Here is a 128,230-nt window from a genome sequence, read left to right as displayed (position 1 = left end):
ATGTTGGTGATTTAAGAACGGGAAAACAAATTAAAGATCAGAGAATAAGTAAAATGACTACATGCAAAAATAGAGAATAGAAACTTACACTGAAAACAAAAACAAATTTGTCACAAATAAATCCCGACAAAAATAAAATAAAAACAATTTAAAAGTTTCCAAATCACCAGTAAGTAAAAGTAACATCTCCATTTACAACGGCTGATGGGAATGTAGTTAGTTCTGCAGGTGTTTAAACCAATGTCTTGGGACAAATTGAAATGTTGACCTGATGATGGAGCTAGATGAAAAGTCAGTTATTATAGTTGTTATAATTCATCCTGAGGGGAACATGAATGTTTCTAGAACATTTCATGTCCATCCATTTAATAGTTGTTGAGATATTTTAGTCTGGACCAAAGTGGTGGACCGACAGAACTGATCAATCATAATGAACTGTGAAGGCTGCTTTAGTGGTGAAATGTTAACAAAGTTAAGAGAACAGCTTTTACAAGACGGTCGTGTCTAGAAGCCCCCGAGTCACGAAAACTCTCACGAGACTCGCTGCCAGATGACCTTTCCTTATCTTAACCATTCAAGGTCAATGCCTAACCCAAGGAGGGTGAAAAAAGGAGATGTCATGGGTCATCATCGCGTCATATCATTGGGGTTCAACACATGCAGTAAAAATGTGGTCTGCACTCGCCGAAATTGAGCCAAAAGCAACGAATTACTACAGCTCCAGTTACACTGTTTGATTTTGTTGATCATGATCTCCTAAAATTTAAGCTTTACCAAATAGGGGTTAATGGAAAATTCTATCAAGCCGTTAACTCTTTATATAGGGCATCTGTTGCTTGTGTGAAAGTGAATGAATATCAAACAGAATGGTTTCTGACGCCCCCTGGTGTTAAGCAAGGCTTGAAGAACATTATTTTCTGAAAGCAGCTGTGGAGGTGGAGGAGTTTAAAAATCAAGTTCCGACTAAATGCATTGAATCATTGGTCGAAGAGATCCGTCAAAAGCCAAAACTGAGAACTTTTTTAAAGTTTACAAATGTGAAAAAATATGTCAAATATAATTTGCTTAAAAGTCATAGGTCAATTTGTGCACAGTTAAGATGTGCTATATTACCACTACACGTTGAAACAGGAAGATACAGAGGTGCAACTGAAGACGAAAGACTGTGCCAATATTGTGAACTAAATGGGGTTGAGAATGAAATGCATTTTATTTTATTTTATTTGGTTCTTTGTATCTTGATTTACGACAAATATTTAAAAAAAAGTTCCTGTTCCTGGTTTAGATTTGATAGGTATGGAGACTGGAGTCTTAATTGAATATATTTTTTATAATGTTTTTGTATTTACTGAATTTCTTTCTAAAGCATGGGATAGGAGAAGAAAAGCAACATACAATAGATAAATTCCTCCGACTATGATGCCTTTTTTTGTCATGATTGGATGTGTATGTGTCTTGTGCTTAGGGGGCTGTGATTGTATATCTGTGACTGTTTATTTGTTGTGTTTTCATTGTGGGATGTATCCTGGAGCATTATTTGTGGGAGGTTCACGTGTGCGATTATGTCTGGATGATGTTTAATTTTCTGTTTGGATGATGCTGGTGTATTGTGCTGTTAGATGATGGTGGTCTAACATGCTGGGATGTTTGTTTTGTTGTTTGTTAATGTGTCTGATTAATCCCATGAGGGATGGGTTATGTAAATGACCAGACAAGAAAATAAATGATTCATTCATTCATTCATTCATTCATTCATTCATTCATACACTACACATTTGTCATACCACATAGCTCAAGACCGTGTCCCAGCCTCTTTAAATAAGCCTTGGCCTAACCTTATTTATCTCGCAAGAGTTTCGCAACTTGGGGGTTACCTTCTAGACACAACCAACATTTTACAAAGCTACAAACTGGAACTAAAAGATAACTGACACCACAGTGTAAAAGAGACGCAAAAGCTCGAGACACAGGCTGAGACAGGGAGGCTGAAGACTATCAGATGAAAGCATCTCCTTTATTAATATTCCTTTATTTCCCTGAATGAATCATATCAAACGACTGACTGGAACTGAATTGGAACATATTGTCTTTACTTCATACTGTATAATCCACAAATGATGAGAAGCGATGGCATGACTTTAGGGTAACACCTTATCTTACAGTTCCGCAAATTTCATGGTAATTAGGTGATAATTAGCAAATAACCTTTGGAATTACTGTCAAATTACCCCAATATTTACCTAAAAATTCATCGAAAATTACTTTATTATAAACATTACTTAATAATATATTCCACTATTTCCCAATAGCTGGTAATTTATTTAATATATTTCCAGGAAAAGAATACAAAGTTAAGTGATATGCTTCATTTCCATGTCTGCTGATAAATAGATGATAATTAGCAAATAACTTACTTAAAATTTCTTTAAAAACTCCCTGAATCATTACATTAGCTACCAGGTTACATTTGTGTAATCAATAAGTCACACAATGGTGAGATTTGTGTCTGATCAGAAGTGTCTTCTATTAGTTTTGGTTTTCCACCTCCGATGAAGAGCAGCACACAGCCGCTTCTCAAGCCTAAGGGCCCTATTTTAACCTTTATGTGCTATTTTAGCATATAATTATTAAATAATGTTTATAATAAAGTCATTTTCGATAGATTTTGAGGTACATTTTGGGGTAATTTGGCAGTAATCCCAAAGAAATTTCACATAGATTACTTGCTAATTATCACCTAATTACCATGGAATTTGCAGACCTGTAAAATGACGTGTTACTGACTTTAGTTTAACATCTTTAATTTCAGCAGGTAAACTGCAGTCTGGAGGTCTTTTTAAATGTTGTGTAATGAGGAGAAGAACCTGCAGCAGGACTTCTTTTGATGATGTTTTATCGCCATCTGCTGATCAAAGTGTGTTCAACTGAACAGGATTAAACTATCTGTATAATAATTGTTACATGTTCAATTCATATTTATATAATTTGATGAACATTTCACCACAATTGTTTAACTTCAATCATATTATTATTCTCAATATTAATATTATTAATAGGGTTTTATTTTTTTTATCTGGTGCTTAATTTAATTTATTTTGCATATATACTAATCCATATATAAATACACATTCAAAATATACTGTAACTACTATGAAACTGTGATTTGGATAATCAGAAAACAGCACTATTGGTTTTGCATTACATTACATTCATGCACACTGGTTTAATAGCTTTCTAAATGTGATGTTTTATTATCTGCATATGGGTCTATATGTTTCTGCTCATAACTGTTCTTGTCTTCCTTTGATATTCTTGTGCTGCTGTAAAGCTAAATTTCCCTCCTGGGATCAATATAGTTTATTGTCTTTACTAAGTATTAATATTATTTAACATGCATATCAGATTACAGCTGCTTTTTAATTCATTAAAGATTCTTCTGAAAACTTCTCTTTTTCATAAGTCTGTTTTTATTTCATAATTTTTCTGAATGACTCTTTTATTCATAATGTCTCTTTTCACAACAGCTGCGTTGTCAATAAAGGAGAAAAATACCTTCATGAAACAAAACAGACTTTTGAAAAAGATTATTAAAATAAAGAATTCTGTAATAAAAATAAAATGAGCTCCAATATAACTTGGAATGATGAAATAACAATGAGTTTAGTTTTAATTTTATGTTAATTAATGATGGATTTAACTCCAAAGGAAGTTCAGTGACATTTTCTCCTCTGATGTGAGCTTTTCAATAATCTGTTCACGGAGCTTTTCCCTGTTAAAAGGTTTTTTTTGGTTACGTTTTTTTTTTTTTGAGAGGGTCGTACTGTAAAGGACAGAGGGTGTCATATCCTGTACAGATTGTAAAGCCTCCTGAGGCAAATTTGTTATTTGTGATATTGAACTATACAAATATAGTATATAGTATATTTCAATCATCTTTTCACAGAGCTGATCAGAGAGTTTCTTTGTCTTCATGTTGGAGGTTTTGTAGAAAAGTTACAGGTGCATTTACAGACGTAGGCAAAGTTGTTGGTAACGTTCCGTTAAAGAGAGAAAAACCCACAATGGTCACTGAAATAACTTGAAACTGACAAAAGTAATAATAAATAAAAATTTACTGAAAATTAACTAATGAAAATCAGCTGTTGCTTTTGAATTGTGGTTCAACAGAATCATTTTAAAAAACAAACTGATGAAACTGGCCTGGACAAAAATGATGGTAGCCCTAGAAAAGATGTAAAATAATGTGACCATAGGGACATATTAAACTAAGTTGTGTCCTGTAATTAGCATCACAGGTGTCTTCAAACTTGTAATCAGTCAGTCTGCCTATTTAAAGGGTGAAAAGTAGTCACTGTGCTGTTTGGTGTCATGGTGTGTACCACACTGAACATGGACCACAGAAAGCTAAGGAGAGAGTTGTCTCAGGAGATCAGAAAGAACATTATAGACCTTCATGTTAAAGGTAAAGGCTATAAGACCATCTCCAAGCAGCTTGATGTTCCTGTGACTACAGCTGCACTTGTTATTCAGAAGTTTAAGGTCCATGGGACTGTAGCCAACCTCCCTGGACGTGGCCGCAAGAGGAAAATTGATGACATATTGAAGAGACGGATAATACGAATGGTAACCAAAGAGCCCAGAACAACTTCCAAAGAGATTAGAGGTGAACTCCAAGGTCAAGGTACATCAGTATCAGATCGCACCATCCGTCACTGTTTGAGCCAAAGTGGACTTAATGGAAGACAACCGAGGAGGACACCAAATCATAAAAAAGTGAGACTGGAATTTTCCAAAATGCATATTGACAAGCCACAAAGCTTCTGGAAGAATGTCCTTTGGACAGATGAGACAAAACTGGAGCTTTTTGGCAAGTCACATCAGCTCTATGTTCACAGACGAAGAGATGAAGCATCCAAAGAAAAGAACACTGTACCTAATGTGAAACATGGAGGAGGCTCGGTTATGTTATGGGGCTGCTTTGCTGCATCTGGCACAGGGTGTCTTGAATCTGTGCAGGGTGCAATGAAATCTCAAGACTATCAAGGCATTCTGGAGCGAAATGTGCTGCCCAGTGTCAGAAAGCTTGGTCTCAGTCGCAGGTCATGGGTCCTCAAACAGGATAATGACCCAAAACACAGCTAAAAACACCCAAGAATGGCTAAGAACAAAACATTGGACTATTCTGAAGTGGCCTTCTATGAGCCCGGATCTAAATCCTATTGAACATCTGTGGAAGGAGCTGAAACATGCTGTCTGGAGAAGGCACCCTTCAAACCTGAGACAGCTGGAGCAGTTTGCTCACGAGGAGTGGGCCAACATACCTGTCGACAGGTGCAGAAGTCTCATTGAGAGTTACAGAAATCACTTGATTGCAGTGATTGCCTCAAAAGGTTGTGCAACAAAAAATTAAGTTAATGTTACCATCATTTTTGTCTAGGCCAATTTCATTAGTTTGTTTTTTTAAATGATTCTGCTGAACCATAATTCAAAAACAATATCTGATTTTCATTAGTTAATTTTCAGTGAATTTTTATTTATTATTACTTTTGTCAGTTTCAAGTTATTTCAGTGACCATTGTGGGTTTTTCTCTCTTTAACGGAACGTTACCAACAACTTTGCCTACGTCTGTATACCACAATCACCCTTCACCAACTACAGGTGATCTCCATTTAACTAATGATGTGATTTCTAAAACCACTCGGCTGCACCAGTGATGATTCAGGATTTATGTTTCACAGAGCTGGAGGAAGTATTCTGATCTTTTACTTAAGTAAAAGTAGTAATACCACACTGTAGAAATACTCTTTTACAAGTAAAAGTCCTGCACTCTAAATTTTACTAAAGTAAAAGTACAAAAGTATTAACATCTAAAATATACTTAAAGTAACCGAGGTGACCGTATCTTTCAAGCTGTCGCACCCAATTTATGGAATGCCATCCCCCTATCGCTGCGATCCCTAGACTCCTGGGACATTTTTATGAAGCAACTGAAAGTGTTTTTATTCAGTCAGACTTTTGTTAATCTGTCTGAATAACTGCTCCATCACTTGTTTATGTGTCTCTGTCCTCATTTGTAATGTCTCAAAAATAATAAGTACACTGCAACAGCATGTTTATGTTAAACTTTAAATTTTACCTTTAAATCTCAGGAAATAAAACTGAATAATTCGTCCCTCTGGCATAAACGTTGCGTGTGAATATCTAGCATAAACTAATGTTCATCAGTTATAATTCATTTTTATTGTACATGCTGTACGGTGCCAGAAACAGGTTAAAAAAAGTAAATTTGACATAAATTGGGAGAAATATGAATTGTGACCCAGGGAGGAAACCGGGAGAGGGCAATGAAAAACTGGAGTCTCCCGGGTAAATAGGGAGGCTTGGCGAGCATGCTGTTTACGTCTGGGAGGGATAAAACTATGAGTGATACATAGTTGTTAATTTATTACTTACTGTGCATTAAGTCACAATATCATTGATGCTGAATTCCTTATTAAACAATTTTGTGAACTTAAGATAGGTCTCATACAGTATATCAGTAATACATTACATCATCATTAATGTTTGTTGAGTCTTATCGGACCAATCACATTCAGACTCTGATGGGGGGGGGGGCAGTGCCACCCCCGGCCTCCACTTTGGCCCCGCCCATGGCAGACACACATAAGCAGACAGAGACACAGACAGACAGACACAGAGAGGATCAGAAGAAGCAGAGAGATGCGTTTCTGATGTGAACAGCCAGGCTTCAGCTCTAGCGGAGATTAATAGCGTGACGCTTCCGTTCACTACGGGAACCCACGCAGCGCAGAGCCAGCGGATTTGCGCCGCGTGGGTTCCCGTAGTTCCCGTAGTTATGTATCACCATTATGAATCTCCCAGAGAACCTGATATGGAGAGGGAAGAGGAGATCCGGCAGCTTGTGAGAAGCTCCAGTACGCATGAAAAAGTCAAGGTACGTACGCCAAGGAGTAAAATGAGTAAAACACTGCGTACCGCTACGTACCGGCCCACTTCGAGCACTACTCATCTCTCATGACATGTTGAGCCAGGCAGCCCCGAACTGCTGCACTCTACACTCCCTCCCTCATCTCTCTCTCTCTGTGGCCGCCCGGCACAGAGCGATTGGGCCAGCCCAGTGTCAATTAAGGAACAGAAATGGGCCGATTTACCTATTATATGGGCCCAAAAAAAAAAAAAAGGCATAAGTCGGCCCAAAAGGACGCCGGCACACCGGGAAAACGCCCGGTATGCCAGATGGCCAGTCCAGCCCTGCATGATGCCCTTTTCCCTCAATGTTCCATTTTTCCCCATTCCCAGAATATTCCCAGGATTTTACAAATTTATAGTTCAACTCCACTACATTAAAACTATGTTCAAACATCTTTTGAACATTAACATGTTGCATCAGCCTGCTGCTCACTATCAGTTTACACATCCAGTAATAGATAAGAACTTTGGAATGAAACACACCCCTGTGTTACATGTGAAGCAACAACATTTAGCAGAGGAGGTCTGACTAAAGCTCCACCATCACCAGACTCACCTGATAAACCAGACAAACCAGGAAACAGTTTGTTATTCTTCCTCACTAAAGAGAGTCACACAGACTGAAAACCAGACGATCAGATTCACCTTCAGAACAAACTAACAACTTCATCTGAGTGAGTTCATCTACAGGAGAGAAAAGTGGAAAACTACAACACTGCTGCTTCAACCTGCTGACGCTCCACACACTGAAGGTGAGTTTGACTAAAAACACGACTCAAAATGAAAGTACATTTCAGTGAAGCTAGTAGAGGAGGGAGGGGAGCCATGACTGACTGTACTTTCTGTCTGCTGTGTTTTCAGCTTCACTCAGAGACTAAATGGCTTCCAGATTAGAGGAGGATCTCTGCTGTCCGGTCTGTCATGACGTCTTTAGAGATCCTGTTGTTCTGTCATGTAGCCACAGCTTCTGTAAAGACTGTCTGAAGAACTGGTGGAGAGAGAAACCAACACGTGAGTGTCCAATTTGTAAGAGAAGATCTTCAAAGGCAGAACCACCTTGTAACCGGGCCTTAAAGAACCTGTGTGAGGCCTTCTTACAGGAGAGAGATCAGAGAGCTTCAGAGGCTCTCTGCAGTCTGCACTCTGAGAAACTCAAACTCTTCTGTCTGGACCATCAGCAGCCAGTGTGTGTCGTCTGCAGTGTTTCAGAAAAACACACCAACCACAGATTCAGACCCATCGATGAAGCTGCACGACAATACAAGAAGGAACTTCAGGAAACTCTGGAGCCCTTAAAGGAGAAGTTAAAGGTTTTTGAACAAGTTAAAGTGAAGTCTGATCAAACAGCAAAACACATGAAGGTCCAGGCCCGACGCACAGAGAGGAAGATTAAGGAGCAGTTTAAGAAGCTTCACCAGTTTCTAGAAGAGGAAGAGGAGGCCAGGATCTCTGCTCTGAGGGAGGAAGAGGAGCAGAAGATTCAGATGATGAAGGAGAAGATGGAGGCTCTGAGCAGAGAGATAGCAGCTCTTTCAGACACACTCAGAGCCACAGAGGAGGAGCTGAGAGCTGAAGACGTCTCATTCCTGCACAACTACAAGGCTGCAGTGGAAAGAGTCCAGCAGCGCCCCCTGCTGGAGGATCCACAGCTGCTCTCAGGAGCTCTGATAGACGAGGCCAAACACCTGGGCAACCTGACCTTCAACATCTGGAACAAGATGAAGGAGATGGTCTCCTACACTCCTCTGATTCTGGATCCAAACACTGCTCATCCAGAACTCATCCTGTCTGAAGATCTGACCAGTGTGAGAGGAGGAAAGAAACAGCAGCTTCCTGATAATCCAGAGAGGTTTAATAAACACATCTGTGTCCTGGGCTCTGAGGGCTTTAACTCTGGGACTCACAGTTGGGATGTCGAGGTTGGAGACAGTACAGTCTGGGTACTGGGTGTGTCAGCAGAGTCTGTCCAGAGGAAGGAACTCATGCAGTCTGGATTATGGGGAATATGGTTCTCTAAAGGTAAATACTCAGCACAGTCACCACCAGCTCCAGCCACTGATCTCACAGTCCAGAAGAAGCTCCAGAGGATCAGAGTGAATCTGGACTGGAACAGAGGAATGTTGTCGTTCTCTGATCCTGATACTAACACACACATACACACCTTCACACAAACTTTCACTGAGAAGCTGTTTCCATTCATTAGCACTGATGATAAACTGAATATATTACCACTGAAGGTCTGTGTGACAGTGGAACAGAGCAGTTAAAGAGGATGATTATATTCATCATGTTGTTTGTTTCTTAATGGGAAAGTCACTGAATTGAACCTCTTAACCTGCACCTGTCCTCCTGCTGACTCATTATTCCAAAGAGATGTTTATTTTGTTTCACTTAATGTTTTTTTCATAGTTTTCTTTTTGTTGTTGTTTAGTTGTTTTGTTTCGATTGTCGACGTTTTCATATGTAAAATGATTTAATTTAGTTTCTGATCTTCATGCTTGGTTTGTTTAGCCTTTTCTTTTTTATCAATACTGTTTCATTTTAGATTGTTCATCTTGATTCCTGCTGCAGTGGCTGTTCGGAGCGCGTGCACGTTGCTTGGCCCCCAGATGTGCTGCTTGCAGTACATTAAAATCAATATTTAATTACATGAAATGTTTACAATATGTACAATATAGACATATGAAATTATCCAAAATGTATATACAAGTTTCTATTTGATGTCATGAAGGCAAGATGACTGAATGAAAAAAAACAGTTTAGTCAGAAGAGTAGTCGTTCTATTTAAGGTGGACTTATCAGTTTTTAGGTGAACTTGTCAGTTTTAAGGTGGATTCATCAGTTTAGGTTCAGACTCCATGTAATGTTGGTGATTTAAGAACGGGAAAACAAATATAAAGATCAGAGAAAAAGTGAAATGACTACATACGAAAAGATGTACAATAAACTTACACTGAAAACAAAAACTAATTTGTCACAAATAAATCCTGACAAAAATAAAATAAAAACAATTTAAAAGTTTCCCAATCACCAGTAAGTGAAAGTAACATCTCCATTTACAACAGCTGATGGGAATGTAGTTAGTTCTGCAGGTGCTTACACCAATGTCTAGGGACAAATTTAAATGTTGACCTGATGATGGCGCTAGATGAAAAGTCAGTTATTATAGTTATTATAATTCATCCTGAGGGGAACATGAATGTTTCTAGAACATTTCATGTCCATCCATTTAATAGTTGTTGAGATATTTTAGTCTGGACCAAAGTGATGGACCGACAGAACTGATCCATCATAATGAACTGTGAAGGCTGCTTTAGTGGTGAAATGTTAATAAAGTTAAGAGAACAGCTTTTACAAGATGGTCGTGTCTAGAAGCCCCCGAGTCATGAAAACTCTCACGAGACTCGCTGCCAGATGACCTTTCTTGACCTTAGTCATTCAAGGTCAATGCCTAACCCAAGGAGGGAGAAAAAAGGAGATGTCATGCGTCATCATCGCGTCATATCATTGGGGTTCAGCACATGTGCAGTAAAATCTGGTCTGTACTTGCCAAAATTGAGCCAATAGCAACGAACTACTACAGCTCCAGTTACACTGTTTGATTTTGTTGATCATGATCTCCTAAAATTTAAGCTTTACCAAATAGGGGTTAATGGAAAATTCTATCAAGCCGTTAACTCTTTATATAGGGCACCTGTTGCTTGTGTGAAAGTGAATGAATATCAAACAGAAATGTTTCCGACGCCCTCTGGTGTTAGGTAAGGTGACTTGAACAACATTATTTTCTAAAAGCAAACGTGGAGGTGGAGGAGTTTAACCCTCCTGTTACCTTCAAATTTACTAACATCTTTTTTCCTTGGGGTCAAGTTGACCCCAGCAATTTAAACCTCCAGAAAATGATTATAATTAAAATTGTTACCCAAGTTTATGTGTCAGGTACTTTATGTTTGTTTGTTGACTACCTAAAGAGCCCTTTAAATAAAACAACCCCACCCCCCACCCATCCTCCTTATACCCTGCCTTGTTTCTCTGTCATCAAAGCGTATGACACGGCAGAAAACATGGAATGTGTTTAGAGACATGGTGGCTGGAAATATTGCCCTTCCAGTGTCAGCAGCCCAAAGGCTTGCTATTGCTTTGCCTTTTGACTTGTACACTCCCAATGTAGGCTTGCGAGTGGGTCACATCCAAGTCTTTCCAACTGTCCCCATACACGCGCCTCCCCTCTAAATTTGTCATCTCAAGTATATCCTTTTTGATTGATGGTGTTATGAAGAGCTCAAATGCTGATTTTATGTCTTGGACATGGCTGACAGCGTATCTGGTGGGGCCTGGAACCATGTTGATGACATTAGCAGCACTAAGTCTACCCTGTTGTTCAAGTGGGGAGATGGACCATAATAACTTTCCATTTTTGGAAGGTTGTGTGTTTGCTGGTGGTTGAGAGACAACAGGAGGGTCAACACTGAGGGTCTCATTCTCATCAGAGGAGGATGCCTCATAATCAGGGTCCTCCTCAACATCATCCTCTGTCTCAGACACATTCTCCTCTATGTCACTTTCATGGTCGAAGAGATGTGACAACACCTCATTGACAGAAAACCTTTCCTTAGAAGTCATTTTCAGTTGAGAGAGAGCAGAAAGAGAGAGCACACAGAGCACCAAGAGAAATGGTTTAGTAGGCTGCTGTGCAAGCTTTTATATGTTTGCTCCACCCTTATGTTGTGTGAATTATCAATATCTTCCCGGGAACTATATTTTGCCGCCCTCACAGCGTTGGAAATATCGAAGTTCTCGCAAGAATGATGTTTCCCCTCCCCCATTTCGTGTGAACTATCAGTGGTTCTCGCGCTACTACAGTTATGATTATGTTAGGTTAGGGCCCTAGAGCTTTCTGAAGATTATAAAATTGCATGTTATAGTGACCTCAATATCATCCAAAACAACCAAAACAAATGTGTGTAAAATGTTGATATTTCTTATATGTTTTATACAGCTAAAACAGCCTGGGATCAAATTGACCCCAAAGAACACCGATGCGTACAGCATGTGTACAGGACATTGAAAACATATCATCATGTTAATTTTATGTTTAACCAGTTGTCCCCATTAAATTAGGAAAAGTCATTAAATATGAAGCAAAAAAAATGATGTCAATCATTTATTTAGAGACGTTAAACATTGAACGGGGTCAAATTGACCCCAAAGATAATATGAGAGGAAAAGAATACATAGTTGATTGATATGCTTTATTTCCATGTCTGCTGGTAAATAGATGATAATTAGCAAATAACTTATTTGAAATTTCTTTAAAAACTCCCTGAATCATTACATCAGCTACCAGGTTACATTTGTGTAATCAATAAGTCACACAATGGTGAGATTTGTGTCTGATCAGAAGAGTTTTCTATTAGTTTTGGTGTTCCTCCTCTGATGAAGAGCAGCACACAGCCGCTTCTCAAGCCTACGGGCCCTATTTTAACCATTATATGCTATTTTAGCATATTTAGCCTTTAAAATGAAGTGTTACCGTCTTTAGTGTAACATCTTTAATTTCAGCAGGTAAACTGCAGTCTGGAGGTCTTTTTAAATGTTGTGTAATGAGGAGAAGAACCTGCAGCAGGACTTCTTTTGATGATGTTTTATCGCCATCTGCTGATCAAAGTGTGTTCAACTGAACAGGATTAAACTATCTGTATAATAATTGTTACATGTTAAATTCATATTTATATAATTTGATGAACATTTCACCACAATTGTTTAACTTCAATCATTTTATTATTCTCAATATTAATATTATTAATAAGGTTTTATTTTTTTATCTGGTGCTTCATTTAATTTATTTTGCATATATACTAATCCATATATAAACACATTCCAAATATACTGTAACTACGATGAAACTTTGATTTGGATAATCAGAAAACAGCACTATTGGTTTTGCATTACATTACATTTATGCACACTGGTTTAATAGCTTTCTAAATGTGATGTTTTATTATCTGCATATGGGTCTATATTTTTCTACTCATAACTGTTCTTGTCTTCCTTTGATATTCTCGTGCTGCTGTAAAGCTAAATTTCCCTCCGGGGATCAATATTGTTTATTGTCTTTACTTAGTAATAATATTATTTAACATGCATATCAGATTACAGCTGATTTTTAGTTCATTAAAGATTCTTCTGAAAACATCCCTTTTTCATAAGTCTGTTTTTATTTCATAATTTTTCTGAAAGACACTTTTATTCATAATGTCTCTTTTCACAACAGCTGCGTTGTCACTAGTCACCGCCCCCCTCCATCCTCAGACAATAACAATAAAGGAGAAAAATACCTTCATGAAACAAAAACAGACTTTTGAAAAAGATTATTAAAATAAAGAATTCTGTAATTAAAATAAAATGAGCTCCAATAAAACTTGGAATTGTGTAGGTTGCCACTTCCTAAAGATGCTGATATAAAACCATGGTTCTAAATCACACAGGCCGGCCTCTACTGGACTCTATGGGTAATCCTCCAATCACCAGCATGAATTCACCCCCTGAAAATGTGCATAAGCATAGCAAGCCAATCAGGACGTACCAAACCGAATACGTGAGGACCCCACAGTATATAAAGGTAGCACATGTCTGCTATCTTTTCTCTTTTCAGCGAATTGCGATTTGCCCACTGACTGCTCAACTCCACGGATAGAGTCTCTGCTTCAAGAACCTCGTCAGTGCCCGTCATGTCCCGGCCTGATCGCCGGGACGGATCTTTACGACGCCTGCTTCGAGTGCCTCAGCGCAGACCATGCAGAGAGCAGAGTTCAGCAGCCACCAGCCTGCCGAGCGCTGCCCAAGATTCGATGCAAGTAGCGGTAGGATCACTTCTGACGCTTCAATGTGATGTTTTTTGCAATGAGAGCGAGCTGGAACTCCATATCGACGCCGTTGAAGTCCTCGCTCTAGTCGCCTACATTCCTACACTGCCTTCGGTTATCTCAGAGACAGAGCAGGATCCACCATTGCAGCAGCCATTTCTTCCTGCTAAGAAGGTTTTGGCGATAGACCGGTCTTTGGCCACCCTCTCATGAAGTGGTTTCTGCAGGGGGTCAGGAGACAACGCCTGGTGATGCGTGCCTCCTCCCCGCAATGGAAACCCCCATTGGTGCTCGAGACCTTGGTGAAGGGTTCCTTTGAGTCTCTGGAGTTTTGATATTTGAAGGTGGGGTCGTTGTATCGACTGTCTGTGTGTGTCTCATGCAACTGAGTTGTAATGGGTCAATCAGGTTCTCATTATTAATCACAATCATTTATATCCATCACATCACTTTATGATCCATCAAAAACAAGCAATTTTCCATGTTACCCCTTACATATATTATTCCTGACTGTACATGCTGCCCCTTTCCCTCGATGTTCCAGGGTCCCCCATTCCCAGAATACTCCCACGATTTTACTAAATTATATTTGATCTCCTCCACTACATTCAATATACAGACGTAGGCAAAGTTGTTGGTAATGTTCCGTTAAAGAGAGAAAAACCCACAATGGTCACTGAAATAACTTGAAACTGACAAAAGTAATAATAAATAAAAAATTACTGAAAATTAACTAATGAAAATCAGCTGTTGCTTTTGAATTGTGGTTCAACAGAATCATTTAAAAAAACAAACTAATGAAACTGGCCTAGACAAAAATGATGGTAACATTAACTTAATATTTTGTTGCACAACCTTTTGAGGCAATCACTGCAATCAAGTGATTTCTGTAACTCTCAATGAGACTTCTGCACCTGTCGACAGGTATGTTGGCCCACTCCTCATGAGCAAACTGCTCCAGCTGTCTCAGGTTTGAAGGGTGCCTTCTCCAGACAGCATGTTTCAGCTCCTTCCACAGATGTTCAATAGGATTTAGATCAAGGCTCATAGAAGGCCACTTCAGAATAGTCCAATGTTTTGTTCTTAGCCATTCTTTGGTGTTTTTAGCTGTGTTTTGGGTCATTATCCTGTTTGAGGACCCATGACCTGCGACTGAGACCAAGCTTTCTGACACTGGGCAGCACATTTCGCTCCAGAATGCCTTGATAGTCTTGAGATTTCATTGCACCCTGCACAGATTCAAGACACCCTGTGCCAGATGCAGCAAAGCAGCCCCATAACATAACCGAGCCTCCTCCATGTTTCACATTAGGTACAGTGTTCTTTTCTTTGGATGCTTCATCTCTTCGTCTGTGAACATAGAGCTGATGTGACTTGCCAAAAAGCTCCAGTTTTGTCTCATCTGTCCAAAGGACATTCTCCCAGAAGCTTTGTGGCTTGTCAATATGCATTTTGGAAAATTCCAGTCTCGCTTTTTTATGATTTGGTGTCCTCCTCGGTTGTCTTCCATTAAGTCCACTTTGGCTCAAACAGTGATGGATGGTGCGATCTGACACTGATGTACCTTGACCTTGGAGTTCACCTCTAATCTCTTTGGAAGTTGTTCTGGGCTCTTTGGTTACCATTCGTATTATCCGTCTCTTCAATATGTCATCAATTTTCCTCTTGCGGCCACGTCCAGTGAGGTTGGCTACAGTCCCATGGACCTTAAACTTCTGAATAATATGTGCAGCTGTAGTCACAGGAACATCAAGCTGCTTGGAGATGGTCTTATAGCCTTTACCTTTAACATGAAGGTCTATAATGTTCTTTCTGATCTCCTGAGAAAACTCTCTCCTTAGCTTTCTGTGGTCCATGTTCAGTGTGGTACACACCATGACACCAAACAGCACAGTGACTACTTTTCACCCTTTAAATAGGCAGACTGACTGATTACAAGTTTGAAGACACCTGTGATGCTAATTAAAGGACACACCTTAGTTTAATATGTCCCTATGGTCACATTATTTTACATCTTTTCTAGGGCTACCATCATTTTTGTCTAGGCCAGTTTCATCAGTTTGTTTTTTAAAATGATTCTGTTGAACCACAATTCAAAAGCAATATCTGATTTTCATTAGTTCATTTTCAGTAAATTTTTATTTATTATTACTTTTGTCAGTTTCAAGTTATTTCAGTGACCATTGTGGGTTTTTCTCTCTTTAACGGAACGTTACCAACAACGTTGCCTACGTCTGTACATTCAAACATCTATTGAACATTAACATGTTGCAACAGCCTGCTGCTCAATATCAGCTTACACATCCAGCAATAAATCATGTGATACATGTGAAGCAACAACATTTAGCAGAGGAGGTGTGACAAAGCTCCAACCTCACCAGAGTAACCTGATAAACCAGACAAACCAGGAAACAGTTGGTTATTCATCCTCACTAAAGAGAGTCACACAGACTGAAAACCAGACGATCAGATTCACCTTCAGAACAAACTAACAACTTCATCTGAGTGAGTTCATCTACAGGAGAGAAAAGTGGAAAACTACAACACTGCTGCTTCAACCTGCTGACGCTCCACACACTGAAGGTGAGTTTGACTAAAAACATGACTCAACATGAAAGTAAATGTCAGTGAAGCTAGTAGAGGAGAGAGGGGAGCCATGACTGACTGTACTTTCTGTCTGCTGTGTTTTCAGCTTCACTCAGAGACAAAATGGCTTCCAGATCAGAGGAGGATCTCTGCTGTCCGGTCTGTCATGACGTCTTTAGAGATCCTGTTCTTCTGTCATGTAGCCACAGCTTCTGTAAAAACTGTCTGAAGAGATGGTGGAGAGAGAAGCAGACACGCGAATGTCCAGTTTGTAAAACAATATCTTCAAAGTCAAAACCGCCTTTAAACCGGGTGTTAAAGAACCTGTGTGAGACCTTCTTACTGGAGAGAGATCAGAGAGCTTCAGAGGCTCTCTGCAGTCTGCACTCTGAGAAACTCAAACTCTTCTGTCTGGACCATCAGCAGCCAGTGTGTCACATCTGCAGAGATTCAGAAAAACACACCAACCACAGAATCAGACCCATCGATGAAGCTGCACGACGACACAAGAAGGAACTTCAGGAAACTCTGGAGCCCTTAAAGGAGAAGTTAAAGGTTTTTGAACAAGTTAAAGTGAAGTCTGATCAAACAGCAAAACACATGAAGGTCCAGGCCCGACGCACAGAGAGGCAGATTAAGGAGCAGTTTAAGAAGCTTCACCAGTTTCTAGAAGAGGAAGAGGAGGCCAGGATCTCTGCACTGAGGGAGGAAGAGGAGCAGAAGAGCCAGATGATGAAGGAGAAGATGGAGGCTCTGAGCAGAGAGATAGCAGCTCTTTCAGACACAATCAGAGCCACAGAGGAGGAGATGAGAGCTGAAGACGTCTCATTCCTGCACAACTACAAGGCTGCAATGGAAAGAGTCCAGCAGCGCCCCCTGCTGGAGGATCCACAGCTGCTCTCAGGAGCTCTGATAGACGAGGCCAAACACATGGGCAACCTGACCTTCAACATCTGGAACAAGATGAAGGAGATGGTCTCCTTCACTCCTCTGATTCTGGATCCAAACACTGCTCATCCAAAACTCATCCTGTCTGAAGATCTGACCAGTGTGAGACCAGGAGAGAAACAGCAGCTTCCTGATAATCCAGAGAGGTTTGATATCCAGTGGTCTGTCCTGGGCTCTGAGGGCTTTAACTCTGGGACTCACAGCTGGGATGTCGAGGTTGGAGACAGTACATACTGGTTTCTGGGTGTGTTAGCAGAGTCTGTCCAGAGGAAGGGACTGAAACAGTCTGGATTTTGGGGAATACGGTTCTATGAAGGTAAATACTCAGTACGGTCACAATCAGATCCATTCACTGAGCTCAGCGTCCAGAAGAAGCTCCAGAGGATCAGAGTGGATCTGGACTGGAACAGAGGAATGTTGTCGTTCTCTGATCTTGATACTAACACACACATACACACCTTCACACACACTTTCACTGAGAAGCTGTTTCCATTCATTAGCACTGATGATAAACTGAATATATTACCACTGAAGGTCTGTGTGACAGTGGAACAGAGCAGTTAAAGAGGATGATTATATTCATCATGTTGTTTGTTTCTTAATGGGAAAGTCACTGAATTTAACCTCTTAACCTGCACCTGTCCTCCTGCTGACTCATTATTCCAAAGAGATCTTTATTTTGTTTCACTTAATGTTTTTTTTCATAGTTTTATTTTTGTTGTTGTTTAGTTGTTTTTTTTCAATTGTCAACCTTTTTATATGTAAAATTATTTCATTTAGTTTCTGATCTTAATGCTTGGTTTGTTTAGCCTTTTCTTTCTTAAAGATAATGTTTCATTTTAGATTGTTCATCTTGATTCCTGTTGCATTGCCTGTTTTGAGCGCGTGCCCGTTGCTTGGCCCCCATATGTGCTGCTTGCAGTACATTAAAATCAATATTTAATTGCATGAAATTTTTAGAATATGTACAAAATAGAAATTAAATTATCCAAAATATATGTACACGTTTCTATTTGATGTCATGAAGACAAGATGACTGAAAGAAAACGCAGTTTAGTCGGAGGAGTAGTCGTTCTATTTAAGGTGGACATGTCAGTTTTAAGGTGGACTTATCAGTTTAGCTTCAGACTCTATGTAATGTTGGTGATTTAAGACCGGGAAAACAAATATAAAGATCAGAGAATAAGTGAAATGACTACATACGAAGAGATAGACATAAACTTACACTGAAAACAAAAACAAATTTGTCACAAATAAATCCCAACAAAAATAAAATAAAAAAAATTTGAAAGGTTCCAAATCACCAGTAAGTGAAAGTAACATCTCCATTTACAACGGCTGATGGGAATGTAATTAGTTCTGCAAGTGTTTACACCAATGTCTCGGGACAAATTGAAATGTTGACCTGATGATGGAGCTAGATGAAAAGTCAGTTATTATAGTTATTACAATTCCTCCTGAGGGGAACATGAACGTTTCTAGAACATTTCATGTCCATCCATTTAATAGTTTTTTAGATATTTTAGTCTGGACCAAAGTGGTGGACCGACAGAACTGATCAATCATAATGAACTGTGAAGGCTGCTTTAGTGGTGAAATGTTAACAAAGTTAAGAGAACAGCTTTTACAAGACGGTCGTGTCTAGAAGCCCCCGAGTCGCGCAAACTCTCACGAGACTCGCTGCCAGATGACCTTTCCTGACCTTAACCGTTCAAGGTCAATGCCTAACCCAAGGGGGAGAAAAAAGGAGATGTAACGCCTCATCATCACGTCATATCATTGGGGTTCAACACATGCAGTAAAATCTGGTCTGCACTCGCCGAAATTGAGCCAACAGCAACAAATTACTACAGCTCCAGTTACACTGTTTCATTTTGTTGATCATGATCTCCTAAAATTTAAGCTTTACCAAATAGGGGTTAATGGAAAATTCTATCAAGCCATTAACTCTTTATATAGGGCACCTGTTGCTTGTGTGAAAGTCAATGACTATCATACAGAATGGTTTCCGACGCCCTCTGGTGTTAAGCAAGGTGATATTTTATCACCAACATTATTTGCTGTTTTTATTAATGATCTGGCAAGAGAGATAAAGCAGCTGGGGAAAGGGGTTTTATGTGGCCGTGTACTTGTAAACATTCTTCTTTATGCTCATGATATTATTTTACTGTTAAGAGAATGAGGAAGATTTACAAGCAATGCTGACATGTGTTGATGGATGGTGTAAAAAGTGGAGACTTTATATCGATGAAAAACCCCCACAAATTATACATTTTGGAAAACCAGGTAGAGAAAGGAGTAGTTTTCAGTTTTGCGTTGGTGAGAAACAACTTGAGTTTACAGATAAATAGAAGTATCTTGGCTTTCTTTAGATGATAGTATGTCTTGTTTACATGGTGCATCAGTTCTAGCAGACTCAGCAAGTAGAGCATTGGGGGGTTTAGGTAAAACTAAAATGATGAGCGATATGGGTTATTCTACATATTCCAAACTGTCCTGTCTGTCCTGACTTTGCCAATATTGTGAACTAAATGAGGTTCAAATTAATTTCATTTTATTTTGTCCTTTGTATCATGATTTACGACAAATATTATTTGAAAAAGTTCATGTCCCTGGTTTAGATTTGATAGGTATGGAGACTGGAGTCTTAACTGAATATATTTTTTATAATGTTTTTGCATTTGCTGAATTTCTATCTAAAGTATGGGACAGGAGAAGAAAAGCAACATACAATAGATAAATTCTTCCGACTCTGATGCCTTTTTTTGTCATGATTGGATGTTTGTATGTGTCTTGTGCTTAGGGGGCTGTGATTGTATATCTGTGACTCGTTATTTGTTATGTTTTCATTGTGGGATGTATCCTGGAGCATTATTTGTGGGAGGTTCACGTGTGTGATTATGTCTGGATGATGTTTAATTTTCTGTTTGGATGATGCTGGTGTATTGTGCTGTTAGATGATGGTGGTCTAACATGCTGGGATGTTTGTTTGTTTTGTTGTTTGTTAATGTGTCTGATTAATCCCATGAGGGATGGGTTATGTAAATGATGAGACATGAAAATAAATCATTCATTCATTCATTCATTCATCCACTCATTCATATCTAACACTGCACATGTGTCATACCCCATAGCTCAAGACCGTGTCCCAGCCTCTTTAAATAAGACTTGGCCTATCCTTAACTATCTTTCAAGAGTTTTACAACTTGGGGGTTACCTGCTAGACACAACCAAAATTTTACAAAGCTACAAACTGGAACTAAAAGATAACTGACACCACAGTATAAAAGTGACGCAAAATCTCGAGACACAGGCTGAGACAGGGAGGCTGAAGACTATCAGATGAAAGCATCTTCTTTATTAATATTCCTTATTTCCAACGACTGACTGGAACTGAATTGGAATATATTGTTTTACTTCATACTGTATAATCCACAAATGATGAGAAGCGATGGCATGACTTTAGGGTAAAATCTAATTTTACAGGTCTGCAAATTTCATGGTAATTAGGTGATAATTAGCAAATAACCTTTGGAATTACTGCCAAATTACCCCAATATTTACCTCAAAATTCATCGAAAATTACTTTATTATAAACATTATTTAATAATTATATTCCACTATTTCCCAATAGCTCGTAACTTATTTAATATATTTCCAGGAAAAGAATACAAAGTTAATTGATATGCTTTATTTCCATGTCTGCTGATAAATAGATAATAATTAGCAAATAACTTCTTTGAAATTTCTTTAAAAAACTACCTGAATCATTACATTAGCTACCAGGTTACATTTGTGTAATCAATAAGTCACACAATGGTGAGATTTGTGTCTGATCAGAAGTGTCTTCTATTAGTTTTGGTTTTCCACCTCCGATGAAGAGCAGCACACAGCCGCTTCTCAAGCCTAAGGGCCCTATTTTAACCATTATATTCTATTTTAGTATATAATTATTAAATAATGTTTATAATAAAGTAAATTTTATCAAATTATAGGTAAATTTTGGTTTAATTTGGCAGTAATTGAAAAGAAATTTCAAATAGGTTACTTGCTAATTATCACCTAATTACCATGAAATTTGCAGACCTGTAAAATGACGTGTTACCGACTTTAGTTTAACATCTTTAATTTCAGCAGGTAAACTGCAGTCTGGAGGTCTTTTTAAATGTTGTGTAATGAGGAGAAGAACCTGCAGCAGGACTTCTTTTGATGATGTTTTATCGCCATCTGCTGATCAAAGTGTGTTCAACTGAACAGGATTAAAATATCTGTATAATAATTGTTACATGTTCAATTCATATTCATATAATTTGATGAACATTTCACCACAAGTGTTTAACTTCAATCATATTATTATTCTCAATATTATTATTATTAATAAGGTTTTATTTTTTTATCTGGTGCTTAATTTAATTTATTTTGCATATATACTAATCCATATATAAACACATTCCAAATATACTGTAACTACTATGAAACTTTGATTTGGATAATCAGAGAACAGCACTATTGGTTTTGCATTACATTACATTTATGCATACTGATTTAATAGCTTTCTAAATGTGATGTTTTATTATCTGCATATGGGTCTATATGTTTCTACTCATAACTGTTCTTGTCTTCCTTTGATATTCTCGTGCTGCTGTAAAGCTAAATTTCCCTCCTGGGATCAATATAGTTTATTGTCTTTACTTTGTATTGATATTATTTAACATGCATATCAGATTACAGCTGATTTTAGTTCATTAAAGATTCTTCTGAAAACATCCCTTTTTCATAAGTCTGTTTTTTATTTCATATTTTTTTCTGAATGACACTTTTATTCATAATGTCTCTTTTTACAACAGCTGCGTTGTAAATATTGTCGCTGTATTGTTTGTACTTCAAAGAGGAAGTAGGAGTTTCCAGCTTTGCTTTGTTTCCCTCACCTGGTTGGTCACACCTGCTCAAGTCAGATGAACAGAAGCAAAGGACTTTCGCCAGTCACACAGTGTTATATAAGAAACATTTACAAAGGATGAGTTGTGGTTTAGGTTTCAGGAACAGGCCATGGAGCAGTTGGTTGAAAACGTTGTCTCCGGCTGACGTTTTAATGTTCTCAGCTGACTCGTTTTAAAACAAGAACCATGCATGTAAATTTGGTCTTAAATATATAGGTGAAAGTCCCTCCCCTTCCGGCGTCCCCCATGGGACCTTAATTTGGAAAAAAAATATGCACGGTAGTCAGTGGTGAGAGAATTGCGCCATGAATCACACATATTATGTTTGTCAATCAAAAAAGATAATTTTGCAAGTCAAGAAAGTCTCAGTTTGCGTAGAATCATTTAGTTTTGGGGGCAGGTGCTCAAGTGAAAAAAAGGGCACCCGTACTTACTTACATATTTGTTTCAATATCCATAAAACCATACATATGTTTAATACTCAATAGATGATACAAGTAAATATAAACATTGGGGCTTAGCCTAGACCTGTGTAGGAGGGTCTGGGGTGTTTTTTCTGCACTCTCGCACCTTATTTACCTGCAAAGTACATGTCTTAATCAATTGAGAAATTGTCGTTTACTTTTCAGATTAACTATGAATTGTGATGTCAAGATATAGTGTACGCTTTGCAATTTCTCCTCTATTGTAACTTGTGTCACTCAGGGCTGACCACCAGAACTCTAATGCAGTTGTCAGGTATTACAACACGCTTTTCATTGAGAACGTGTTTAGAATATGACAATAGAATAAAAATAATTTTGTTTTACTTTTGTAAGGCACTTTTTAGGCAGATGTTTTACTGGTGTCCGGTAGTCACTTTCAGTCCGAAATGGCGGAAGCGTAGCTTTGTTGCTGGGCACTGATATTGCAATGGGACGAACAATTGACTTTCACGTCTTGGCAATATACATTCTTTGGGGCAAATGCTTGAGCACCACCTATCTGTGCATGGACCTGATGCGTCACCAACACTAGATAGCTAACTTATCTATGTTCCACGCACAAATGTAACGTATGTGACCTGATGTGTTTTATCCAGCGACTCCTCGTCTTTTTATCAGCCGGGAAGCAAAAGAACAAGCAAGACCCATGCTCTGTCATGGCCGTTGGCGTTCAATAACGACGCACAAGGCACCCTTTAGTGTCAGTATGAGACGCAACGGGCTCTCCATTAACTACAATGTAAACCCATCCACGGTAACAGTACACGCTTAGGGAAAGTGCTGAGGTAATGTAGTTTAAAGAGCGAAAGAGACACACAGGGCGGGCAAGTGTTTTTGATTAATTCACAACGTTAAGCACGAGTTTACTGCGACTAAAAAGTGATGTCGAGGGGTCTGACAAAGTGTCAGCATATGACAAGTTGGGATGAGAACATGTTGAACACAGGCATCGTAGCTTCATAGAGAGACGTCATTTAAGCGCCTTTTGGGTGTGTCTTTACGTATTTTCACAGTTTTCAACTTCAACAGTTTTATGACAAACGACTTTCTGCAAAACTATGTTTTAAATTGACAAACATCATATGTGTGATTCATGGCGCAATTCAAACGGGATCAAAAAAGATTTGTCTCTTATGTACAAATTGCTTCCGTAATAAGGTCCCCGGTGGTCCACCGGAAGGTGAGGGACTTCGCCTCTCTACAGGCCTACACTTGATGGCTACTTACATGATATCATATAGATAGTCTAAAGCCATCAGCATGCAAAAAGTCCACATCAGTTATAAAGCTGCTTTCCAAATCAACTTTTCCACATTTCTTATGGCAATATCCAAAATTTATGTCAGCCATCTTGTCCTTCCAATAAGAAGTCAGAGAGAGGCGACAGGAGCTGGCAGCTCCACTTGTTCTCACTCTGCAGTCCGATCAGATTAGCAACTGCCAAAACGAGATAACGCAGGTAAATTCCCTGTTCAGGTGGAGAAGGAGGGAAAACCAGGAGCCTGTGTGTGTGAGAGAAGGAGATGTCTGGATTGTGTAATATTTCAACGCGTTCTCATCCCAACTCGTCTCATACTGACATTTTGTCAGACCCCTCGGCGCCAATTTTCGGTCACAGTAAACACGCATTTAATGTTGTGAATTAAAAACACGTGCTTAGGTTCAGGCAACAAAACAACTATAGTTAGGTTTAGGAAAAAAACTACTTGGATGGGATTAAAACTACTACGTTTGTACAGCGAAAATGTGACTGAACGTTGTGAACACGGGACAGAAAGAACAGCTGATTGTAACGTGAAAGTGAAATTAACAAACGGGACATGAACAGCGGTCTCCTAGATGAAAGCTTTGTATATGTTGGACCCATCCACCTCACCTCGCTCCCGCCTGGTGTGTCTCTTTCGCTCTCTAAACTACGTCACCACAGCACTTTCCCTAAGCGTTTAATATTGACGCGGATGGGTTTACATTGTAGTTAATGGAAAGTTGGTGTGTTTCATACCGAAGCTAAAGGGTGCCATGTGCGTCAGTATTGACCACCGACGGCCATGAAAAAGTGTCGGTATTTGACGCCCTGGGAATGAGAACGGGCTCAATATTTCCAGGGGACATGTAAAATCACTGCTCACGTACGAATGAAAAGTCAGGTGTGTGTTTATGCAGCCCGGTTGAATATGAAAAGGCCACGACACAATAATTCGCAAGGCATTTAGCATGCAATAAGGATGCCCTTCTTAGTTTTGGCATGTCATGTGTACTTTCAGCCCAGTCGTACAGCAGTTTGTGAAGTAGTCACGAAATTGAATGAAATCACAAAATCAATTTGTATGTAATCCATGTAATCCTGAAATGGGAAGTAGAGAGCGACGAACGCCGCATACGGAGGAGGTCGGGGTGGATGGGTGTGTCAAAAAACACAGGACTTTCTTCCAGGAGACTGGTATTCGTTTTTCGTGTGAAACCACAAGTCAAAGTTGATTTATCAAAGTTGATTCTGTACTTAAGTTACAGTACCTCTGGAGTTATTTGAACCCAAACCGCGTTCTTTTCCTAAAGCTAAATAAGTAGTTTTTTTGCCTAAACCTATAACTAAGTCGATCTTTTCCTAAACTAAGTAGTTTGTTGCCTAAGTCTTACCAAGTCAATCTTTTCCTAAACCTCAGTACTTTTATTTTGAAATTGACACATGCGTCACTTGATGCTGGACATTCATAGGAAAACGCACTAAAAATACATTGTTGAAAGTCGTGCTGAGCGTCACGAAAGAAAAGGGAAATTCATGTCTATGTCCATGAATGAAATAGATTAGATTTCGTGACTATTCACAAACTGCCGTGAGACTGAGTTGAATATTTCTCTCCCAAAGATTTGCACTGCATAATTCTCAAAAATACAGAACAAAGTACATCCCTTATCAGTTCAATACGGAACCAGTCTTTTAGTTTCCAATTACGGGATGATTCCTTATTTTACACAACGGTTGGCAACCCTGAGTGACTTCCATGTGAAAGCTGACAGGGAAAAACAAATAATTTAAGAATGGTATAAAAGAAAATACCACTTAACCCTGACAGAGAAAGACCTAAAGGCAAAGTCCAAGTGAAAGTGTGTGGGTTTGGGCCGGAGTGCACACACATATCTTAAATTACATTTCGAAAAGTCCCATGATACCACAGAGATGAGAAACAGAGAAGTGAAACCCAGCTACATCACCCCGTGACTATGAGGAAGCCCCAAAGGCCACGAGCCAAAAACCACACAGGCAAAAGTAAATGTTCATATGAGTGTGAAACTGATCAGTCAGATGGGGATTTTACCTACTAAACTTTACATATTTAGAAAACAAAATGTGTGAGAGAGATATGAGACTGAGCACAAGGGAGGCTTACATAAAATGAAAAGAAAGGAGTGAAGGTAGCGAGACATGGGGTGAAATGACCAGTGTGAGTAACAGGAACTGAATCATAAGGGTTGGGATTCATCAGAATAAATGTCTATGACTCAATGAAAGATAAGGGACAGTTTTATCAAGCAGCTGAATCAGTGGCGCTTCTAGACCATTTCAAATGGGGGGGTGGGCCAGGCTTAGGCCACATGCGATTTTACGGGTACCATTACTAAGCACAATAAGGCTATTATATACCTCTGGAGGTAGAGCGGTCGTTCACTATTCGGAAGGTAGGTGTTTCAATCCCAGACCCCTGCAGTCGCAACACAGTCTCACGGCAGTTTGTGAAATAGTCACTAAATGTAATCTATTTGAACACCCTAGGTGGGCATCACGCAGCCACGACGCGACGCTGCCATCAGGCGAGCCTCATGCGGGCAGTGTGCCCACGGCTTAATGAGGAGAAGAACCTGCAGCAGGACTTCTTTTACTGATGTTTTAGCGCCATCTGCTGATCAAAGTGGGTTCAACTGAACAGGATTAAACTATCTCTATAATAAATACAGCAGAAGATTCTTCTGAAAATATCCATTTTCATGACTGTTTTTATTTCACAAATTTTCCAAATGACACTTTTATTCATAATGTCTCTTTTCACAACAGCTGCGTTGTCACCCTCCATCCTCAGCCAATTATAATAAAGGAAAAAAATAAATACCATCATGAAACAAAAACAGGCTTTTGAAAAGGGCTTTTTCTCCTCTGACGTTTTCAATCATCTTTTCACAGAGCTGATCAGAGAGTTTCTTTGTCTTCATGTTGGAGGTTTTGTCCCGATAACGTTACAGGTGCATTTACACCACAATCACCTTTCACCAACCACAGGTGATCTCCATTTAACTAATGATGTGATTTCTAAAACCACTCGGCTGCACCAGTGATGATTCAGGATTTATGTTTCACAGAGGTGGAAGAAGTACTCTGATGGAAATACCAAAGTGGAATACTTTAAGTCCAGCGTTTAAAATTTCACCCAAGTACAAAAGTATTAGCATCAAAATATACTTAAAGTACCAAAAGTAAAAGCACTATATTATATTATTAGGTTATAATTAATGATTAATTCATGTATTCATCACTTTAATGTTGCAGCTGGTAAAGGTGAAGCTCATTTTCTGTTGGGCTTGTGAATGAAACTTAAACTATATGTTGTTGAAATAGAAAGCTTGTGTTTGAGGCAGAGTTTTATCAGTTTATTGATGAGATGGGTTTTAAGTTTGTATCTTGTATCTTGCATTTGGGCAGTAGCAGGAGAACTGGGGCGGTGATGACCAGCAGTCTTTAGACCCAGACCCATTTTAATGACACATCACTGCCTGTCGATGGCGCTCTGCTCTTATATTCCCAGAACGAACAGCCCCTCCCAATTTGGACCAATCCTCGTTTTTGTTGAAATCTGAATGGCTCAGTCATTTTCATCGTGAACATGATGAACTGTGACTAGTTCCAGCTCACCTTGCCTGGCCGGTCTTGTTTTGATTCAATGCAGTGGTGACGTGCTTATACAAACTGAGGCAGGTACCAGCAAGAAATCCTCAAGTGTCTTGAAGGTCTTCGGTATCATCAGACTCTCTTTATACCACAAAAACTGTATTTGTGTTAAAATTTCAGCCTCAAAGGCCTCTCCATCTCAAAGTCCTGGGCTGAATTTCAATCCCAGTACATCCCTGTATGTAGCTACGCATTAGCTATAGATTTAGGTTAAGGTCTTTGCACACCAAGTCCATCTTTTTTGTATGCATTTTTTAAAAATCCGTCATCCAATAAAAATCGTTACGCACAGAAACCTTGCACACTGAGTCCGATGTGTTTTATTATTCTATTTGTTGCAAAAATTCACAATACGAGACAAAACTGAATTAATTGTGTGGGTGCAACGGATAGCACTATAGTCCCAAATGGGGCTGTTACACGTTACCCTTCGTTTAAGGTCCAAGGGATGGAGGGAGTAACACAATAAATTTGTAAACCCGGGAATGAGAGGACTGGCAACAAGATTGTGTGAACAATAATCATACAATTTATTAACAAAAACACATATGATAAAGAAAATGTACAAACACCAAATGAAAACTATACTTTCAAACAGAAAGCGGGAGGTATTAGTACCCAACTAAATAAATATGGCAGTAACCAATATTAAAACACTCCAATTAAAGCTACTGCTTAACAAATGCAGCGACCAACAACCCAGAAGTACTTAACTTAAATCTACTGCTCCACAGAGACAGCGAGCAATCAGGGAGTAAACAATTTAATACTACTTCCCAAAAATATAGCAATAATCTCTCCACAATAAACCACTGCCGACTCCGACACACCCGCCAACCACAACGTCAACCACCACACACAGTATTGAATACTGCCGTTTGGTCCACTAGCAACTTCTGCTCCGTTCTCCAGCTCTCTTATACTCTGCCCTGATTGCTGATCAGCTCCCCATGCTTCCATGGACTGCAGCTGCACTGGGGAGGAGGGCGGCACTTGAGGAGACAGAGTAGAGGGCACAAAAACACAACATAACAATGACATTAGCAAGATGCTATCGTTTAGCTGCCCAGGGAACAATCAACACCGTCTAATCTTTCGTGCATCTTTGTTTCGCAACCATGCCCGATTCCAAGCTGTTCTGCAATCACCTGCCACAATCTATCTTTAAATTCTGCATCTCTGTATTCTTTTATTTCTTTATCGTAAAGGGCTTTATGCTGAGAGACAAAGTTAATGTTGATCATGTCATTTGGGATGATGACGGTTGCACGGAGTGGTCAAACAACTCTCTTTTACCTTTTGACAGATGTGAAAAAATGCAGAAAATCAAACCTGTTCCAGAAACTTCAATGACGGAGTCGGTGTGTAATCGTGATTGACACAACGTGAGGTTGTATTTATTTTTAAACGTGTGATAACATTTTGGACAAAAAATATGGACTTGGCTGTGCAAAGGTCTTTAGTTTGTGTGGTGGTGTTTCAAGATTCTTGTAAAGTAATCTATGGTGACCGTAGGATATGGCTAGCTAGTTTTAGGTAATGCTTGTCATCTAGGCAGTAGGTAGGTATACGCCGGTATACGCAGGAATATGCAGGTAGGCTATATGGCGTATACCTACTTGTTTTTCAGTCGGCATTATGTATCCCCTCTGATGTGCATCTTCGTTATACATTGTTTGAAGGAGCTACAACATTACAACGTGTAACTGGACGCAACCGTCACTAATGCTAATGTAGGTCCTCAGGGATTGAAGCGGTTATTTTTTTTACATTACTGGTCTCGGTTCATGGATCACTGGCCAGTCTGTGTTGATATGCTATTAAAAAGATGTACTCTCATCACACATTTTCCTTTAAGAATTTTTCACATCATCAACATTACAATTTATGGATTATTTCTCTGTTTGGTCCTTGTTACTGATAGAGAGTTCAATCATCCAATCCACCAAACAACTCAAAACAAGAGTCAATACCAACAGGAGAATACACTGTTTACCATTGGCAGAGCATTTTGACAAATTTTTCTTGGGCGCTACCCACATAATCAGCTGTGCTGCTCATCCCACAAATGCATGATCCTTACAAGTTGGACATCATTGTGAAGGTAAATAAACAGGCTTTCCAACGATGTAAAATACAATGACAATTAGCATTGTAAAAACAGAGAAATAATCCACCAAACACAAGTTTCCAAACCTTTTTTTCCGAGTTTATTTACAAAACATTTGCTTCTGTAGGTCATCAGATAAGAGCTAGCTAGCGTTTGTTATTGTTAGCTAATCCTCGACAAAAGCCAATGATAGCTTATAGATCTTAATATCTAACATAATATTGTGTTTAAAATTTGAAATTAACAATAGAATATGTGTCTAATATCAAAAACTATAAAGCTGAAGTAATGTCTTGGGTTTTGGAACAGCAACGTTATTTCTCAGCAATATTTAGCGAACCATTTTTATTCAACAATATCTTAAGTTACTTTAGGTGCGCTAATATGTTATGTTCTATTCTATTATATTACAGTATATTACATTATATTGGGACATCTCTACAAGTATTAACAAAGGAAAATAAGCCAAAGCCATAAATGACACGTGAGTTTTTCAATTCCTTATGACAAATTAATTATTTTCCACCATGTAAGTAATTCAGTTCATGTAACGTTGCTTAGCGAACGTTGATACACCCTTTTTCAAGCATCTAGCAGCGATTGTAGCCTAGTATCGAGATTTTAAGTTAGTAGAGACAAAACTTTCTTTTTCTACTCCTCGTAGATCATAAATCGGTTGAGAAATGTAAACGTTATAGTGTTTTTTTATCCAGAAAAAGTGCAAACAACTTGACACCCAGATTTGGATGACGTAATACAGTGTTTCCCACAGAATTTTGTGAGACTGTAGTGGGTGGACCTCAGTCCCTCTAGGGAGGTATGGGGGCATGCTCCCCCAGAAGAATTTTTTTTACATTTTAAAGTTAAATGCATCAATCTGGTACACTTTGAGAGCAAAAGGAATGGGCTAGTTAATAATCATAAACACATCAGTTGTTTATGGGTGATGACACGACAAAAAGTCCCACCCACAAAGGATGGTAAATGAGACAGGGTCTGTGTGTCAAGACCGGTGGGTAGCCGACATCCCCGTAGACCCTTGACGCACTGAGGACAGTCCATCCCGGTTAACAGTCACGCCAGTAGCCCCGTTCCTTCCCGCAGAGAGAGAGGGCGCACAGTGCAACGAGCACTCCACGGCCCCGGGAAGCGCTGAGGTCCGGGCGTGGGAACTAACGGTTGGTGCCGCGAGCCACCGTCACCACGGGCCTTTCCAAGCCGACCTAGAGCTGGTGCACTGGAGGAAATGCGATGCGATAGCCAATGCTTCTGGGATAATGTGGCCGGTAAAGCCCTATCCAAGAAACGCCTGGCTGGATGGCTTTGTGAGTACATCTCCCAAGCCTAGGCGGGAAGAGATCCTCCCATTGTGGTCTGCGCACACTCTACACATAGCGAGGCAGTGTCGGCGACCTTGTTCAGTGGGGTGAGTGTCGAGGACATAGGCCTATGTGTGGACATACTGTATGTATCACTAGCGAGGCGTCCAGGGGACGCACCCTATTTTTTCTCTGATAATGCTACATTGTGAATAACAAATATGTGTTGAAATCGGGAGGAGAGCTAGTTAACGTTAGCTGTTAGCTGCAGGACTGTGCTGCGTACCGGCTGCTAACAGCTAACGTTAACTATCTTTCGTCCTGCCTCTGTCAACACCGGAGGTGCCATTGATTTACATTATGATGCGTTCAGGCTCTATTCACTGTTTTTTACTGCGCTTTCAAATTTGTATTGAGAATCGTGAAATTTCACAGGTGTTGGTATCAACTGGTATTTTGACATCGCTATTACCCCTTTCCAACAATATTCCACGTTACCTCCTTCCGTTTTAATCCATGGTCCCCTGTTCCCAGAATATTATATATATAACCAGATTTTACTAAATTAAATTTTACCTCCTCCACTAGAGTCAACCTACTAAACGTCTTTTGAACATAAACATTGCAACAACCTGTCTACATATCCAGCAATGAAACACACTCCTGTGTTACATGTGAAGCAACAGCATTCAGCAGAGGAAGTGTGACAAAGCTCTACCCCTCACCAGATTCACCTAAAACAAATCAGGAAACAGTTTGTTATTCTTCCTCATTAAAGAGAGTCACACAGACTGAAAACCAGACGATCAGATTCACCTTCAGAACAAACTAACAACTTCATCTGAGTGAGTTCATCTACAGGAGAGAAAAGTGGAAAACTACAACACTGCTGCTTCAACCTGCTGACGCTCCACACACTGAAGGTGAGTTTGACTAAAAACACGACTCAAAGTGAAAGTCAATGTCAGTGAAGCTAGTAGAGGAGGGAGGGGAGCCATGACTGACTGTACTTTCTGTCTGCTGTGTTTTCAGCTTCACTCAGAGACTAAATGGCTTCCAGATCAGAGGAGGATCTCTGCTGTCCGGTCTGTCATGACGTCTTTAGAGATCCTGTTGTCCTGTCATGTAGCCACAGCTTCTGTAAAGACTGTCTGAAGAGCTGGTGGAGAGACAAACCAACACGCGAGTGTCCAATTTGTAAGAGAAGATCTTCAAAGCCACAACCACCTTTAAACCGGGCCTTAAAGAATCTGTGTGAGTCCTTCTTACTGGAGAGAGATCAGAGAGCTTCAGAGGCTCTCTGCAGTCTGCACTCTGAGAAACTCAAACTCTTCTGTCTGGACCATCAGCAGCCAGTGTGTCTTGTCTGCAGTGTTTCAGAAAAACACACCAACCACAGATTCAGACCCATCGATGAAGCTGCACGACAACACAAGAAGAAACTTCAGGAAACTCTGGAGCCCTTAAAGGAGAAGTTAAAGGTTTTTGAACAAGTTAAAGTGAAGTCTGATCAAACAGCAGAACACATGAAGGTCCAGGCCCGACGCACAGAGAGGAAGATTAAGGAGCAGTTTAACAAGCTTCACCAGTTTCTAGAAGAGGAAGAGGAGGCCAGGATCTCTGCTCTGAGGGAGGAAGAGGAGCAGAAGAGCCAGATGATGAAGGAGAAGATGGAGGCTCTGAGCAGAGAGATAGCAGCTCTTTCAGACACAATCAGAGCCCCAGAGGAGGAGCTGAGAGCTGAAGACGTCTCATTCCTGCACAACTACAAGGCTGCAGTGGAAAGAGTCCAGCAGCGCCCCCTGCTGGAGGATCCACAGCTGCTCTCAGGAGCTCTGATAGACGAGGCCAAACACCTGGGCAACCTGACCTTCAACATCTGGATTAAGATGAAGGAGATGGTCTCCTACACTCCTCTGATTCTGGATCCAAACACTGCTTATCCATTACTCATCCTGTCTGAAGATCTGACCAGTGTGAGACGAGGAGAGGAACAGCAGCTTCCTGATAATCCAGAGAGGTTTGATGTACCCTTTGTCCTGGGCTCTGAGGGCTTTAACTCTGGGATTCACAGCTGGTATGTCAAGGTTGGAGACAGTACATTCTGGTATCTGGGTGTGTTAGCAGAGTCTGTCCAGAGGAAGGAACTCATACAGACTGGATTATGGAGAATAGGGTTCGATGAAGGTAAATACTCAGCACGGTCACCACCAGCTCCAGTCACTGATCTCAGAGTCAAGAAGAAGCTCCAGAGGATCAGAGTGAATCTGGACTGGAACAGAGGAAAGCTGTCGTTCTCTGATCCTGATACTTACACACACATACACACCTTCAAACACACTTTCACTGAGAAGCTGTTTCCATTCATTGGCTCTGCTGATGAACTGAATATATTACCACTGAAGGTCTGTGTGACAGTGGAACAGAGCAGTTAAAGAGGATGATTATATTCATCATGTTGTTGTTTTCTTAATGGGAAAGTCACTGAATTTAACCTCTTAACCTGCACCTGTCCTCCTGCTGACTCATTATTCCAAAGAGATCTTTATTTTGTTTCACTTAATGTTTTTTTCATAGTTTTCTTTTTGTTGTTGTTTAGTTGTTTTTTTTTTTATTGTCAACCTTTTTATATGTAAAATTATTTCATTTAGTTTCTGATCTTCATGTTTGGTTTGTTTAGCCTTTTCTTTTTTATCGATAATGTTTCATTTTAGATTGTTCATCTTGATTCCTGCTGCAGTGCCTGTTTGGAGCGCGTGCCCGTTGCTTGGCCCCCAGATGTGCTGAAAATCCTATCAAGCCGTTAACTCTTTATATAGGGCACCTGTTGCTTGTGTGAAAGTGAATGAATATCATACAGAAATGTTTCCGACGCCCTCTGGTGTTAAGCAAGGTGATATTTTATCACCAACATTATTTGCTGTTTTTATTAATGATCTGGCAAGAGAGATAAAGCAGCTGGGGAAAGGGGTTTTATGTGGCCGTGTACTTGTGAACATTCTTCTTTATGCTGATGATATTATTTTACTGTTAAGAGAATGAGGAAGATTTACAAGCAATGCTGACATGTGTTGATGGATGGTGTAAAAAGTGGAGATTTTATATCAATAAAAAAACAAAACATAAATTGTGCACTTTGGAAAACCAGGTAGAGAAAGGAGTAGATTTCAGTTTTGCGTTGGTGAGAAACAACTTGAGTTAACAGATAAATAGAAGTATCTTGGCTTTTTCTTAGATGATTGTATGTCTTTTTTACGTGGTGCATCAGTTCTAGCAGAGTCAGAGCATTGGGGGGGTTTATAGATAAAACTAAAATGATGAGCGATATGGGTTATTCTACATATTCCAAACTGTATCAAACATGTGTTTGTCCTGTCTGTCCTGACTTTGCCAATATTGTGAACTAAATGAGGTTGAGAACGAAATTCATTTTATCATATTTTGTCCTTTGTATCATGATTTACGACAAATATTATTTAACAAATGTTCATGTTCCTGTTTTAGATTTGATAGGTACGGAGACTGGAGCCTTAATTGAATATCTTTTTGATAATATTTTTGCATTTGCTGAATTTCTTTCTAAAGCATGGGACAGGAGAAGAAAAGCAACATACAATAGATACATTCCTCCGACTCTGATGCCTTTTTTTGTCATGATTGGATGTGTGTATGTGTCTTGTGCTTAGGCGGCTGTGATTGTATATCTGTGACTGTTTATTTGTTGTGTTTTCATTGTGGGATGTATCCTGGAGCATTATTTGTGGGAGGTTCACGTGTGCGATTATGTCTGGATGATGTTTAATTTTCTGTTTGGATGATGCTGGTGTATTGTGCTGTTAGATGATGGTGGTCTAACATGCTGTGATGTTTGTTTGTTTTGTTGTTTGTTAATGTGTCTAAATAATCCCATGAGATGGATTATGTAAATGACCAGACATGAAAATAAATTATTCAGTCATTCATTCATTCTGCACATGTGTCATACCCAATAGCTCAAGACCGTGTCCCAGCCTCTTTAAATAAGCCTTGGCCTAACCTTAACTATCTCACAAAAGTTTCGCAACTTGGGGGTTACCTTCTAGACAAAACCAAAATTTTACAAAGCTACAAACTGGAACTAAAAGATAACTGACACCACAGTATAAAAGTGACGCAAAAGCTCGAGACACAGGCTGAGACAGGGAGGCTGAAGACTATCAGATGAAAGCATCTCCTTTATTAATATTCCTTAATTTCCCTGAATGAATCATATCAAACGACTGCCTGGAACTGAATTTGAACATATTGTTTTTACTTCATACTGTATAATCCACAAATGATGTGAAGCGATGGCATTACTTAGGGTAACACTTCATTTTACAGGTCTGCAAATTTCATGGTAATTAGGTGATAATTAGCAAATAACCGTTGGAGTTACTGCCAAATTACCCCAATATTGACCTCAAAATTCATCGAAAATTACTTTATTATATACATTATTTAATAATATATTTCACTATTTTCCAATAGCTCGTAATTTATTCAATATATTTCCAGGAAAATAATACAAAGTTAATTAATATGCTTTATTTCCATGTCTGCTGGTAAATAGATAATAATTAGCAAATAACTTCTTTGAAATTTCTTTAAAATCTCCCTGAATCATGACATTAGCTACCAGGTTACATTTGTGTAATCAATAAGTCACACAATTGTGAGATTTGTGTCTGATCAGAAGTGTCTTCTATTAGTTTTGGTTTTCCACCTCCGATGAAGAGCAGCATACAGCCGCTTCTCAAGCCTAAGGGCCCTATTTTAACCTTTATGTGCTATTGTAGCATATCATTATTAAATAATGTTTATAATAAAGTAATTTTTGATAGATTTTGAGGTAAATTTTGGGGTAATTTAGCAGTAATTCCAAAGAAATTTCACATAGATTACTTGCTAATTATCACCCATATACCAGGAAATTTGCAGACCTGTAAAATGACGTGCTACCGACTTTAGTTTAACATCTTTAATTTCAGCAGGTAAACTGCAGTCTGGAGGTCTTTTTAAATGTTGTGTAATGAGGAGAAGAACCTGCAGCAGGACTTCTTTTGATGATGTTTTATCACCATCTGCTGATCAAAGTGTGTTCAACTGAACAGGATTAAAATATCTGTATAATAATTGTTACATGTTCAATTCATATTTATATAATTTGATGAACATTTCACCAGAAGTGTTTAACTTCAATCATATTATTATTCTCAATATTATTATTATTAATAAGGTTTTATTTTTTTATCTGGTGCTTAATTTAATTTATTTTGCATATATACTAATCCATATATAAACACATTCCAAATATACTGTAACTACTATGAAACTTTGATTTGGATAATCAGAAAACAGCACTATTGGTTTTGCATTACATTACATTTATGCACACTGGTTTAATAGCTTTCTAAATGTGATGTTTTATTATCTGCATATGGGTCTATATTTTTCTACTCATAACTGTTCTTGTCTTTCTTTGATATTCTTGTGCTGCTGTAAAGCTAAATTTCCCTCCTGGGATCAATATACTGTATTGTCTTTACTTAGTATTAATATTATTTAACATGTATATCAGATTACAGCTGACTTTTAGTTCATTAAAGATTCTTCTGAAAACATCACTTTTTCATAAGTCTGTTTTTATTTCATATTTTTTCTGAATGACACTTTTATTCATAATGTCTCTTTTCACAACAGCTGCGTTGTCACTAGTCAGCGCCCCCCTCCATCCTCAGACAATAACAATAAAGGAGAAAAATACCTTCATGAAACAAAAACAGACTTTTGAAAAAGATTATTAAAATAAATAATTCTGTAATTAAAAGAAAATGAGCTCCAATAAAACTTGGAATGATGAAATAACAATGAGTTTAGTTTGAATATTATGTTAAATATTGATGGATTTAACTCCAAAGGAAGTTCAGTGACATTTTCTCCTCCGATGTGAGCTTTTCAATAATCTGTTCACAGAGCTTTTCCCTGTTAAAAGTTTTTTGTTAAGTTTGTCCTCATCCGATGAGAGGGTCGTACTGTAAAGGACAGAGGGTGTCATATCCTGTACAGATTGTAAAGCCCCCTGAGGCAAATTTGTCATTTGTGATATTGGACTATACAAATAAAACTGACTTGACTTTTCAATCATCTTTTCACAGAGCTGATCAGAGAGTTTCTTTGTCTTCATGTTGGAGGTTTTGTAAAAAAGTTACAGGTGCATTTATACCTAAATCACCCTTCACCAACTACAGGTGATCTCCATTTAACTGATGATGTGATTTCTAAAACCACTCGGCTGCACCAGTGATGATTCAGGATTTATGTTTCACAGAGGTGGAGGAAGTACTCTGATCTTTTACTTAGGTAAAAGTAGTAATACCACACTGTAGAAATACTCTGTTACAAGTAAAAGCCTTTATTCAACTTTACTTCAGGAAAAATACAAAAGTATTAGCATCAAAATATACTTAAAGTACCAAAAGTACTCATTATGCAGAATGGCCCATTTCAGAATAATATATAGTATATTACTGGTTTAAAATTATTGGTGCAGCTGGTAAAGGTGAAGCTCATTTTTTTTACTTTATTCTATAGTCAATATCAAATATACTCGTCTAGTCTAGAAAATGATAGACATGTTTATTTGATTTCTAAAGTGTTTTATATAAAAACCAAGCAGCTCATAAACAGAGTTAAAAACGAGAAGATGTTTGGGCCAACAAAAAAAATAAGAAGTTCGGAGTGTTATTTTTCTCCATAGGCTTAGGTTGCCACTTCCTAAAGATGCTGATATAAAACCACGGTTCTAACTCACACAGGCCGGCCTCTACTGGACTCTATGGGTAATCCTCCAATCACCAGCATGAATTCACCCACTGAAAATTTGCATAAGCGTAGCCAGCCAATCAGGAAGCGCCTACCCGAATGTGCGGACCCCACAGTATATAAAGGTAGCACACGTCTGCTATCTTTTTTCTTTTCAGCGAACGGCGATTTGCCCACTGACTGCTCATCTCCACGGATAGAGTTGCTGCTTCAAGAACCTCTTCAGGGCCCGTCATGTCCCGGCCTGATCGCCGGGATGGATCTTTACGACGCCTGCTTCGAGTGCCTCAGCGCAGACCATGCAGAGAGCAAAGTCCAGCAGCCACCAGCCTTCTGAGCGCTGCCCAAGATTCGACACCAGCAGCGGTAGGATCACTTCTGACGCTTCGATGTGACGTTTTGTTGCAATGAGAGCGAGCCGGAGCTCGAGAACGACGCCGTTGAAGTCCTCGCTGCCTTCAGTCATCCCTGAGACACCAGCTTCATCTGCCGATGACGACAATATGTCATCGGTGTTCAGGTACATCAGCATCCCGCGGAAGCCCACCGCCAACATCTCTCCGCCAGGACTTCCCCTAGTGATGACTTTGGTTTTTGTCTCTCTAGTGAAAACATAAGTCATCATCCCCCTCAGATGACGGCGGCCCAGCCCTGGAACCATCACTGAGTTCTGGGGGGCTCTGTCTCAGGAGGTGTGATAGGCGCGTTGCAAACTCTGGGCCATCCTCTTCAAGCACAGCTCCTGAGAGGGACAAGCTGAGGAGGGCTGGACTGTCTGTATAGGTTGTCCAGACCATCCAGGCGGCAAGAGCCGGATCCACCATTGCCTGTTACTAGGCATAGTGGCCAGGGTTCCAACGCTACTCCAGGAAAGTAGATTAGAGCCCCTATCCTGTTCAGTTGGGTTTATTCTCTCCTTTTTGCAGTATTTGGTGGATAGAGGGCTGTCTCATGCCTCTGTTAAAGGGTATGCAGCAGCCATTTCTTCCTGCTACGAGGGTTTTGGCGATAGACCGGTCTTTAGCCACCCTCTCATGAAGTGGTTTCTGTAGGGGGTCAGGAGACAACGCCTGGTGATGTGTGCCTCCTCCACGCAGTGGGAACTGCCATTGGTGCTTGAGACCTTGGTGAAGGGTTCCTTTGAGTCTCTGGAGTTTTGATATTTGAAGGTGAGGTCGTTGTATCGACTGTCTGTGTGTGTCTCATGCAGCTGAGTTGTAATGGGTAAGGTGAATCAGGTTCTCATTATTAATCACAGTCATTTATATCCATCACATCACTTTCTGATCCATCAAAACCAAGTAATTTTCCATGTTACCCCTTACATATATTATTCCTGACTGTACATGCTGCCCCTTTCCCTCGATGTACCATGGTCCCCCATTCCCAGAATATTCCCAGGATTTTACTAAATTATATTTTATCTCCTCCACTACATTCAACTAATATTCAAACTTCTTTTGAACATTAACATGTTGCATCAGCCTGATGCTCACTATCAGTTTCGGCTTCCAGTAATAGATCAGAACTTTGGAATGAAACACACCCATGTGTTACATGTGAATCAACAACATTTAGCAGAGGAGATGTGACAACGCTCCACCCCTCACCAGACTCACCTGATAAACCAGACAAATCAGGAAACAGTTTGTTATTCTTCCTCATTAAAGAGAGTCACACAGACTGAAAACCAGACGATCAGATTCACCTTCAGAACAAACTAACAACTTCATCTGAGTGAGTTCATCTAAAGGACAGAAAAGTGGAAAACTACAACACTGCTGCTTCAACCTGCTGACGCTCCACACACTGAAGGTGAGTTTGACTTCTCAACATGAAAGTAAATGTCAGTGAAGCTAGTAGAGGAGGGAGGGGAGCCATGACTGACTGTACTTTCTGTCTGCTGTGTTTTCAGCTTCACTCAGAGACTAAATGGCTTCCAGATCAGAGGAGGATCTCTGCTGTCCGGTCTGTCATGACGTCTTTAGAGATCCTGTTCTTCTGTCATGTAGCCACAGCTTCTGTAAAGACTGTCTGAAGAGATGGTGGAGAGAGAAGCAGACACGCGAATGTCCAGTTTGTAAAACAATATCTTCAAAGTCAAAACCGCCTTTAAACCGGGTGTTAAAGAACCTGTGTGAGACCTTCTTACAGGAGAGAGATCAGAGAGCTTCAGAGGCTCTCTGCAGTCTGCACTCTGAGAAACTCAAACTCTTCTGTCTGGACCATCAGCAGCCAGTGTGTCACATCTGCAGAGATTCAGAAAAACACACCAACCACAGAATCAGACCCATCGATGAAGCTGCACGACGACACAAGAAGGAACTTCAGGAAACTCTGGAGCCCTTAAAGGAGAAGTTAAAGGTTTTTGAACAAGTTAAAGTGAAGTCTGATCAAACAGCAGAACACATGAAGGTCCAGGCCCGACGCACAGAGAGGCAGATTAAGGAGCAGTTTAAGAAGCTTCACCAGTTTCTAGAAGAGGAAGAGGAGGCCAGGATCTCTGCACTGAGGGAGGAAGAGGAGCAGAAGAGTCAGATGATGAAGGAGAAGATGGAGGCTCTGAGCAGAGAGATAGCAGCTCTTTCAGACACAATCAGAGCCACAGAGGAGGAGATGAGAGCTGAAGACGTCTCATTCCTGCACAACTACAAGGCTGCAATGGAAAGAGTCCAGCAGCGCCCCCTGCTGGAGGATCCACAGCTGCTCTCAGGAGCTCTGATAGACGAGGCCAAACACATGGGCAACCTGACCTTCAACATCTGGAACAAGATGAAGGAGATGGTCTCCTTCACTCCTCTGATTCTGGATCCAAACACTGCTCATCCAAAACTCATCCTGTCTGAAGATCTGACCAGTGTGAGACGAGGAGAGAAACAGCAGCTTCCTGATAATCCAGAGAGGTTTGATATCCAGTGGTCTGTCCTGGGCTCTGAGGGCTTTAACTCTGGGACTCACAGCTGGGATGTCGAGGTTGGAGACAGTACATACTGGTTTCTGGGTGTGTTAGCAGAGTCTGTCCAGAGGAAGGGACTGAAACAGTCTGGATTATGGAGAATACGGTTCTATGAAGGTAAATACTCAGCACGGTCACCATCAGCTCCAGTCACTGATCTCAGAGTCCAGAAGAAGCTCCAGAGGATCAGAGTGGATCTGGACTGGAACAGAGGAAAGCTGTCGTTCTCTGATCTTGATACTAACACACACATACACACCTTCACACACACTTTCACTGAGAAGCTGTTTCCATTCATTAGCACTGATGATAAACTGAATATATTACCACTGAAGGTCTGTGTGACAGTGGAACAGAGCAGTTAAAGAGGATGATTATATTCATCATGTTGTTTGTTTCTTAATGGGAAAGTCACTGAATTTAACCTCTTAACCTGCACCTGTCCTCCTGCTGACTCATTATTCCAAAGAGATCTTTATTTTGTTTCACTTAATGTTTTTTTTCATAGTTTTATTTTTGTTGTTGTTTAGTTGTTTTTTTTCAATTGTCAACCTTTTTATATGTAAAATTATTTCATTTAGTTTCTGATCTTAATGCTTGGTTTGTTTAGCCTTTTCTTTCTTAAAGATAATGTTTCATTTTAGATTGTTCATCTTGATTCCTGTTGCATTGCCTGTTTTGAGCGCGTGCCCGTTGCTTGGCCCCCATATGTGCTGCTTGCAGTACATTAAAATCAATATTTAATTGCATGAAATTTTTAGAATATGTACAAAATAGAAATTAAATTATCCAAAATATATGTAGAAGTTTCTATTTGATGTCATGAAGACAAGATGACTGAAAGAAAACGCAGTTTAGTCGGAGGAGTAGTCGTTCTATTTAAGGTGGACATGTCAGTTTTAAGGTGGACTTATCAGTTTAGCTTCAGACTCTATGTAATGTTGGTGATTTAAGACCGGGAAAACAAATATAAAGATCAGAGAATAAGTGAAATGACTACATACGAAGAGATAGACATAAACTTACACTGAAAACAAAAACTAATTTGTCACAAATAAATCCCAACAAAAATAAAATAAAAAAAATTTGAAAGGTTCCAAATCACCAGTAAGTGAAAGTAACATCTCCATTTACAACGGCTGATGGGAATGTAATTAGTTCTGCAAGTGTTTACACCAATGTCTCGGGACAAATTGAAATGTTGACCTGATGATGGAGCTAGATGAAAAGTCAGTTATTATAGTTATTACAATTCCTCCTGAGGGGAACATGAACGTTTCTAGAACATTTCATGTCCATCCATTTAATAGTTTTTTAGATATTTTAGTCTGGACCAAAGTGGTGGACCGACAGAACTGATCAATCATAATGAACTGTGAAGGATGCTTTAGTGGTGAAATGTTAACAAAGTTAAGAGAACAGCTTTTACAAGACGGTCGTGTCTAGAAGCCCCCGAGTCGCGCAAACTCTCACGAGACTCGCTGCCAGATGACCTTTCCTGACCTTAACCATTCAAGGTCAATGCCTAACCCAAGGGGGAGAAAAAAGGAGATGTCACGCGTCATCATCGCGTCATATCATTGGGGTTCAACACATGCAGTAAAATCTGGTCTGCACTCGCCGAAATTGAGCCAACAGCAACAAATTACTACAGCTCCAGTTACACTGTTTGATTTTGTTGATCATGATCTCCTAAAATTTAAGCTTTACCAAATAGGGGTTAATGGAAAATTCTATCAAGCCATTAACTCTTTATATAGGGCACCTGTTGCTTGTGTGAAAGTCAATGACTATCATACAGAATGGTTTCCGACGCCCTCTGGTGTTAAGCAAGGTGATATTTTATCACCAACATTATTTGCTGTTTTTATTAATGATCTGGCAAGAGAGATAAAGCAGCTGGGGAAAGGGGTTTTATGTGGCCGTGTACTTGTAAACATTCTTCTTTATGCTCATGATATTATTTTACTGTTAAGAGAATGAGGAAGATTTACAAGCAATGCTGACATGTGTTGATGGATGGTGTAAAAAGTGGAGACTTTATATCGATGAAAAACCCCCACAAATTATACATTTTGGAAAACCAGGTAGAGAAAGGAGTAGTTTTCAGTTTTGCGTTGGTGAGAAACAACTTGAGTTTACAGATAAATAGAAGTATCTTGGCTTTCTTTAGATGATAGTATGTCTTGTTTACATGGTGCATCAGTTCTAGCAGACTCAGCAAGTAGAGCATTGGGGGGTTTAGGTAAAACTAAAATGATGAGCGATATGGGTTATTCTACATATTCCAAACTGTACCAAACATGTGTTTGTCCTGTCTGTCCTGACTTTGCCAATATTGTGAACTAAATGAGGTTCAAATTAATTTCATTTTATTTTGTCCTTTGTATCATGATTTACGACAAATATTATTTAAAAAAGTTCATGTTCCTGGTTTAGATTTGATAGGTATGGAGACTGGAGTCTTAACTGAATATATTTTTTATAATGTTTTTGCATTTGCTGAATTTCTATCTAAAGTATGGGACAGGAGAAGAAAAGCAACATACAATAGATAAATTCTTCCGACTCTGATGCCTTTTTTTGTCATGATTGGATGTTTGTATGTGTCTTGTGCTTAGGGGGCTGTGATTGTATATCTGTGACTCGTTATTTGTTATGTTTTCATTGTGGGATGTATCCTGGAGCATTATTTGTGGGAGGTTCACGTGTGTGATTATGTCTGGATGATGTTTAATTTTCTGTTTGGATGATGCTGGTGTATTGTGCTGTTAGATGATGGTGGTCTAACATGCTGGGATGTTTGTTTGTTTTGTTGTTTGTTAATGTGTCTGATTAATCCCATGAGGGATGGGTTATGTAAATGATGAGACATGAAAATAAATCATTCATTCATTCATTCATTCATCCACTCATTCATATCTAACACTGCACATGTGTCATACCCCATAGCTCAAGACCGTGTCCCAGCCTCTTTAAATAAGCCTTGGCCTATCCTTAACTATCTTTCAAGAGTTTTACAACTTGGGGGTTACCTGCTAGACACAACCAAAATTTTACAAAGCTACAAACTGGAACTAAAAGATAACTGACACCACAGTATAAAAGTGACGCAAAATCTCGAGACACAGGCTGAGACAGGGAGGCTGAAGACTATCAGATGAAAGCATCTTCTTTATTAATATTCCTTATTTCCAACGACTGACTGGAACTGAATTGGAATATATTGTTTTACTTCATACTGTATAATCCACAAATGATGAGAAGCGATGGCATGACTTTAGGGTAAAATCTAATTTTACAGGTCTGCAAATTTCATGGTAATTAGGTGATAATTAGCAAATAACCTTTGGAATTACTGCCAAATTACCCCAATATTTACCTCAAAATTCATCGAAAATTACTTTATTATAAACATTATTTAATAATTATATTCCACTATTTCCCAATAGCTCGTAACTTATTTAATATATTTCCAGGAAAAGAATACAAAGTTAATTGATATGCTTTATTTCCATGTCTGCTGATAAATAGATAATAATTAGCAAATAACTTCTTTGAAATTTCTTTAAAAAACTCCCTGAATCATTACATTAGCTACCAGGTTACATTTGTGTAATCAATAAGTCACACAATGGTGAGATTTGTGTCTGATCAGAAGTGTCTTCTATTAGTTTTGGTTTTCCACCTCCGATGAAGAGCAGCACACAGCCGCTTCTCAAGCCTAAGGGCCCTATTTTAACCATTATATTCTATTTTAGTATATAATTATTAAATAATGTTTATAATAAAGTAAATTTTATCAAATTATAGGTAAATTTTGGTTTAATTTGGCAGTAATTGAAAAGAAATTTCAAATAGGTTACTTGCTAATTATCACCTAATTACCATGAAATTTGCAGACCTGTAAAATGACGTGTTACCGACTTTAGTTTAACATCTTTAATTTCAGCAGGTAAACTGCAGTCTGGAGGTCTTTTTAAATGTTGTGTAATGAGGAGAAGAACCTGCAGCAGGACTTCTTTTGATGATGTTTTATCGCCATCTGCTGATCAAAGTGTGTTCAACTGAACAGGATTAAAATATCTGTATAATAATTGTTACATGTTCAATTCATATTTATATAATTTGATGAACATTTCACCACAAGTGTTTAACTTCAATCATATTATTATTCTCAATATTATTATTATTAATAAGGTTTTATTTTTTTATCTGGTGCTTAATTTAATTTATTTTGCATATATACTAATCCATATATAAACACATTCCAAATATACTGTAACTACTATGAAACTTTGATTTGGATAATCAGAGAACAGCACTATTGGTTTTGCATTACATTACATTTATGCATACTGATTTAATAGCTTTCTAAATGTGATGTTTTATTATCTGCATATGGGTCTATATGTTTCTACTCATAACTGTTCTTGTCTTCCTTTGATATTCTCGTGCTGCTGTAAAGCTAAATTTCCCTCCTGGGATCAATATAGTTTATTGTCTTTACTTTGTATTGATATTATTTAACATGCATATCAGATTACAGCTGATTTTAGTTCATTAAAGATTCTTCTGAAAACATCCCTTTTTCATAAGTCTGTTTTTTATTTCATATTTTTTTCTGAATGACACTTTTATTCATAATGTCTCTTTTTACAACAGCTGCGTTGTAAATATTGTCGCTGTATTGTTTGTACTTCAAAGAGGAAGTAGGAGTTTCCAGCTTTGCTTTGTTTCCCTCACCTGGTTGGTCACACCTGCTCAAGTCAGATGAACAGAAGCAAAGGACTTTCGCCAGTCACACAGTGTTATATAAGAAACATTTACAAAGGATGAGTTGTGGTTTAGGTTTCAGGAACAGGCCATGGAGCAGTTGGTTGAAAACGTTGTCTCCGGCTGACGTTTTAATGTTCTCAGCTGACTCGTTTTAAAACAAGAACCATGCATGTAAATTTGGTCTTAAATATATAGGTGAAAGTCCCTCCCCTTCCGGCGTCCCCCATGGGACCTTAATTTGGAAAAAAATATGCACGGTAGTCAGTGGTGAGAGAATTGCGCCATGAATCACACATATTATGTTTGTCAATCAAAAAAGATAATTTTGCAAGTCAAGAAAGTCTCAGTTTGCGTAGAATCATTTAGTTTTGGGGGCAGGTGCTCAAGTGAAAAAAAGGGCACCCGTACTTACTTACATATTTGTTTCAATATCCATAAAACCATACATATGTTTAATACTCAATAGATGATACAAGTAAATATAAACATTGGGGCTTAGCCTAGACCTGTGTAGGAGGGTCTGGGGTGTTTTTTCTGCACTCTCGCACCTTATTTACCTGCAAAGTACATGTCTTAATCAATTGAGAAATTGTCGTTTACTTTTCAGATTAACTATGAATTGTGATGTCAAGATATAGTGTACGCTTTGCAATTTCTCCTCTATTGTAACTTGTGTCACTCAGGGCTGACCACCAGAACTCTAATGCAGTTGTCAGGTATTACAACACGCTTTTCATTGAGAACGTGTTTAGAATATGACAATAGAATAAAAATAATTTTGTTTTACTTTTGTAAGGCACTTTTTAGGCAGATGTTTTACTGGTGTCCGGTAGTCACTTTCAGTCCGAAATGGCGGAAGCGTAGCTTTGTTGCTGGGCACTGATATTGCAATGGGACGAACAATTGACTTTCACGTCTTGGCAATATACATTCTTTGGGGCAAATGCTTGAGCACCACCTGGGGTCTATCTGTGCATGGACCTGATGCGTCACCAACACTAGATAGCTAACTTATCTATGTTCCACGCACAAATGTAACGTATGTGACCTGATGTGTTTTATCCAGCGACTCCTCGTCTTTTTATCAGCCGGGAAGCAAAAGAACAAGCAAGACCCATGCTCTGTCATGGCCGTTGGCGTTCAATAACGACGCACAAGGCACCCTTTAGTGTCAGTATGAGACGCAACGGGCTCTCCATTAACTACAATGTAAACCCATCCACGGTAACAGTACACGCTTAGGGAAAGTGCTGAGGTAATGTAGTTTAAAGAGCGAAAGAGACACACAGGGCGGGCAAGTGTTTTTGATTAATTCACAACGTTAAGCACGAGTTTACTGCGACTAAAAAGTGATGTCGAGGGGTCTGACAAAGTGTCAGCATATGACAAGTTGGGATGAGAACATGTTGAACACAGGCATCGTAGCTTCATAGAGAGACGTCATTTAAGCGCCTTTTGGGTGTGTCTTTACGTATTTTCACAGTTTTCAACTTCAACAGTTTTATGACAAACGACTTTCTGCAAAACTATGTTTTAAATTGACAAACATCATATGTGTGATTCATGGCGCAATTCAAACGGGATCAAAAAAGATTTGTCTCTTATGTACAAATTGCTTCCGTAATAAGGTCCCCGGTGGTCCACCGGAAGGTGAGGGACTTCGCCTCTCTACAGGCCTACACTTGATGGCTACTTACATGATATCATATAGATAGTCTAAAGCCATCAGCATGCAAAAAGTCCACATCAGTTATAAAGCTGCTTTCCAAATCAAGTTTTCCACATTTCTTATGGCAATATCCAAAATTTATGTCAGCCATCTTGTCCTTCCAATAAGAAGTCAGAGAGAGGCGACAGGAGCTGGCAGCTCCACTTGTTCTCACTCTGCAGTCCGATCAGATTAGCAGCTGCCAAAACGAGATAACGCAGGTAAATTCCCTGTTCAGGTGGAGAAGGAGGGAAAACCAGGAGCCTGTGTGTGTGAGAGAAGGAGATGTCTGGATTGTGTAATATTTCAACGCGTTCTCATCCCAACTCGTCTCATACTGACATTTTGTCAGACCCCTCGGCGCCAATTTTCGGTCACAGTAAACACGCATTTAATGTTGTGAATTAAAAACACGTGCTTAGGTTCAGGCAACAAAACAACTATAGTTAGGTTTAGGAAAAAAACTACTTGGATGGGATTAAAACTACTACGTTTGTACAGCGAAAATGTGACTGAACGTTGTGAACACGGGACAGAAAGAACAGCTGATTGTAACGTGAAAGTGAAATTAACAAACGGGACATGAACAGCGGTCTCCTAGATGAAAGCTTTGTATATGTTGGACCCATCCACCTCACCTCGCTCCCGCCTGGTGTGTCTCTTCCGCTCTCTAAACTACGTCACCACAGCACTTTCCCTAAGCGTTTAATATTGACGCGGATGGGTTTACATTGTAGTTAATGGAAAGTTGGTGTGTTTCATACCGAAGCTAAAGGGTGCCATGTGCGTCAGTATTGACCACCGACGGCCATGAAAAAGTGTCGGTATTTGACGCCCTGGGAATGAGAACGGGCTCAATATTTCCAGGGGACATGTAAAATCACTGCTCACGTACGAATGAAAAGTCAGGTGTGTGTTTATGCAGCCCGGTTGAATATGAAAAGGCCACGACACAATAATTCGCAAGGCATTTAGCATGCAATAAGGATGCCCTTCTTAGTTTTGGCATGTCATGTGTACTTTCAGCCCAGTCGTACAGCAGTTTGTGAAGTAGTCACGAAATTGAATGAAATCACAAAATCAATTTGTATGTAATCCATGTAATCCTGAAATGGGAAGTAGAGAGCGACGAACGCCGCATACGGAGGAGGTCGGGGTGGATGGGTGTGTCAAAAAACACAGGACTTTCTTCCAGGAGACTGGTATTCGTTTTTCGTGTGAAACCACAAGTCAAAGTTGATTTATCAAAGTTGATTCTGTACTTAAGTTACAGTACCTCTGGAGTTATTTGAACCCAAACCGCGTTCTTTTCCTAAAGCTAAATAAGTAGTTTTTTTTGCCTAAACCTATAACTAAGTCGATCTTTTCCTAAACTAAGTAGTTTGTTGCCTAAGTCTTACCAAGTCAATCTTTTCCTAAACCTCAGTACTTTTATTTTGAAATTGACACATGCGTCACTTGATGCTGGACATTCATAGGAAAACGCACTAAAAATACATTGTTGAAAGTCGTGCTGAGCGTCACGAAAGAAAAGGGAAATTCATGTCTATGTCCATGAATGAAATAGATTAGATTTCGTGACTATTCACAAACTGCCGTGAGACTGAGTTGAATATTTCTCTCCCAAAGATTTGCACTGCATAATTCTCAAAAATACAGAACAAAGTACATCCCTTATCAGTTCAATACGGAACCAGTCTTTTAGTTTCCAATTACGGGATGATTCCTTATTTTACACAACGGTTGGCAACCCTGAGTGACTTCCATGTGAAAGCTGACAGGGAAAAACAAATAATTTAAGAATGGTATAAAAGAAAATACCACTTAACCCTGACAGAGAAAGACCTAAAGGCAAAGTCCAAGTGAAAGTGTGTGGGTTTGGGCCGGAGTGCACACACATATCTTAAATTACATTTCGAAAAGTCCCATGATACCACAGAGATGAGAAACAGAGAAGTGAAACCCAGCTACATCACCCCATGACTATGAGGAAGCCCCAAAGGCCACGAGCCAAAAACCACACAGGCAAAAGTAAATGTTCATATGAGTGTGAAACTGATCAGTCAGATGGGGATTTTACCTACTAAACTTTACATATTTAGAAAACAAAATGTGTGAGAGAGATATGAGACTGAGCACAAGGGAGGCTTACATAAAATGAAAAGAAAGGAGTGAAGGTAGCGAGACATGGGGTGAAATGACCAGTGTGAGTAACAGGAACTGAATCATAAGGGTTGGGATTCATCAGAATAAATGTCTATGACTCAATGAAAGATAAGGGACAGTTTTATCAAGCAGCTGAATCAGTGGCGCTTCTAGACCATTTCAAATGGGGGGGTGGGCCAGGCTTAGGCCACATGCGATTTTACGGGTACCATTACTAAGCACAATAAGGCTATTATATACCTCTGGAGGTAGAGCGGTCGTTCACTATTCGGAAGGTAGGTGTTTCAATCCCAGACCCCTGCAGTCGCAACACAGTCTCACGGCAGTTTGTGAAATAGTCACTAAATGTAATCTATTTGAACACCCTAGGTGGGCATCACGCAGCCACGACGCGACGCTGCCATCAGGCGAGCCTCATGCGGGCAGTGTGCCCACGGCTTAATGAGGAGAAGAACCTGCAGCAGGACTTCTTTTACTGATGTTTTAGCGCCATCTGCTGATCAAAGTGGGTTCAACTGAACAGGATTAAACTATCTCTATAATAAATACAGCAGAAGATTCTTCTGAAAATATCCATTTTCATGACTGTTTTTATTTCACAAATTTTCCAAATGACACTTTTATTCATAATGTCTCTTTTCACAACAGCTGCGTTGTCACCCTCCATCCTCAGCCAATTATAATAAAGGAAAAAAAATAAATACCATCATGAAACAAAAACAGGCTTTTGAAAAGGGCTTTTTCTCCTCTGACGTTTTCAATCATCTTTTCACAGAGCTGATCAGAGAGTTTCTTTGTCTTCATGTTGGAGGTTTTGTCCCGATAACGTTACAGGTGCATTTACACCACAATCACCTTTCACCAACCACAGGTGATCTCCATTTAACTAATGATGTGATTTCTAAAACCACTCGGCTGCACCAGTGATGATTCAGGATTTATGTTTCACAGAGGTGGAAGAAGTACTCTGATGGAAATACCAAAGTGGAATACTTTAAGTCCAGCGTTTAAAATTTCACCCAAGTACAAAAGTATTAGCATCAAAATATACTTAAAGTACCAAAAGTAAAAGCACTATATTATATTATTAGGTTATAATTAATGATTAATTCATGTATTCATCACTTTAATGTTGCAGCTGGTAAAGGTGAAGCTCATTTTCTGTTGGGCTTGTGAATGAAACTTAAACTATATGTTGTTGAAATAGAAAGCTTGTGTTTGAGGCAGAGTTTTATCAGTTTATTGATGAGATGGGTTTTCAGTTTGTATCTTGTATCTTGCATTTGGGCAGTAGCAGGAGAACTGGGGCGGTGATGACCAGCAGTCTTTAGACCCAGACCCATTTTAATGACACATCACTGCCTGTCGATGGCGCTCTGCTCTTATATTCCCAGAACGAACAGCCCCTCCCAATTTGGACCAATCCTCGTTTTTGTTGAAATCTGAATGGCTCAGTCATTTTCATCGTGAACATGATGAACTGTGACTAGTTCCAGCTCACCTTGCCTGGCCGGTCTTGTTTTGATTCAATGCAGTGGTGACGTGCTTATACAAACTGAGGCAGGTACCAGCAAGAAATCCTCAAGTGTCTTGAAGGTCTTCGGTATCATCAGACTCTCTTTATACCACAAAAACTGTATTTGTGTTAAAATTTCAGCCTCAAAGGCCTCTCCATCTCAAAGTCCTGGGCTGAATTTCAATCCCAGTACATCCCTGTATGTAGCTACGCATTAGCTATAGATTTAGGTTAAGGTCTTTGCACACCAAGTCCATCTTTTTTGTATGCATTTTTTAAAAATCCGTCATCCAATAAAAATCGTTACGCACAGAAACCTTGCACACTGAGTCCGATGTGTTTTATTATTCTATTTGTTGCAAAAATTCACAATACGAGACAAAACTGAATTAATTGTGTGGGTGCAACGGATAGCACTATAGTCCCAAATGGGGCTGTTACACGTTACCCTTCGTTTAAGGTCCAAGGGATGGAGGGAGTAACACAATAAATTTGTAAACCCGGGAATGAGAGGACTGGCAACAAGATTGTGTGAACAATAATCATACAATTTATTAACAAAAACACATATGATAAAGAAAATGTACAAACACCAAATGAAAACTATACTTTCAAACAGAAAGCGGGAGGTATTAGTACACAACTAAATAAATATGGCAGTAACCAATATTAAAACACTCCAATTAAAGCTACTGCTTAACAAATGCAGCGACCAACAACCCAGAAGTACTTAACTTAAATCTACTGCTCCACAGAGACAGCGAGCAATCAGGGAGTAAACAATTTAATACTACTTCCCAAAAATATAGCAATAATCTCTCCACAATAAACCACTGCCGACTCCGACACACCCGCCAACCACAACGTCAACCACCACACACAGTATTGAATACTGCCGTTTGGTCCACTAGCAACTTCTGCTCCGTTCTCCAGCTCTCTTATACTCTGCCCTGATTGCTGATCAGCTCCCCATGCTTCCATGGACTGCAGCTGCACTGGGGAGGAGGGCGGCACTTGAGGAGACAGAGTAGAGGGCACAAAAACACAACATAACAATGACATTAGCAAGATGCTATCGTTTAGCTGCCCAGGGAACAATCAACACCGTCTAATCTTTCGTGCATCTTTGTTTCGCAACCATGCCCGATTCCAAGCTGTTCTGCAATCACCTGCCACAATCTATCTTTAAATTCTGCATCTCTGTATTCTTTTATTTCTTTATCGTAAAGGGCTTTATGCTGAGAGACAAAGTTAATGTTGATCATGTCATTTGGGATGATGACGGTTGCACGGAGTGGTCAAACAACTCTCTTTTACCTTTTGACAGATGTGAAAAAATGCAGAAAATCAAACCTGTTCCAGAAACTTCAATGACGGAGTCGGTGTGTAATCGTGATTGACACAACGTGAGGTTGTATTTATTTTTAAACGTGTGATAACATTTTGGACAAAAAATATGGACTTGGCTGTGCAAAGGTCTTTAGTTTGTGTGGTGGTGTTTCAAGATTCTTGTAAAGTAATCTATGGTGACCGTAGGATATGGCTAGCTAGTTTTAGGTAATGCTTGTCATCTAGGCAGTAGGTAGGTATACGCAGGTATACGCAGGAATATGCAGGTAGGCTATATGGCGTATACCTACTTGTTTTTCAGTCGGCATTATGTATCCCCTCTGATGTGCATCTTCGTTATACATTGTTTGAAGGAGCTACAACATTACAACGTGTAACTGGACGCAACCGTCACTAATGCTAATGTAGGTCCTCAGGGATTGAAGCGGTTATTTTTTTTACATTACTGGTCTCGGTTCATGGATCACTGGCCAGTCTGTGTTGATATGCTATTAAAAAGATGTACTCTCATCACACATTTTCCTTTAAGAATTTTTCACATCATCAACATTACAATTTATGGATTATTTCTCTGTTTGGTCCTTGTTACTGATAGAGAGTTCAATCATCCAATCCACCAAACAACTCAAAACAAGAGTCAATACCAACAGGAGAATACACTGTTTACCATTGGCAGAGCATTTTGACAAATTTTTCTTGGGCGCTACCCACATAATCAGCTGTGCTGCTCATCCCACAAATGCATGATCCTTACAAGTTGGACATCATTGTGAAGGTAAATAAACAGGCTTTCCAACGATGTAAAATACAATGACAATTAGCATTGTAAAAACAGAGAAATAATCCACCAAACACAAGTTTCCAAACCTTTTTTTCCGAGTTTATTTACAAAACATTTGCTTCTGTAGGTCATCAGATAAGAGCTAGCTAGCGTTTGTTATTGTTAGCTAATCCTCGACAAAAGCCAATGATAGCTTATAGATCTTAATATCTAACGTAATATTGTGTTTAAAATTTGAAATTAACAATAGAATATGTGTCTAATATCAAAAACTATAAAGCTGAAGTAATGTCTTGGGTTTTGGAACAGCAACGTTATTTCTCAGCAATATTTAGCGAACCATTTTTATTCAACAATATCTTAAGTTACTTTAGGTGCGCTAATATGTTATGTTCTATTCTATTATATTACAGTATATTACATTATATTGGGACATCTCTACAAGTATTAACAAAGGAAAATAAGCCAAAGCCATAAATGACACGTGAGTTTTTCAATTCCTTATGACAAATTAATTATTTTCCACCATGTAAGTAATTCAGTTCATGTAACGTTGCTTAGCGAACGTTGATACACCCTTTTTCAAGCATCTAGCAGCGATTGTAGCCTAGTATCGAGATTTTAAGTTAGTAGAGACAAAACTTTCTTTTTCTACTCCTCGTAGATCATAAATCGGTTGAGAAATGTAAACGTTATAGTGTTTTTTTATCCAGAAAAAGTGCAAACAACTTGACACCCAGATTTGGATGACGTAATACAGTGTTTCCCACAGAATTTTGTGAGACTGTAGTGGGTGGACCTCAGTCCCTCTAGGGAGGTATGGGGGCATGCTCCCCCAGAAGAATTTTTTTTACATTTTAAAGTTAAATGCATCAATCTGGTACACTTTGAGAGCAAAAGGAATGGGCTAGTTAATAGTCATAAACACATCAGTTGTTTATGGGTGATGACACGACAAAAAGTCCCACCCACAAAGGATGGTAAATGAGACAGGGTCTGTGTGTCAAGACCGGTGGGTAGCCGACATCCCCGTAGACCCTTGACGCACTGAGGACAGTCCATCCCGGTTAACAGTCACGCCAGTAGCCCCGTTCCTTCCCGCAGAGAGAGAGGGCGCACAGTGCAACGAGCACTCCACGGCCCCGGGAAGCGCTGAGGTCCGGGCGTGGGAACTAACGGTTGGTGCCGCAAGCCACCGTCACCACGGGCCTTTCCAAGCCGACCTAGAGCTGGTGCACTGGAGGAAATGCGATGCGATAGCCAATGCTTCTGGGATAATGTGGCCGGTAAAGCCCTATCCAAGAAACGCCTGGCTGGATGGCTTTGTGAGTACATCTCCCAAGCCTAGGCGGGAAGAGATCCTCCCATTGTGGTCTGCGCACACTCTACACATAGCGAGGCAGTGTCGGCGACCTTGTTCAGTGGGGTGAGTGTCGAGGACATAGGCCTATGTGTGGACATACTGTATGTATCACTAGCGAGGCGTCCAGGGGACGCACCCTATTTTTTCTCTGATAATGCTACATTGTGAATAACAAATATGTGTTGAAATCGGGAGGAGAGCTAGTTAACGTTAGCTGTTAGCTGCAGGACTGTGCTGCGTACCGGCTGCTAACAGCTAACGTTAACTATCTTTCGTCCTGCCTCTGTCAACACCGGAGGTGCCATTGATTACATTATGATGCGTTCAGGCTCTATTCACTGTTTTTTACTGCGCTTTCAAATTTGTATTGAGAATCGTGAAATTTCACAGGTGTTGGTATCAACTGGTATTTTGACATCGCTATTACCCCTTTCCAACAATATTCCACGTTACCTCCTTCCGTTTTAATCCATGGTCCCCTGTTCCCAGAATATTATATATATAACCAGATTTTACTAAATTAAATTTTACCTCCTCCACTAGAGTCAACCTACTAAACGTCTTTTGAACATAAACATTGCAACAACCTGTCTACATATCCAGCAATGAAACACACTCCTGTGTTACATGTGAAGCAACAGCATTCAGCAGAGGAAGTGTGACAAAGCTCTACCCCTCACCAGATTCACCTAAAACAAATCAGGAAACAGTTTATTATTCATCCTCATTAAAGAGAGTCACACAGACTGAAAACCAGACGATCAGATTCACCTTCAGAACAAACTAACAACTTCATCTGAGTGAGTTCATCTACAGGAGAGAAAAGTGGAAAACTACAACACTGCTGCTTCAACCTGCTGACGCTCCACACACTGAAGGTGAGTTTGACTAAAAACACGACTCAAAGTGAAAGTCAATGTCAGTGAAGCTAGTAGAGGAGGGAGGGGAGCCATGACTGACTGTACTTTCTGTCTGCTGTGTTTTCAGCTTCACTCAGAGACTAAATGGCTTCCAGATCAGAGGAGGATCTCTGCTGTCCGGTCTGTCATGACGTCTTTAGAGATCCTGTTGTCCTGTCATGTAGCCACAGCTTCTGTAAAGACTGTCTGAAGAGCTGGTGGAGAGAGAAACCAACACGTGAGTGTCCAATTTGTAAGAGAAGATCTTCAAAGCCACAACCACCTTTAAACCTGGCCTTAAAGAACCTGTGTGAGTCCTTCTTACAAGAGAGAGATCAGAGAGCTTCAGAGGCTCTCTGCAGTCTGCACTCTGAGAAACTCAAACTCTTCTGTCTGGACCATCAGCAGCCAGTGTGTGTCGTCTGCAGAGATTCAGAAAAACACACCAACCACAGATTCAGACCCATCGATGAAGCTGCACGACAACACAAGAAGGAACTTCAGGAAACTCTGGAGCCCTTAAAGGAGAAGTTAAAGGTTTTTGAACAAGTTAAAGTGAAGTCTGATCAAACAGCAGAACACATGAAGGTCCAGGCCCGACGCACAGAGAGGCAGATTAAGGAGCAGTTTAAGAAGCTTCACCAGTTTCTAGAAGAGGAAGAGGAGGCCAGGATCTCTGCACTGAGGGAGGAAGAGGAGCAGAAGAGTCAGATGATGAAGGAGAAGATGGAGACTCTGAGCAGAGAGATAGCAGCTCTTTCAGACACAATCAGAGCCACAGAGGAGGAGCTGAGAGCTGAAGACGTCTCATTCCTGCACAACTACAAGGCTGCAGTGGAAAGAGTCCAGCAGCGCCCCCTGCTGGAGGATCCACAGCTACTCTCAGGACCTCTGATAGACGAGGCCAAACACCTGGGCAACCTGACCTTCAACATCTGGAACAAGATGAAGGAGATGGTCTCCTTCACTCCTCTGATTCTGGATCCAAACACTGCTGGTCCAAATCTCATCCTGTCTGAAGATCTGACCAGTGTGAGACCAGGAGAGAAACAGCAGCTTCCTGATAATCCAGAGAGGTTTGATATCCAGTGGTCTGTCCTGGGCTCTGAGGGCTTTAACTCTGGGACTCACAGCTGGTATGTCAAGGTTGGAGACAGTACATTCTGGTATCTGGGTGTGTTAGCAGAGTCTGTCCAGAGGAAGGAACTCATACAGACTGGATTATGGAGAATAGGGTTCGATGAAGGTAAATACTCAGCACGGTCACCACCAGCTCCAGTCACTGATCTCAGAGTCAAGAAGAAGCTCCAGAGGATCAGAGTGAATCTGGACTGGAACAGAGGAAAGCTGTCGTTCTCTGATCCTGATACTTACACACACATACACACCTTCAAACACACTTTCACTGAGAAGCTGTTTCCATTCATTGGCTCTGCTGATGAACTGAATATATTACCACTGAAGGTCTGTGTGACAGTGGAACAGAGCAGTTAAAGAGGATGATTATATTCATCATGTTGTTGTTTTCTTAATGGGAAAGTCACTGAATTTAACCTCTTAACCTGCACCTGTCCTCCTGCTGACTCATTATTCCAAAGAGATCTTTATTTTGTTTCACTTAATGTTTTTTTCATAGTTTTCTTTTTGTTGTTGTTTAGTTGTTTTTTTTTTATTGTCAACCTTTTTATATGTAAAATTATTTCATTTAGTTTCTGATCTTCATGTTTGGTTTGTTTAGCCTTTTCTTTTTTATCGATAATGTTTCATTTTAGATTGTTCATCTTGATTCCTGCTGCAGTGCCTGTTCGGAGTCCGTGCCCGTTGCTTGGCCCCCAGATGTGCTGAAAATCCTATCAAGCCGTTAACTCTTTATATAGGGCACCTGTTGCTTGTGTGAAAGTGAATGAATATCATACAGAAATGTTTCCGACGCCCTCTGGTGTTAAGCAAGGTGATATTTTATCACCAACATTATTTGCTGTTTTTATTAATGATCTGGCAAGAGAGATAAAGCAGCTGGGGAAAGGGGTTTTATGTAGCCGTGTACTTGTAAACATTCTTCTTTATGCTCATGATATTATTTTACTGTTAAGAGAATGAGGAAGATTTACAAGCAATGCTGACATGTGTTGATGGATGGTGTAAAAAGTGGAGACTTTATATCAATAAAAAAACAAAACATAAATTGTGCACTTTGGAAAACCAGGTAGAGAAAGGAGTAGATTTCAGTTTTGCGTTGGTGAGAAACAACTTGAGTTAACAGATAAATAGAAGTATCTTGGCTTTTTCTTAGATGATTGTATGTCTTTTTTACGTGGTGCATCAGTTCTAGCAGAGTCAGAGCATTGGGGGGGTTTATAGATAAAACTAAAATGATGAGCGATATGGGTTATTCTACATATTCCAAACTGTATCAAACATGTGTTTGTCCTGTCTGTCCTGACTTTGCCAATATTGTGAACTAAATGAGGTTGAGAACGAAATTCATTTTATCATATTTTGTCCTTTGTATCATGATTTACGACAAATATTATTTAACAAAAGTTCATGTTCCTGTTTTAGATTTGATAGGTACGGAGACTGGAGCCTTAATTGAATATCTTTTTGATAATATTTTTGCATTTGCTGAATTTCTTTCTAAAGCATGGGACAGGAGAAGAAAAGCAACATACAATAGATAAATTCCTCCGACTCTGATGCCTTTTTTTGTCATGATTGGATGTGTGTATGTGTCTTGTGCTTAGGCGGCTGTGATTGTATATCTGTGACTGTTTATTTGTTGTGTTTTCATTGTGGGATGTATCCTGGAGCATTATTTGTGGGAGGTTCACGTGTGCGATTATATCTGGATGATGTTTAATTTTCTGTTTGGATGATGCTGGTGTATTGTGCTGTTAGATGGTGGTGGTCTAACATGCTGTGATGTTTGTTTGTTTTGTTGTTTGTTAATGTGTCTAAATAATCCCATGAGATGGATTATGTAAATGACCAGACATGAAAATAAATTATTCAGTCATTCATTCATTCTGCACATGTGTCATACCCCATAGCTCAAGACCGTGTCCCAGCCTCTTTAAATAAGCCTTGGCCTAACCTTAACTATCTCACAAAAGTTTCGCAACTTGGGGGTTACCTTCTAGACAAAACCAAAATTTTACAAAGCTACAAACTGGAACTAAAAGATAACTGACACCACAGTATAAAAGTGACGCAAAAGCTCGAGGACACAGGCTGAGACAGGGAGGCTGAAGACTATCAGATGAAAGCATCTCCTTTATTAATATTCCTTAATTTCCCTGAATGAATCATATCAAACGACTGCCTGGAACTGAATTTGAACATATTGTTTTTACTTCATACTGTATAATCCACAAATGATGTGAAGCGATGGCATTACTTAGGGTAACACTTCATTTTACAGGTCTGCAAATTTCATGGTAATTAGGTGATAATTAGCAAATAACCGTTGGAGTTACTGCCAAATTACCCCAATATTGACCTCAAAATTCATCGAAAATTACTTTATTATATACATTATTTAATAATATATTTCACTATTTTCCAATAGCTCGTAATTTATTCAATATATTTCCAGGAAAATAATACAAAGTTAATTAATATGCTTTATTTCCATGTCTGCTGGTAAATAGATAATAATTAGCAAATAACTTCTTTGAAATTTCTTTAAAATCTCCCTGAATCATGACATTAGCTACCAGGTTACATTTGTGTAATCAATAAGTCACACAATTGTGAGATTTGTGTCTGATCAGAAGTGTCTTCTATTAGTTTTGGTTTTCCACCTCCGATGAAGAGCAGCACACAGCTGCTTCTCAAGCCTAAGGGCCCTATTTTAACCTTTATATGCTATTGTAGCATATAATTATTAAATAATGTTTATAATAAAGTAATTTTTGATAGATTTTGAGGTACATTTTGGGGTAATTTGGCAGTAATTCCAAAGAAATTTCACATAGATTACTTGCTAATTATCTCCTAATTACCATGAAATTTGCAGACCTGTAAAATGACGTGTTACCGACTTTAGTTTAACATCTTTAATTTCAGCAGGTAAACTGCAGTCTGGAGGTCTTTTTAAATGTTGTGTAATGAGGAGAAGAACCTGCAGCAGGACTTCTTTTGATGATGTTTTATCGCCATCTGCTGATCAAAGTGTGTTCAACTGAACAGGATTAAAATATCTGTATAATAATTGTTACATGTTCAATTCATATTTATATAATTTGATGAACATTTCACCAGAAGTGTTTAACTTCAATCATATTATTATTCTCAATATTATTATTATTAATAAGGTTTTATTTTTTTATCTGGTGCTTAATTTAATTTATTTTGCATATATACTAATCCATATATAAACACATTCCAAATATACTGTAACTACTATGAAACTTTGATTTGGATAATCAGAAAACAGCACTATTGGTTTTGCATTACATTACATTTATGCACACTGGTTTAATAGCTTTCTAAATGTGATGTTTTATTATCTGCATATGGGTCTATATTTTTCTACTCATAACTGTTCTTGTCTTTCTTTGATATTCTTGTGCTGCTGTAAAGCTAAATTTCCCTCCTGGGATCAATATAGTTTATTGTCTTTACTTAGTATTAATATTATTTAACATGTATATCAGATTACAGCTGACTTTTAGTTCATTAAAGATTCTTCTGAAAACATCCCTTTTTCATAAGTCTGTTTTTATTTCATATTTTTTCTGAATGACTCTTTTATTCATAATGTCTCTTTTCACAACAGCTGCGTTGTCACTAGTCACCGCCCACCTCCATCCTCAGACAGTAACAATAAAGGAGAAAAATACCTTCATGAAACAAAAACAGACTTTTGAAAAAGATTATTAAAATAAATAATTCTGTAATTAAAAGAAAATGAGCTCCAATAAAACTTGGAATGATGAAATAACAATGAGTTTAGTTTGAATATTATGTTAAATATTGATGGATTTAACTCCAAAGGAAGTTCAGTGACATTTTCTCCTCTGATGTGAGCTTTTCAATAATCTGTTCACAGAGCTTTTCCCTGTTAAAAGTTTTTTTGTTAAGTTTGTCCTCATCCGATGAGAGGGTCATACTGTAAAGGACAGAGGGTGTCATATCCTGTACAGATTGTAAAGCCCCCTGAGGCAAATTTGTCATTTGTGATATTGGACTATACAAATAAAACTGACTTGACTTTTCAATCATCTTTTCACAGAGCTGATCAGAGAGTTTCTTTGTCTTCATGTTGGAGGTTTTGTAAAAAAGTTACAGGTGCATTTATACCTAAATCACCCTTCACCAACTACAGGTGATCTCCATTTAACTGATGATGTGATTTCTAAAACCACTCGGCTGCACCAGTGATGATTCAGGATTTATGTTTCACAGAGGTGGAGGAAGTACTCTGATCTTTTACTTAGGTAAAAGTAGTAATACCACACTGTAGAAATACTCTGTTACAAGTAAAAGCCTTTATTCAACTTTACTTCAGGAAAAATACAAAAGTATTAGCATCAAAATATACTTAAAGTACCAAAAGTACTCATTATGCAGAATGGCCCATTTCAGAATAATATATAGTATATTACTGGTTTAAAATTATTGGTGCAGCTGATAAAGGTGAAGCTCATTTTTTTTACTTTATTCTATAGTCAATATCAAATATACTCGTCTAGTCTAGAAATGATAGACATGTTTATTTGATTTCTAAAGTGTTTTATATAAAAACCAAGCAGCTCATAAACAGAGTTAAAAACGAGAAGATGTTTGGGCCAACAAAAAAAATAAGAAGTTCGGAGTGTTATTTTTCTCCATAGGCTTAGGTTGCCACTTCCTAAAGATGCTGATATAAAACCACGGTTCTAACTCACACAGGCCGGCCTCTACTGGACTCTATGGGTAATCCTCCAATCACCAGCATGAATTCACCCACTGAAAATTTGCATAAGCGTAGCCAGCCAATCAGGAAGCGCCTACCCGAATGTGCGGACCCCACAGTATATAAAGGTAGCACACGTCTGCTATCTTTTTTCTTTTCAGCGAACGGCGATTTGCCCACTGACTGCTCATCTCCACGGATAGAGTTGCTGCTTCAAGAACCTCTTCAGGGCCCGTCATGTCCCGGCCTGATCGCCGGGATGGATCTTTACGACGCCTGCTTCGAGTGCCTCAGCGCAGACCATGCAGAGAGCAAAGTCCAGCAGCCACCAGCCTTCTGAGCGCTGCCCAAAATTCGACACCAGCAGCGGTAGGATCACTTCTGACGCTTCGATGTGACGTTTTGTTGCAATGAGAGCGAGCCGGAGCTCGAGAACGACGCCGTTGAAGTCCTCGCTGCCTTCAGTCATCCCTGAGACACCAGCTTCATCTGCCGATGACGACAATATGTCATCGGTGTTCAGGTACATCAGCATCCCGCGGAAGCCCACCGCCAACATCTCTCCGCCAGGACTTCCCCTAGTGATGACTTTGGTTTTTGTCTCTCTAGTGAAAACATAAGTCATCATCCCCCTCAGATGACGGCGGCCCAGCCCTGGAACCATCACTGAGTTCTGGGGGGCTCTGTCTCAGGAGGTGTGATAGGCGCGTTGCAAACTCTGGGCCATCCTCTTCAAGCACAGCTCCTGAGAGGGACAAGCTGAGGAGGGCTGGACTGTCTGTATAGGTTGTCCAGACCATCCAGGCGGCAAGAGCCGGATCCACCATTGCCTGTTACAAGGCATAGTGGCCAGGGTTCCAACGCTACTCCAGGAAAGTACATTAGAGCCCTTCTCCTGTTCAGTTGGGTTTATTCTCTCCTTTTTGCAGTATTTGGTGGATAGAGGGCTGTCTCATGCCTCTGTTAAAGGGTATGCAGCAGCCATTTCTTCCTGTTACGAGGGTTTTGGCGATAGACCGGTCTTTAGCCACCCTCTCATGAAGTGGTTTCTGTAGGGGGTCAGGAGACAACGCCTGGTGATGTGTGCCTCCTCCACGCAGTGGGAACTGCCATTGGTGCTTGAGACCTTGGTGAAGGGTTCCTTTGAGTCTCTGGAGTTTTGATATTTGAAGGTGGGGTCGTTGTATCGACTGTCTGTGTGTGTCTCATGCAGCTGAGTTGTAATGGGTAAGGTGAATCAGGTTCTCATTATTAATCACAATCATTTATATCCATCACATCACTTTCTGATCCATCAAAACCAAGTAATTTTCCATGTTACCCCTTACATACATTATTCTTTACTGTACATGCTGCCCCTTTCCCTCGATGTTCCACGTTCCCCCATTCCCAGAATACTCCCAGGATTTTATTAAATTATATTTTATCTCCTCCACTACATTCAATATACATTCCAACTTATTTTGAACATTTAGATGTTTCAACAGCCTGCTGCTCACTCTCAGTTTACACATCCAGAAATGGATCAGAACGTTGGAATGAAACACACCCCTGTATTACATGTGAAGCAACAACTTTTAGCAGAGATGTGACAACGCTCCACCCCTCACCAGACTCACCCGAGACAAACCAGGAAACAGTTTGTTATTCATCCTCACTAAAGAGAGTCACACAGACTGAAAACCAGACGATCAGATTCACCTTCAGAACAAACTAACAACTTCATCTGAGTGAGTTCATCTACAGGAGAGAAAAGTGGAAAACTACAACACTGCTGCTTCAACCTGCTGACGCTCCACACACTGAAGGTGAGTTTGACTAAAAACACGTCTCAACATGAAAGTAAATGTCAGTGAAGCTAGTAGAGGAGGGAGGGGAGCCATGACTAACTGTACTTTCTGTCTGCTGTGTTTTCAGCTTCACTCAGAGACTAAATGGCTTCAAGGTCAGAGGAGGATCTCTGCTGTCCGGTCTGTCATGACGTCTTTAGAGATCCTGTTCTCCTGTCATGTAGCCACAGCTTCTGTAACGACTGTCTGAAGAACTGGTGGAGAAAGAAGCAGACACGCGAGTGTCCAGTTTGTAAAACAATATCTTCAAAGTCAAAACCGCCTTTAAACAGGGTGTTAAAGAACCTGTGTGAGGCCTTTTTACTTGAGAGAGATCAGAGAGCTTCAGAGGCTCTCTGCAGTCTGCACTCTGAGAAACTCAAACTCTTCTGTCTGGACCATCAGCATCCAGTGTGTGTCGTCTGCAGAGATTCAGAAAAACACACCAACCACAGATTCAGACCCATCGATGAAGCTGCACGACAACACAAGAAGAAACTTCAGGAAACTCTGGAGCCCTTAAAGGAGAAGTTAAAGGTTTTTGAACAAGTTAAAGTGAAGTCTGATCAAACAGCAGAACACATGAAGGTCCAGGCCCGACGCACAGAGATGAAGATTAAGGAGCAGTTTAACAAGCTTCACCAGTTTCTAGAAGAGGAAGAGGAGGCCAGGATCTCTGCTCTGAGGGAGGAAGAGGAGCAGAAGAGCCAGATGATGAAGGAGAAGATGGAGGCTCTGAGCAGAGAGATAGCAGCTCTTTCAGACACAATCAGAGCCACAGAGGAGGAGCTGAGAGCTGAAGACGTCTCATTCCTGCACAACTACAAGGCTGCAGTGGAAAGAGTCCAGCAGCGCCCCCTGCTGGAGGATCCACAGCTGCTCTCAGGAGCTCTGATAGACGAGGCCAAACACCTGGGCAACCTGACCTTCAACATCTGGAACAAGATGAAGGAGATGGTCTCCTACACCCCTCTGATTCTGGATCCAAACACTGCTCATCCATTACTCATCCTGTCTGAAGATCTGACCAGTGTGAGACGAGGAGAGAAACAGCAGCTTCCTGATAATCCAGAGAGGTTTGATGAAGCCTGGTCTGTCCTGGGCTCTGAGGGCTTTAACTCTGGGATTCACAGCTGGGATGTCGAGGTTGGAGACAGTACAGGCTGGTTTCTGGGTGTGTTAGCAGAGTCTGTCCAGAGGAAGGGATTCACACGGTCTGGATTATGTGAAATCCAGTTCTATAAAGGTAAATACTCAGCACAGTCACTACCAGATCCATCCACTGGTCTAAGAGTCCAGAAGAAGCTCCAGAGGATCAGGGTGAATCTGGACTGGAACAGAGGAAAGCTGTCATTCTCTGATCCTGATACTAACACACACATACACACCTTCACACACACTTTCACTGAGAAGCTGTTTCCATACATTGGCACTGTGGATAAATTCAATATATTACCGCTGAAGGTCTGTGTGACAGTGGAACAGAGCAGTTAAAGAGGATGATTATATTCATCATGTTGTTTGTTTCTTAATGGGAAAGTCACTGAATTTAACCTCTTAACCTGCACCTGTCCTCCTGCTGACTCATTATTCCAAAGAGATGTTCATTTTTGTTTCACTTAATGTTTTTTTCATAGTTTTCTTTTTGCTGTTGTTTAGTTGTTTTGTTTTGATTGTCAACGTTTTCATATGTAAAGTTATTTCATCTAGTTTCTGATCTTCATGTTTGGTTTGTTGAGCCTTTTCTTTTTTATCGATACTGTTTCATTTTAGATTGTTCGTTTTGATTCCTGCTGCAGTGCCTGTTCGGAGCGTGTGCCCGTTGCTTGGCCCCCAGATGTGCTGCTTGCAGTACATTAAAATCAATGTTTAATTACATGAAATGTTTACGATATGTACAATATAGACATATGAAATTATCCAAAATATATGTACAAGTTTCTATTTGATGTCATGAAGACAAGATGACTGAATGAAAACACAGTTTAGTCAGAGTATTAGTCGTTCTATTTAAGGTGGACATGTAAGTTTTAAGGTGGACTTATCAGTTTAGGTTCAGACTCTATGTAATGTTGGTGATTTAAGAACGGGAAAACAAATATAAAGATCAGAGAATAAGTGAAATGACTGCATGCAAAAAGATAAAGAATAAAAACTTACACTGAAAACAAAAACTAATTTGTCGCAAATAAATCCCAACAAAAATAAAATAAAAAAAATTTAAAAGGTTCCAAATCACCAGTAAGTGAAAGTAACATCTCCATTTACAATGGCTGATGGGAATGTAATTAGTTCTGCAGGTATTTAAACCAACGTTTCGGGACAAATTGAAATGTTGACCTGATGATGGAGCTAGATGAAAAGTCTGTTATTATAGTTATTATAATTCATCCTAAGGGGAACATGAATGTTTCTAGAACATTTCATGTCCATCCATTTAATAGTTTTTTAGATATTTTAGTCTGGACCAAAGTGGTGGACCGACAGAACTGATCAATCATAATGAACTGTGAAGGCTGCTTTAGTGGTGAAATGTTAACAAAGTTAAGAGAACAGCTTTTACAAGACGGTCGTGTCTAGAAGCCCCCGAGTCACGAAAACTCTCACAAGACTCGCTGCCAGATGACCTTTCCTGACCTTAACCGTTCAAGGTCAATGCCTAACCCAAGAAGGGTGAAAAAAGGAGATGTCACGCGTCATCATCGCGTCATATCATTGGGGTTCAACACATGCGCAGTAAAATCTGGTCTGCACTCACCGAAATTAAGCCAATAGCAAGAAATTACTACAGCTCCAGTTATACTGTTTCAAGGAAAAAGAATTTCAAGGAAAAGAATACATAGTTGATTGATATGCTTTATTTCCATGTCTGCTGATAATTAGATGATAATTAGCAAATAACTTAATTAAAATTTCTTTAAAAAACTTCCTGAATCATTACATTAGCTACCAGGTTACATTTGTGTAATCAATAAGTCACACAATGGTGAGATTTGTGTCTGATCAGAAGTGTCTTCTATTAGTTTTGGTTTTCCACCTCCGATGAAGAGCAGCACACAGCCGCTTCTCAAGCCTAAGGGCCCTATTTTAACCTTTATGTGCTATTTTAGCATATAATTATTAAATAATGTTTATAATAAAGTAATTTTTGATAGATTTTGAGGTACATTTTGGGGTAATTTAGCAGTAATTCCAAAGAAATTTCACATAGATTACTTGCTAATTATCGCCTAATCACCATGAAATTTGCAGACCTGTAAAATGACGTGTTACCGACTTTAGTTTAACATCTTTAATTTCAGCAGGTAAACTGCAGTCTGGAGGTCTTTTTAAATGTTGTGTAATGAGGAGAAGAACCTGCAGCAGGACTTCTTTTGATGATGTTTTACCGCCATCTGCTGATCAAAGTGTGTTCAACTGAATAGGATTAAAATATCTGTATAATAATTGTTACATGTTCAATTCATATTTATATAATTTGATGAACATTTCACCACAATTGTTTAACTTCAATCATTTTATTATTCTCAATATTATTATTATTAATAAGGTTTTATTTTTTTATCTGGTGCTTGATTAAATTATTTTTTTATATATACTAATCCATATATAAACACATTCCAAATATACTGTAACTACTATGAAACTTTGATCTGGATAATCAGAAAACAGCATTATTTGTTTTGCATTACATTACATTTATGCACACTGGTTTAATAGCTTTCTAAATGTGATGTTTTATTATCTGCATATGGGTCTATATTTTTCTACTCATAACTGTTCTTGTCTTCCGTTGATATTCTTTTGCTGCTGTAATGTTAAATTTCCCTCCTGGGATCAATATAGTTTATTGTCTTTACTTAGTATTAATATTATTTAACATGTATATCAGATTACAGCTGATTTTTAGTTCATTAAAGATTCTTCTGAAAACATCCCTTTTTCATAAGTCTGTTTTTATTTCATATTTTTTTCTGAATGACTCTTTTATTCATAATGTCTCTTTTCACAACAGCTGCGTTGTCACTAGTCAGCGCCCCCCTCCATCCTCAGACAATAACAATAAAGGAGAAAAATACCTTCATGAAACAAAAACAGACTTTTGAAAAAGATTATTAAAATAAAGAATTCTGTTATTAAAATTAAATGTCAAAAGTTTAGTTTGAATATTATGTTAATTAATGATGGATTTAACTCCAAAGGAAGTTCAGTGACATTTTCTCCTCTGATGTGAGCTTTTCAATAATCTGTTCACAGAGCTTTTTTTTGGTTAAGTTTTTCCTCATCTGATGAGAGGGTCGTACTGTGAAGGACAGAGGGTGTCGTATCCTGTACAGATTTTAAAGCCTCCTGTGGCAAATTTGTGATTTGTGATATTGGACTATACGAATATAGTATATAGTACATTTCAATCATCTTTTCAAACAGCTGATCGGAGAGTTTCTTTGTCTTCATGTTGGAGGTTTTGTCCTGATAAAGTTACAGGTGCATTTATTCCACAATCACCCTTCACCAACCACAGGTGATCTCCATTGAACTGATGATGTGATTTCTAAAACGACCCGTCTGCACCAGTGATGATTCAGGATTTATGTTTCACAGAGGTGGAAGAAGTACTCTGATCTTTTACTTAAGTAAAAGTAGTAATACCACACTGTAGAAATACTCTGTTACAAGTAAAAGTCCTGCACTCTAAATTTTACTGAAGTAAAAGTACAAAAGTATTAAAATCAAAATATGCTTAAAGTACCCGAGGTGACCGTATCTTTCAAGCTGTCGCACCCAATTTATGGAATGCCATCCCCTTATCGCTGTGATCCCTAGACTCCTGGGACATTTTTATGGAGCAGCTGAAAATGTTTTTATTTAGTCAGACTTTTGTTAATCTGTCTGAATAACTGCTCCATTTCACTTATTGATTTTATCGGCCTTTTATTGACTGTATTCAGAACTTGTTACTTGTTTATGTGTCTCTGTCCTCATTTGTTTGTTTTGATGTGATTTTAACTTGTCAGCACTCTGCTGTCATCACTAATCTTAATTTTGACTGGATGTATTATTTGTATTAATGTAAAGCACTTTGTGATTTTGTATCTGAAAGGTGCTAAACAAATAAACTTTACTTACTAACTTACCAAAAGTACTCATTATGCAGAATGGCCCATTTCAGAATAATATATAGTATATCACTGGATTAAAATTATTGGTGCATTATGGCACGATCACACATGTGAGAATGCAGGCGAGTGACCATCGCCTACCGAGGCGATTTTCCAACTGAAAGTTCACCAAAGTTGAACTCCACACCAATGTGAAGATGCGAATTTGCTTCACAATCGGAAGTGAATGTTTTCTCGCCCCTACGCTCGCATAGAATGGAAGTGAACGGGAGGTGAATGTTAATTTAGCGCATGTGTGACTGTCCCTTTAATGTGTTCCATCCATCCATCCATCTTCAACTGCTTATCCGGGATTCGGGTCGCGGGGGCAACAGCTCCAGCAGGGGACCCCAAACTTCCCTTTCCCGGGCCACATTAACCAGCTTTGACTGGGGGATCCCGAGACGTTCCCAGGCCGGTGTGGAGATATAATCTCTCAACCTAGTCCTGGGTCTTCCCCGTGGTCTCCTCCCAGTTGGTCGTGCCTGGAACACCTCCCAAGGGAAGTGTCCAGGGGGCATCCGTACTAGATGCCCGAACCACCTCAACTGGCTCCTTTCGATGCAAAGAAGCAGCGGCTCTACTCCGAGTCCCTCACGGATGACTGAGTTTCTCACCCTATCTCTAAGGGAGACGCCAGCCACCCTCCTGAGGAAACCCATTTCGGCCGCTTGTACCCGCGATCTCGTTCTTTCGGTCATGACCCAACCCTCATGACCATAGGTGAGAGTAGGAACGAAGATTGACCGGTAGATCGAGAGCTTTGCCTTCCGGCTCAGCTCTCTTTTCATCACAACGGTGCGGTAAAGCGAATGCAATTCTCCGGCCAATCTCACGTTCCATAGCCCCCTCAATCGCGAACAAGACCTCGAGGTACTTGAACTCCTTCACTTGGGGTAAGGACTCATTCTCTACCCAGAGAAGGCAATCCATCGGTTTCCGGCTAAGAGCCATGGCCTCCGATTTAGATGTACTGATCCTCATCCCGGCCGCTTCACACTCGGCTGCGAACCGATCCAGTGAGTGCTGGAGGTCGCAGGCCGATGATGCCAACAGGACCACATCATCTGCAAAAAGCAGCGATAAGATCCTCAGCACACCGAATTGCAAACCCACCTCCCCCCGACTACGCCTCGATATCCTGTCCGTGAATATCACGAACAGGATTGGTGACAAAGCGCAGCCCTGTTGGAAGCCAACCCCCACCGGAAACGAGTCTGACTTATTGCCGAGAACCAGAACACAGCTCTCGCTTTGGGTGTACAGGGATTGGATGGCCCTAAGAAGTGACCCCGTCACCCCGTACTCCCGCAGCACCCCCCACAATATCTCCCGAGGGACCCGGTCATACGCCTTCTCCAAGTCCACAAAACCAATGTAGACTGGATAGGCATACTCCCAGGCCCCCTCCAGGATCCTTGCGAGAGTGAAGAGGTGGTCCGTTGTTCCACGGCCAGGACGGAATCCGCATTGTTCCTCTTCGACCCGAGGTTCGACTAACGGCCAAACCCTCCTTTCCAGCACCTTGGAGTAGACTTTACCAGGGAGGCTGAGTAGTGTGTTACCCCTGTAATTGTCACACACTCTCTGGTCCCCCTTTAATGTGTTCATCACTTTAATGTTGCAGCTGGTAAAGCTGGAGCTCATTTTACTTACTTTATCCTACTGTTGGGCAGCTTGAGAATAAAGTTTAAGTTTAGCCTACTGACCATGTGTAATGGCATTTTGTGTGCATCATGGAAGACGCTCCATACAGATGTAATTTCCGTGTGACCACCAGTTTGTCAACATTTACTCATAAACTGCTCAAACAAAGACATTGAATATTGTCATAAAGACATTAAGAACTTAAAAGTTATATTGTATTTAGAATCAAATATTCTCATCTAGTCTAGAAAATGAAAATAAGACGTGTTCATTTGATTGTAAAGTGTTGTATAAAAAAACCAAGCAGCTCAAAAACAACAGAGTTAAAAATGAGAAGATGTTTAGGCCTACAAAAAAGTAAGAAGTTGGGAGTGTTATTTTTCTCCATAGGCTTAGGTTGCCACTTCCTAAAGATGCTGATATAAAACCATGGTTCTAACTCACACAGGCCGGCCTCTACTGAGACCATTGTGAAGGGTTCCTTTGAGTCTCTGGAGTTTTGATATTTGAAGGTGGGGTCGTTGTATCGACTGTCTGTGTGTGTCTCGTGCAGCTGAGTTGTAATGGGTAAGGTGAATCAGGTTCTCATTATTAATCACAATCATTTATATCCATCACATCACTTTCTGATCCATCAAAACCAAGCAATTTTCCATGTTGCCCCTTACATATATTATTCCTGACTGTACATGCTGCCCCTTTCCCTCGATGTTCCATGGTCCCCCTTCCCAGAATACTCCCAAGATTTTACTAAATTATATTTTATGTACTCCACTACATTCAACATATATTCAAACATCTATTGAACATTAACATGTTGCAACAGCCTGATGCTCACTATCAGTTTACACATCCATTAATAGATCAGAACTTTGGAATGAAACACACCCCTGTGTTACATGTGAAGCAACAACATATAGCAGAGGAGTTGTGACAACGCTCCAACTCTCACCAGACTGACCTGAGACAAACCAGGAAACAGTGTGTTATTCTTCCTCACTAAAGAGAGTCACACAGACTGAAAACCAGACAATCAGATTCACCTTCAGAACAAACTAACAACTTCATCTGAGTGAGTTCATCTACAGGAGAGAAAAGTGGAAAACTACAACACTGCTGCTTCAACCTGCTGACGCTCCACACACTGAAGGTGAGTTTGACTAAAAACACGACTCAAAGTGAAAGTAAATGTCAGTGAAGCTAGTAGAGGAGGGAGGGGAGCCATGACTGACTGTACTTTCTGTCTGCTGTGTTTTCAGCTTCACTCAGAGACAAAATGGCTTCCAGATCAGAGGAGGATCTCTGCTGTCCGGTCTGTCATGACGTCTTTAGAGATCCTGTTCTTCTGTCATGTAGCCACAGCTTCTGTAAAGACTGTCTGAAGAACTTGTGGGGAGAAATACAAACACGCGAGTGTCCAATTTGTAAGAGAAGATCTTCAAAGTTTGAACCACCTTTAAACCTGGCCTTAAAGAACCTGTGTGAGGCCTTCTTACAGGAGAGAGATCAGAGAGCTTCAGAGGCTCTCTGCAGTCTGCACTCTGAGAAACTCAAACTCTTCTGTCTGGACCATCAGCAGCCAGTGTGTGTCGTCTGCAGAGATTCAGAAAAACACACCAACCACAGATTCAGACCCGTCGATGAAGCTGCACGACGACACAAGAAGGAACTTCAGGAAACTCTGGAGCCCTTAAAGGAGAAGTTAAAGGTTTTTGAACAAGTTAAAGTGAAGTCTGATCAAACAGCAAAACACATGAAGGTCCAGGCTGGATGCACAGAGAGGAAGATTAAGAAGCAGTTTAAGAAGCTTCACCAGTTTCTAGTAGAAGAAGAGGAGGCCAGGATCTCTGCTCTGAGGGAGGAAGAGCAGCAGAAGAGCCAGATGATGAAGGAGAAGATAGAGGCTCTGAGCAGAGAGATAGCAGCTCTTTCAGACACATTCAGAGCCACAGAGGAGGAGCTGAGAGCTGAAGACGTCTCATTCCTGCACAACTACAAGGCTGCAGTGGAAAGAGTCCAGCAGCGCCCCCTGCTGGAGGATCCACAGCTACTCTCAGGACCTCTGATAGACGAGGCCAAACACCTGGGCAACCTGACCTTCAACATCTGGAACAAGATGAAGGAGATGGTCTCCTGCACTCCTCTGATTCTGGATCCAAACACTGCTCATCCAGAACTCATCCTGTCTGAAGATCTGACCAGTGTGAAAGGAGGAAAGAAACAGCCGCTTCCTGATAATCCAGAGAGGTTTAATAAACACATCTCTATCCTGGGCTATGAGGGGTTTAACTCTGGGACTCACAGCTGGGATGTCGAGGTTGGAGACAGTACAGTCTGGGTACTGGGTGTGTCAGCAGAGTCTGTCCAGAGGAAGGAACTCATGCAGTCTGGATTATGGGGAATATGGTTCTCTAAAGGTAAATACTCAGCACAGTCACTACCAGCTCCACCCACTGATCTCAGAGTCCAGAAGAAGCTCCAGAGGATCAGAGTGAATCTGGACTGGAAAAGAGGAAAGTTGTCGTTCTCTGATCCTGATACTAACACACACATACACACCTTCACTCAAACGTTCACTAAGAAGCTGTTTCCATTCATTAGCACTGATGATAAACTGAATATATTACCACTGAAGGTCAGTGTGACAGTGGAACAGAACAGTTAAAGAGGATGATTATATTCATCATGTTGTTTGTTTCTTAATGGGAAAGTCACTGAATTGAACCTCTTAACCTGCACCTGTCCTCCTGCTGACTCATTATTCCAAAGAGATGTTTATTTTTGTTTCACTTAATGTTTTTTTCATAGTTTTCTTTTTGTTGTTGTTTAGTTGTTTTTTTTCGATTGTCGACGTTTTCATATATAAAATTATTTCATCTAGTTTCTGATCTTCATGCTTGGTTTGTTTAGCATTTTCTTTTTTATCAATACTGTTTCATTTTAGATTGTTCATCTTTATTCCTGCTGCAGTGCCTGTTCGGAGCGCGTGCCCGTTGCTTGGCCCCGAGACGTGCTGCTTGCAGTACATTAAAATCATCGTTAAATTACATGAAATGTTTACAATATGTACAATTTAGACATGAAATTATCCAAAATATATGTACAAGTTTCTATTGGATGTCATGAAGACAAGATGACTGAATGAAAACACAGTTTAGTCAGAGGAGTAGTCGTTCTATTTAAGGTGGACATGTCAGTTTTAAGGTGGACTTATCAGTTTTGGTTCAGAGTCTATGTAATGTTGGTGATTTAAGAACGGGAAAACAAAGGTTCCAAATCACCAGTAAGTGAAAGTAACATCTCCTAACATCTTTACAATGGTTGATGGGATTGTTTGTCTCTCTCTCTCTCTCTCTCTCTCTCTCTCTCTCTCTCTCTCTCTCTCTCTCTCTCTCTCTCTCTCGCACGCACGCACGCACGCACGCACACACACACACACACACACTGTTTGTTTAGTTAGATTAATATTGTGTTTTAAACCTTTATTATCTTGTAAATAAATGTTTGTGGAATATACATGCTGGTCTGTTTAATGTTGTACAAGAGTGAATATTGACAACCTCTGCTATTTCAAGAACTCTGATATCCTTCAACCTTTACTATCTATTTTGGTTATAGTTATTAATTTAATTATTAATCAACGTTCCAAATTGATAGTTTAGTATATTTATGAGACTACATTAACGTTTTGGGTATTGGTCCCTGATTACAGGGTGGTGCCCTGTTTATTATTAATGTTTATTGATAATTCTTATTAATAATAATAATTCTATTATTATTTATTAATTAATTTGCTAATAACCAAATCTGTTCCTGCCAAATCCCTACATTTTGGTGCCCCGTGTGAGGCACAGTATTATTGTTTGCAAATTATTCATAATCGTGCAATATTAATTTTCAGCATAATTTTTTGGTCAAAAACAAAAATGTCATATTCCACTTCTAAACAAACCAAAAGTGTTTACATTCTGAACCACCAGTCTTCCACAGGAGTAGAAGTCCAGCTGTACTTTTAAACAAGTACATTGTGGTGAGAATTGTTATTTGAGAGAGTTTGATTATTAACACGTTAAGCCTTTATCATGTTAATTTTAATAACTTGCTTTTGCTGCTAATTCAAGTTAACCTGCGCTGTAGAACTTGAAAGGATTTTGGTTCAGCATTTGTATATCAAGTATTCAATGCAATCTGGTTTAGTTGTCATATTTTGCTGTTAATCTAATGTTCCTTTAATGACACAGCGTGCCACCGGCCCTGTGTAACATAGAGAGCTTGTACCTGACTGTGTAACTGCCAAGCATTCCAGCCTGAGTGGGTTAAATAGAGCCACAGTGTGCTAACAGCCCTGTGATATAAGTTTGCACCCAGCTGTTACTTCCACGTGTTCCAGCTTGAGTCACTTTTAAGAAACATAATCACAACTGTTACTGCCCTGCATCTCAGTTAGTGCATGTTGTAAGTGTAAGCAAACTTCTTTTGTAAACCTTTGTTTACTTTACTGGCCCCTTTTGTTTGATGCCCACTAATCACTAGTTGGTGCTATAGCTGCCCCTCCTCCACAGGAAGCTACCCCCCATAGTGTAGGCCAGTGCATTGTTGTTAGGCTAGTGTACCTCCCAAGCTACACTACAAGGTGTCTGCCAACACAACACCATAGCCAACATTTGTTTTTGTTTTCTACTAGACATCTTGTTTAGTTTCACCCTCCATTCCAGGTATAACAATGGAGAACCCCTGTGTTGAGCTTTTTATTTCTTCCCTAGCACAGAGCCTAAATCCTGGCTGCCCTGAACTCATCAGCAGGTTGAGTTTCAGTGAGTGCAGGAAAGAAATAGAATCGCTCCTCACAGACAGGTGTGATGCGCAGACCGCATCCAAAGATTCATTGTTGAAATGCTTACTTCTGATTTTTCAAAGACAGACCAGTCTTGCCATTCAGAGTAAAGCAGCCCTGGAAAAAGAGGTAGTTAGCCTAAGAACGCAAAATGCTAGTCTCCTCCATGAAGTTCAGACAGCTGATAAGAAAGCCATGCGTTACTTAGAAGACCTGCATTCAGCAGAGTTAGCTCTTTTTCAATACAAAGAGAAATTGTTAGGGCTTAGACTACAATGTCTTTCCCCACCACAGTCTGTCAGTCACTGTGATTCTGGTTACTCCGATTCACTCTCCTCACTTGATGAGAGGTTAACTCCCTCTCCACTCAGAATTGAAGGATTTCCAACCGACTCAAAATCCTTGGGAATGAAGTCAGCTCCTCAGCCTCCACTGAGAGAAAGAGTGAAGAGCTACCTGACTTCCTATTGTTCTGAAACTGACAGTGAAGACACATGTAGTTTATCTTCAAAAAGATACTCTGCCCCATGTTGTTCTCAGCTACTGCGAAATGACACCTTCATCTGTGCTCCTCCCTCCAAAGGTTCAGCCTGTTCAGCCTCCTTTCCACTCTGTCACAAGAGTGATGACAGCTGTTCAGCCTCTGCTTCTCAGCCAGAGAGAACTTTAGCATATGATGCACGAGTGCATTGTAATGCTAATTTAGTCTCGCCTTCAGCAGAAAGGACCCCACAGTGTCCCCGCCATGAAGTGCTTGAGCTCATAGCTAAAGACATTGAATGTTTTGATCCAGACAACTGTGATCATCATATTGATGACTATTTTAGGGAATTAGATTACATTCTAATTGACTCAACACACGCCACCCAGCGGGAGAAAGTTAAACTTCTGTGGAAAACCAGCTCTAAAGCTGTGCAAAAGTTTATACAGTCACAACCTCCCAGTGTCAGAAATGACTATAGTGAGCTTCGTCATGCACTGATAGAATAATTCTCTTCTACTGCTGACGAGACCTCAGCGATGTTTGCAGCCCTTCAAATTAAACATTCACGTAGTGAGAATCTTAGAGATTACTACAAAACGTTTAAGGCATGCATACTTCCAAGGTAAGAATGCGCCAGACTTGGAAGAAAACGGCTTCTTCAAGTCCTTGTTTTTGCAGAACCTGCACCCATGTGTACGCATTCACGTGGTACTCATGACGCGTCAGGGTAACCCCTCACTGTGTGAGATATGGAAGATGACACAGATAGCTTGGGAAACTCTGGTAATCTCCAAAAAGGGTTGTAAACCAACTGAGCCCACCAGCTCAAACACTGACGTGTCAAGCAGATCTTTCACCTCAAAAGACCACCTTCACAAGAGGTCGAAGGGGGGTCACAAAAGGCTGCATAAGGACACGGAGCACAACCGCCATGTCCCCCAGTTGCGTAGAGATAGGCATTCTCACAACAGAAGTGTTAGAAAGCCATACTCTGAAATTCTGTCCCAGAATTGGTGTGACCGGTCTGACGATGACCTCAGCATCTCTGACCACAGTTCAGACTCTGAACAAGGTTCAGAACATGGACATAATCTAGCAGACAGTGATAGCTACTCTGAGTGCCTCTCTGCCTCTGGCTACCTGGAGCGTTACAGCCCTGAGCCACGAGTTAAGCACGAGAGATCCAGAGTTATCTTCCCACGGTACTAGCTAACACCTAGCTAACAGTGAGACAGACGCTAGATCACGGTGCCTTCATTTTCCTTTCCTCTTTTGCAGTTACTAAGGCAACCTTGAGTTTGTTAGCAACAGCAAAAACTCAACTCAGACACCACTGTCCAACTTTACAAGTACACTTGGACCAACTCCTTGGTAGTGTCTTGTTTAGAGATCACTCGTGCACAACACTAGCTTAGGACAACACATTATGACTGTACAGAACCAGTCATACACCTGTCCGCATTGTTTTAGGTGACACTCTCCGCATCTCACCGTAACAACTTAACACCTCTAACATTTCTGTTCTTCACTAACCCTATAACTAACAGAGAAACACTAGTGATGTATTTTATACAATGCTGTTATTGTTGTTGTTTATCTGGTTTGGTTTGTAACTTAGGGACTGTTCTTGCTTAGCCAAGATAGATAGTTTTAACCAATGCCAAGTTGGTTAATGAACTATCCAGACGTTACAAAATTGAATGAACTGTTGAATGAACTTTTTTTCAATCATGGATTTAACAACTTCCAGGTTGTTTCCAAGGACCTGTGAACTGTTCAACCTTCTGTTTTGCTCTTGAAGGATGTTACACATCTTAAGACCAAAAGGGGGGATGTAGGAACCCACCATTCTAACTGGTGGCAGGTGACCACATGAACTCAAATAACATGATCCTTGACCCATGGACTCAGCTCAGTAGCCATTGCCTACTATAGCATTCACACATAGGTGTGAAATTCACCCAGGACAAAACCAGAGGAATCTCTTTGTTCCTTCTCTTTCTTCACCTTCTCCTCACCCCAGCTGACCTGCTGGAGGTGAGCTGCTGCTCTCCAGACCAGAAGCTGTAAAGCAGCTCTCTGATCTATGGCCTGTTAGGAAACAGCCATAGGAACACAAGGAACCTCTAATGCAGAGGACGCGAGAGCCTGCCTTTTTACCTACTAACTTCAAGCAACAACCGCAAGGAGGTTAGCACCAAGCTATCAAGCTGCTGGGAAGAAGTATTGGAGCGATCAGCTTCCTCCAATCTGCACAACTTGATTTGAGCATAACAAAGACAACATCTGTGACTTGGAACCACAACTTCAACACATGGAATTACAAACCCTTTTCTTCCATGGATCGGTAACGTACTGGGCTTACCTTAGCAGTAGCAATTGCACATGGCTGAGCAAGACTGTTCAACTTTGATTTCTAGAATGTACTTGTATTGATTTGGTTTAATGTTATTCATTGAGTTTGACTGTTGTGATAATATTTGTAGTTAAGATTTGGGTAGCTGGCTTCGCCACATCTGAAGTGTTTAGTTTATGCTTCACATAGACAAGGTCTTGCATGCAAACTAACCATCTTTCTAACCCACTGCACATCTGACACACATTAAGATCACATACAGAAACTGTGAAGTAGTTTTAAACATAAACATACAGCTTCAGATAATCTTAACCCCAATTTTATCCTAAGTAAACACACGCACACGCACGCACGCACGCACGCACGCACGCACGCACGCACGCACGCACACACGCAGGGACGCACACACGCACGCACACACACACACACACACACACACACACACACACACACGCACACGCACACGCACACACACATGCACACACACACACACACACACACACACACAACACACACTGTTTAGTTATTTAGTTAGATTAATATTGTGTTTTAAACCTTTATTATCTTGTAAATAAATGTTTGTGGAATATACATGCTGGTCTGTATAATGTTGTACAAGAGTGAATAATGCCAACCTCTGCTATGTCAAGAACTCCGATATCCTTCAACCTTTACTATCTACTTTGGTTATAGTTATTAATTTAATTATTAATCAACGTTCCAAATTGATAGTTTAGTATATTTATGGGACTACTTTAACGTTTTGGTTATTGGTCCCTGATTCCAGGGTGTTGCCCCATTTATTATTAATGTTTATTGATAATTCTTATTAATAATAATAATTATATTATTATTTATAATTAATTTGCTAATAACCAAATCTGTTCCTGCCAAATCCCTACAACTCTTTAAATAGGGCACCTGTTGCTTGTGTGAAAGTGAATGAGTATCATACAGAATTGTTTCCGACACCCTCTGGTGTTAAGCAAGGTGACTTAAACAACATTATTTTCTAAAAGCAACCGCAGAGGTGGAGGAGTTTAACCCTCCTGTTACCTTCAAATTTACTAACATCTTTTATCCTTGGGGTCAAGTTGACCCCAGCAACTTAAACCTCCAGAAAATGATTATAATTAAAATTGTTACCCAAGTTTATGTGTCAGGTACTTTTTGTTTGTTTGTTGACTACCTAAAGAGCCCTTTAAATAAAACAACCCCATCCCCCACCCATCCTCCTTATACCCTGCCTTGTTTCTCTGTCATCAAAGCGTATGACACGGCAGAAAACATGTAATGTGTTTAGAGACATGGTGGCTGGAAATATTGCCCTTCCAGTGTCAGCAGCCCAAAGGCTTGCTATTGCTTTGCCTTTTGACTTGTACACTCCTGCCAAAATGAGCAACCAAATGTAGGCTTGCAAGTGGGTCACATCCAAGTCTTTCCAGCTGTTCCCATACATGCGCCTCCCCTCTAAATTTGTCATCTCAAGTATATCCTTTTTGATTGATGGTGTTATGAAGAGCTCAAATGCTTTTATGTCTTGGACATGGCTGACAGCGTATCTGGTGGGGCCTGGAACCATTTTGATGACATTAGCAGCACTAAGTCTACCCTGTTGTTTAAGTGGGGAGACGGACCATAATAACTTTCCATTTTTGGAAGGTTGTGTGTTTGCTGGTGGTTGAGAGACAACAGGAGGGTCAACACTGAGGGTCTCATTCTCATAATCAGTGTCCTCCTCAACATCATCCTCTGTCTCAGACACATTCTCCTCTATGTCACTTTCATGGTCAAAGAGATGTGACAACACCTCATTGACAGAAAACCTTTCCTTAGAAGTCATTTTCAGTTGAGAGAGAGCAGAAAGAGAGAGCACACATAGCACCAAGATAAATGGTTTAGAAGGCTGCTGTGCAAGCTTTGTATATTTTTGCTCCACCCCTATGTTGTGTGAACTATCAATATCTTCACAGGAACCATATTTTGCCGCCCCCGCAGCGTGGGAAATATCAAAGTTCTCGCGAGAATGATGTTTCCCCTCCTCCATGTCATGTGAACTATCAGTGGTTCTCGCACTATACAGTTATGGTTATGTTAGGTTAGGGCCCTAAAGCTTTTTGAAGATTATAAAATTGCATGGTATAGTGACCTCAATATCATCCAAAACAACCAAAACAAATGTGGGTAAAATGTTGATATGTCTTATGTGTTTTATACAGCTAAAACAGCCTGGGGTCAAATTGACCCCAAAGAACACAGATGCGTACAGCATGTGTACAGAACATTGAAAACACATCATCATGTTAATTTTATGTTTACCCAGTTGTCCCCATTAAATTAGGAAAAGTCATTAAATATGACCGCCCTCTCATGAAGCGGTTTCTACAGGGGGTCAGGAGACAACACCTGGTGATGCTTGCCTCCTCCCCGCAGTGGGAACTGCCATTGGTGCTCAAGGCCTTGGTGAAGGGTTCGTTTGAGTCTCTGGAGTTTTGATATTTGAAGGTGGGGTCGTTGTATCGACTGTGTGTGTCTCTTGCAGCTGAGTTGTAATGGGAAAGGTCAATCAGGTTCTCATTATTAATCACAATCATTTTTATCTATCAAATCACTTTATGATCCATCAATCCAAGCAATTTTCCATCTTACCCCTGACATACATTATTCCTGACTGTACATGCTGCCCCTTTCCCTCGATGTTCCATGGTCCCCCATTCCCAGAATATTCTCAAGATTTTAATAAATTATATTTTATCTCCTCCACTACATTCAATATACATTCAAACTTATTTTGAACATTTAGATGTTTCAACAGCCTGCTGCTCCCTATCAGTTTACATATGCAAAAATAGATCAGAACGTTGGAATGAAACACACCCCTGTGTTACATGTGAAGCAACAACATTTAGCAGAGATGTGACAAAGCTCCACCCCTCACCAGACTCACCTGAGACAAACCAGGAAACAGTTTGTTATTCTTCCTCATTAAAGAGAGTCACACAGACTGAAAACCAGACGATCAGATTCACCTTCAGAACAAATTAACAACTTCATCTGAGTGAGTTCATCTACAGGAGAGAAAAGTGGAAAACTACAACACTGCTGCTTCAACCTGCTGATGCTCCACACACTGGAGGTGAGTTTGATTAAAAACACGACTCAAAGTGAAAGTAAATGTCAGTGAAGCATGTAGAGGAGGGAGGGGAGCCATGACTGACTGTACTTTCTGTCTCCTGTGTTTTCAGCCTCACTCAGAGACAAAATGGCTTCCAGATCAGAGGAGGATCACTGCTGTTCGGTCTGTCATGACGTCTTTAGAGATCCTGTTGTTCTGTCATGTAGCCACAGCTTCTGTAAAGACTGTCTGAAGAGATGGTGGAGAGAGAAGCCAACACGCGAGTGTCCAGTTTGTAAAACAATATCTTCAACGTCAAAACCACCTTTAAACCGGGCCTTAAAGAACCTGTGTGAGGCCTTTTTACTGGAGAGAGATCAGAGAGCTTCAGAGGCTCTCTGCAGTCTGCACTCTGAGAAACTCAAACTCTTCTGTCTGGACCATCAGCAGCCAGTGTGTGTCATCTGCAGAGATTCAGAAAATCACACCAACCACAGTTTCAGACCCATCGATGAAGCTGCACGACAACACAAGAAGAAACTTCAGGAAACTCTGAAGCCCTTAAAGGAGAAGTTAAAGGTTTTTGAACAAGTTAAAGTGAAGTCTGATCAAACCGCAGAACACATGAAGGTCCAGGCTCGACGCACAGAGAGGAAGATTAAGGAGCAGTTTAAGAAGCTTCACCAGTTTCTAGAAGAGGAAGAGGAGACCAGGATCTCTGCTCTGAGCGAGGAAGAGGAGCAGAAGAGTCAGATGATGAAGGAGAAGATAGAGGCTCTGAGCAGAGAGATAGCAGCTCTTTCAGACACAATCAGAGCCACAGAGGAGGAGCTGAGAGCTGAAGACGTCTCATTCCTGCACAACTACAAGGCTGCAGTGGAAAGAGTCCAGCAGCGCCCCCTGCTGGAGGATCCACAGCTGATCTCAGGAGCTCTGATAGACGAGGCCAAACACCTGGGCAACCTGACCTTCAACATCTGGAACAAGATGAAGGAGATGGTCTCCTACACTCCTCTGATTCTGGATCCAAACACTGCTCATCCAAAACTCATCCTGTCTGAATATCTGACCAGTGTGAGAGAAGGAGAGAAACAGCAGCTTCCTGATAATCCAGAGAGGTTTGATGAACTCTTGTCTGTCCTGGGCTCTGAGGGCTTTAACTCTGGGACTCACAGCTTTGATGTCGAGGTTGGAGACAGTAAAGTCTGGTTACTGGGTGCGTCAGCAGAGTCTGTCCAGAGGAAGGGACGCATGCAGTCTGGATTATGGATAATACGGTTCTATAAAGGTGAATACTCAGCACGGTCACCATCAGCTCCAGTCACTGATCTCAGAGTCCAGAAGAAGCTCCAGAGGATCAGAGTGAATCTGGACTGGAACAGAGGAAAGCTGTCGTTCTCTGATCCTGATACTAACACACACATACACACCTTCACACAAACTTTCACTGAGAAGCTGTTTCCATACATTTTCACTGCTGATGAACTGAAGATATTACCACTGAAGGTCTGTGTGACAGTGGAACAGAGCAGTTAAAGAGGATGATTATATTCATCATGTTGTTTGTTTCTTAATGGGAAAGTCACTGAATTTAACCTCTTAACCTGCACCTGTCCTCCTGCTGACTCATTATTCCAAAGAGATCTTTATGTTTTGTTTCACTTAATGTATTTTTCATAGTTTTCTTTTTGTTTGTTTCTTTATGTAAATTGTTTTCTTTTAGTTTCTGATCTTTATGCTTTTTTTATCATTTTCCTTTTTTTGATACTGTTTTCATTTTAGATTGTTCATCTTGATTCCTGCTGCAGTTCCTGTTCGGAGCGCGTGCCCGTTGCTTGGCCCCCAGATGTGCAGCTTGCAGGACATTAAAATCAATGTTTAATTACATTAAATGTTTACAATATGTACAATATGGACATATGAAATTTTCCAAAATATATGTACAAGTTTAAATTTGATGTCATGAAGACAAGAATTTTTTTCATTCTATTCCCTTTTCTTTTAGTTTCATCATTGTTCAATTATCCTCTGTTAGTAGTTTAGTCATGTAGTTAGTGAAATAAACATTAAAGAACATGGTTATTTGATGTGTGTGCATATAGAACAACTCAGTACACTATGCCGAAGAACTCCGTAGCACCCCCGAGGTTATGAGGCTCAATTGATTGAAGTTTTCCCAATTTTTACAAAATTGGGTGACGCCTGGTTGAATACTGCTATTAAAACTGTTAGGCTATGATAAGACCAATTGCTGGCTGCCATTTATCTTCAATATTAGCACAAATGTAATTTCCACAACATGTCTTTACTGCAACAGCTTTAGGTACCAAAATGTATAAAAAGAATATTATTGCGATGTTGCGGTCAGAACGTTTAGTATAAGAACAAGTGATGAAAATTGTAGAAAAAGAAACATGTATTCTACTAATAGCTGTTGTTGTCTAGTATTATTATTGATATTAGTAATATTATGTACTTAACCCTTTCCAATACATAATAAATTACAGCAGTAGTTCATTAAAGATTCTTCTGAAAGCATCATTTTTCATAAGTCTGTTTTTATTTCATAATTTTTCAGAATGACACTTTTCATAATGGCTCATTTACCGGCCCCTCCATCCTCAGCCAATAATAATAATAATAATAATAATAATAAAAGGAAAAAATGCCATCATGAAACAAAACAAGGCTTTGAAAAGTACTTTTTAAAATAAAGAATTTTGTAATTATATAAAAATGAGCTCCAATAAAACTTGGAATGATGAAATAACATTTCATAACCGTGAGTTTAGTTTGAATATTATATTAAATTATTTACCTTTCCATTTCTTCATGACTGATCAACTCCAAAGGATGGAGTTGATCTGAGAGTTTCATGTTGGAGGTTTTGTCCTGATAAAGTTACAGGTGCATTTATACCACAATTACCCTTCACCAACCACAGGTGATCTCCATACAACTAATGATGTGATTTCTAAAACCACTCGGCTGCACCAGTGATGATTCAGGATTTATGTTTCACAGAGGTGGAGGAAGTACTCTGATCTTTTACATAAGTAAAGATAGTAAAAGCACACTGAAACACTCTTTTACAAGTAAAAGTCCTGCACTCTAAATTTTACTGAAGTAAAAAGTACAAAAGTATTAACATCAAAATATGCTTAAAGTACCCGAGGTGACCGTACCTTTCAAGCTGTCGCACCCAATTTATGGAATGCCATCCCCCTATCGCTGCGATCCCGAGACTCCTGGGACATTTTTATGGAGCAGCTGAAAATGTTTTCATTCAGTCAGACTTTTGTTAATCTGTCTGAATAAGTGCTCCATTTTACTTATTGCTTTTATTGGCCTTTTATTGACTGTATTCGGAACTTGTTACTTGTTTATGTGTCTCTGTCCTCATTTGTTTGTTTTGATGTGATTTTAGCTTGTCAGCACTACGCTGTCATCTCTAATCTTAATTTTGACTGGATGTATTATTTTTATTAATGTAAAACACTTTGTGATTTGGTATCTGAAAGGTGCTATCCAAATAAACTTTACTTACCAAAAGTACTCATTATGCAGAATGGCCCATTTCAGAATAATATATAGTATATCACTGGATTAAAATTATTGGTGCATTATGGCAGGAGGTGAATGTTAATTTAGCGCATGTGTGACTGTGCCTTTAATGTGTTCATCACTTTAATGTTGCAGCTGGTAAAGCTGGAGCTCATTTGACTTACTTTATACTACTGTTGGGCAGCTTGAGAATGAAGTTTAAGTTTAGCCTACTGACCATGTGTAATGGCATTTTGTGTGCATCATGGAAGATGCTCCGTACAGATGTAAGTTCCGTGTGACCCGTTTGTAAACATTTACTCGTAAACTACTCAGACAAAGATAGACATTTAATATTGTCATAAAGACATTAAAAACTTAAAAGTTACATTGTATTTAGGATCAAAAAGACTCGTCTAGTCTAGAAAATGATAGATATGTTCATTTGATTGTAAAGTGTTTTATATAAAAACCAAGCTGCTCATCAACATCAGAGATAAAAACGAGAAGATGTTTAGTCCTTCAAAAAAAAAAAAAAGTTATGAGTGTTATTTTGTATCCATAGGCTTAGGTTGCCACTTCCTTTAAGATGCTGATATAAAACCATGGTTCTAACTCACACAGGCCGGCCTCTACTGGACTCTATGGGTAATCCTCCAATCACCACCATGCATTCACCCACTGAAGATTTGCATAAGCGTAGCCAGCCAATCAGAACGTACCAACCCGAATACATGAGGACCCCACAGTACCTACAGTAAAAGGTAGCAAACGTGTCTGCTATCTTTTTTTCTTTTCAGCGAACGGCGATTTGCCCACTGACTGCTCATCTCCACGGATAGAGTCGCCGCTTCAAGAACCTCGTCAGGGCCCGTCATGTCCCGGCCTGATCGCCGGGACGGATCTTTACAGAGACCATGCAGAGAGCCGAGTTCAGCAGCCACCAGCCTGCCGAGCGCTGCCCAAGATTAGACACCAGCAGCGGTAGGATCACTTTATTCTCTCCTTTTTGCAGTATTTGGTGAGTAGAGGGCTGTCTCATGCCTCTGTTAAAGGGTATACAGTGGCCATTTCTTTCTGCTACGAAGGTTTTGGCGATAGACCGGTCTTTGGCCACCCTCTCATAAAGCGGTTCCTGCAGGGGGTCAGGAGACAACGCCTGGTGATGCGTGCCACCTCCCCACAGTGGGAAATACCATTGGTGCTCGAGACCTTGGTGAAGGGTCCCTTTGAGTCTCTGGAGTTTTGATATTTGAAGGTGGGGTCGTTGTATCGACTGTCTGTGTGTGTCTCATGCAGCTGTTTTCTATGGTACCCCTTCAATGAATTATTCTATGGGACCCATTCCATATTTCCCCTTACATAAATTATTCCTGACTGTACATGCTGCCCTTTTCCCTCGATGTACCATGTTTCCCCATTCCCAGAATATTCCCAGGATTTTACAAATTTATAGTTTAACTCCACTACATTCAACCTGCCTTCAAACTTCTTTTGAGCATTAACATGTTTCAACAGCCTGCTGCTCCCTATCAGTTTACACATCCAGTAATAGATCAGAACGTTGGCATGAAACACACCCCTGTATTACATGTGAAGCAACAACATTTAGCAGAGAAGGTCTGACAAAGCTCCACCCCTCACCAGACTCACCTGAGACAAATCAGGAAACAGTTTGTTATTCTTCCTCACTAAAGAGAGTCACACAGACTGAAAACCAGACGATCAGATTCACCTTCAGAACAAACTAACAACTTCATCTGAGTGAGTTCATCTACAGGAGAGAAAAGTGGAAAACTACAACACTGCTGCTTCAACCTGCTGACGCTCCAAACACTGAAGGCGAGTTTGACTAAAAACACGACTCAACGTGAAAGTAAATGTCAGTGAAGCTAGTAGAGGAGGGAGGGGAGCCATGACTGACTGTACTTTCTGTCTGCTGTGTTTTCAGCTTCACTCAGAGACTAAATGGCTTCCAGATCAGAGGAGGATCTCTGCTGTCCGGTCTGTCATGACGTCTTTAGAGATCCTGTTGTTCTGTCATGTAGCCACAGCTTCTGTAAAGTCTGTCTGAACAGCTGGTGGAGAGAGAAACCAACGCGCGAGTGTCCAATTTGTAAGAGAAGATCTTCAAAGTTTGAACCACCTTGTAACCTGGCCTTAAAGAACCTGTGTGAGGCCTTCTTACAGGAGAGAGATCAGAGAGCTTCAGAGGCTCTCTGCAGTCTGCACTCTGAGAAACTCAAACTCTTCTGTCTGGACCATCAGCAGCCAGTGTGTCTCGTCTGCAGAGATTCAGAAAAACACACCAACCACAGATTCAGACCCGTCGATGAAGCTGCACGACAACACAAGAAGGAACTTCAGGAAACTCTGGAGCCCTTAAAGGAGAAGTTAAAGGTTTTTGAACAAGTTAAAGTGAAGTCTGATCAAACAGCAGAACACATGAAGGTCCAGGCCCGACGCACAGAGAGGCAGATTAAGGAGCAGTTTAAGAAGCTTCACCAGTTTCTAGAAGAGGAAGAGGAGGCCAGGATCTCTGCTCTGAGGGAGGAAGAGGTGCAGAAGAGTCAGATGATGAAGGAGAAGATGGAGGCTCTGAGCAGAGAGATAGCAGCTCTTTCAGACACAATCAGAGCCACAGAGGAGGAGCTGAGAGCTGAAGACGTCTCATTCCTGCACAACTACAAGGCTGCAGTGGAAAGAGTCCAGCAGCGCCCCCTGCTGGAGGATCCACAGCTGCTCTCAGGAGCTCTGATAGACGAGGCCAAACACCTGGGCAACCTGACCTTCAACATCTGGAACAAGATGAAGGAGATGGTCTCCTACACTCCTCTGATTCTGGATCCAAACACTGCTGGTCCAAAACTCATCCTGTCTGAAGATTTGACCAGTGTGAGACGAGGAGAGAAACAGCAGCTTCCTGATAATCCAGAGAGGTTTGATAAACACTGCTCTGTCCTGGGCTCTGAGGGCTTTAACTCTGGGACTCACAGCTGGGATGTCGAGGTTGGAGACAGTACAGGCTGGTTTCTGGGTGTGTCAGCAGAGTCTGTCCAGAGGAAGGGATTCACACGGTATGGATTATGGGAAATACAGTTCTACGGAGGTAAATACTCAGCATGGTTACTACCAGATCCACCCACCAATCTCAGAGTCCAGAAGAAGCTCCAGAGGATCAGAGTGAATCTGGACTGGAACAGAGGAAAGCTGTCGTTCTCTGATCCTGATACTAACACACACATACACACCTTCACACACACTTTCACTGAGAAGCTTTTTCCAATCATGGGCACTGTGGATAAACTGAATATATTACCACTGAAGGTCTGTGTGACAGTGGAACAGAGCAGTTAAAGAGGATGATTATATTCATCATGTTGTTTGTTTCTTAATGGGAAAGTCACTGAATTTAACCTCTTAACCTGCACCTGTCCTCCTGCTGACTCATTATTCCAAAGAGATGTTCATTTTCGTTTCACTTAATGTTTTTTTCATAATTTTCTTTTTGTTGTTTTGTTTCGATTGTCAGACGTTTTCATATGTAAAATTATTTCATCTAGGTTCTGATCTTTATGTTGTTGTTTTTTTAGCCTTTTCTTTTTTATCGATACTGTTTCATTTTAGATTGTTCATCTTGATTCCTGCTGCAGTGCCTGTTTGGAGCGTGTGACCGTTGCTTGGCCCCCAGATGTGCTGCTTGCAGTACATTAAAATCAATGTTTAATTACTTGAAATGTTTACAATATGTACAATATAGACATATGAAAGTATCCAAAATATATGTACAAGTTTAAATTTGATGCTATGAAGACAATTTTTTTCATTCTATTCCCTTTTCCTTTAGTTTCATCATTGTTCAATTATCCTCTGTTAGTAGTTTAGTCATGTAGTTATTCAAATAAACATTAAAGAACTTGGTTATTGATGTGTGTGCATATAGAACAACTCAGTACACTATGCCCAAGAACTCCGTAGCATCTCTGAGGTTATGAGGCTCAATTGATTGAATTTGGAAGTTTTCCCAATTTTTACAAAATTGGGTGACGCCTGGTTGAATACTGCTATTAAAACTGTTAGGCTATGATAGGACCAATTGCTGGCTGCCATTTATCTTCAATATTAGCAAAAATGTAATTTCCGCAACATGTCTTTACTGCAGCAGCTTTAGGTACCAAAATGTGTAAAAAGAATATTATTGCAATGTTGCGTTAAGAACGTTTAGAATAAGAACAAGTAATGAAAATTGTAGAAAAAGAAACATGTATTCTACTAATAGCTGTTATTGTCTAGTATTAGTATTATTATTATTATTATTGATATTAATAATATTATGTACTTAACCCTTTACCATACATAATAAATTACAGTAATAGTTCATTAAAGATTCTTCTGAAAGCATAATTTTTCATAAGTCTGTTTTTATTTCATAATTTTTTTCATAATGGCTCATTTACCGCCCCCTCCATCCTCAGCCAATAATAATAATAATAATAATAAAGGGAAAAAATGCCATCATGAAACAAAACAAAGCTTTTTAAAAGTACTTTTTCAATTAAAGAATTCTGTAATAATATAAAAATGAGCTCCAATAAAACTTGGAATGATGAAATAAAATTTCATAACAATGAGTTTAGTTTGAATATTCTATAAAATGATTTACCTTTCCATTGCTTCATGACTGATTCAACTCCAAAGGATGGAGCTGAACAGAGAGTTTCTTTGTCTTCATGTTGGAGGATTTGTCCTGATAAAGTTACAGGTACATTTATACCACAACCACCCTTCACCAACCACAGGTGATCTCCATTTAACTAATGATTTGATTTCTAAAACCACTCGGCTGCACCAGTCATGATTCAGGATTTATGTTTCACAGAAGTGGAGGAAGTACTCTGATCTTTTACTTAAGTAAAGATAGTAATACCACAGTGTAGAAATACTCTAAGTCTTGTGTACAAAATTTACTTAAATAAAAGTACAAAAGTATTAACATCAGATATACTTAGAGTACCAAGTACTACACCCATTTTAATGCGATATCACTGCCTGTGGATGGCGCTCTGCTCTTACATTCACAGCTGCCTGTTCATCTCACAGCAAATATAAGCACTGCTTTCAGAGGTGGTAAACCTGTTCACTCACTATTTTATGTATAGTATGCTGCTACAATTATACCAGTAGATATTAAAAGTTAATATTATAATATATTTAAAAAGTTTTATAAAAAAAAGTTTATGAAAAAGTTAATTTAACTATATATTAATATGCCGATAACCATCAGTAGAGTTGCTTTCTGAGTTAATCTGATTTAAATAATTTACCTTTAATTTCTAAACTCAAATGTCAAATTAATTGATTGTTTCAATCCAAATATATACCTATGATATCATTACTACTTATCATGCAAATGTTAGTGTTCAAATGACAAAATGCTCTTTTTTCTTTTAACAGTCAGAAAAACAAAAAAACAGTTGTTAGTTTTAGTCTTTATTTTTAAGTTTTGTTTTTAGGTGTCCATATTTAATATTTAACTCTTTACCAGTTATTCAGAATAATATATATTATATTCTTGGATTATAGTTGTTGATGCATTAATGTGTTCATCACTTTAATGGTGCAGCTGGTAAAGGTAGACCTCATTTTAATTACTTTATATACTGCTGGGTAGCTTGTGAATTTCCACCAGGGGTCAATAAATTTGTATCTTAATCTTTAATATTACATCATAATTTATTTGTTAATTATATTTTGTATTGCGGGGTGCACGGTGGTTAGCACTGTCGCCTCACAGCGAGAGAGTCACAGGTTCGACTCTGGCTTGTGGTCACTATTGTGAGTTTTGGGATTAAATGGTATAAATCAGCCTGATGGTCTGTAGGCTGCATCCTAGTACCAGCAATCAACACAACAGCAATTGTATACTCATAGTAGTACTTGCAGTAGTGATGACAGAAATATGAACTCAAGTAGCAGAATTTGTGGTAACAGTAGCAGTGTTAATATATTAACTGTAATAGCAATAATAGGAGCCGTAACACAATTATTTGTAGTAGTAGTAGTACTATCACTCAGGGCCAGCTCTAGCCCTTTTGGTGCCCCTTGGTGAAATTTCGGATTTGGATACAATTTACACTTCAATTAACAAATAAGGGCAGCCGGGCAGAAGAAGTAAGATAAAGAGTGTCAGAGGTTTAAAAGTGTATTTCTTTCTTTATTTCTTTATTTGTTCATTTGTTACCTCAATGCAGAAAATGAGGAAGGGCGACCACCGGCATTTATTTTTTAAATAAAAATTATTATTAATATTATTTTATTATTATTTTATTCATTTATTGATCTACTTATTTATCTTTTAGAGGGTGACCAGCGCCCCCCAGAAGTTGGCGCCCTAGGCGACCGCCTATATGGCCTATGCCATAAGCCGGCCCTGATCATACTATAGCAGTAGGAGTAGTAGAGGTGGTATGCTTTCCATTTACAACTGTACGTAGATGTAAACATAAAAGTTTAGCAACAGTTAAAGTAACTGCATCATTTATTAAATTAATAGTTTACTTAAGGTAGTAATTACCTCTTAATTAACAGTTCAACAATTAACCTTGTCTTACTTTTAACCCCTGGAGAGTCATTAAATATCTGTGTGTGGAACAACAGCTCTGCAGTCTTGCCCTCAGACCCTGAATGTGAACATATGCAGCCAGATGTAAACCGCAGCCGGTCCTGCGTAACTCGACCCCGAAGTTTGCCAGAACAGATCCATCATCATTTACGCCCTGCTGAGCGCTGTTTGTCTCAGCAGCTCCCCGCCTGCTAAAGGTCAGAGCATAAGAGACTGTTTAGTGGCTCTGAGCTGCGTATGAAAGGCCGGCCTTGACGGCCTCGGCGGCAGCGGAGCGAGAGGCTGAGAGGAAATGAGCGTGAAATGAATGTCACATTGAAATCAAAGGCAGGGAAGATAAATGGTTGGATATGGTTGGAAATCACCTGGACCGGGGGCAAGAGAGACACAGAGAGGGCGATGGATGGATGGATGGATGGATGGATGGAGGGAGGAGTAATTATTAGTGATTGAGCAGCTTCCCCCTCGTGTGTTTCATTAGGAGTGGGCTGTCCACACACAATCTCTTCTCTGTTAGGCCGTGCCAGAGCCCGGCAACTCCGGTTTATTTGACCATCTGAAATCTTAACAGTTAATACCTGTATATTTCCAGCATAATATTGTCTCTGGCAGAGATTGCCAGAAAACGTATCCCCGTGAAAATAAACGGCTGCATTCGCATGCCAGGTAACACAAGGGCCATGTGCTGCAAAATTGAGGGGGCAGATAGAGAGGAGGTGGAGAGGGAGGGAGGGAGGGGAGGCCAGACAGGTGAGGTGAAGAAGAAGAAGGAGTAAGGATGAAAAAGACAGCAAGTGAGTATTTAAAAACACATAAATACCTTTAATTCTGCAGTATCTACCAGAGTTATTGATCATAACGAATGACACTGATTACCTCTCCATATGCTGAGAGTTCTGGCTTTTGAAACTAACCCTGTTATGGAACAGAGAAGCAAAGGTTACTCAAAGGTAAGTTACTCAAAGTAAGTCAAACATTTTGATATTAAAACCTGAAGATATCATATGGAACTAGAAAGCCTAAGGAATCCATCGGTACCAACCATGTCATACTAGCTTGTTGGCAAGAAAGCTAAATAATGCTACAAAGTTAAATTTTGGTGAGGAAAAACTGGCATGTCCATTTTGAAAGTAGTCCCCTTGACCTATGACCTCAAGATATGTGAATGAAAATGGGTTCTATGGGTACCAAAGAGTCTCCCCTTTACAGACATGCCCAATTTATGATAATCACATGCAGTTTGGGGCAAAAAACAAGCAGTGTTTTGAATGCAGTATAAATGTGTTTTTGCCTATTCTAAAAATGATGTGTTTGAATATGTCTCCATGGGGTCCATCAACAGTCTCGGAGTTACATAAATTGAGTATCATTGTAAAGCTGAGACTCTTGTGGATCCAATGAGCCCAATTGTATTCATGTGTGATGATGTTAGTCCCCAAAATAGCCATTTCATTGTAGTGAGACCATTTTTTTTAAATTTGACCTCACTGTATAAAATGACCTGTGGTGACCTCTAGGATAATCACAGCCTCATGAAACTTGACATCCACAAACTAGAAATCTATAGGGCATTCAGAGGATGGATGGCTTTCCTAGCTAGATTGCCAATAAGGGGGTTTTTGAGCAGTTTCCAGAACTGAAGCCCTCGCCATCCAATCGCCAAAAACTGCAATTCTTGCAGAAATCTCCAAATGTCAAAAGTTTTTTTACACCAAATCACAGCATAGCTTTTTATATGGTGTTCCTCAATGTCTTGGTGTCTTAATGTGGATTTTTGATAATCTGATCAATTCTCTAGTGGTAACAAATGGTTAAGATTAGCACCAAATCTGTGTAACAAATGGTATCAACCCAAATTTGCTGCAACAACTTATGAGACACAATAGAGCATGGGGATGACCATCATATACTTCTATCATAATGTTCTAAACCCTGATACACTTAATTAAGTAATTTATCAATTCATTTTTATTTCTTATTACTGATTAGAACAACTTGACACACAGTGCTGATCCCATCTTTCAGATGATGTTCACCACCTCTATGTGACATCTACTGTTGACTATTATTTACCCCTGAACATCCCCTGTCCTCCACCCCTACCCCTCTAAAAGAGAGCGGAATGGTAAGGGGTTAAATAATCTCCCCTACCTCCTATGACGAAACTTTTCTCAAACTCTGTGTTGTTTGTTAGTCATGCTAGCTCTATAGTTGGCAATAGTCAAGTTTCCTTTCAGATGTAGCACAAATGTTAACTGAATTCCCAGAAAATCTGCAAAAGAAAATGTAAATATGAGTTCATTGGTTGATTGAGACAAACAGTTGGCGGAGCTAATTCTCTGGTGCCATTAAACCACAGCAAAAGAAGAAGAGGACACAACAAGATGAGGTCATTAAAAGAGTTCCAGTCAAAGCTTAAACGATGGAAACCATGTGGAAAACATGACGGAAATATGACATTTCTGTTTGTTTCATGTATTAATGTGAGGAAGGTTACAGTCTCCTCATCGCTACACACACATCTTATGTTTTCTTTACTGGAAGTTTAAGTCACATGCTTCATGCATTGCATGTCATCATGTATTCATTAAGTCTGGTTCCAATGCACTTTATTGCATTTTGTTTTTATCAATAGTTTGCCACCTCAGCCAAATGTAAAAAAAAACTTTTTACAATATTTCCTGGAGTCTCCGTAGGTTGTTTGTTGATCGAGGCCAAGAAATATGGATTTTGTTAACTTTGGACAGAGCCAGACTAGCTGTTTCCCCTGCTTACAGTCCCTAAGCAAAGCTAACCAGCTGCTGGGGGCATACTTTATATTTACTGTAAGATAAGGCTGTCAATCCATTCAAATATTTAATTGTGATTAATTACATGATTGTCCATAGTTAATTGAGATTAATTGCAAATTAATCGCACATTCTTTATCTGTTCAAAATCTATCTTAAAGGGAGATTTATCAAGTATTTAATGCTCTTATCAACATGGGAGTGGGAAAATATGCTGCTTTATGCAAATGCCTGTATGTATTTATTTTTGGAAATCAATTAACAACACAAAACAATGACAAATATTGTCCAGAAACCCTCACAGGTACTGCATTTAGCATAAAAAATATGCTCAAATCATAACATGGCAAACTGCAGCCCAACAGGCAACAACAGCTGTCAGTGTGTCAGTGAGCTGACTTGACTATGACTTGCCCCAAACTGCATGTGATTATCATAAAGTGGGCATTTCTGTAAAGGGGAGACTCGTGGGTACCCATAGAACCCGTTTTCATTCATATATCTTGAGATCAGAGGTCAAGGGACCCCATGCCAGCTTTTCCCCGCTAAAAAAAAACTGGGTGTTCTCAAAAGCGTAAGTTTGGAGCGTTATTTAGTCTCCTTCACGACAAGCTAGTATGACATGGTTGGTACCAATGGATTCTTTGTTGTTTTTCTAGTTTCATATGTTACCAGTATATTCAGTCTGGCGTTAAAACTGAGCCCACTAGAACCTAAAAATCATAAGTTCTGTTAATGCGTTAAAACAAATTTGCGTTAACGCATTATCGCTTTGCTTTTGACAACTCTACTGTAAAGCCATGAGAGTGGTATTGATCTTCTCATCTCCCTGCAAGAAAACGGATGTGTAATTCCCGAATTGTCAAACTATTCCTTTAAATGACAACCTCAGCATTATTTACTCGAGATCGAGACGCAGTAAGTAGCTGTGTGCTTCACCAGAGTTGCCCTCACTTATCCTCTGTGAAAACACAGAAACACCTGCACACACGCTGCCATTTTTCATCATCATGTTACCGAGCTCCGCCTGCCTGCAGCCGTTTCCACATCCACACATTTCCACAGTGCGTCAAAGGAAAGGGGGCCTGTGGAAGGTGATAGGCTACAATCATCACCACCACCACCATCATCATCATAAAACACGCACACACACATATGGGGACATGTTTACACACACAGTTTATCAGGAGCCAGAGTGGGTTTTTCTTTTCCCCTGGGCTGGCAGGCTTCAGGGAGGAGGAGAGCTAAAAGTCAACATTTCCAGGGAGAAGCTAAATGACGGAGCTGCAGCCGCTCAAACCACAGGCACGTTAAGCAAACACCTGTGGCTCAGGTGGAAAAGCAAGGCCTCTCTGGCTGAGAGAAGGAGCTCTTTCTCTCAGGATCAAGCCTCTCAGCATATGGCCACTTGACACTACGGGAGCTTAAGAGTGAAAACTGTAATTTTATTGCAGAATGTCGGGACGGTCTTTCAACCCTCTGATGTCGAAACACGAACTGAGACAAAGTGGAACAATCGACAGAAATGCACCTATATTTAATTAATAGTTTTTTCTCCAATGGTCACCTGTATTTTTTGCAAAATCAGAGCAGATATAGCAACAAAAAAAATACTTTTCAAAAGGAGTGTTGAAAAGATGTCACATATTCATGGTCCCAGGGGAAAGACTTTGGTGACCCCTGACCTGTGCCAGTTTTCCACTTTAACAACACTTGGTTCACGTCAGTGTCACAAACAGATGACACTGACATGCTATGATATTTGTAGTCCCTAGAGGATGAATCGTAATGTTGGAAAATGAGGAAAACTTTTAATGACCCCATCATTTTTCCTGTAGGAGCATCTTTCAGGACCAACTTTGCCCGTTTAGAATTGACTCTCAGCTAAGCCCTTCCCCTTATCAAATTTTTGGGAAAAACAAAAAATAAATTTCAGAGAGAGGCAGACAGAAGGGTCTATGTGCGTTTAAAGGATATATCAATTTGATCAGATTATGACGTTGTTATCAGCCTGCTGGACAGACAAATCAAAACGTTTCTATGTATTCATAAGACAGGACTGTCCAAATGGACGGCACAGAAGGTGACAAAAGAAACATTTAGTTCAGCCTTGTTAACAATATAGACTTGACAAATGTGCCGCCAAACATTTTCTTATTCTTAAGACTTTTATTCTCAACCTCAGACTAAAGTCATGAAACCTTCACAAGAATCTGTATCTTGAAGCAAAAGTTCCAAAATGACTAATTATCAAGCATTATAAGGAGCTTTTCAGCAGTTTGATCAATAAGGCTTGTAGTTCCTGATGTCGTTCATATTATTGCTGGATAACATATTGCATCAAACATACTTTTTCTGCCTTTTTCTGCTTGTTTCCATTGCACATGCTTTGAACTTAACTTCCTGTCTGAATATAAATCTTAGAAGTAAGGCAAGGCAAGGCAAGGCAGCTTTATTTGTATAGCACATTTCAACAACAGGGCAATTCAAAGTGCTTTACAGAAACATTCAAGAACATTGCGACAAAATGCAAAAGAACATTAAGAAACAGTTATAAAAACATAAAAACATTAAAACATTAAAGATTAGAAAATAAAAACAAGCTAAAAATAAAAGCTAGGATAGAAGCTAAAATTGCATAAAACTCAAAAGAGTAAAAGCTCTAGTGCAGTGTCAGATCATTATCTGGTTTAATAAAAGGCACCCGCAAACAGGAAAGTTTTAAGCTTTGTTTTAAAAGAAGTGAGAGTTGGAGCGGTCCTGCAGGGTTCTGGGAGCTTGTTCCAGATATTTGGTGCATAAAAACTGAACGCTGCTTCTGCATGTTTAGTTGTGACTCTGGGGACACTAAGCAGACCTGATCCAGATGACCTGAGAGGTCTGGATGGTTCATAACATAGCAGAAGATCAGAAATGTATTTTGGCCCTAAACCATTTAGTGCTTTGTAAACCAGCAGCAGTATTTTGAAATCAATTCTCTGAGAGACAGGCAGCCAGTGTAGAGACTTCAGAACTGGACTGATGTGATCCACTTTCTTGGTCTTAGTGAGGACTCTAGCAGCAGCGTTCTGAATCAGCTGCAGCTGTCTGATCGTTTTTTTAGGAAGACCAGTAAAGACGCGTTACAGAAGTCAAGTCGGCTGAAGATAAATGCATGGACTAGTTTTTCCGAATCCTGCTGAGACATCAGTCCTCTAATTCTTCTTATATTCTTCAGGTGATAGAAGGCTGTCTTTGTAATTGTCTTAATATGGCTGTTAAAGCTCAGGTCAGAGTCCATGACTACACCAAGGTTTCTGGCTTGGTCCGAGCTTTTGTACCTTTGTGAATGTGACCACTGGTGTCAGTTGAATGGTTTGGCAATGTCAAAGACCAAATAAACTCCCTCTGACACACAACAACAACAACCCAGACATATTGCAGGAAACAAGTCAATCACAATGTATATACAATAACCAACATATTCCTTCATGACAACAACAAAAATACGCTGACGTAAATGCGGTCAGTATGATTGTACATTTGTGTCTCCCTCTTTGTTTTAACCCTAACTCCTTTTTTCCAGCGCTGCCTGAGAAAAGTCACCGTGTTCCACGCTCACTGCGAGGGTCACCACGAAAGGTTTACAGTTCACCTAGCGTATCCAAACTTGTCACAGTTTCCATGTTTGAGCCACAGTCTCGCCAGTTACTGCTCTCTTTCTGTGTCTCTCTGCCGTGTCAGAGGAGCCTTGGCCCTGAACTGGAGCTAACTCGTTCTCCAGCCCCTCTCCACCACCACCTCCTCCACCACCGTTTTCTGTGAGCGATGAAGAAACTAATAAACAGACTCTCGCTGTGATCCGTGTCACATTGTTTGGCCCACCTGCAACCTGTAAACTCCTCACCATGGACTGGATGTTCTCAATTTGTTCCACGAGGAGGCCCTGGCTTATATTAGCCTAAAGGGGGCACTGGAAGAGCATCTGGTCCGAGCGGCATGCAGTAAATACAGCAGCACGCTCGCTGGCTCTGGGTTCAGTTTCAAGTCAATTACCGAGTCCCAGAAAAACCACAAGACGGGGAGCAGAACTTCTGTCAGAGAGCGGGGCAGATCAGGGCACAATGAAGGTTTTAAGAGCTCGAATGTTTCGAGGGATGGAGTGAAAAGAAAAAGGAGTCATTTCCAAGAAGTGATTTGCTCAGTTCATGTTAAATAACTGGAGAAAATCTATGATAACAGAAATAAACAGTAAAAACCAAATGTGCTATTCCTGAGAGAGAAAGAATGGACAACACAAGTAAGCAGTGGTGGAAGAAGTCTTCAGGTCCTTTATTGAAGTAAAAGTACCCATACATTAATGTATATATACTCCAAAAAATAAATCAAAAGTCCTGCATTTAAATTCTTATGTACTATATGTAAAAGTGAAGTATTATCAGCAAAATATACAAAACTAAAGTACTTGTTGTACATGTATCCTGTGACTGATATCTGATTCTATATGACATTATTAGATAATTAATAGTAAAGCATTAATGTTAGAGCAGCATGTTAATGTTGTAGCTGCTGCAGGTGGAGCTAGTTTAACTACTTTATATACAGTTAGCTAGTTTTGTCCAGTGGTTCCCAACCTCGGCAGAGCAGGCTTAAGGCATAGGCCATGTAGGTGGTCGCCATAGGGCGCCACCTTCTGGGGTGCGCTGGTTGCCCTCTAAAGAAAAATAATGAAACAATAATAATTTTTAAAAAGATAACGGTGGGCACCCTTCCTCATTTTTTTGCATTGAGGACACAAATGAACAAATAAAGAAAGAAATAAAGAAAGAAATACACTTTTCACCACTTTAACTCTCTTTCTCACACTTTTTCATCTGCCCGGATGCACTTATTTGTTAATAAAAGTGTAAATTAAAAGTGAAAAAACACTTTTAAACCAACAATATCAGGGACCAATTATTTATTTATATCATAATAAATGCAGTTATTTATGAAAATTAAAATGATTAATTAGAAAATTGCCTAGGGCACCAAAAAGCCCCTCCAAAGGGTCACCGGATAAATCTGAGGGGTCATAAGATGATTAACAGGAGAAGAAAGTAAACTCTGATACACAAATATGTATTCATTTTTAAAGAATAAATATTGGCCTTAGGACTTATGTATTTAAATGAACCACAAATTTGTACTTAAGTATAGTATTTGAGTAAATGTACTTAGTTACTTTAGTAACCTTCCAGCCTGCTAAACGTTGCCTACAATGTCTTGATTACGTGATGAATTTAACCAGCTGGCGACAAACACGGTCACGCGATACCGTTCACACACAAACCAACCTCCTAATGGACAAATCCCAACTTCTTCTGGTTTGATCAAAGCGCTGTTTAACAGTGTGACACCTGGTGAACACGCACAGGATTACATTTACACAAACACGCATATATGCATGCACACACAGTCTTAACTCAGAGCATATGACGTGGAACTGAAGTCAGGAGGGGAAACCAAGGAGAGGCAACCAGGGACAACTATTCTGGTCCTAAAGGGAACCTTCACCAAAACAAGCTGTTTTCTTCTTTCAGCTGCTGTTCCAAAACCTCCTTAACTGTGCCAGGTCAGATGGACAGGGAACACATGAAAAGCTTCATTTGACCCTTTTTTAAATTTTAATTCCTAATATAATGGATTAGTAAATGTCCTTACATTATGCCTGCTAAACATCAACATGTTTTGTCATTGTATTGTGTCCCGTGTGAAACTAAAAATCAATTTTCACCTATTTCAATCTCATCCATAACTTACGTAACAAACATACTCATTTCTTTTTACTAAACCTAATCATGTAGTTTTGTTGCGTTACTGTTTTATTTTGTTTCAGTTTCGTAGTAATTTTAAGCTAAACCATGATGGTTTTTACTCAACCTAACCGAGTAGTTTTGTTGCCTAAACCTAATCAAGTTGTTTTGTTGTGTTTTTTTTTTAACATTAACCACGTGTTTAAAACTGCATGCACAATCTGGGAGAAAATACATTTCCTTTGAAACGTAATTACGAATGCAGTTTAGATGTATGGGAACATAATTTTGTAGCAGACGGGGTTGGCCTCTCAGTCTTGTTAAATGACACCTTCCATGGAAACATACCATTGGGATAATAATCTTTAAGACTGAATTAAAATACACAAACAATGACTCCGGTCACACAAATATACAATACTGGATTAACCTTCTTAACTGGACAGCATAAATAAACCAACGAAGAGCCCAAACTGCCAGTGGAAGATTTAGCAAATGTCACCAACATATAAATGGAATCAAGCACATTCACACACGTTCAGCGCAACTCATTTTGTAACTTTAATCATAGTGGAACCATTACATTAGTGGACAATGTGACTAATATTTCAAATTATATAATAAAAGACCAATATCGGCCCACCGACACATCTGTCCAGCCAAACCATGAATATTCTATATTTCCTGCCATCTAAACAAACTTTTTTTTCCGCCTATGGTGTGATGTTTTATAAACACAGCAGCAGATTTCCACCGAGTGTCAGCGACAACAGGACGTGTTTCCAAGCACTGGCTCAAAGTTTTGGAAGGAGGATTACTGGTAACAAATTGACTCTTTATTTTATTGGTCTAACCTCACGGCAGACGCTGTCTCGCTGTGCGGTTTTAGCAGTGTCACTCACCCCTGTCTGTCTAAATATCAGCAGTGCAGCCTACACACCCGTCTGCCCACTGAGTTATTATTGTCGTTGCATGGCAAAGCCCGGGGGCGGACAGGAGAGCACAGTACAGAGCACATTCAAAGACAGGCTGCTGAGAATCTGGCTTTTAACTATTTATTGCAGACTCAGGATTATCTAATCAGACAAAGTGAATACTAAAATTCCTAAATTACAATTATATTACAATGTGTAAGTGCCTTAATCTTGCATTCTTTTTATCCAGCAGGGGGCGACTTCTCTGGTTGCAAAAATAAGTCTGATTGTATAGAAGTCTATGAGAAAATGACCCTACTTCTCACTTGATTTATTACCTCAGTAAACATTGTAAACAGGAGTTTATGGTCTCAATCGCTAATTTCAAGTCCTCTTCAATACAGCGTGATTCAAAACCGTAGTCCACTGCGTACTTTTCTGTGAATATAACTTGTGTTCAGGTCTTCACAGCGTCCTTATCCTGTGAGATTTTTTGAAGTTTATATCTTAAATAATAATCCAAACTTTAAAAATAACAATTTAATTTTGTTTTATTCACAGAAATGAATTAAATGCTGAGATATAGGCTAACAGTATAGTTTTAACAATGGTCTTACCATCCATCCATCATCTGCAACCGCTTATCCCGTTAGGGGTCGTGGAGGGGCTGGAGCTGATCCCAGCTGACATTGGGCGAAGGCGGGGTACACCTTGGACAGGCCGCCAGACGATCGCAGGGCTGACACATAGAGACAGACAACCATTCACGCTCACATTCACACCTACGGGCAATTTAGAGTCAACAATTACCCTAACCTGCATGTCTTTGGACTGTGGGAGAAAGCCGGAGAACCCGGAAAAAAACCCAGGCTAACACAGGGAGAACATGCAAACTCCACACAGAAGGGCCCCAAGCCGGGTTCGAACCTGCGAGCCTCTTGCTGTGAGGGGACAGTGCTAACCACTGTGCAGCCCACAATGGTCTAACACACCTTCAAATCAAGAAGGCATTTCGACACAAAAGAGTACCGAGGAGTATTGTATGAAAGAGCACCAGGTAATATTGAATGAAAGGCTAACAGGGAATATTGTTTAAAAGGGTATCAAAAAAGAAAAGAAAAGAGTACCTGAGTACCAGGGAATATTGTATGACTCCAAGATGTGACATTAATAAGGGGGTAATATCTGGGAACCTAAAAACAGTATACTGCATTTTTTTTAACTGAAAGGTACCTATTTGAACAGTATGACCTCCTGAACAACAATGTAGCGTTTGGAAGGAATTTAAAGAGGACAAGAAGGCAACCGCATTCTCAATGTTAACATTATTGTGTAATTCTACTATAAATGTAAAGTCAGTATATAACAGATCTTTCAACAACAGCCATGTTGGAAATTGGACCAAAATAGCTGACCCGCTTCAAATTCATCTGATCGTCCGATCATCATCATCGTTGGTCGTTCAGGTGAGTAATGAGGCGTCTCGACCTCAAACTGAACATTTAACAAGTGATCTAGCAGAAATTAAGCCAGATTCTAAAATGAGTCTGGGTCTAAAATTGGACCGAATCTGTACCTTGAATGTTGATTCCTCTAATATAGCCAAAAACAGCTTTGTTCCCCTTTGAGAGATGGAAATAACTATATCTTTCGCACTACACAAAAAGGAGCATATAACTGAACCTTTTTTCGACTTTCTTCACCTATACAAGCACACTTGGTATCTCTGTAGCCACGTTTTCTGCCGTGTAAAGAGCATTACCCGCGTCACACAGCTGCTTGTGTAGCTATAAACTCAAATTAAAGTCAAAGAGAGTTGATGCTTTGACTTGCGGTTCCTAATGTGTCTTAGCCACAATTATCTGCATATAAAGTCAGTCTGGCACAGTCTGGGCTGAAATTATAACTACAAATTGAAGGGCTGAGAGAAAAACAACAGTATACTCTGTTAATGCAGCAGAGATGTATTACGCTCAGGCGTATTTTACAATTAAAGCAAACATAAAGCTGTTACTGAGCCTCGTCTGTGCTGCAGCGACTTGGCCAGTCACCGTTACTCACATCCTTTAGCTGCTTAGTCGAATTGACTGGATCAGGTTGATTTTATGTGTGATCCATGACAGCCTCATATTATCCAATCACTTCTGTTCATCCATCATGCCCTCATACGGAGCTGAGCGGTGAAAGACACAGATCGAGAGAAAAGGAAAGAAAGCTAAGAGAGACAGAGGTATAGAGAAACACGGCACCAGAACACCAGCTCTTGTTACAAACCACCAGAGACCCTCCTCGACTGCCAAAATCTCCAAATTTGAACCCAAGCTTTCTGGCTGCTAATTATTCCTAGAGCATGGTCTAAACTAAATTTATGACACTAAGCTGGCGCTCCTTGTGGCATCATAAATTAAACTGGCAAAGAGTTTTAGAATCAAAACCAAGCCCCCTGTCCTCCAGCGAAAGGAAGGAAAATTAAAAAGTGGAGAATATAATCGTGGATGTTCACAGTGCCGACTCTCTCCATTTCTAAGCGGTGACTTTTTTGTAGGGCTGTCAATCAATTAAAATATTTAATCACCATTAATCGAAAAATTAATCACACATTTTTTATCTGTTCAAAATGTACCTTAAAGCGAGATTTGTCAAATATTGAATACTCTTATCAACATGGGAGTGGGCAAATATGCTGCTTTACGCAAATGTATGTATATATTTATTATTGGAAATCAATTAACAACATAAAACAATGACAAATATTGTCCAGAAACCCTCACAGGTACTGCATTTAGCATAAAAAATATGCTCAAATCATAACATGGCAAACTGCAGCCCAACAGGCAACAACAGCTGTCAGTGTGTCAGTGTGCTGACTTGACTATGATTTGCCCCAAACTGCATGTGCTTATCATAAAGTGGGCATGTCTGTAAAGGGGAGACTCGTGGGTACCCATAGAACCCATTTTAATTCACATATCTGGAAGTCAGAGGTGATGGCCATGACAGTTATCCAATCTCCTTCCAGACAAGCGAGTGTGACCTGTTTGGTACCAATGGATTCCTTGGGTTTAGTTTCATATGATGTCAGTATCTTCACTCTAATGCGTTAAAGAAATTAGTGACGTTAAAACGATTTTGTGTTAACGTGTTTTTATCGCGTTAACTTTGACAGCCCTACTTTTTAAATTTTTTTTTTATATTGTCATTTCTTTTCTGAGGCTGATGAAAACTAAAGCTGGAGACTGTCCTCCGAAGAAAAACGACCGCGTCAGTTGTTTCGGCAACATTTGTTTACGTTCAAGAGACAGCGCCCTCTTGAGGCTGTAGGAAGTATGACTCTTGTTTTATCAGTCAGGAGACATAGAGACACAAAGTCCTCAGAGGGTGGAGGTCGAGGTGAATGTATAATTCAACAACAAAAAACAGACTTTAGTGGATAAGTGGTTATCATTGTAACAATGTCAACAATGCTCCTCTAACCTGAACAAAGTAGTCATTTTTCAAATTGAAGTACATTGACTCAAATGTTGAATTTATTTAACATTACCAGTTAAAGGGACTGTTTGTAACTTCTTACACGTATAAATCACCCGGGTCGGTGTCCCATACGCACTCGCATATACGCGCTTGCGTGTGGCTGGAGTCTCTGCTCCTCTGCTTGCCTACACTCAGCTCGCTCCACTCTCACGCGCATGCAATCACACTACACGGGGCGTGTAGTGTGGGGCGGCTGTGGCTCAGAGGGTAGAGCAGGTTGTCCACCAATTGGAAGGTCGGTGGTTCAATCCCCGGATGCTCCGGGTCACATGTCGATGTGTCCTTGAAACGTTATGGCCTCCGACCGGGTGCCGGTGTCTCCCTGCGGGCGCAGTCAGGAGGCGATAACTTTTCTCTTCCTGCTTCAGCCCCGACACCGACCCGCTTTTGCTGAAGCAGGAAAAGCCAACACTAGGATCAGCATTGATTCATGGAGAGACCTCCGTCTGGTCAGTTAACATTACTTCCAAGCAGCTGAAATATAGAGTGATATTGTGGTTTTAGCTGACGTGTGTCGCCTCACTGTTTTGAGCGATGCTCGTTCTTGTCTATTTACAGCAAGCAAAGCGCGAGCCCGCGATGACTTTCGTTGACTTAACAGCCACAGGTGTCGCTGTTAACAAGCATTTCCGAAAGTTACAAACAGTCCCTTTAATTAAAGGATCTGAATACTTATATTTGGTATGTGTGTGTGTGTGTGTGTTTGTGTGTGTGTGTGAGAGAGAGAGAGAGATATCTACCCTGACATCACCTGACACCCCTCTCACTCTTTTGTTTGGACAAAGTGGAAGCCTAGAAAAACTGCTCACTTCAAATGACATAATGCAAAGTTTTTCTTTTTCTCTTTTTTAACTTTGGTTTGGGGGGCGGGGGGGTTGTGCCATTTTGTGTTACAGCTCGAGTGAGTCATTGGTGGAAAGAGGGGAGGAAGATTTGAGAAGAAATATTGCTGTTAAATGACTTTGGACAGCATGACATCACGGGGTAATTAAAACAACTTTCTGGAATTCCGTTTCCAATTCCTGCGCTCAGGTTTGTTGGAGGATTTTCTTCTCGAGCACCTGCAGGTTGGTGTGTGAGTGAAATATTTTCACTGGACGGGGTTCAAACTTTGAAGGGAAAGAGAGAGAGAGAAAAAAAAAGAAACGGAGGCAGCGGCATTACGCCATTCTTGCCTCTCTTGGAAAAAAAAAAAGTGGGATTTAAAGAAGTTTCTTACAAGATATCCAGCAGAATCGCAGCCGTGGAGGGTTTTTAACGCAAGTCCACTTTTTTTTCTTAACCTTTTTCTTGGATTTTCTGCTCTTCTATCACACACAGGATCTCTTTGGCACTATGGTTCTTACAGATGACGGATGGGAGAATAAAGGTTTACAGGATTTGTTTCTTCAACTTTTAAAACTCAGTTATAGTCCACATCTTTTGCTTTTACAACCTTGCATATGTCTATAGCCACATATTGCAGACAGGAGAAGCACTTTTTTTTATTCATTTCACACCTCCTGGCAGAGTCAACTCAGAGGATGAAAAAGACTCGGACCAAACAGGACTAATTCTGAAACAGACTTGCAGGTTTAAAATACAATGACGGCCTGGCAAAAAAAGGCAAAAGGACTTTAAGGATGAAAGTTGTGAAGCGTCTCTCTCTTCTGCTGAGCTGCTGGACTCTCATTTACCTGCATCCCTCGGTCCTCGGTTCACTCAGCCGGAGCAGACCGACCGACCACCACCAGCACCACCACCGGCTTGGAGAGGCAGCGGACAGGCAACCGGTGAGTCCGGCGAGGATTACGCGGATCCGCGCTGCAGAACCTCCGTTAATCAAGGCCGAGGCGACGACTGTTACTAAAGGCAAACTTAATGCAGTGAACAGTGCACAGCTGCAGCAGCAACAACGAGACAGACCGGTGAGCTTGGGACGCAGAGAGGCTGCAGTGCGCTCCTCCTGGGATGCTCACATTGGCGCACATGCTGCAGCAGGGAAAGGAGTTGTTGGGACTGCGGCTGGAGGTGGAGGTGGAGGCTCACCGGGGAAAAAACTACTGGGCAAGGTTGCTTCTAGAGCGAGGAGCGCAGCCGCTTCTGCACCAGTACCAGTGCGCACCGGGCCTCTCCAAAGGACCGTCCGTGCGCAAAAGCAGCAGCAGCAGCAGCATCAGAGCGCAGCTCCGGTGGCGCAGCAGCGGGGATTCAGCAGCAGCAGCAGCAAGGCGGCCCAGAAGAAAGTGAGCGACAGGGAAGAAGCGCATCATAATAAACAGCCGCTGGTTATTCCTCACGACTACATGCTCTCGCTTTACTGGTCTCTCTCCAACGGGGACCTGAACAGCAGCAGCGCTCTGCATGAAGCCGGTCTGGCCAACACCATCACCAGCTTCGTGGATAAAGGACAAGGTAAAAAACACGACCCCGCTCTCTTTCTTTCTATAGTTCTCCATCAGCCGCTCTCTTTCTAGTTCTATTCAGGGCGGCTGTGGCTCAGAGGGTAGAGCAGCAGCCGGGGATCGAACCACCGACCTTCCGATTGGTGGACAAACAATCGGAAGGTCGGTGGTTCGATCCCCGGCTGCTCCGGGTCACATGTCGATGTGTCCTTGAGCAAGTCACTTAACCCCCCGAAGGCTGTGCCATCGGTGTGTGAATGAGTATTTAGATTAGATCCTGATGGGCAAAGTTGGCACCTTAGCAGCCTTTGCCATGAATGTATGGGTGAATGCTGACATGTAGTGTTAAACGCTTTGAGTGGTCGGCTATATAAATGCAAGTCAAAGCATTTACCATTCAACAGCTGTCAGTGTGTCAGTGTGCTGACTTGACTATGACTTTCCCAAAACTTCATGTGATTATCATTATCTTTACATGTCTGTAAAGGGGAGAGTCGTGGGTACCATTTTCATGCACATATCTTGAGGTCAGAGGTCAAGGGACCACTAGGGACATGCCAGTATGACATGGTTGGTACCAATGGAATCATTAGGTTTTCTAGTTTATATGATGCCCGTATGTTCACTCTAGCTTTAAAACTGAGCCCGCTACAACCTCTGGAAGATCAAGTTCCATTGGCACCTTAGCAGCCTCTGCCATCAGTGTATGAATGTTTGTGTGAATGGGTGAATGCTGACATGTAGTGTAAAGCGCTTTGAGTGGTCGGAAGACTAGAAAAGCACTATATAAATAAAGTCCATTTACCATTTACCATCTCTCCATGCGGGTCAAATTCTGTCACTGACGACCCATTCTCCTCTTGTTTCTGACAGCAGTTTTTCATGATGCTGTTTTGGGTGTTTGAATTATGCGTTTTGTCACTTACAGACAACGTTTTTTTTTTTGGGGTGATTGGGTTTTATTGAGCAATGTATGGCTCTAAAATCACGTTTAATTCCCCACATAGGACAAACATTTCAAATTTCCAAATTCAGCTGAACCCTAACACAAATGTTATTTCTGTGCAAGGAACTGATGAAATGTGACACAATGTTATATCTTTATTGTCTTTGTTTACATAGAAACACTGGGCACAGCAGATGGAATAAACCTCTGAACTCATTATAAACTATCAAGCCTTTCCTGGTGATATATAAACATTAACACGACGGATGCTGCAGTCAATCGTACCTCCACTGCCTCAGCATTAAAGGAAAGCCCATGTTATAGTCCGAGGGCTAATTTTGTCAGCATTAGAGAAGTGAAATGCAAGTGTGACCTAATGATTATCTTCCTTTGGTTTGAAACATTTTTAACATTGATGTTATCTGTGTCACTGCAGAGAAATGTATGCTGACTAACTGAATTATTTCTCAGAAAAAAAAAGTTGACAAAAGAAAGGACACAACAGGAGCTGGCGCACGATCAGGGTAAGAGCTGAGGTGAGAGGAGAGTGCTGAGCGAGAAGACCCAAAGGTTGTGAATGAGGAGGAGGGCTTTATGTCTGATTTCTGGGCTGGGAGCGTGGAGAGGGCTGGCAGATCAGAGGGAGCGGACTGGAGGTTAACACCAGTCTGGGGGTTACTAGAAGAGGGCGGCGCAGGAAACCGGGCTGTAAATTGTCTAAATGTAGACATGTCTGTGTTCGGGAGTCCATGAGGTAAGAGCATCTGGAGGGGAGTCAGGAAGGTCAGCCGCTCGTTTACACACATTCAGAGGGAATGATGGGAAAAGAGATGACTCTGTTGCTCATAACTGTGCTGGGACTGACTTCAAAGCTGCATGAAGCTGCTGCGAGCTGAGCGAGCTATCACACATCTAAAAGTCACTCTAGTATGTGAAAAGATTGATACCAATCTGTATGTTAAGTATGTAGCTGGAGCCAGCTGCCGGTTAGTTTAGCTTAGCTTAGCATAAAGACTGGAAACAGGGGGAAACCGCTAGCCTTGCTTTGGTCAAAGGCAACAAAACCCACCTATAACACTTGTAAAGCTCACTAATTAATATGCTATATGATTAGATAAATCCATGCAAAACCAAAGTGTAAAAACGTCAACTTGTGGTTTTATTGGGGGTTATGTTCCTAACTATTTCTAACCAATATCACAACTTAACACTTTTACACTCCTTTTTTTATGAATTAATAAAAACTAGGGCTGTCAATCGATTAAAATATTTAATTTGCGATTAATCCCATGATTGTCCATCGCAAATTAATCGCACATTTTTTAATCTGTTATATATTTTTATTGGAAATCAATTAACAACACAAATCAATGACAATTATTGTCCAGAAACCCTCACCGGTATTGCATTTAGTAAACAAAAAAAAAAGATGTTCATATCATAACATAGCAAACTGAAGCCCAACAGGCAACAACAGCTGTCAGTGTGTCAGTGTGCTGACTTGACTATGACTTGCCCCAAACTGCATGTGATTATCATAAAGTGGGCTAAAAGGGGAGACTCGTGGGTACCCACAGAACCCATTTTCATTCACATATCTTGAGGTCAGAGGTCAAGGGGGACCCCTTTGAAAATGGCAATGCCAGTTTTCCCTCGGCAAAATTTAGCATAAGCTTGGAGCGTTATTTAGCCTCCTTCACGACAAGGTAGTATGACATTGTTGGTACCAATGGATTCCTTAGGTTTTCTAGTTTCACATGATGCCAGTGTCTTCTAGCTTTAAAACTGAGCCCACTATAACCTAAAAATCGCAAGTTGCGTTAATGCGTTAAAGAAATTAGTGGTGTTAAAACAAACTTGCAGTAACGCGTTATCGCGTTAACTTTGACAGCCCATAGTGAAAACGTCAAGTTGATGTTTTATTGGGGGTTATATCCCAAACTATTTCTAACCCATATCACAACTTGACATTTTTACACTTTGTTTTTTCATGAATTAATACTAACAGAAATAATGTGTTAATTAGTCAGCTTTAGAGGTGCTGTTAGTTGGGTGTTGTTGCCTTTGGACAGAGCCAGGCTAGCTGTTTCCCCCTGTTCCCAGTCTTTATGCTAAGCTAAGCAGCTGCTATCCATAGCTTCATACTTACCACTTACAAACAAGTGGTATCAATCTTCTCATGAAACTTTCGGCAACTCTCTGCATATTTCCTAAAACATTGATGAAGATTAGCTTAGAGTTTTTGACTGTTGAACTCTTTAATGATACATCAGGATTTCTTCCCCTGAACTTAAACTGTGATTGCTTCTCATTCAGTCATGACTATTTAATATTAGAGAAATTTTGGGTTTGAAACCAAGTTTCCAGAGGCCTGTGCACATGCATGTAGATGTGTATATTTATACTTGTATATGTGTGTGCTGTTGTATTTTGGTTGCTGTGTGTTTCCAGCCATCTGGTCAGTCATTGGCAGCACTGCTGCTTTCAGTGATATACGGCCTCAGGAGGGTAAATAAACACTCGTCGCAGCCACAAGTAGGGTGGCCCCCCTGTGTAATGTTATCTTTACGGTGTAAAACTGTTTAAAACAATGTTTAAATGACCATAGTTTAATATTTCTAGCCCTGCTAAAGGTTTACATTTCAAGCACTTAATGTACTTTTAATTTGGGCTTTATTTGTTTAGTGTGTCCTCAGCAAATCGCTGGTGACCTCCTGAGCATGTTGAGGGGGTGAGCAAAGGTGTAACCGATGGCCTGACACATCACTTCCCCCTCACTTGTTCACATTAACTCACTTCCCCTTTTATTTATTTCTTTCTTTGCCTTTCTACCTCTCCTTTAATTTGTCACATGTTCCTTAGATGGTTTTCATACTTTCAGATCAGTGGAAGAAGGACAGAAAGCAGAAAGAAAATAAGGACGAAAGAAGTAAACAAAAAATAAAAGTAAAGAATAGGAAGAAAAATAAACAATTTTACATTATTTTGTCCAACTTATCAATGAAGGTAGGCTAAATAACAGAAACATCTCTCTGTATAATGCAATACAGCAGCAGTTTCAGCAAAACCTGTACATTATAATTAGGTAGTATCTAAAATGTCTCGATAGAATTAATAATTTCCAAAATTCACAACATGTTTTCATCTAATGCAATATTCTGCTTCAATCCATTATTTGTTGGCGTTTAGCCTTTCAAAAACAACATTTTCACTACCGTCAAAAAAATGTTTTCTCTCCCACTCGCTGAACACAAAGGATGCACCTGTATTAATGGGGCGGGCTAGCAGCAATCGAACAATGTCACAATCTGCTCCTCTTCATGCTTGCACTCAGTGTTTTTCCATGACTCCGCCCTCACCTCACCCCACCAGTCAGCCACTCTCCCTCCTCAGCTCACCTGAGCTTACAGCTGCAAATCATCAGTCATCAAGCCAGTATTTAAGCCTCCCCGTTTCACTTACTCATTGCCAGATTGTTTTTTGCCCCCATGCAAGACTCTCCAGCACTATTCTTCTTCAAGGGAGATGGTGCCACCTAACCTTGCACAGCAGCTGGATTCTAGCGATGTCACAAGACAACGCAAGAATCGTGGGATCTAATGTCACACGAAAATCCATCTAGTCGGGCTTCAAGTAATGCCAAGTAAAGCTGATAATCCCTTGGTGTGATTATCAGCTCACATGGTTTTTCTTACCACTGCTATGCTGATGACACCCAGCTCTATCTGTCTAGACGACCCAACTGTTTCAGTACGGATCTCAGCCTACCTCAGTGATGTCTCAAATGGATGATGGACCACCACCTTCAACTCAATCTCTCGAAGACTAAACATCCCGTCCTTCTGTTCAGCACAAAATATAGCTCACAACTTAACAACAATTCTGCTCAAAATCTGGGCATCGTGATTGATGACCAGCTAACGTTCACTGAGCATGTTACATCTGTTTCGTGGTCCTGTCCCTTCACACCATATAACATTACAAAGATCAGGTCCTATCTGCCTATCTGAGTATGCCGCTCAACTCCTTGTACAGCCACTGGTCATCTCTCACCTTGACTACTGTAACATTATTCCGGCAGAGGATGACATCATGCACAGTAAAACCTCTGTAAATTGTTCAAAATGCAGCCACAGGTCTGATCTTCGAGCAATCAAATACAGCTCATGTCATTCCACTTTTCATTACTCTCCACTGGCTCCTTTTTGCTTCTTGCATTAAGTTCAAGTCACTAATGCTGTCCTATAGAGTGGCCACTAGCTTGGTACTCACCTACCTTAAGTCCTTCACTCAGGTTTATGATCCTTCTCGTTTACTACGATCTGCAAATGGAAAAGTCCTATCAAGTACAGTCCAATCACTGCAAGGCAGGAAATTCCAATCCAATCTCTTCTCCTGTGTGGCGGTGGAACAAGTTACAAACTCGATTCAGTCTGCAGACTGCGTCTCTGTCTTCAAAAAAACCCAGACACACCAACCCGACATCAGAGTACTAGCGGCAACGAAGGTCACCAGTTGCGTCGCAGATGAAATAACTCAACACCAGCAGATCGCAGTAGTCTGTATTTGTCTTTCAAAAAGGGAAACTGGAAGACCGAATACTGCGGATATACAAGCCGTTGTTATGGTACGTACATGAAACTAAGCGGCGTCTGCCGACCATTTTCACACCACTCCCACTCCCCACTTAGCTTAATTTCAGATGGCCATATTGTTGTGAAAATATTCATGTAATGGAATGATCAGATGAGATGAAGATGAAAAATGAGAAGAGCCTCCTGTGTTTTTCCTCTTGACTTTACTTGTTGGCTTTTTTTCCTCACGTCTGAGGACGCCAATCAGAGTGTTTTCTCTCACCGACGAGCGGCGCCGCTGATTCAACATGCTAAATCGGCCGAAAAGCCACCAACACTGGCAGACCAGAGCCAACGTTGTGGGACACACCAAAAAAACTAGGCCGACAGATGCTCATCTACGGCCCCAAATTGTCCGAAAATATCGTCGGCTTGGTGTGTCAGGGCCTTAGGATCTACCTCTTCCGAGAGTACTTACTTACCTAATATGCTCTTTCTCTCGCCATCTCTTGATTCTCCTCTCGCTCTTTTTTTTTTAAACAAAAAGATAAAAAACAAATGCTAGGCACTTATATGTTACTTCATGCACCTGCAATTCTTGTGGCAGGTGTTGAGGCAAGGCTTCTGCTTTATCTACTGTTGCTTGGATTGTACCTCATTTGCACATCACTTTGGACAAAAGCGTCTGCCAAATGAGTTAATATTAATGTTAATTATTAATCTCCATGAAGGTAGGCTTTATTGCAGGACTGTTTTATTTGATAATAAACTGGTAACTGAGTGCACATACTGATTACTTAATCACTTCAGTTTGACTTTAAAACACAGACTGATGTGATAATAAAGGCCACACCCGATAGTTCATCTAAACTTACATCTTGCAACACTTTCATCCCTTCTGTTTTAAAAGTACGTGACTCTCAGTTTGAGCTTTAATCAGATCTTCCACAGAGAAGTGCCAGGATGCGTGTGTGTGTTTTGTCGATGGTTTGTTTCCTCTAAAGCAGATGCTGGTTAACTGTCTATCGGCAGTTAAATAGCTGCAGGTCCATAATAACAGGCCTGTTTACAGTCCGATGTGGTCTCCCTGTCTGGTTCTAATGTACTTTTCAATGCATGCTTAAGTCCTGGATAGGAAGGAGGGGGAATGACGTGAGAAGAAGTGAGCAGAGTGGAGAGATCTGCTGCTGCTGTCTTTGTGTGTGTGTGTGTGTGTGTGCGTGTGCGTGCGTGTGTGTGTGTGTGTGTGTGTGTGTACTTTAGTGGATTTCATTGCTGGATTCCATTTAGACATGGAAGTTCACTGGTTTCCCTCACTGACAACAAAAGAAAACATTACACACCACACCATTCAGTTCATTCCTCCTGATGTTTTTGCGCCTACCTGCAGAAGAAGATTATTAGCATGCTGTAAGGAATTGTGTAAATATTTTTGTTATTCTTGCCCTTGACTGTGTTTTTCTGCCTGTGGTATGTGTGTGCATTAGGGCTGCAACTAACTACCGCATTTACCACAGCCCAAGGTGATGTTTTCAAATGTCCAACAGTCCAAAACCAAAATATATTCAGTTTACTATCATGTACTGTATGACTATGAAAAGCTTGAAATCCTCACATCTGAGGATCTGGAGCCAGCAAATGTTTTGCAAAGTTTTGCTTGAAAAGTAAAAAGCTGCCGATTAATTTGATCGACAGCCGACTAACCTTTGCAGAACTATTAGTGTTTCTATGTTTTAATGCATGTGCGTATGTCTGTGCAGATATACGATCATGCTTATGTGTTTGTCCCTTCTTTCATCCCAGTCATCTTTGCACCTGCACTTTTCATGTGCGTACAAGTAATTTTTCCGCTTCCATGTATGTGTATTTGCCTTTCCGTCAGTTGGAACTCATATTTCTGTGTCTTTGTCTTTCTCTGTCCTCCCTCACAGATGAGCGTGGGCCCCAGCTGAGACGGCAGAGGTATCACTTCAATGTCAGCTCTCTGGAACGAGACGGGCTCCTGGGGGCCGAACTACGCATCCTGAGGAAGCGCCTGTCTGACCCCCGCAGGGCCTCAATGGGATCCACAGCCGCTGATGGAGGGGGTGGAGGAATCTCGTCCCCGTGCCTGAAGCTGTACACCTGCGCTTCAGGTAAACAACAGGCTGTTCTGCTTCAGACGAAGACCATGGAGGATCTGCTCGGCGGAGGCGGATTCGGCAGCAAATGGGAAGTGTTTGACATATGGAAAATCTTCAAGGGGTTCAAAAACCGGCAGAACCAGCACTCCCAGCAGCTGTGCTTTGAACTGGAGGCCCTGGAGCACAGAGGCAGTCGCCCCGTGGACCTGCGCACTCTAGGGTTCGCCCGACCCGGCAGGACCAACAAGGAAAAGGCATTCCTCTTGGCGTTTGGCAAAAGCAAGAAACGCGACCTTTTCTACAACGAGATCAAAGCGCGGTCAGGCCATGACAACAAAACCGTCTACGAATACCTGTTCACCCAGCGGCGAATGCGCCGAGCTCCTGCTGCAAGGGCGGCTAAAAAACCACTGCAGCAGCAGCAGCCGCCGCCACAGACCCTCCCCCAACATCAAGTGGTGAAGATGCAGACGAGGCCGCGATGTCACCGGAGACGACTCCATGTGAACTTCAAAGAGATGGGCTGGGACGACTGGATCATTGCGCCGCTGGAGTACGAGGCTTTTCACTGCGACGGCGTCTGCGACTTCCCCATCCGCTCGCACCTGGAGCCAACCAACCACGCCATCATACAGACGCTGATGAACTCAATGGACCCGGAGTCGACGCCGCCCACCTGCTGCGTCCCGACGCGACTCAGCCCAATCAGCATACTCTACATCGACTCGGCCAATAACGTCGTCTACAAGCAGTATGAGGACATGGTGGTGGAGTCGTGTGGCTGCAGGTAGCAAAGAAAGGTGGGACAAAGAACAAGACAGAGAAAGAAAGAGAGTTCTTGACTCTCACTTTGAGGGAAGATAGATATGTTTGATCATACCTAATATGGGAAGCAAAACAGCGCTTATTTCAGCGGATTGTGACCAAACTCACTGCTATGCAACAGACATTAGTCTTCACACTCAAGTGGACTATCAGACTGCATACCAAAGACTGTTACACACTGTTAAAGACTAAACAGAGAAAGATAAACTCATGGAAGTGATGCTCTTTAACACCCACTCACTAAAACTTGTGTGTGATGTTGATGGCGATGAGCAAGATGCATCCGAGAGAAGCCAAAAACAACCAGAGACACTTTTGGATTAAAGTTCTGATCTCATATTCAACTTATTTTTACTGCTTTTGTTTTCCCTCTTCAGATTTGTATCTATGTTCTGATTGGTGTAAAAAGTTTTCGTGTAACAGAAAATGCTATTGAAACATTAGTGAATTATACTCCCAAATGCCCTTTTTTCAGCACTTATCTGCCATTGTGCCTTTGCCCATTCAGATGCACAATGAAGAGTAATTTGTGTGTCTTATCCAAGACTTTTGTATGAAGCATGTAAAGAATTTCTGATATATAAATACAGGCCAGTGATGAAGTGCTAATCTGACCTGCTCCAAATGTGGGAAAGTTGCATAAACTACTCTTCAATAAAAAATGTCTAACTGACTGAGTTCCAAACTCCTATCAGTCTGAACCTCTGCCCCCCAGACCCTTTAGACTAAACTAGAGAAGGAATTCACAAAATTTCCAGATGCCGAATCTCAATTTAACCCACAAATGACTGTGTTTGGTTTGGTTTAAAGTGTTTTGGTGGTCAGCTTCACTAACTGCTGCAAGGTTGGTTGAAAGTTACAAGAAGGTCCAACAAGTTAGGTGATGAAAATTAGTTATGAGAACAGGTATTAAAAAACACATTTCTTTCTCAATTACTGTCTGTTAATTAATTGCATCCAAGAACGTGGATTTATAGCTATCATGTTTTCTATATAAGTTAATGTAATCATTACCTAGGATCTGAATTAAACACACCCATTCCCTGTAAGCTTGAACTTTGTGGTCCGTCCTCCATGAGCACGGTGGTCAGCTTGAATGCTCCCTAAAGTGTTTATAGAAATGTCTCAAACCACTCCTGCAGCATATTGCACTTGTCATCTGTCCATTTATATGTTAATGATCTCCCAAAACAATAATATTTTCAGCAAAATACAGTGTTTTTGGTCTCGATCTTCATGCATGATCATGCCAAGCTTGTTAGTAGGCATGTAGATCAATTTTCTCTTTCATTGGTCAGAAGAAGTGGTTGAATCTTCAATCGGGTTTCCTGTTTACAGAGTGCAATGTACCACAATATGCAACCAAGGGCTGAAACGCTAACTAAAATATCAGATTTCAGCATGTCAACGCATTATTTTAGAAGCCTATGTGGGGTGCAGTTGATAACTAAAATGATGATGAAGATTATGAAGTTAGCTGTTAGCAAGCTAATGTTAACTATGTGTTAGCAAGCCACCGTAGGTAGCTAAGGCACTTGCAAACATAATATTGCATAGCTTTCTGATTTATCCACATTCCACGAAAACACAAGTTGCATAGTGTCAAAATGCTTTAGCTTAACTTACAAAAATATAGTTAGCCTAAAATTGACATTTGGACAAAATGCTTGCTGCACACCAATGTTTGCCTTCTTAAAAGGCTCACTAGCACTAGGCAACTGTCCTAAACAGCAATACCGTATAAATGTTTGGACTGTATTTGGACTATAACCTAAAAATTATGTTATGTGATACGATGTTGTAGACATCTATGAAGCTCTATTCAACCTCAGTTCAATAGGAGTGTCTCACTTCAGGCATTACAGGCATCTCTCTTGCAGAGCTACATGTGTACATATGATTCTTGGCTGTCAACCGATTAAAATATTTAATCACGGTTAAAATGCATGATTGTCCATAGTTAATCGTGATTAATCGCAAATTAATCACACATTTTGTATCTGTACAAAATGTACCTTAAAGTGAGATTTGTCAAGTACTTAATACTCTTATCAACATGGGAGTGGACAAATATGCTTGCTTTATGCAAATATATGCATATTTTTATTATTGGAAATCAATTAGCAACACAAAACAATGGCAAACGTTGTCCAAAAACCCTCAGAGGTACTGCATTTAGCATGAGAGCAAGTTGCGTTAATGTGTTTTTTTTTATTATTAAAATTATGCACAGTGTCATTCCAAGGTAGAAGACTGCAACTCTTTAGTCAGGCCCCTTTGGCTTTTTAAAAAAACATTTTACAGCCTAGAAACCAAATGTAAAGTAAGTAAATGTAATTTTTCTCGGGACACAGTCTTAAACACACCATCAGGCTCCTAAAGTCTTGATCCATCAGACAACCTCACGGCCTGTTTTGGACCCTGACCTGCAGGTCAAGCTATTAGTAAGAGCACATGGTTTTAGGAAAGAACCTGACTATCTGTAAAGCTGTACAGACAACTTTATTGTTGCTATTTCACACATAAAAAGGCAGCAACACTTCTCTGTCTGTGTTTCATACAGTCAGCAGCGAGCGCACCTGTCTGCCTGCCCCTTGTAAAGCTCCTCAACCATTGGATGGAGCCATCTGCGCCGAGCGAATGGCTTGTTTCTCTTGGAGACAGAGTGATGTAAGCATTTCCTTTAATCAAAGCTGAGGCATGCCAGTGGTATTACCCCCTCTCTCAAAACCTGAACTGACAAGGCGAAGGTGGGGAGAAGCTGAGCAGGACTGGACTTAAACAACAATTTAGCTGCTAGCTCCAAACCAGGAATCTTGGATTAAAAATTACAAACTGCAGACCCTTTGAGGAAGTGTCTGGATAGATGTATTTAGACTGACTTTGAAGACAGGAGGTTGGGAATATCAGCGTTGTTCAGGTTGTATTTTAATCCCAGAGCAGCTCATTTGTCCACGGGACACAAGTTGAGTCTAGAAAGCACTTGTAGCAGGAGGTAATGTGTCCTACAGCAGCTGCGGAGTCCCCTTTTTTTCTCATTAACACATAATAAAACTACATAAAGTCATAGTGCTGCAGCAGTTTTCATTATCAATTCTAGAGATGTAAAACTTCAGATTTATATTTTGCTTATCGTGACTTTGAATCAAAGGATAAATATGTTTGTTCGAAGGCGGTGATTTATAGCTCCTGTGATTTGTGTGTTGGTTAACAATCAGCTCATTCTTCTCAGATGTGGGAAGGAACCCATTCACTCAGACTTGACGGACCTAAATTTAGCTGCGTAAAACAAATGCCAGTTAGAGATAAGAAGTACTCACAGTGTTATCTTTTTCTCAGCCTGAGACCCACTTTAAAAATTCAAGGCCAAACCCATGGATGAATGTCCATATAAACAAATTGCTTCTTTTAGTATGTTTTTAAAAAAAATACTTTATTTAGAACGATAGATATGAGATATGCCATACAGATACACCGTCACTGGTACATTTCAAGTTCTCATGTGTAATATGTTGTACTTTTATATAACAAAGTGAACAGGCATGCCAACTGCTCTGTGAGACTTAAGGCTGGCCTGGCTGGTAATGCGGCCGCCATGACGGTGGTGGTTGTACTTCTGCTTCAGTCAGCTTGGTTCTCAATTGGCTATCGTTCTTTCCCATGTGACTGGGTCATTGGCTGTCCTCGGGGTTCCCCACACACAACAGGATATCATAACATGTTTAATATCTACAATTTGAAATCGGTGCAGCCAGGATGGACTTTAGAGCCGATCGGGGGGGTGATCGGGCCCAAAAAAGCTTAGCTACATGCAAATATCGGCAAGATAATATACTCAAAATGTCAATGCTAGCATGCTGATGCTAAGCAGGTATAATGTCACCCATAGAGCCCATTTTCATTCACATATCTTGAAGTCAGAGGTCAAAGGACCCCTTTGAAAATGGCCAACATTTTGCATACATTTGGAGAGCTATTTAGCCTCCTTTGCGAAAAGCTAGTATGACATAGTTGGTACCAATGGATCCTTAGGTTTTCTAGTTTTATATGATACCAGTATATTCAATCTTCTGAAACTGAAAATTAAAAATCGCAAGTTGCGTTAATGCGTTAAAGAAATTAGTGCCGTTAAAATTAATTTGCGTTAACTTGTTATCGCTTTAACTTTGACAGCCCTAGAAATTAGACAAAGAAATTACAATTTAACCTGAGAGGAACATGAATGTCTGAACCAAATTTCAGGGCAATAGTTGTTGAGATATTTCAATCTGGACCAAAGTGTTGGACCGACAGACCTGCATTGCCGTCCCGAGAGCTGTGCTGCTAGCATGGCTAATAATGTATTGATGCCATAAGAAACCCAGTGTTTTGTTAAAAGTACTCAAAAACAGAAAGTTGCAAACACATGCAAGATAGGCTGCAAAATATTTAGATATAAAATAAGCAAAAAGTAAAAAAATTAACATAGGCCTGTTTCAACAAACTTTGTCAAAATCTTTCAAAGAACTTTCAAAGTTCTGGTCACAGAAAATCCTGAAGTCACTATCAAGTCAAACTATTCATCACTGCTACTGCGGCCCTCTAAGCAGAGTTGTAACAAGTTGAAGGAGGTATTGAGGTAGTTTTGTTAAATGGACATTGGGAAACAGTATTCCCTACAGAGAGAGCGCCTGGCTTTAATTATCACACATTTCCACACATTAGCCCATCTGAGATACAGGCACTGGATTATACAAACAGCTGATTTAAATCTCCCTGTATGATTTATGGTGACTGATATTTCCTATGATTTATGATGGTGTAAAAGTGTGCTGGCTCGACAGGAAATGAAACATAATTGGGAAATTGACTTCACGGTATGCTTTCTTGTATGTTTTTTCCTCCTATCACGGAATGGGATTGTTTTATGGAGAAACACAATGGCTTGGAAGCTAGGCTCTTGTTGGGTATAATGTTACTGCTCCTAGAGGAAAACCTCATGTCTTCAGTTTTGCATTCTTAGCTCCCACTCAACATTTACATACTTGTTATTTTAAAGATCATATGCACATATGCCTAAAGAAAACCTTTTGAAAGACAGGTACTGTTTTCTAAATTAATAACAAGCTCAGTTTTTTTAGATTATAACTGTCCTTCTAATGAAATTATAACCTGGCACAGAAGTTAACTGTAAATTAACTTTTCTTTCTTTAAGTTTACAAACTTAAAGAAACACTATGTCTTCCTGACATGTTATGACATCTATCCAACAAGTCTTAGAAATGAAATACATATAAGCATTTTCTCTTCCCTGTAGTTAAGGTTTGGTTATTTTGAGTTGCAAAGCAGCTTGATTAGGATCGGGGGAATGTCATGGTTTGGGTTGAAATAACAACCTGATTCTGTAATAGCTTAGTTCAACATTTTGGGAAGTACGCTTTCTTGCTGAGAATTAGATGAGCATATCAATATCACTCTCATGTCTGTATGTAAAAATGAAGCTACCACGATCATGCAGTTAGCTCATCTTAGCACAAAGACTGGAAGCTAGCCTGGCTCTGTCCAAAGGTATTTCTTGGATGGGCATTGGTTACTTAGCAAGAACCCAAGAAGTCACTTCTCCTGGCCAAGAAATAGTCTGGCATATAATCTCCCCATAAAACATGTATTTATTTTAACATTTATACACTTTCGATTTGTACAGATTTAGCAAACAAAATATAATGCTATAATAATATATTAATACAAAGCTTTAGAGATGCTGGTAGATGGATTTTGTTAACTTTGGACAGAGCCAGGCTAGCTGTTTCCTGTCTTGGTACTAGGCTAAGCTAACCAGCTGTTGGCTGTAGTTTCATAGGTAGTGCACAGACATATGAGTGGTATCGAAGTTCTCATCTAACTCTCTGCAAGAAAGCAAATAAGTATAATTCCCAAAATGTGGACCTGTTCCTTTAAGGTTCAGAAGGTTAACATTGGGTTGATACAAGTTCATTTAATTTTAAGGTTAAAATTGGGGAATGATCATAAACACAGTAAGAAGGAAGTAACTCGACCTCCTTCCTGCGCAGACTTTGGGGTTCTATAACATCACACTATTTCGTCCTTATGGCTGCTTGTTTTTGGTCATTTGCTTAAACAACTGATGCTTTTGTTCTTCTTGGGAGGACAGTCTCCCTCCATTACCAGGTATCACAACGACAACAACAACCGATCTCTGCCATAGAACAAGTTAATCTGGCTAATTAGAGCAGCAATGCAATAGAAACATCTCAAGAAGGCGTAATATATCACAAAGTTCAACAATAGCGTCTTTTGTTTCTTGGGAAATCTCAGCACCCAGTGAAGCAACAGCTGAATCCACAATGTCAATCAAACATGATAAAATTGTACCTTGAAGACACAGTTTGGATGAATGGTTTTAGAGGCAATGAATGATGAACTTAAAGTACTTCTCTTCTCAAAATGGACATTATGGAAACGGACTCTCCATATTATCCCATAATGTAGTTCTATTGGCCCGGTGCCACAGCCGTCTACGCCCGGCCTTTGGCCCACAGAGCCTATAATCAGATTACGTTGTAGTGAACTCTGCGGTTCTCCCAGAAATCTGTAGTAAAGCAGAAACATGGATTGTTTACGGGTTTCGGGTTTCCTTGTCGCTGTTTGTGGCCGGGAATTGTGGCAAAGTGTCAGGCCGAATCCAAGTGAACAGGATCAAGAACCCGGTTGAAGAGGGCTATTGTGTTTCCCCGCTCAGATGTAATCAGAAACATATGCCCTCCATCTTCAACGCTGAAAAGGCAGGCTTGTTTAACAGGGCTTAACTTCATTGAACACAACTTTAATGGTCGCCCCTATTACACGATTTAACAATGATGTTTCGGGAAGGCTTGCAAAAGCATTTCTGTGTGTGTGTGTGTGTGTGTGTGTGTGTGTGTGTGTGTCCCATGAGAGGACCATACACACCCGGAAGGCTTGTGTTCCTACCGAGAGCTCCAGACCTGAACAACCTCCAAGGTTACTGTTCCACATTTCCATCACACACACCAATTTCCAACACCTCCTCCAATTTTATGGAGTGTTGCAGTTTGATAATCACATATTTTCTCCCACTTTATCTGCAATTAGATTATTTCAAGTTAGCAGGTAACTACGGGTGGAATTTGTAGTCATATTTTAAACGTACAATGATAATGATTTAATTTATTTATAGTATATATATATATATATATATAGTTACAGTCCTTCACATAGGATGAAATACACACATACAAATAAGTATACATATATACCTACATACATGCAAACATATGCATGATACATAGACAAGTATTAAAGCACACGACCAAAATAAACAAAACTAAAGGTAACTAGAGAGTATTAAAAAGGCTAACATAGAGAAATGAGTTTTCAGCAGCCGCTTAAAGCAAACCACAGATTCAGCAGATCTGATGGAATGGGGAAGGTTGTTCCAAAGTTTAGGAGCTACAACCGCAAAAGCTCGGTCACTTCTCAATATAAAATAGGAACGGGAACAGATAAAAGGCCTTGATCAGATGATCGGAGTAGCTCTGCTATATTTGCAGGGGCCAGGTCATGCAAGGCCTTGTATATAATTAGTAGAGTATTTTGAAATCAGCTCTGTGTTCTACTGGAAGCCAATGAAGGGAGGCAAGATTAAAGTTTAATGATCAAAGGCCCCATTTAAACTTGTCATTTCAAGTGTCTTGTATCTGGATAAAATCACACTCAGCCACATATACTCAGTGGACACTTTATTAGGTACGCCTGTACAATCTAATTCAGTCCAATACAAATGCCATAACAACTTAATGAAGTTTATAATGTTGGAAATGTGTAAATTCTATTATATGTTTGTTATTGAAGTCATAGTTAAAGGTGGTGTTATACTGGATTACACTATTCTGAGAGGTATTTACATACATGAGGGGGACACAATATTAGAAACACCTCTGAATATAATGCTGTCCAGTACACTATAATTAAGAACTAAGAACTAAAATCCCTGACGGTGTAAAAAACAACAACAACAAAAAAAAAACTGAACATAAAGGCATCATAAAAAAGGACTATGAATTTGTTTTTTAACAGTTGTATTGCATTACACTGTACAGGTGTACCTAATAAAGTGCCCCCTGAGTGTATTATGTGTCTGTTGGTGTTGACCTGCTGCTAAATCACTGATAGTGACAACAGGTTTTCATCATTAGGTGCTCTCAGCAGTGAGGGACTGTTAAACTGTGTGAAGAGGTTAGGAGATTAGATCCTGATGGGCAGGTTGGCACCTTGCATGGCGGCCTCTGTCATCTGTGTATGAATGAAGTGGGTGAATGCTGACATGCAGTGTAAAGCTCTTTGACTGGTCGGAAGACTAGAAAAGCGCTATATAAGTGCCATTTACAATGAAAGACACCTTGAACATTATGAATTTTAAATTCAAATTCTTACACTTCTGCATTGTTTTGAACAATTTTTTGTTTAATTCCTTTTCATTAAATTAAACCCAGGAGATTAGGAGATGATTAACAGTTTTATAATCTGACAATAACATTAATCCCATCATAAGTGTCCATTTACCCTGCAACTCTCTCGATCTTTCTTTCTGCCCCGCCATGTTTTTCACCACATCGCCGTCCAAACCTCTTTCGCTGTTTGGTTTTTATTGCTATCAGATCTGGCTTGGCCGAGCTGACCGGTGTTTAACTTTTTAGTAAATGCGGTCGTGGTTTTCCTTGACAGATGTTAGGGAGGAATTTTATCATGTGGTCGCGCCAAAAGCTGCTCAAAGAAAAACAGAGCCGTTTTATCTGGCACGCAGTGTATGACACCTACATTCACAGCTGTGTATGTCTTTCCCAGCATGCATGTGGGTGTGTATCTGTGTGAGTATGTGTGTAAATGTTTTTTATTTGCATATTATCTGTGAACTTGTACATGCATTTCCTTTTCATAAAAATGTGATTTTAAGTAAGATTTGTTCAGTGTGTTTGTGTGTGTGTGTGTGTGTGTTGGTGTGTGTGCACTTGAACAGGGTGGATTTTTAAAGCACACAGACCAGGTTACAGTCTAAATGTACAGCTCAGAAGGGGGGTATTTTCCTTCAGAGTTCAACATCTCCGAGGCTTGGCAGAGGAGCAGCTGAGTACATTTTCGGTCCATTTTAACCTCCAACTTTTTATCATGAGTTAGTGCCGCGCTGCTGCTGCTCCTTCGTCCTCCTACTCCAGGAATCACTCAAAAAAAAAACACACACACAATTTCTGTTCTGCTGTGAAAACATAGCTCTCTTTTCAGCAAAAAACCCGGCCTGGAAAGCATTTGATTGAGGGGTACATGTTTCGTGTTAAGATACAGTAGGTCTATTCACTTTTATTCACTTGTTGAGTGTAAGAGCAGAAGCACGCCGCAGTATGTTGTTACCTTTGAGGAAGAGACTTGTTTCCATGGCAGTGTCAACAGCTGCATCTTGATTCCTTTTCCTCGTGCTTCTGGTTTGAATTTCTCCTCCACCGCTGAGACAATGGATTTCTATGTCTCGTCTCTTTTTATCAGTTTCTGTCATTTAATCAAATACATTGTCGACACATTGGCGTACACACTACTAAAAGAATGTGACCATATGTGGCCCAGACCACCTCTGAATGTGGTCTGCAAGATCCAATCTCAATGCGTCCTCAATGCGTCTTGAGTGCGTTCACACCTGTACTTAGAGCTGTCCACTTGTGATCCGTTCACTGAGGACGTATGTTAATACCAGGTCTGAACAGGGCCTTAGTTTAGATACGTACGCTCATGTTGCAAGTGCAATTTGCAGGACTTTTATATATAATGTATTTTAAAATGTACCTTATTTCACTTACAGTGAACAAAGGATATCATGTTCCCTTTTCCACCACTGCTTTTTGTTTTATGAGCCGAAAACTAAACTTTAACCATAAACAGATCACCTCACTATCACTCGAGGATGGGATGAGACTCTCTCTTTCCCCTCTCTGTCTTCTTCACTCTCACCCTCTCATACATGATTTCATGGCCACACACAGAGCCTGATAGTTACTGGAGATACACACACACACACACACACACACACAGCCGTGTACTTCTATCTTTGTGAGGACACTCATTGACATAATGCATTCCCTAGCCCCTTACCTTAACCATCACAACTAAATGCCTGACCCCAATACTTACCCTTACCCTAACCTAAACCTAATTCTAACCTGAACTTTAAAAACAAGTCTGGACCCTCAAACAGGTCTTTGAAGGTCTGTGAGGACCGGCCAAAATGTCCTCACTTTCCAAAAATGTCCTCACACTGAAGGTCTAAATCTCAAATTGGTTCCCACAAAGATAGATGTACAAGCACACACACACACACACACCCTCACTCTGTGAACCATTATCATTACCAGGTGTTGAAAAGAAGAGATATCGCTGCTCATCAATCAGCGCAACTCCCCTCATATGCACCTCCAGTTGCCAGAAGTCCCTCTTTTAAAAAAAAAAAAAGATGTAAAACATTTTGACCACCTGTGCACTTCGGCTCAATGCGGCCAAAACTAATTCTTCACTTTTCTAAAAATGTCAGGAAAAAGATGAATATTAGGATATGAGTTCTTGTCACAACATAGAGAAGGTAGAGTTCTAGGAACTGCCCTGCAAAGGCATTTCTTTTTTTCTTTTGGTGTCAAAGGTCATGATAAAGCTTCAGTTTTAAAGTCAAAACATGCATACAGTATCTGTAAGTGCTATTATATGCTATATTTGTACTGTATAAAAAACTGTGTGAAAGTGATTATTTTGTCAGGGTAGCAGCTGAACGGGAACAGATTCTTTATTATTTTCACCTCTGAACTTTGAGGTCCGTAGACACAAAACACATTCACACCATCAGCCATATTTCCAGCAGTTTATTCAAACTTTGGCACATCTGGCCAAATGAAAAACCTCCGCATCATATTTGCCTGAAATGTGAGTCCGCACTTGCGAATGTCAGTTGACAGAAGGGAGAATGTAACCTGAAGCAAGTACAGGAAATGACCAAGTTAAGGTAACATTTTATGGGTAAGAGGAAACAGATCATGACATCTGATACCCAGACGTTACTTATGAATGGGAAAAAAAATCTACTGCAACAAAATGAACGGAGAACAAACTAAACTTTGTCAGAAGCTTCCATGCAGGTTTCCTAAAGCCCTGTTTCGACCGCAGGAACTTTCCCCCGGAACTAAGAACCTTTTGAGGAACTCTTTGCAGTTTGATCGCGGGGACCAGGGTCTAAATTAAGTACTTAGGACATTTTCTTTATTCTTTATTTTCCTTTTACCCCCCAAAAAGGCCCTGGTTCGGGGGTAGTACTTTTTGAAAGTACCAGAACTTTCGGGTGGAGTTTGCCGGGATGACCATCGCTGATTGGTCAAACATATACACCCACATAAACACACACACACAGTGTCGCTGCTTCAACTGTACCACTTCATTCATAAAATAAGGAAGTACTCTAGTATTGATTTAGGACCATTTGAGGACGAGAGGAGAGCATTTCTCTTCGTTTGATAACATTGAAAGTAAAGTTAGGCTCTGCTATCGGCCTCCTGACTCATTTAAAAAAAAGACAGAGAGAAAAAGAGAGAGGGATTGAGCGAGCGAGCTGAGAGGGCGAGCTGAGAGGGCGAGCGGTAGAAAATAGAGAGACGTAGCGCAGTGGTGCTGTGAATGAGAAAAAGAAAAGTTATTTTCGCTTTACCGCACCGTTGTGATGAAAAGAGAGCTGAGCCGGAAGGCAAAGCTCTCGATCTAATGGTCAATCTTCGTTCCTACTCTCACCTATGGTCAGGAGGGCTGGATTATGACCGAAGGAACTAGATCGCGGGTACAAGCGGCCAAAATGGGTTTTCTCAGAAGGGTGGCTGGCATCTCCCTTAAAGATAGGGTGAGAGGCTCAGTCATCCGTGAGGGACTCGGAGTAGAGCCGCTACTCCTTTGCGTTGAAAGGAGCCAGTTGAGTTGGTTCGGGCATCTGATAAGGATACCCCCTGGGCGCCTCCCTAGGGAGGTGTTCCAGGCACGACCAGCTGGGAGGAGGCCACGGGGAAGACCCAGGACTGGGTGGAGAGATTATATCTCCACACTGGCCTGGGAACGCATCGGGATCCCCCAGTCAGAGCTGGTTAATGTGGCCCGGGAAAGGGAAGTTTGGGGTCCTGCTTGAGCTGTTGCCCCCGCGACCCAACCCCGGATAAGCGGTTGAAGATCAGATGAGATAAGAGACACTACTTTGTCTAGTGAATAAAAACAGAAAATTATTTTGTAAATATGGATGATGCACAAAGATTGAGTTGGCTGTTCACATATGAAACATTTAATAAGTTATTTGGAGAAAGGCGGAGAGATGAGACAAAAAAAATCAGGACTATCAGGATAAACTTTAGTCTTGAGCCAGCTTTTTTCAACGTACAGTTTGTATATGTATAAATAGCTGTGTCTTGTAATCTCATGTGGGATGGACCAAATGTTTGGCACGACAGAAATACAAACTAACTGTTCCATACACTGTATTTTCTTGGTGACACCTTTAGTGCTCTGCTCTTCCTGCTGTGGTGTCTTGCCAAACACAAGCCATTAATCAATCAATGGGCTGTAACTCACCGTTCAATTCGGAAACGCCGAGTAGCCAAACAGACATTTATTTATATGAAAATGTTACAGATAATTACTTATGCCACTTCACCGCCGTGTCTGTCTGTAACACTCTGCTGGGCAACGGTTGACTGGTCTATTTATCATAGTCAGCATATAGAGAAAAAGGAGCCCAGACTCCACCACATCTCAGTTTCACACACACAAGCTGTTTTCATTCAGAACGTTAGCATGTCGAGCCCCCTCCTCGAGAACGAGGGCAGAGAGAAAACACGGGTGGTACGAATTCTTTAACAGTCTCCAGTCGCAGCATTTGGCCGACGCTCTTCTCCATCAAGGCATTCCAGGAGAGACAGATAATTTGTCTGTTTCCTCCTATTTGCATCCACACTGCTGCTCTGTGCATGTGTGTGTGTTTGTGAAAGAAAGTCAGACAGAGTGTGTGTATAATGGTGTGAAGGTGTATGAGTGTATTCGTGTTGGAACACATGCTTAAGAAAGAGAAAGTGTGAGCGTTACATGTGCAGGAGGAAGTATGTGAGGGCATATTCACATTTTTTGGAGTTTGTAGGTGTGTGCACATGTTTGTGAGAAAGATAGAGAGCAACAACGGGGTAGTACAGTGCTCGCTCTGTCACAGCAACACAGTCTCACGGCAGTTCGTGAAATAGTCATGACATATATTCTAATTCATACAT

The 128,230-nt window shown here is 40.3% G+C and overlaps 8 protein-coding genes across 12 annotated transcripts; all 8 read left to right on the top strand.

Moving 5' to 3' along the window:
- The first annotated feature begins 7,539 nt into the window (after positions 1–7,539).
- LOC119492523 (nuclear factor 7, ovary-like) lies at positions 7,540–19,643 on the top strand. The gene is made up of 3 exons (XM_037777020.1): positions 7,540–7,743; positions 7,853–9,800; positions 18,492–19,643. Exon 2 carries the CDS (start codon positions 7,870–7,872, stop codon positions 9,256–9,258), a length of 1,389 nt encoding a protein of 462 aa, XP_037632948.1. The 5' UTR covers positions 7,540–7,743; positions 7,853–7,869; the 3' UTR covers positions 9,259–9,800; positions 18,492–19,643.
- LOC119492504 (nuclear factor 7, brain-like) lies at positions 16,288–33,747 on the top strand. 3 transcript variants are annotated; one of them, XM_037777010.1, is made up of 2 exons: positions 16,288–16,437; positions 32,214–33,747. In XM_037777010.1, the coding sequence occupies exon 2, from the start codon at positions 32,231–32,233 to the stop codon at positions 33,614–33,616; it is 1,386 nt and encodes a 461-aa protein (XP_037632938.1). In that variant the 5' UTR covers positions 16,288–16,437; positions 32,214–32,230; the 3' UTR covers positions 33,617–33,747. The 3 variants fall into 3 exon arrangements, with proteins under 3 accessions (XP_037632938.1, XP_037632922.1, XP_037632930.1); XM_037776994.1 differs by lacking the exon at positions 32,214–33,747 and adding an exon at positions 16,547–19,637; XM_037777002.1 differs by lacking the exon at positions 16,288–16,437 and adding an exon at positions 31,937–32,104 and having other exon boundaries at positions 32,214–33,741.
- A 5,913-nt stretch (positions 33,748–39,660) lies between these two features.
- On the top strand, positions 39,661–43,879 carry LOC119498479 (nuclear factor 7, brain-like). Its single transcript, XM_037787468.1, has 2 exons — positions 39,661–39,839; positions 39,940–43,879. Exon 2 carries the CDS (start codon positions 39,957–39,959, stop codon positions 41,343–41,345), a length of 1,389 nt encoding a protein of 462 aa, XP_037643396.1. The 5' UTR covers positions 39,661–39,839; positions 39,940–39,956; the 3' UTR covers positions 41,346–43,879.
- Positions 43,880–55,363: 11,484 nt separating this feature from the next.
- On the top strand, positions 55,364–57,172 carry LOC119496852 (nuclear factor 7, brain-like). The gene is made up of 2 exons (XM_037784485.1): positions 55,364–55,521; positions 55,631–57,172. Exon 2 carries the CDS (start codon positions 55,648–55,650, stop codon positions 57,034–57,036), a length of 1,389 nt encoding a protein of 462 aa, XP_037640413.1. The 5' UTR covers positions 55,364–55,521; positions 55,631–55,647; the 3' UTR covers positions 57,037–57,172.
- A 5,403-nt stretch (positions 57,173–62,575) lies between these two features.
- Positions 62,576–88,772, top strand: LOC119496860 (nuclear factor 7, brain-like). Of its 3 annotated transcripts, XR_005208833.1 has the most exons (3): positions 62,590–63,249; positions 63,359–65,154; positions 73,241–73,331. XR_005208833.1 is itself a non-coding variant. In XM_037784510.1 (2 exons), the coding sequence occupies exon 2, from the start codon at positions 86,377–86,379 to the stop codon at positions 87,763–87,765; it is 1,389 nt and encodes a 462-aa protein (XP_037640438.1). In that variant the 5' UTR covers positions 62,576–63,249; positions 86,360–86,376; the 3' UTR covers positions 87,766–88,772. The 3 variants fall into 3 exon arrangements, 2 of the variants coding, with proteins under 2 accessions (XP_037640438.1, XP_037640423.1); XM_037784510.1 differs by lacking the exons at positions 63,359–65,154; positions 73,241–73,331 and adding an exon at positions 86,360–88,772 and having other exon boundaries at positions 62,576–63,249; XM_037784495.1 differs by lacking the exon at positions 73,241–73,331 and having other exon boundaries at positions 63,359–65,627.
- LOC119496871 (zinc-binding protein A33-like) lies at positions 71,066–73,035 on the top strand. The gene is made up of 2 exons (XM_037784521.1): positions 71,066–71,226; positions 71,336–73,035. The coding sequence occupies exon 2, from the start codon at positions 71,353–71,355 to the stop codon at positions 72,739–72,741; it is 1,389 nt and encodes a 462-aa protein (XP_037640449.1). The 5' UTR covers positions 71,066–71,226; positions 71,336–71,352; the 3' UTR covers positions 72,742–73,035.
- On the top strand, positions 80,393–83,397 carry LOC119496879 (nuclear factor 7, brain-like). Its single transcript, XM_037784532.1, has 2 exons — positions 80,393–80,886; positions 80,996–83,397. The coding sequence occupies exon 2, from the start codon at positions 81,013–81,015 to the stop codon at positions 82,399–82,401; it is 1,389 nt and encodes a 462-aa protein (XP_037640460.1). The 5' UTR covers positions 80,393–80,886; positions 80,996–81,012; the 3' UTR covers positions 82,402–83,397.
- Positions 88,773–104,817: 16,045 nt separating the features above from the next.
- gdf5 (growth differentiation factor 5) lies at positions 104,818–115,563 on the top strand. The gene is made up of 2 exons (XM_037790479.1): positions 104,818–106,432; positions 113,874–115,563. Exons 1-2 carry the CDS (start codon positions 105,661–105,663, stop codon positions 114,854–114,856), a joined length of 1,755 nt encoding a protein of 584 aa, XP_037646407.1. The 5' UTR covers positions 104,818–105,660; the 3' UTR covers positions 114,857–115,563.
- The last annotated feature ends 12,667 nt before the right edge of the window (positions 115,564–128,230 follow it).

Source organism: Sebastes umbrosus, chromosome 1 (genome assembly GCF_015220745.1).
Source record: "Sebastes umbrosus isolate fSebUmb1 chromosome 1, fSebUmb1.pri, whole genome shotgun sequence".
In the NCBI taxonomy this organism is placed as follows: domain Eukaryota; kingdom Metazoa; phylum Chordata; class Actinopteri; order Perciformes; family Sebastidae; genus Sebastes; species Sebastes umbrosus.
Note: the sequence above shows the minus strand (reverse complement) of the source record. Positions and strands in the feature narration are given on the sequence as shown.

Excerpts from the sequence above, each read along its gene's own strand:
- gdf5 (XM_037790479.1), top strand. The coding sequence starts at position 105,661 with ATGAAAGTTGTGAAGCGTCTCTCTCTTCTGCTGAGCTGCTGGACTCTC. Across the intron at positions 106,433-113,873 it reads CTTCGTGGATAAAGGACAAG|ATGAGCGTGGGCCCCAGCTG; the intron begins GTAAAAAACACG and ends CCTCCCTCACAG.
- LOC119496852 (XM_037784485.1), top strand. The coding sequence starts at position 55,648 with ATGGCTTCCAGATCAGAGGAGGATCTCTGCTGTCCGGTCTGTCATGAC.
- LOC119492523 (XM_037777020.1), top strand. The coding sequence starts at position 7,870 with ATGGCTTCCAGATTAGAGGAGGATCTCTGCTGTCCGGTCTGTCATGAC.
- LOC119496879 (XM_037784532.1), top strand. The coding sequence starts at position 81,013 with ATGGCTTCCAGATCAGAGGAGGATCACTGCTGTTCGGTCTGTCATGAC.
- LOC119496860 (XM_037784510.1), top strand. The coding sequence starts at position 86,377 with ATGGCTTCCAGATCAGAGGAGGATCTCTGCTGTCCGGTCTGTCATGAC.
- LOC119498479 (XM_037787468.1), top strand. The coding sequence starts at position 39,957 with ATGGCTTCCAGATCAGAGGAGGATCTCTGCTGTCCGGTCTGTCATGAC.
- LOC119496871 (XM_037784521.1), top strand. The coding sequence starts at position 71,353 with ATGGCTTCCAGATCAGAGGAGGATCTCTGCTGTCCGGTCTGTCATGAC.
- LOC119492504 (XM_037776994.1), top strand. The coding sequence starts at position 16,564 with ATGGCTTCCAGATCAGAGGAGGATCTCTGCTGTCCGGTCTGTCATGAC.